Below are 105340 nucleotides of genomic sequence, written 5' to 3'. Positions count from 1 at the left end.
CACAGCAAGACGGAGGTTCTTAGGGATGTGTCTGGGACCAGAGATATTGGCTAGTGTCATTCACTTGCAAGTAGCTGGGAGCAGCTTACATGCCAGAGGCTGTCTGTGAACAGCCCAGGCTTGGGGGTTCTCACAGCAGAGCAGGGTAAGGCTGGCGCCCAGAGTCGGGGATTGGAGTGGCCTAGCAGATCACAGGTCCGAATAACACGAGAGGGGAACATCACAGTGGTGCAGCGAATAGGGTGTATGTACAGCTTGTTACTCCAAGTGAAGTTCACACTTTAAGCACTGATATTTGTGATTTTAAGTGAGTCTTAGGTGCAGTGGCTAAGAACAGTCAGGAGGAGGTCACAGTTTTGTTATTTTCTGTTTGTTTATTTCAGGTGAGGGAAATAAGCACAAGAAAGCAGAAAAATGACAACCAGTGAGGCAGCTGCAAAACTAGAGCTGGCCAGACTGGAAGCGGAAGGAAGGCAGAGAGTTTCAAATGTGGCAGGGAACTGAGGCGCAAAGAAGCAGTTACGGCTAGGGAAATTATGGAGGCAGAGGCAGCCAGAGAGGAGGCTGCACGTGGAAGGGCTATGGAAGAAAGAGAGAGAGAGCGAAAACCCCAACTGGACCTGCTAGAGAAGCAGAACCAGAACCCCCAACCCCAACGACTCCTATCACTCCAAAAATCCACAAATGGGAACACTTATGTCTTGCATACAGTGAAGAGGATGATGTTGCTGAATATCTGACTACCTTTGAAAGGCTGTGTGTAATACATGAAATCCCTGATAAGAGCGTTCCTACCTGATTGCCAAATTAACTGGTAAAGCTCGAAATGTATACAATGGAATGCCTATTGAAGATGCTTTAGACTATTGTAAATTTAAAGATACTGTGTTGCAAAGTTTTCAGATTATCCCCAAAACATATAGAGTTAAATTTAGGAATCTTAAGAGAGATATTGTTATGAGTAATGGGGAATATGTAAACAAAATGAAAGATTTGTTGAGAAAATGGGTGAAGGATAAAGAGGTGGCAAGTTTTGAAGGAATGCTTGATCTTGTTGTTCAAAAGCATTTCTTAAGCATATGTAAGGCCAGGGGTGAAAGTAACTTACAGGACTTATCGGTACTGCCGGAGTCCTCAGGGGGCGTGGCCTCATCCAGAAGAGACGTGGCCTCTCAAGATTTAAAGGCCCTGGGGCACCATGGGCCTTTAAATCAACCATTGGCTCCCTGCTGAAGAGGTGGCTGGGAGCCCCCCGGGCTCAGGGGCAAATTAAAGGGTCCGGGGCTCTGGCCGCCGGGGGGAACCCCAAGCTTTGCAGGGCTGGGGCAGGGGATTTAAAGGGCCCCAGAGCTCCTGCCACTGAGGGGGAGCCCCGAGTCCTTTAAATCATGGCCCCAGCCCGACCACCAGAGCTGTGGCTGGGATTCAAAGGGGTCTGGGCTGCCCGCAGCCTTGGAGAGCTCTGAGCCCTTTAAATCTCAGCCATGGTCGGGATTCAAAGGACTCTGGGCTGCCCGCAGCCCCAGGAGCTTTGAGCCACTTTAAATCCTGGCCCCAGCCTGGCTGCCAGAGCCGCAGCCGGGATTCAAAAGGGTCTGGGCTGCCCGCAGCACGGGGAGCTCTGAGTCCTTTAAATCCCAGCCCAGCCGGCTCCGGCCAGAATTCAAAGGAGTCTGGGCTGCCTGCAGCGGTTGGGGAGCTCTGAGCCCTTTAAATCTCAGCCGCGGCCGGGATTTAAAAGGCTCTGGGCTGCCCACAGCCACGGGGAGTTCTGAGCCCTTTAAATCCCAGCCCCAGCCCGGCTGCTGGAGACCGCGGCCGGAATTCAAAGGAGTCTGGGCTGCCGCAGCCGTGGGAAGCTCTGAGCCCTTTCAATCCCACATGGAAGCCGATATGGTCCAGCAACGGCATGTGGCTTTTCCCAGGATACCGGACCGGACCGAACCGGCTTACTTTCACCTCTGGTAAGGCTGATGTAAAGCTGTGTCTATGGGACAAAGATGTAAAGACTATGGATGAGATGGCTTTTTTTAGCTGATGTCTTCAAACAGATCCAGCATCTGTTGAGGGCAGGCCACAGAAAGTGAGGTTTAAAACTGGTGGGAAAGAAGGATCCCATTTTGGCCCCAGGAAGAAAGAAGGGAGTTGGAGCCTAAACATCTCTTACCCCAAAACATTCCTCTACCCCTCATCCCAAATCTCCTGTAAAAGCAGAAGAGCCCAAAAGGTATCAGTGTAATTCCACCAATCACCCGAGGAGTAAATGCCCTGTGCTAGGAGGAAGCAGGCAAATAATAGCTCATGTTAGTTCTGCTGTCCTCAACACAGAAGTCCCCCAAGCAATTGAAACCTATCATATTGGTTCTGTGAGGTTAGCCTTTGCAGAACCAGATGTGAAGCATGTTAAGGCTGTCCAGATTGATGGCTGGGAATACTTGGGGCAGAGGGATACAGGGGCACAGATTTCTCTGGTTAAACAGAGTGTGGTTCTAAAGGCCAGTATGTTGCCTGGCCAAATGGCAGAGATTGTGGGGGTGGGCAAAAGCAGATTCCTCATACCACTAACTAAAATCCATGTGGTTTGGGAAGGGTTGGAAAGTGTTTTGACTGGGGGGGGGGGTAATGGAACACCTCCTGTTCAACCTGCTTCTTGGTAATAATTTTTTCTGTGTAGCTCAGGTTAAAGTATTTGCCTGCAGCAGGAGGGAGTTTTATGCTGGGACCCCTGAGGGAAGGAGTAAGCTCTCAGGAACTGCTGAGAGAATGGGAGATAGTCTCCTTGATTCTTCTGCAGCAGGGAGAAACCACAGGCTTCCAGGTGGTTGAGACTAACTCCTGTGCTGCAGCTGGAGGCATCACCGCATCAGGAAGGGATGGGGGAGTAAAGCCTGCCAGGGAAAGAACTGTCCAGGTTGTTAACTGCCAGCAGGTTGCAACTGAACCAGAGACAAACTCAACTCTAGGGAGCAGGGAGAAATGTGTCCCAGAGGAGAGCCTAGAGAAGGGGCAGGGGATCTCAGAAACCACTGAGGTGTGTGAGGATTCCTGTGACTCTGACACAGGGAACCCGGGTGCTTTCAAGTATGAGAGGGGCTGAGACTAGCTCCTTTCCAGCAGAAGGCAACATGCCCTCAGGCGCAGGGGCAGGAGAGGTGTTGTCAGGGATTAAGGAAACTGTCCCAGTTGTTAGCTGACAGAGTTCTGCAGATGAACAAAAGACAGAACCCTTTCTAGGAGGCACAGAGAAATGTGTCTTAGGAGAGGGTTCAGAGGAGGAAACAGGGGAAGGAATAGTGGGGGTACAGGAATGTCTCCTCACTAGTTGCTTGGGCAGGATGCCCAGTATACTAGGAGAGTGGCTGGGTCAGCATCTGTGCACTCAGGCACTCAGCCTGTGACCCAGGTTTGAGAAGGAACTGTGTAACCGACCTCCTAGAGGGGAGCAGTCACACAGCTGACTTCACAGGAACAGAGAAAGGGGGTGGGCAGAGGCTGTCCCAATTTTTCAAGATGCTATTTCTGATAAGTTTTTTGGAAAGTAATTATGTCTCTTTTAAATCAAGATGCAGCTCCAATGCCTGTGATAACAGAGGAGTTGGGACCAGAAAATTGCCAGGTGGTAGTTTGCCAGAATACAAATAACCCAACTGACAGAGAAGGGGGCGTTTTCCCCCAGGCTGGTGAGACACAGAGAACACTTATGGGAAAGCTTCTGGGCAGGGCCGGCTTTAGGCCGATTCGCCCGATTCCCAGGAATAGCAGCCAGAGCCCCGCCACACCCATGCATTCCCCAGGGCTCCCGCAGCTATTTAAAAGGTCCAGGGCGGGGTAGAAGCTGAGGAGCCCTGGGCCCTTTAAATAGCCCCCAAAGCCCTGGGATAGCAGGGAGCTTGGGGGCTATTTAAAGGGCTGGGGCTCCAGCTGCCTCTGCTGCTCCCCCTGCCTGCAGCCAGCTCTGCACCCTGTGCCCACAGCCAGTCCCTGTCAAACCCCCTGCCATGTCTCTAGTCAACCCCTGCCACATACCCGTGTGGCCCTGTCCAAAGCCCGCCAGCCCCACACACACTGCTGCCCGCACCAGCCCTGCACACCCTGCCCTGTCTCCAGCCAACCCCTGCTGCACCCCTGTGCCTGAAGCCAGCCAGTCTCACACTCCTCTGTCTCCAGCCCTGCCAACCCCTGCTGCATCCCCCTGCGGCCCTGCCTGAAGCCAGCCCGCCCCACACACCCCTATCTCCAACCAGCCCCGCACCCCTTGCCCTGCCTGCAGCCAGACCCTACCTCCAGTCAGCCCCTGCCCTGCCTCCAGCCAGCCCCATGTCCACTTGTGCCCTGCAGTTCCCAGGGCAGTAACCCTGCACACCTGCCTCATTGAGGGGGACAGGGAGCAGCTGGGACCCACACCTGTGAAACAGCAGTCATTAATAACCAATCAACAGCATATATGATGCAATGTATATAATATATAATTTTATTATTTATATAGTTATGGAAAGTAATAACACATGAAAGAAATGAAAGGCTTTTTTTCCACTTTTTTTTTTAAGTCATTCCTGGCCAGGGCCCCGCCAAAAATGTTTGAATTGGGCCCCGCACTTCCTAAAGCCGGCCCTGCTGCTGGGAAAAGGTGAATCTGATCAAAGGGGAAAACACACCTAGCCCAGAGAGCACAGATCACAGCTCTTGTAAATGAACATCTGAGACACACATTTGGTATTAATGTTAAGTTTGGGGATAAAAATTTTGTTACTGATGTTAAACCTTATGGTAATGCTAGTTCTCAGTTAATACCTGTAAAGAGGTTTAACGTTTATCACAGCAGGGAAACCATACAAAACCTGGTTTGCTGTGTGTGAATGGGAAACCGAGGCACGCTGCCTTATGGCCTTAATGGCTGGATGCCAAAAGAACTATAACACAACTGCCTTCAAGCTAGTCAGTGACTAACCCTCTTGTAGTAAACTAAGAGGGGAGGTGTGACACTCTGTACCTTGGGGGAACACCCAACACCCTCATGTTCATTCTTGTAAAATGATTGTGTGGTATACAATGCAAAGCTTCTTGCCGGGTGTCTTCGGAAGGCTCATGATATACTGAGCATTGTTGTTATAGTGATGTTATATGTTATAATTTCATGTATATAGTTATGAGGCTGAAAATGCATCCTCATGGCTTAAAGCAAGTCCAGACAAAAACTCTTCAAGAGCAGAGAGGCAGTTCCTCAAGGCAGGTATGGGACAAACTCAGCCCAGCCTCACAGGAACAAAAGACGCTGGCCTAGGCAGCAACAAAAGAATCTGTTAGACTCTTGAGGGAGTCACCCCCCATCCATTGGTCAGATTGGAACTGCAATGAGGTAGTGCTCACCTGACTCTGAAGCGGGGGGACAAAGCCAAGAGGGAAGAAAGGACATGATAAAAGGGACAAGGGAGAGACATTTGCCATACACTCTCTCTCTCTCTTCCACCTACATCTACAGACACCACCACCATGCGACTGAAGCGCTGATCAAAGAGGAGAGCCTGACTGAAGAGCAGGCGCCTGTGGTGAGAAGCATCGAAGTTTTTAAGAACAGTGAAAGTGTTAAGAGCAGTTTGGAATGTGTTTTGCTTTTATTTCATTTGGCCAAATCTGACTTGTTCTGCTTTGACTTATAATCACTTAGAATCTATCTTTATAGTTAATAAATGTTTGTTTATTCTACCTGAAGCAGTGTGTTTGGTTTGAAGTGTATCAAAGCCTGGTAGAACAAGCCTGGTATGTTTCAATTTCTCTGTTAAATTGACAAACTCATATAAGCTTGCAGCGTCCAGCAGGCATAACTGGACACAGCAAGGAGGAGCAGCAAAGAGGAGCGATAGTTCAGTGGTTTGAGCATTAGCCTGCTAAACCCAGGGTTGTGAGTTCAATCCTTGAGGGGGCTATTTAGGGATCGGGGGCAAAAAAAAAACCCACCACACAGCAACTAATAGGGACAGTACTTAGTCCTGCTAGTCAAGGCAAGGGACTCAACTTAATGGCCTTTCAAGGTCCCTTCCATTTCTATGAGATAGGTATATCTCCATATATTATTATTTTTTATATTGTAAGACAGAGGTTCCTAGAGTTGTGTCTGGGGCCAAAGATATTGGCTAGTGTCATTTGCTTGCAAGTAGCTGGGAGCAGTTTACATGCCAGAGGCTGTGCGTGAACAGCCCAAGCATGGGGGTTCTCACAGCAGAGCAGGGTAAGGCTGGCTCCCAGAGCCAAGGATTGGAGAGGTCTAGCAGATCACCGGTCTGGATAATACCAGAGGGGAATGTCACAGAGTCAGTCTCTCTCTTTCTCTCTCCCTCTACCCTTTATTCTTAAATATTGGTTGGGAATATTTTTTTTCTGGGACATCCACATCTCTTTGGAGTTTCTTTCCCTGTGGAATCACATTTAAAAACTGATGTTAAATACAGCCCTTTTTTGGCGTGCTTAAAGCTAAGTTGGTGAGATGATTGCCTGGCTCCCATGGTGCTTGGGTAGTGCTAATAACCCAAAGAGCAGGTTTCACTTTTTGCAAAGAGTAAATTAATTCTCTTTTCAGTATTTTCCAGGCACCAAGATTAAAGATAAAGGGCTTAGTTCTTAGTTACTCCATCCCTAAGCCTGGGGCTGTGTAACAGAGCAGGCTCCACTGTCATAGAATCACAGAAGATTAGGGTTGGAAGATACCTCAGGAGGTCATCTAATCCAAGACCCTGCTCAGAGCTGGACTAAAAACAACTAAATCATCCCAGCTAGGGCTTTGTCAAGCCTGACCTTAAAAACCTCTAAGGAAGGAGATTCCACCACCTCCGTAGGTAACCCATTCCAGTGCTTCACCGCCCTCCTAGTGAAATAGTGTTTCCTAATATCCAACCTAGACCTCCCCCACTGCAACTTGAGAACATTGCTCCTTTTTCTGTAATCTGCCACCACTGAGAACAGCCTAGCTCCATCCTCTTTGGAATCCCCTTTCAGGTAGTTGAGAGCTGCTGTGAAAAGAGTCCAGGAGAGCTGGCTGTATTTTAAAGAATCCTTATTGACGTTGCAGGAAAAAGCCATCCCAATGTGTAGGAAGAATAGTAAATATGGCAGGCGACCAGCTTGGCTTAACAGTGAAATCCTTGCTGATCTTAAATGCAAAAAAGAAGCTTACAAGAAGTGGAAGATTGGACAAATGGGAGGAGTATAAAAATATTGCTCAGGCATGCAGGAGAGAAATCAGGAAGGCCAAATCACACTTGGAGTTGCAGCTAGCAAGAGAGGTTAAGAGTAACAGGAAGGGTTTCTTCAGGTATGTTAGCAACAAGAAGAAAGTCAAGGGAAGTGTGGGCCCCTTACTGAATGAGGGAGGCAATCTAGTGACAGAGGATATGGAAAAAGCTAATGTACTCAATGATTTTTTTGCCTCTGTCTTCACAAACAAGGTCGGCTCCCAGACTGCTGCACTGGGCAGCACAGTATGGGGAGAAGGTGACCAGCCTTCTGTGGAGAAAGAAGTGGTTCGGGACTATTTAGAAAAACTGGACGAGCACAAGTCCATGGGGCCGGATGCGCTGCATCCAAGGGTGCTAAAGGAGTTGGCGGATGTGATTGCAGAGACATTGGCCATTATTTTTGAAAACTCATGGCAAACGGGGGAGGTCCCTGATGACTGGAAAAAGGCTACTGTAGTGTCCATCTTTAAAAAAGGAAAGGAGGAGGATCTGGGGAACTACAGGCCAGTCAGCCTCATCTCAGTCCCTGGAAAAATCAAGGAATCAATTCTGAAGCACTTAGAGGAGAGAAAAGTGATCAGGAACAGTCAGCATGGATTCACCAAGGGCAACTCATGCCTGACTAACCTTATTGCCTTCTATGAGGAGATAACTGGGTCTGCGGATGAGGGGAAAGCAGTGGATGTGTTATTCCTTAACTTTAGCAAAGTTTTTGATACGGTCTCCCACAGTATTCTTGCCAGCAAGTTAAAGAAGTATGGGCTGGATGAATGGACTATAAGGTGGATAGAAAGCTGGATAGATCGTTAGGCTCAACGGGTAGTGATCAACAGTTCCATGTCTAGTTGGCAGCCGGTTTCAAGCGGAGTGCCCCAAGGGTCGGTCCTGGGGCCGGTTTTGTTCAATATCTTCATTAATCTGGAGGACGGTGTGGACTGCACTCTCAGCAAGTTTGCAGATGACACTAAACTGGGAGGAGTGGTAGATACGCTGGAGGGAAGGGATAGGATACAGAGGGACCTAGACAAATTAGAGGACTGGGCCAAAAGAAACCTGATGAGGTTCAACACGGAGAAATGCAGAGTCCTGCAGTTAGGATGGAAGAATCCCATTCACTGTCACAAACTAGGGACCGAATGGCTAGGAAGCAGTTCTGCAGAAAAGGACCTAGAGGTTACAGTGGACGAGAAGCTGGATATGAGTCAACAATGTGCCCTTGTTGCCAAGAAGGCTAATGGCATTTTGGGCTGTATAAGTAAGGGCATTACCAGCAGATCGAGGGATGTGATCATTCCCCTCTATTCGACACTGATGAGGCCTCATCTGGAGTACTGTGTCCAGTTTTGGGCCCCACACTACAAGAAGGATGTGGAAAAATTGGAAAAAGTCCAGCGGAGGGCAAGAAAAATGATTAGGGGGCTGGAGCACATGACTTCTCAGGAGAGGCTGAGGGAACTGGGATTGTTTAGTCTGCAGAAGAAAAGAATGAGAGGGGATTTGATAACTGCTTTCAACTACCTGATAGGGGGTTCCAAAGAGGATGGATTTAGACTGTTCTCAGTGGTAGCAGATGACAAAACAAGGAGTAATGGTCTCAAGTTGCAGTGGGGGAGGTTTAGGTTGGATATTATGAAAAACTTTTTCACTAGGAGGGTGGTGAAGCGCTGGAATGGGTTACCTAGGGAGGTGGTGGAATCTCTTTCCTTAGAGGTCAGGCTTGACAAAGCCCTGGTTGGGATGTTTAGTTGGGAATTGGTCCTGCTTTGAGCAGGGGGTTGGACTAGATGACTTCCTGAGGTCCCTTCCAACCCTGATATTCTATGATTCTATGAAATCCCCCTCATTCTTCTCTTCTGCAGACTAAACAAGCCCAGTTCCCTCAGCGTCTCCTTGTAAGTCATGTGCCCCAGCCCCCTGATCATTTTCATTGCCCTCTGCTGGACTCTCTTTGACTTGTCCACATCCTTTCTGTAGTGGGGGGACCAAAACTGGATGCAATACTCCAGATGAGGTGTCACCAGTGTCGAATAGAGGGGAATAATCACTTCCCTCAATCTGCTGGCAGTGCTCCTACTAATAAAGCCCAATATGCTGTTAGCCTTCTTGGCAACAAGGGCGCATTGCTGACTCATATCCAGCTTCTCATCTGCTGTAATCCCTAGGTCCTTTTCTGCAGAACTGCTGCTTAGCCAGTCGGTCCCCAGCCTGTAGCGGTGCATGGGATTCTTCCGTCTTAAGTGCAGGATTCTGCACTTGCCTTTGTTAAACCTCATCAGATTATTTTTGGCCAATCCTCCAATTTGTCTAGGTCACTCTGGACTCTATCCCTACCCTCCAGCATATTTACCTCTCCCCCCATCTTAGTGTCATCCGCGAACTTGCTGAGGGTGCAATTCATCCCATTATCCAGATCATTAATAAAGATGTTGAACAAAACCGGCCCCAGGACTGATCCTTGGGGCACTCCACTTGATACCAGCTATCAACTAGACATCAAGCTGTTGATCACTACCTGTTGAGCCTGACAATCTAGCCAGCTTTCTATCCACCTTATAGTCCATTGAGCCAATCAATACTTTTTTAACTTGCTGGCAAGAATACTGTGGGAGACAGTATCAAAAGCTTTGCTAAAGTCAAGCTATATCACGACCATCCCTTTCCCCACATCCACAGAGCCAGTTATCTCATCATAGAAGGCAATCAGGTTGGTTAGGCATGACTTGCCCTTGGTGAATTCTTGTTGACTGTTCCTGATCACCTTCATCTCCTCCAAGTGCTTCAAAATGGTTTCCTTGAGGACCTGCTTCATGATTTTTCCAGGGACCGAAGTGAGGCTGACCGGTCTGTAGTTCTCCAGGTTCTCCTTCTTCCCTTTTTTTAAAGATGGGCACTATATTTGCCTTTTTCCAATTGTCTGAGACCTCCCCCGATCACCACGAGTTTTCAAAGATAGTGCCCAATGGCTCTGCTATCACATCAGCCAATTCCCTCAGCACCCTCGGATGCATTAGATCTGGATCTATGGACTTGTGCATGTCCAGCTTTTCTAAATAATCTTTAACCTGTTCTTTCACCACTGAAGGCTGCTCACCTCCTACCCATACTGTGTTGCCCAGGACAGCTGTGTGGGAGCTGAAGTTGTCTGTGAAGACTGAGGCAAAAAAAACGTTGAATATTTCAGATTTTTCCATATCATCTGTCACTAGGGTTGCTTCTCCATTCATTAAGGGTCCCACATTTTCCTGACCTTTTTCTCATTGCTAACATACCTGTAGACACCCTTCTTGCTACCCTTCACATCCCTTGCTAGATGCAACTCCAGTTGTGTTTTGGCCTTCCTGATTATACCCATGCATGCTCGAGCAATATTTCTATACTCCTCCCTAGACATCTGACCAAGTTTCCACTTCTTGTAAGCTTTCTTTTTGTGTTTAATCTTCGGTGAGCTTTCTCTGTTAAGCAGGGGTGAAAGTAGAAATAGGGACTTAGCAGTACGGAGCTGGGTTGGGGCAGGGCCTTGGGCAGAAAGGGCAGGGATGGAAGGGGTCAGAGCCAGCCTCGGCCCGCCCTGTACCGGTAAGTGTCTCCCCCCACCCCTGCTGGGGTAGCAGCGGCAGCCGGGGGCTCCGGCATCAGTTTAAAGGGCCCAGGGTTTGGCCGTTGCTACCACCCCAGCCCTTTAAACCACTGCTGAAGCCCCCGGCTGCTGCTACTATCCCAGAGCCCCACTGCTGGAGCCATTTAAAGGGCCGGAGCCGTAGAGGCAGTGGGAGCCCTGGGCCCTTTAAATAGCCCCCGGAGCCCCACTGCTACTCCAGGGCTCGGGGGGCTATTTAAAGGGCCCAGGACTCCCCTGCTTCTATCGCCCCAACCCTTTAAATAGCTCCTGGAGCCCTGGGGTAGCAGCTGTGGGACTCCAGCAGCTATTTAAAAAGCCCAGGGCAGTAGAAGCAACGGGAGCCCCAACCCTTTAAATACCCCCTGGAGTCCCGCTGCCGCTACCCCAGGGCTCCAGCAGCGGGGCTCTGACGGCAATTTAAAGGGCCTTGGGATCCAGCTGCTGCTGGGAGCCCCAGGCCCTTTAAATTGCCGCCTGGGGAAGCCGGGCAGCCCCGTTTCACCGTACCAGCTCTTGCCAGTATGCCGAACCAGGGCGTACTGGCTTACTTTCACCTCTGCTGTTAAGCCAGGCTGATCGCCTGCCATATTTGTTATTCTTTCTGCACATTGGGATGGTTTGTTCCTGCGCCCTCAATAAGGCTTCTTTAAAATACAGCCAGCTCTCCTGGAGTCCTTTCCCCCTCTTATTAGCCTCCCAGAGGATCCCACCTTTCAGTTCCCTAAGGTAGCTAAAGTTTGCTTTTCTGAAGTCCAGGGAAGGTATTTTGCTACCCTACTCTCCTTTCTTCCTTTTTGTGAGGATCCTGAACTCAGCCACCTCATGGTCCCTATCCTGCCATCCCATACTGTTACCAGATTTGTCTGTTATGCTGGGATATGCTCATTTATTAGGGTTACTCTTCTGGCGGGGGGAGGGGTGGTTCTGTAATTCTATCAATGTACTGCTTGTGTCACTTATGTTCTCATATGGAGCTCTATTTCTCCCATCTGCAAGTTCCCGCCCAACGGAGCTATCCTGTAGGACCTAGGTTCCCCAGGGCTGGGTTCTTCGAGCCCCAGAATCAGATGAACACATACATTAACAAAGGGCATCTGAGAGGACAGGGTTAATCAACACTCACAAGCTGACCCCTTATATGTCCCTGGACTCAGTAGATTGGGTAGAGCAGCATTTTCAAGCTGTCATCCTCAGAGGCCCTCGGATACCTCACCTCCAAGCTGTCACCCTCATATGCCATGGGCACCGCACTGGAATAGAGTAAACCTGAGCAGGCTGGGTTGAGCAGCACTTTCAATCTTCCACCCTTATATGTCCCAGGTTCAGCACGTCCCTATCCCCACTTTCACGTTACAATTGTTCTGGTAGTAACCCACGTGATGAGCGAACCCCACAGGATTTTTGGTACGAGGAGCGTTGCTGCAGACCGAATGGGGAAGCCAAAAAACCGCCCATGACGGGGGGGGGGAGGGAGGGGGGAGAGAGAGAGAGAGAGAGAAGCAACCAGCTTAACTGTGAAATTATTTATTGCCAGGTAATAACCATACAAAGGGAGGCAAACAAACAAAACAGTGATAATATTAAATCTAACAAATTTGATTATAAAAGTCAGGTTTAGAAAACTATAACTTATCACACAAATCAGGGTCAAAAGGCTATAGCTAGAGAGAGAAAGAGAGCGCGCGCTGGGTTCTCGCCGCTCTGTGAAACTTGAATCAATTGGGGGTCCCAGGTGGGGGTGGTAGCTGAGGTGGTAACTGGAGACAGGCAGAAACCACAGCACGATCAGTCAGGAGACGATGAAGTCCCAGTGGAACTGATGCAGATTTTGGATTCAGGCATCAGAGCACTTACTTGAGCGTGGGTAGAGGTTTTTGTAGGAAAAGAACAATGGTTTAAGGGAGAACACTAGATTTGTTTATGAATAAACTGATGGCTTAAGGGAGTATACCAAAGGTGTTTTGTTCAGGCTAGACAATAGGAGCTGATCATTCCTGGCTTTGGATGGTGTTCCTTGGTGGGAGCTCACAATGCAATTAGGCAGCTTCACTATTTTGGATACCAATTTTCATGGTATAATTCCCCACTTTGAACCTTAGCGTCCAAAAGATGGGGTACCAGCATGAATTCCTCTAAGCTCAATTACCAGCTTAGTACCCGTAGCGCTGCCACCAACCAGGTATTCCAGTGCCTGGTACACTCTGGTGCCCCCAAAACCTTGCCCAGGGACCCCCAAGACCCAGACCCTCTGGATCTTAACACAAGGAAAGTAAACCCTTTCCCCCACCGTTGCCTCTCCCAGACTTCCCCTCCCTGGGTTACCCTGGAAGATCACTGTGTGATTCAAACTCCTTGAATCACAAAACAGAGAGGACAATTCACCTTCCTCCCTTCTTCTCTTTCCCCCTCCCAGATTCTTCCTGAGAGAAAGTAATCCTGGCACAGAGAGAAATCAGCCTCTCTCTCCCTCTTCCCTCCTTTCTCCCCACCATTCCCTGGTGAATCCAGACCCAGTCCCCTGGGGTCTCACCAGAATAAAAAAAGAATTAGGTTTTAAACAAGAAAAGCTTTTAATTAAAGAAAGAAAAAAAACAGTAAAAATTATCTTTGTAAATTTTTAAAAAATGGAATAGGTACAGTGTCTTTCAGCTATAGACACTGGGAATACTCTCCCAGCCTAAGTATACAAATACAAATTAAAATCTTTTCAGCAAAATACCAATTTGAACTCCTTCCAGCCAAATACACATTTGAACTTCTTCCAACCGAATACACATTTGCAAATAAAGAAAACAACCATAAGCCTAACTCGCTTTATCTACCTAGTACTCACTAGTCTGAACTTATAAGAGCCTGTATTGGAGAGAAACCTGGTTGCACATCTGATCCCTCTGAGCCCCCAGAGTGAACAACCACCAAAACTAACAGCACAGCACAAAAACTTCCCTCCCTCAAGATTTGTAAGTATCCTGTCCTCTGATTGGTCCTCTGGTCAGGTGACAGCCAGGCTTACTGAACTTGTTAACCCTTTACAGTCAAAGAGATATAAAGTACTTCTGTGCTATTAACTTTTCTTATCTGTTTATGACACCGATAAAGGATTTATTACTAGAATTGATCTGATAACTACTGAGCTGGGTGCGTGCAGGCATGGGTTTATTAACATCTAGAGCAGAGATTCCCCATCATGCAGTGCTTTCCTGCCTTTCTGGTCCCAGAGTTCCATGCGGTTCTTGCCTTGGAATCTCTGTTCTCCATTCTGTATGCTAATAGGGATGCCTCCCTGTCCCATCTCCGATGCAAATGAGGCTAATGGAGTTTCCTTAATTCTGTCACCCTTGTCCCAGGGGTTTAGGTGTGTCTCTCCCTGCCTTTTCATTGCTTTTTGTAAGTCTTTCTTCTGATCGGCTTTGGTTCAAGCAGAGGCTGGGGATGGAAGGTCTTTCGTGAGTCAGACAGGCTGGGTTCTGCGCCCTGGTTCCCCAAGAACACAGAGCTAATAGGTAACAACAAAGTCTTGAATTCCTCATTTGGTAACACCTTTATGTGACATATTAATATTATCACCACCATCACAGTTCCATCCAGCCTTTCTATTTGCAACACTCTTCAGTCATCAGCCCTTTCTCCAAGGAACAGGAGAGCTGTCATTCTCCTGCGATGCCTTCTCCCTCTAGATTTGCTTCCTGTGCTTTTTTAACTACCACTCCCAGCAGATAGGACAATTAGCTCCTTAGAGCCCCCAATCCACAGGCTGGTCAGGTAATTAAGTAGTCCACTCCGCAATCAAGTTTTCTTTGGGGTGGGGGAACTAACCAGAGCTTAAGTGACCAGAGTGCTGGGACAATTGTTGTCTCTCAGCACTCTGTCACAAGCAGAGATGGGAGAAGCAAATGGGGAGAGCAAAGCTATTTTTGTACTTACTGTATTGTGAGGCTAAGCAGGCTTCTTCCTGGGCCCTGGTGTAAATTAGAGTAGCCTCAGGGGTTTAAAGATTATTATTTTGTATTGCAATAGCACATAGGAGCCTCAATCATGGGGCAGGACCTAGTGTGCTAGGTGCTGTACAAACACAGAACAAAAGGATAGTTCCTGCCCGCAAAAAGCTTATGATTTAAGTGTATGATGGGAGAAATCAGGTTGATACAATGAAACAGGCCAGAAGAGCGTAATCTTACATTTTATGGGACAAGTCCCGCTTAATAGTGCCATTATAAAATAAAGCAAAGCACCACGCCATCTTTTCTCCCCAGAATGCATGTCCCATCTTGTTTCTACTGCACAAAACACTTCTGTTTGTTAGAAAGTATTTTGTCTTTCTTTGTTCTCCACCTATGTCATCCTGGTATCTGCCTGATTAATTCAGAAATGCCACAGATTTGAGAAAAAAAACTAGAAAGGAAAAATACTCTGACCCAATTACTGCAGTGATTCAGAAGAAAGCACAGAAAAAGGACATGGCAAATTTTAGGGAGTTTTAGTAAAAGATAACACTTGATTAAGTGGCTCATTCAGGGTTCAAGCCAATACTCAAAGAAGTCAGGGAGAGTCCTATTGACTTCAATGGGTATTGAAGAAGGTCCTGAGGTTAGAACACTGGGCCAGATTCTCAGCTGGTGTCAATCAGCATAGCTCCATTGAAAACACCGAAGCACCTGAAGATTTGGCTTGTTGTGTGAAACCTCCTGTGAGCTGGCAGGGAAGATCCCAGTCTGGGGCTCCTATAGAAGGCTTTATCAATGATAAGTGGGTGTTAGCCAGAATGGTCTGATCTGGGGATCTTTCATGTGGCAGGGGGGAGGAAACCAATATCTAGCAGAGAATGTATTTTTGACTTGATTAGGGTGATCTTTATAGAACACTTATGAACTAATGGCATCTTCATCATTATAGTCTTACCATTTCATTGTGGTCCCCCATCAATATGAGGCATCCATCTGTTGTGTCTTGGATTACACTAAAATCATAAGCTCTTTGGGGCAGGACCTTCTGTTGTTCTGTATTTGTACAGCTCCTAGCGTCATGGTGCCCTGGTTCGTGACAGTCTCCTGCTAGGCACTACAGTGATAGTTAACAATACTTTCCAGTGGGAAAGGCTCTCCCAGCAAATTTTCTCATGGTATGGTCATGTATCTCAGCTGAAAGAGAACAGGCTCTCTCTCCCTGAAATCATCTGGGTTCACTTCCTTTACAATGTAGCACCCAAATGGATTTACTTTTCACTCACTGTCTTGCCAAAGGGAGAGAGGAAAAAAACAAGAGACAAAACGTTATTATTAATTTCCAAAATTGAAAACAACTTCTTGGTTAACATCACAAGGGAGAATTCCTTTGTATTGATTCTCTGCTCTTTAACTAGTGAGCATCCATTTGCAAAATCTCATTTCTTTCTTTATTGCTCAGCTCAGAATTAGTCAACAGGATCCAAAAGTGATTCCTTTAAGGTAGGTAGTAAGGGTTAGCGCCTCAGATAGTGTAAATTGGCATATGTCCATTCAAGCCAATGAAGCAATGCTGGCATACACCAAGCTGAAGATCTGACCCTCTGTGTGATAAAAATTAACTGCATGAATAAAATCCCCCTTTGGACAAGCCTGGGGAGGGGTGGGGGCTGACAAGATCCTTAGTTACACTGTTGGAAGGTACCTGGGTTGAAATGAAGCACGAGGTAGAGACCAGAGCACAAAGGAATAAAGGAAAATGAGTCAGCGCAAACCTTTGAAGCTTTGCTATTACAATGCACTCCTTGTATAGGAATCACATCCGTCCTGCATGATTTGATTCTTATAAGCAGAGTATTTTAGGTGTAGGAATGATTTTGTCCCAGTGGTTTCAGTCACTATATGTAGTTGATTCTTATATCAGTGATTCTTATAAACGAAGTGCACTATTACAGTAGTACAATAGCTTGCATCCAGTTTCAGAGCCCCATTGTGCTAGGCACTGTTCATAATTAAAGACAGGCCCTGACTCAAATTGTTCACAGTCTACACAGGCAGAAGGTGGTAGAAAGGAAACTTTCGCCCTGTTTTACAAACGGGGAAGTGAGGTACAGGGAGAGAAGCAGTGACTAGGCTAAAGAAAGTCTGTGGTAGAGTGAGGAATTGAACTCCCATTTGCTGAGGTGCAAATTATGTCTTGGCCACAAGGCCATCCCTCCTCTCTTCGATGGGCCTGTGTGCCTTGGATTGAATCCACACAAGCAGTAGGGTTGCCAACTTTCTAATTGCACAAAACAACACCACTGCCCTGCCCCCTCCCCACCCAAACTCACTCCATCCCCCTCCCTCCATTGCTCACTCTCCCCACCCTCACTCACTTTCACCAGGCTGGGGCGGGGGGTTGGGGTATGTGAAGGGGTGAAGACTCCAGCTGGGGGTGCAGGCTCTGGGGTGGGGACAGAAATGAGGGGCTTAGGGTGTCGGAGGGGCTCTGGGCTGGGGGCAGATGGTTGGGGTGTGAGAAGCGGGGGCTCTGGCTGGAGGTGAGGGCTCTGGGGTGGGGCCAGGGATGAGCAGTTTGGGGTGCAGGAGGGGCTCAGGGCTGGAGCAGGCAGTTGGAGTGCGGGTTCTGGGAGGGAGTTTAGGTGGCCAAGGGGGTTTGGAGTGTGGGCTCTGGCCGGGTGGTGCTTACCTCAGGTCTCTTCCAGAAGAACCGGCATGTCTGGATCATAGGCGGAAGGGTTAGGGGGCTCGGCGCAGCTCCCACAGCTCCCATTGGCCAAAAAGAGCTGCGGAGCTGGCGCTTGGGGTGGGGGCAGTGCACGGAGCCTCCCTGGCCCCTGCGCCTAGGAATCAGACATGCTGACCACTTCTGGGAGCCATGCAGAGCCAGGTAGGGAACCTGCCTCAGCCCTAGGCCCCCGCTGTACTGTTGACCCGACTTTTAGTGGCCCGGTCAGCAGTGCTGATTGGAGCTGCCAGGATGCCCGGCAACCCTAACAAGCAACAGAGTTGGCCAAAGGCAACCAAAGTCTCCAGCGCATCTTCCACAGGAAAATGAGAACTCCCCCACCTAGAAGCCCTGCTTCCACTGAGAATTAGGTTGCCCCTGCTGCAATGACTAGTGGGAGATGCTCCAGTCAAGAAGAGGTGCGCAAAAGTAACTGATGATCCCGCATATTCTGGTTTGGACTCATACCTGCCAGGCCACAGCCCCATGTGCAGTAGGTCACTTGCTCTCTAGTTCTCACTGTTCCAAAAGGGCAGCCCTGAGTCACTTACACAGAAGAGATTAGACGTGGTTCACTTTTTTCTGAATAATGTTTACCCTGCAAACCCTCTGTGTAACTGAGAACACACTCTGCAGGGAAACAAGCAGGGCTTTCTCTGCATACGTGGGTACTGGGGTCTGTGGCTAGGGTTAATGTTGCCCTCTTTGACATTGCTGCATGTGACTGTGCTCAGTGAGTGCCACTGACTCAGACAAAGCTTCCAGAACATTGCACTGGGAGCACTGGCATCTCGTTAAAGGCACAGTTTCATTGGGCAGCTTTTCAATATTGTCCTTAAATGTGTTTAATTAAGAGGGCAAAAATCAGGTGAGGGGGATGGAACCTCTGGCCAGTTCATTCCCCCTTTGAGATCACCAAGGGACATTGCTGGTGAGCTGGTCGCTGAACACAGCAAGCTGAGCCTGAAAGTGGCTTGGGGGTGGGAAGAAAAGACGGGAACCTCCCTCCCCCCAGACCAAATGGATGTTCTGGGTCCAGGAGACTCCAGACCCACCGGAAACCTTTCTGTTCACTTGGAATACTGAGCAATCCCATTGCTGCACGACCGCTCAGTGTCAATCACCCTCAGAAATTAGTGCTGATGAGCACGTGTGCACTATCTGGACACAGATTTCAACCACTCCAAACATTGAGACTGAAGCGGGGCATAGTTCAGACCCAGCTTATAGTGAGACTTAACTGATTGGTGCCCAGATCCAAAGGCCTCTGGATGCCCTACGAGAAGAGGACTAAACCAGTGAATTGCAGAAGTGGGCAAGGCACCTCGACTTAGTGCAAGGGCAAAGAGTATGACAAGAAAGGGCGTAAAGGAACTAGCTCTGCAAGATTCGGTATTTGAACCCTGATTTATATGGAAGTGGAGGAAGGTGAGGGAGCAGGGGATCTATTCCTGTTCAGACAGCAGAGTTCCTCCACTGTCTTATACTTCCCAGTGAGGCTTGCTTTAAGTGGCTGTAAGTTGCTAGAACTTCCCAGCTCATATAAAATTTGCCAGTCGGGTTGCAAATTCAGGGCTAAATCCCTGGTCTCCTTACTCCCATGAGGAGTCCCATTGATTCTACCCTGTCCTGCTACTCAGCTTGGTGCAGGGGCAGAGGTTCAGCTCCAGCGCAAGCCAGCACAGCTGAATGACTCTGGTCTAATTAGCCTCCCATACTAGCCTTTTTTCTGTTACTTGCCTGCCCAACATCTAGCACAACAGAGCTGTGGTCCTTGGTTGGGCTCCCCAGGAAGTACTGATATACACATAATGGATCTTGGCTAGAGTTGTGCAAAACTACCAACTTTGCCCAGCTTTAAGGGAATCCATATTTCCCTTGGTGAGGCACCTTCTGTCCAAGGATCTCCAAATGTTTTACAAGCATAGCATCTAAGGATTAAGATCACCTCTGTGTTACAGTTGGGGAAACGGAGGCACAGAGATATTACGTGACTTGACAAAGGCCAGCAACTGAGTCAGTGGAGAAGACAGGAACAGCACACTGTTCTCCCAACTCCACGGTTTCTCCCTTAGCCACAAGATGACCCCTTCATCTTCAGCCTTTAGTTGCTATTATTGTTGTTGTTTTATTTATTTGTGCAGAAGGGCCCCAATCAGAGATCAGGAGTGGAGCTGGGAAAAGTTTTGCAGATTGCATTTTTTGGCAAATTAACTACTAGTTACAGGGTGAGTGCAACTATTCATAAATCCAAGTCAAATTCAGCCAAGCATTTCAGCTGAGGGGAAAAAAAGAAAAAAAAATCAAAACCTTTTGTTTAGACATTGTCAAAATGATCTGTTTTGACTGTTTGTTACAAAATGATCACCTGTTTTGAAATTTTGCTGGATTTATTTAAGAAGAACAGACAAATAAACTAACTTAAATGAAAAAAGGAGCAAAATATTTTGGGTCAAACAATTTTTTTTTAAATTGTGGTCGAGAAAAAACGAAAAAAATTCATGTTGAGTTGACACAAAACAAATATTTTTCCAGATTTTTCCATTTGATTCTATTTCTGGCTCATCCAGTATCACCCAGCAGACCAGTGGCAAAGTCACGGTCTTGCTCTGTGCCTCAGTTTCCCCATATGTGAAATGGGAATAATGATTCTGCCCTCCTGTGTAAAGTGCTGAGAGATCTATGAATGAAAAGTGCCAGACAGCTAGGTCTTATTCTTAGTTGCTAAAAATGCTTTACAAGAGCTATAACACAGACAACCCTTGCTCTGGAGAATATACAGCCTCACTAAGACACAAGCAGAGTTGACAGGATGTGTGGAGATGCCCACTAAATGCTTTTGCCCTAGTCAGATGTTTGCTGCAAAACATGTTTTTTAAGAAAACAAATCCCTGGGATGCAAGGCGAAAAGCTACTGAAGCTTTTACTTGAACTTAAGGAATTGATAGTTTTTAATTTCGCTGCTTTGAGCTATGAGGAGAGTGTTTTCCACCCAGGTTGTGAGCTAGCTGCTGTGTCAGCCATCCCCTTAGATAATTAAAAGGAAGGAGTGGGCAGTCCCCCAGAGGGCTGGGTTTTTTCACTTGTTAAGGGGAGAGTCCCTAGAACATTTTGCATCCCTAGCAGGATAGTATCATCATTTGGAAGGTTTTCCCCTAAAGTGGCCAGACTCAATGTACTAGCAATGAGAGGGAGTTATGCTGGGAAGAGAAGGGGTCTCCCCAACCCCTGGAGATGCCTTGGGTGGTTTCTTCACTCCCACAGTGTTACCAGTGATGCGAAACCACAGAGGGTCAGAGCAGCTGGGGGTAAATTGACATTGCTGCACTGACTACAGTTGGGGCTCTGCCGAGTCGCTTAAGCTGAAGATCTGGCCCAGGGCACGTCAGGATGGGAGCACACAAGGAAGAGGGAAGGGAGCAAAATGACATCAAACTGCTCCATATTGCAGAGGATGGGATAGCTGAATGGGGGAAATGGTAAAGCAAGATTGAGCCCTACTCAACAGTTCCAAAGGCAGCTCAGACCTGAGCAACAATCACAGCAGCATATGGAGTCTGAAATCCTGGCTTGATGCCAGCTTTGCTGTTTAATCACTTCCCCGCTCTGTGCCTTGGTTTCCCCAGCTATTAAAGGGGGATAATGCTGCTCTGCCTCTCTGAGGGGCTGCAAGGCTGGATGCATTCCTGTTCCTAGAGCCCAAGAGGTGAATTCTCAGGTCTGGTCAGCAGAGACGGATTAAGGTTTCCTCAGGCCCTGAGCCAGAATAAGTGAAGGGTCCCTCCCCACCCCTTCCACCTGCAGCCCTGCCCCTTCTGCCTGCAGCCCCACCAATGGCCCCATCCCTTTCTGCCCCTTCTCCGGGTGGCCCCTGTTCCATCTAGTGTCCTCCCCCACTGCAGCGCCCCAATCTCTTTTGCTCCTTTCTGCCTCCCTCGCCCTGCACGGTCCCAAGACCAGAGAAGCTCTGTCCCTGTGCCATGGCCCCGGGGCTGCAGTGTGGAGTGAGAGCTCTTCCAGTCCCAGGGCTGCAGCAGTGGTCCAGGTGCTGGGGCTTCCCCCCACCCCACCCCCTGCGCTTCTGTGGGGGACCAGGGAGGGGACTCTGGGGCTTCTTCCTCCCCACCTGCTCGACACTTCTGCTGGAGAGTGGGGACAGGCGTGGGGGCTTCCCCTGCCAGGGATGGGGTTGAGGGCCATTGAGGGGAGCTTCTCCCATCCCATGGTTTCTGACAGGGAGTGGGGCTGGGATGCAGGGGATTCCCCTGCCCCACTCATCTGGCAGCCACGGCTCCGCACTTCTGCTGCCTGGTGGTAGATGTTTTTCCGGGGCTCCCCAGTTGGCTGGGGCCCCTAGGCACAGGCCCCGTCAGTCCAGTGGCTAATCCACCACTGCTGGTCAGATACTCACGTTCATTTCCTCCTTCCCCTCTCTCCCTAAATTTCTCTCTTCCTTTCCATCTTTCAGTTTTTTTATTCCCTGTATTTCACTTTTAGAATGTGCATCTGTGCCAAGGAGATTCGAAGGGTGACATGAAGGGGAACAGAAAACAGAAAGAAAGAGGAAGAAAATATTTTCCATTGGGGGAAAAGGGCGGGTTCTTGGTGTCTGGTGGGGAGACAGGGGCTGGGCTGGATTCCTGTTCCCTCCATTTTGGGTGACCAGACAGCAAATGTGAAAAATTGGGACGGGGTGGGGGCTAATAGGAGCCTATATAAGAAGAAGACCCCAAAATTGGGACTATCCCTATAAAATCAGGACATCTGGTCACCCTACCTCCACTCAAGGAGCTGGGGCTCAGTGCTCTGAGTGCCACCATAGGGCTCAGCTTCTGGCAGGAGCTCCATACAGTGACTTCTGTTGGCTCAGTACCCACGAGCAGGACCTTGACGAATAAATGTGTGTGACTGGGTATAATACCCACACCTACCATGGACCGTGGGATAAATGCTCTCTCTGGCTCCCAGGGCCAGCCAAGCTGTGATTGACACAGGACCTGAGGAACAAAGGCATCTCTCAGGGCTTCTATAATTTATCCTGGGGTGGTAAGTGAGCCCTGTGCGCCTCAATTTTATTGTCAGGACATGGAGCGTGTAAGCGTGAGCCAGTGAACCACACAACTAGGCTCCAACCCAGAAACAGCCCTCCTGCACTCCTGTCATGGAGGACAAGCTCAGTGGCCCTCAGAGGAACAGCACACAGGGGCAACTCCAGGCCCCAGCACTCCAAGTGCGGGACCAGCGGACCCTCCACAGGAAAGCCACCGAAGGCGGCCTGCCTGCCATGCTTGGGGCAGCAAAATGCCTAGAGCTGCCCCTGACAGCACAGGAAAGCTCAGCCTCCGCCCCTACACACTGCTCGTCAGAGATTCCCAGCCTGGCTTCTGTGTGTTGCCTTGGTCAGAACTGAGCCTGTAGTACTGGTGATCATTAGTGGACAATGCAATGTCTTTCTATGAGGGAGAAGAAAGCAGAGATCTGTCCTGATTAAAGCTCTTCATGTTGTGCCTTGGTGAACACAAATTCCCCCTGTGGCAGGCTAGCCCTGTGTGGGGCACCCTCCAGTGTCAGGCTGCAGCACAACAGATGGGCCTGCCTTAGTTTCCCCTTTCTTCCACCCACAAATGGACCATATCTCTCAGTGTCTGACACAAAGCCTGCCTCCAGCCTTAATTTATTCAACTACACCCAGAGCAGTGATTCCCGAAAACCCTTGTAGTAAAACCATCCTCCAATTCCCATTGTAAACATAACAAGATACAACAGGTTTTTCCGTTCCCCTCTCCAGGGAGATCACCTGACGTCACCTGCCTAAGAGTCAATATGAGCATTGTGTTCCCAGGTCCTTTTGCTCCTCATGCAGGGCCCCACTCTCAAGGCTTCCCTGCCTGAGGGACGAATCTGACAACTCCTGTATTACACAGGCCCCAAGTCAGATCCCCTGCAAGAGGGCTCCCCACAGCATTCCCCTCCCAACACTTCCTTGCCTGTGTGTCCTACCCCAGCTCAGGGATCCACCCTTCAGCAGCCATCCTTCTTGCTTCCAGACTCAGTTTCCCTTGATCAAGAAGGATCTTCCCCTTTTCTTGTAGGCCGCTCATCAGCTCCCCCAGCTGTGGCCTGTTCTCACCAATACTCCCATTCCAGCTCTTGTGGGAACTCAGCTCTCTCTATTGGGCCTCCTACTGCTCTCTCCCAAGCAACTGCTGCCAGCTCCTCCTTGCTACATCCTGTCTCTGAGTCTCAGACACCTCCTACTTCTGGGTCCTTTCAGGCTCTGACTCATCCCAGCCATAGGTACTGGAACTAGGGGTGCGGAGGGTGCTACAGCACCTCATGGCTTGAAGTGGTTTCCATTATGTACAGGGTTTACAGTTTGGTTCAATTGTCACACAAATGCTTCTCAGCACCCCCACTATCAAAAATGTTCCAGCACCCATTTTGGTTCAATGGTTCTCAGCACTCCCACTATCAAAATAATTCCAGAACCCATGACCCTGGCTCCTTCCCTCTAGGGCCCAGGTGGCCTCTCTTAAGTCTAATTGGGGTTCAGCTGAGCAGGCAAGGTGCACTGTCCTCTTCCCCGCAGCTCCCCCACTCCCTTAGGTGCCTCAAGGAACAGCCAAGCAGCTGTTCACCTTGAAGGTGCATTACTTCAGAGAAGAGACTTCTTGGGAATGATTCATGGGGCATTTCCCGCATCACCTCATTTGCATAGCAGAGGACAAAACAAGGCCTGCCTCACTCCTCATCTTCCTGCCTTTTTATTATTTGTTTACAGAGAGAAAAAAATCAATTAACTCAGCATTGGGCAGGGGAGAGAATTTTCTGGTCATCAAAAACAACGAAGAAAAATGTAAACTTAAAAATAGAGAAAGATTTGCATAAAACATTTTGGTGAATCATTTTTGAGCTGCTTTCCTAGACTCAGAGAGAGGGACGTTGTTTGCTTTTGCTATGCAGAAGGTCACTATGCATTGTGGTATGGGGTGTTTCCAATTCTTTTCCATTCTGTTGCCCCATTTGGGCCCAGCCAGGTGGGTGTATTCATAGTGGATTCCCCGTCTGGGGTGATTTTAAAGAAAGTGTGTGGTGGAATGGAAGTATTTAAAGAGGGACATACATGTAACCCTTCTGCCCCTCTGAGTTGGCAGCAACAAGGGCCGGGTTCAGTATCCAGGGGTTCCGTTTCAGTAACACAATGCATAACTGGCTCGAGCCCCCACCCAGTGACCTGGGACACTCACATACCACACCCCCCTGGGTGCCTCTAGGAGGCAATACTTCCCCTCTCGCAAGCACGGAGTCTGAGTGTAGCAAAATCTTTTTAATAAAGGAAGGAATCAATGCGGCATCCCATTGGAGAAACACCACAAACAGGGTTATAACACAAACCATAAACAAAAACCCACCTCCAAGTATGTTTGGCAATGTCCTTTTTCCCCTTAGGGTTTTAAGTCCAATCACCCCAAAGTCCAACAACCCAAAAGTCTCTGGTCAATGCCACCCCAGAGTTCGAGAGTTTATTTGTAGAGGTCCCTTCCCCCAGCCTGGGTAGAAAGGGGCACCTTACTTGGTCCGGGGCCAACTGCCCTGCCTCTCCATGGGTTCTGCTTCCGCCTGCTCCACAAACTGCTCCACTTTACCAGCTGCTCCACTCTGCTCCTCCAGCCGTCCTCACAAACTGCTCTGCTCCATGAGCTGCTCCGCTCCATGAGCTGCTCCAGTTCTCCCTCCAAACTGCTCAGCTCCGCTCACTCTGTGGGCCGCTCCACCTGTCCCACAGCTACTCTGCTCTGCCAGTCACTCCGCTCCACCAGCTGTCCCGTGATCCGCTCCAGCCATCCCCACAAACTGCTCCACTCCAGCAGCTGCTCTGTTCCACAGTATAGCTTCAGGATCCCCTACACAGTACTCAGTGCTCTCAGCTTAGTAATTTCAGCTCTTTAGTGATCTCAGCTCTTAGTAGGGGAGCCCCAGTGCCAGTGCACCATCAGCCCAAAGTGAGTTCAGCTCAGTCACCTGTATAAAGATTCTTAAGGGAATAAAAAAATCAACTCTGACATTCCACAGTGGAGAGAGGAGGGGGTGGAACTGATGCTTCTTGCTCCATAAGGAGACTGCACCACCAGACACAAACACCCATCCCTAGCCTCTCTCAATTAACTGGGTTTTGGAACCCATGTCCCTTGCCTAGCAAGTACCACCCAACTGAGGTTGAGTCATTTCTGTCACAAAGCAGTCCCACAGCTCGGCAGCCTGGGATGGGGTAGGCGTGCCTATGCAAATATACTCTCTGAAATTCTTTCCACCAGATGTCAGGGTAGAGCTCATCCTGACTCTGCTTACATCCTGTAGGCGTGCCTATGCAAATACACTCTCTGAAATTCTTTCCACCAGATGTCAGGGTAGAGCTCATCCTGACTCTGCTTACATCCACATAGGAGACATTTGTGGATCATTTTTTGGTCCTCTGAAACACCCAGAAAAGGGATTTCCCTTGAGCCTCTAACTGGGGTAGATGTGGTATGAGACTAATCCACATGATTTTTGCGCATGTTGGTACATAGGATAGTCCATAGCAGTTCAGACCATGTAGACCATCATCCAACCTTGATAATGCTCCAGAGGAAAGTGGAAAATAAATCCAGAGTGTAGTTACTCAATAGTTCAGTCTTATTCCATGGACAGAAATGTCCTTTATGCTGATTAGCTGATGCCCAGAAACATGCCTTCTATTAGTATGTATAACCCTCTGTGTAAGGCCTGGGCCTGCTCCCACAAAAAGCAAACTCCTGTTGTCTTCAGGACTGGGATCACTATTATCAGGCATGAACGATGCACATTGTACTGGGAAGTGATTTTTACTCAGGATATTGCCAGACAAAGTCGACACCCTGATCTTGGCACGTGCACACAGGCACATACACACTTTGGCTTCAGGAGGTATCAAGGTTAAACTTCTAGTTGGCATTGGATCAAACTGGTGTGGGATCTCTGAGAATCCAACAAACTTCAGTCATCAGAAGTCACAGATGGTCTTAGATTTTAGCTACCTCAATGTTCAGCCCACTCCTTTATGCATTGGTAGCAGCTGTCACCATGAACAAAGGATTTCCCCCATAAGAGTGGGGTTGATCTCCACGGCCCATTCATTGTTTTGCTTCCCTTCTGGAATAGCAGGTATTGGAAAGAAAGACCGGTAGCTCTTGTATATAAGCCACTGAAAAGCCATCTGATAGCAATGACTAGTCTGGGGGTATTTGGATCTGGAGCTTTGCTTTGGGTCCATCTTTAGTATGGTTACACTGTACGATGTCAACATGTGAGGCTATGTTGATCACTAGAGCGACACAGCCCTGCCTATCTGCAATAAGCCATATGTATCTATACCATGAAGAGCAGCAGAAAGCTGGCTAGATTGTTGGGCTCACCAGGTAGTGATCAAGGGCTCAATGTCTAGTTGGCAGCTGGAATGAAGTGGAGTGCCCTGGGGTTGGTCCTGGGGCTGGTTATGTTCAACATCTTTATTAATGATCTGGATGATGGGATGAATTGCACGCTCAGCAACTTCGCGGATGACACTAAGCTAGGGGGAGAGGTAGATACAATGGAGGGTAGGGATAGGTTCCAGAGTGACCTAGACAAATTGGAGGATTGGGCCAAAAGAAGTCTCATGAAGTTCAACAAGGACAAGTGCAGAGTCCTGCACTTAGGAAGGAAGAATCCCATGCACCGCTACAGGTGGGGGCCGACTGGCTAAGCAGCAGTTCTGCAGAAAAGGACCTGGGGATGACAGTGGACAAGAAGCTGGATATGAGTCAGCAGTGTTCCCTCTTTGCCAAGAAGGCTAATGGCATTGTCATAAACAGATAGCTAAGGGCTAATGTCTCTTTCACCTATAAAAGGGTTAACAAACAGTGACCTGAAACACCTGACCAGAGGACCAATCAGGACCAATCAGGAGACAAAATACTTTCAAAACTGGGTGGAGGGAAGTTTGGGTGTGAGTTCTTTGTTCTTCTCTCGAGGGTCTGAGAGAGACCAGACATTACTATAGGCTCTCTAAGTTTCTTTTCATAGAGTAAGTAAAACAGGCGGTTTAGGCTTTTTAATTGTTTTAACTCTATTTGCAATTGTGGATCTAGCTGGTTAACTTTTATATGTGTAGTTGCTGGGAATATTTTAATTTGTATTGGTACTGGTGAGAAAGTCTCTTTCTGGTGTCTGTAAGCTATAAGACCCTGTAATATTTACATCTTAAAGTTACAGAGATAATTCTTTACTTTTTCCTTTCTTTTATTAAAAGATTTCTTTTTAGAGAACCTGATTGATTGGGTTTCTCTGTTTCCCTTGTTTTATCCCAGGGGATTGGGATAACTCACCAGGATGGGTGGGGGAGATAGGGAGTGATAAAATCTCTCTCTGTTTTCCTTGAATCTGTTTGCCTCTTTGTGGAAGGGAAGGGAGACACTTCTCTGTATGGTGATTTAAGAGGTTAGATCAGTATCTCAGGATAGCCCAGGGAGGGAGATTCTGGGAGGGGGAGAGGTGGGGGAATGGTTTATTTCTCCTTGTTTTAAGAACCCAAGGGATCTGGGTTCTTGGGGTCCCCAGGGAAGGTTGGGGATGTCAGAGTGCCCCAAAACACTATATTTTTGGGTGGTGGCAGCCTATCAGATCTAAGCTGGTAATTAAGCTTAGGGAAATTCATGCTAATATCTCATTCCTGGACTCTCAGGTTCAGATTTGAGAAAGATTGCTAGGACAGACATATTGGGCTGTATTAGTAGGAGCACTGCCAGCAAATCGAGGGAAGTGATTATTCCCCTCTGTTCAACACTGGTGAGGCCACACCTGGAGTATTGCATCCAGTTTTGGTCCCTCCACTACAGAAGGGTTGTGGACAAATTGGAGAGAATCCAGCGGAGGGCAATGAAAATGATCAGGGGGCTGGGGCACATGACTTATGAGGAGAGGCTGAGGGAACTGGACTTGTTTAGTCTGCAGAAGAGAAGAGTGAGGGAGGATTTGATAGCAGCCTTCAACTACCTTAAGGTGGGTTCCAAAGAGGATGGAGATAGGCTGTTCTCAGTGGTGGCAGATGACAGAAAAAGGAGCAATGGTCTCAAGTTGCAGTGGGGGAGGTCTAGGTTGGATATTAGGAAACACTGTTTCACTAGGAGGGTGGTGAAGCACTGGAATGGGTTACCTAGGGAGGTGGTGGAATCTCCATCCTTAGAGGTTTTTAAGGTACAGCTTGACAAAACCTTGGCTGGGATGATTTAGTTGGTGTTGGTCCTGCTTTGAGCAGGGGATTGGACTAGATGACCTCCTGAGGTCTCTTCCAACCTTAATATTCTATGATTCTATGATGTTGGGAATACACTGTCCCCTGAATCTGCATTTCCTGAACTTTTAGAGGCTGCAGAACCAGCACTTGGCTTTGAATCCAAATTTCCTTCTTGGCCCCTGAATCTATAACAGGCTGGACCAAAACAGTTTTCATATCTAGATGGAATCATAATTTTGCAGCTCAGGCCAGTCTCAGCATCCCGGCTGCATATGGCTGCTCTGAGAGAATAAAGTATCTTGCTCTCCATGGACTGTGGGAGTAGGCAGAGACCACACCTAAATTCCCCTGGCCATCAACCCCTCCCTTCCACAACTCGCTCTGAGATTTTGACTCAGTGTGTAGGGATATTAAAGAAGATTGATATTAGACATGGTTTATATGAAAAAAAATTTATTGTTAGAAATGATTTATTGTTAATTGATACTTTATAACTAAAGGTTTATATTAGAAATAAATGTGATTCCTGAGATTTAACCTCTAACCTGCAAGCCACCAGCTGTGTCTGTGTGAAGCCTGCTCAAAGAAATACTTTGTATAAAACTTGTTAAACGTTAATTGACTCTGTGACACTTTGTAGTCACTACTTTACTTTGTAATGGCCGCTGTAAGCTGTTAATTGGTTAATTGACTCAGCATGCCGCCGGTCAATTGACTCTGTGCCTCAGGCAAAACTGTGTAATTACTACTTTGTAATCACAGTGGTAAGCCAAAACAGTAGCTGTTATAGTACATAGATAGAGACCTCCACCCTCTGTAAATTTTCATCTCACTTTATTTTTGAATAATAAAAGACAGGGAGTCTCACATAAATTGGTAACACCCCAAAAGGTAAAGAGACGGTGAAATAGATGGGATTAAGATAGAGAATGTATGTGAATGAGTGCCTAGTTTAAATAATAAATGAATGGTTAGGGAGTTACCAGCCTGAATAATTCAGCGTCGGCTGAAGAAGGTGTCAAGTGGGATCAACCAGATGACCCCCAGAGGGCAAACTGGAATCCACCCCACCACCTCAAAGGAAGGAAAAACAAACATCTGACAACATGGAGCCAGCCACCTGCTGATTGATTTAACAACAGCAGAATGAAGCAACTCTCATGGACTGACACAGGGATAAATTCCTATAAAACTGGACTCTGAAGAATAAGTCTTTGAATCTCTGGTTCTGCTACCACCCTCCAGGAGCATCAGGTGCACACCTCACCTGGACTCGGCTCCACTCTTGTGTACAGGATACCTGGCCAGTATTCTGTCACAAGCAACGTTTAGGCTGGTAACTATAACATTTATACAGAACTTGTATGAATGATTGTGCGAATGAGTGTATATATATATATATGTATATAAGACATAAGTAGTAATAGAAGTAAGTAGTAATAGGAATAAGTAGCCAAACAACGTTGTTTACTGTTATCTTTTGTTTTATTATGGTATTTAGAATAAATGTGACAAATGTCTTGTCCCCTTTAATAAGATCCTGCTGATTTTTATTGGTCTAATATAATTGGTATAACAAGTGGAAGCCTCAAAATACAAATAAACACCCTGAACCTGGAGTGCTGCAGACCAGGAAAAGTTAAAGCTTTGCTTGGCCTTCCTTTTCCCTTTGTTTTTTCCGCTCATCCTGTTGCTAATACCCAGAAGAGTGATCCCATTGCTTACGCATGTTCCCCTCTGCACTGCATCGGTCACAATGACTCCCTCTCCTGATGTCCTCGGAAAACTTTCCAGAGGTTTGACTGAGCCTGTGGGTGCCGGCTTCCCCTCATTTTTTCCCGTGGTTTAAAGATGCTGGATGGAAGATAAATCTTTTTCTTGTCAGAAATTTCTTTTTTTAATCAGAAACTCTTCTGCCTCCCCAGCATGAGGGGCACTATGCCGGGAGGAGTCCTGTGCTGCTTTCTGCTGGGTTGTCTCTTTCAGGAGAGCTTTGGAATCACCAGAAGATACTACATTGGTGCCGTGGAGACAGACTGGGACTATGTGCACAGCAGCCTGCTCTCTGTGCTGCAGGCACCAGCTGGGTAAGGCTATTTGTACTGTAAATATTCTGACTGTGATGTGATGTCCACAGGCAGCTCTCATCTTGGCTTTGAGGAAGATGGCACCCAGCATCACGGTAGTGATGGTGCCCTCAAGGGAAATAAGGCAACTATAAAATATGTGTGTAAATGCAGCTGTATGTACATGAGTGTGTGTGCATCTGTTTGTGGGGGTATATCTGTTTGAATGTGCATGAGTGCATCTATGGTTTAATCTGAGTGTGTGCATGTGTGTGAGGGCAGTTTTCTGTGTGCATATCATATTGTGTGTGTGTGTGTGTATACATGCAGACACACATCATCTGATTCTCCCAATGTCTTGCACATTACGTTTTCACTGGTGTCTATGAAAAGCGGATGTAGAATGCGCCCAGCAGTGCATGTGACTCAATAATTTTGATTTACTAGAATCCTCACACCTGCTTTGCATTCCATTTGCACAGGTGTAAATCACTGCACATGGTTCACGGCTGGGAGAATCAGGCCCACAAACTCACTCTCATGCACACTCAGACATACACATACATTCATCCAGGCACAGTGTAATTAGACACATGGATTAATTCTGTATTTGCTCATGTAGCTGGCGAGAACAGCTTTGATGATGGAGTTTTAGCTTGCGGTCATGTAGGGTAATTATTATTAACTATTACTTGTCCTATGCATTTTTCCATCCCAAATCTAGTTCATTTATTTGTGACTGAGACCTTGTATGATAAGAATTGCTTCTCCGGCTGGTACCAACTGAGTATCCCCTTCCCTCACCCTGCTATCTAAGTAGAGTTCTGATTTGCTTTTTGATGAGTTAATAGCTGTGGACTGTGCTTTCCCCATCCCACAGGATATAAATAATATTGTAGTGACACTTTTAGTTAAGGTTGGCCATCACTTCCCCTTAGAACTGTTCTCAGTTGCTTATAATTTTGTCAGACTGTAACTACTTTTAGTTAAGGTTGGCCATCACTTCCCCTCAGAACTGTTCTCAGTTGCTTATAATTTTGTCAGACTGTAACTGTCTGGGCTGAAATTTTCCATGCTCGGTGTCTGCCTCAAGTGGAATATTTTTAAACATTTCAGCAGACGTGGTTTGGCCATTTCCAAGAATAAGATTAGGGGGAAATATGTTGTTTTGCCCATGTGAATGAATTGATTGTAAGAATTTTTTTGAGAAGTTCTACCACCTGGACACTTTGGAGCAGGGACAGGAAATTTGACAGGGGAGTTGTCCTGAACTCAGAGATGTGCCGTTTGCTTTTCCTGGCAAAATCTGTCCAAATTTGGCCAAGTCTGAGTCTTTGAAAAATTGCAGTTTTCACATGTTCTGTAGAGATTTGTTAGACTTTGACAGCTAAATTCTCCAAAGATGCCATGAGCAGATGCACCATCCCCCTCGGAGCTACTGAGCATGCTCCACCCAGGGGCTTCAGGACTCTCTCTGCAATTGCTATGCCAGGCTGCCCTGGCACCAGGCACCACAGCTGTGAGCAGGGAGGCTGTGCCTCCTGTGCGCTCAGTGTTCCCCCTGGAGGTGACCAGGTAGCATGGAGGAGGGAGTGGCCTGAATGCACAGCACTGAGGAACCGGGGTGGAGAATGGGGGAACACAGGAAGTGGGGATTACAGGAGCCAGAAAGTGGGGAGAAGTAGTGGGAGACAGAAACAGGGGAGGGTAGGGAATGGCAGTAGGGGAGGGGGATTGCATAGGAGCAAAGGGAGGGGTGGTGGCTGGGGTGTATGAGAGGAAGGAAGATAGGAGCATACGGGGGTGTGGAGGATAGGAGGCAGAAGAGTCTCCCATCACTAGAGCACACTCCCTCCAGAACCTGGAATTGAACCCAGGAGACCTGAATCTCTCCAGTCTTCCGCTGTCAGCAGATGTCTGTAAAACCCACTGGCAGAGTGTGTCTCATCCCCCTCTGATGCCTGGTCCACGTACTCAGCCTGCTATTACTGTCAGTTACTCTACTAGCTCAAGTAGCAGAGGTCTGTGCCAAGGAGCTAAAGGTCTGAACACTGCAGCTGACCCAAGCTGGGGGTCAATAGGCTTTCAAGCTGTTTGCACAGTTTCTTTCTCCTTTTTAGTTCTTTTTCTTGCCTATTGTAATCCGTAATTCAGCCCCTTTGTGCCTGATACCTCTTTGATTACATGATCACACAATATTTTTTCCAGGGACTCCTGTCTCATTCAGTGCACAGGATGGACCAGCTCTGAGGATGACTCAGGGTTGTGTAGAGAAGAAGGCTGTAGGACCTCTGCTTCATTTGTTGCAGAAATTGGAAGGTTTGTGATGAATAAGGCAGAACATTACAGGAAGAGAAAGGAAAGTCTCATGGTGAAAGCAATTGAATGCTGCCCTGGAGAACTGGATTCTACCCCTACCTCTGCCATCAAATTCCTATGTGATGCTGGGCGAGTCACTTAACCCAAATTTTTCACAAGTGGTCACTAATTGTGTGTTCCTCATTTTCTGGATGCCTAACTTGAGACCCTGGGGTCTGATTTGCAGAAGTACTGAGTACTCACAGCAGCAACTGAGGTCACTGAGAGCTGTGCTTTGAACACATAAAGTGCTATAAAAATGCTAAGTACTCAGAAAAATCAGGGTGTGGGTGTCTCAAGTTAGAGACTCAAAATTAGTGGACATTTTTGACAATATTGGCCTTAATTTCTCTGCATCTCAGCTCCCCTTCTGTAGAATGGGGATGATACCACCAAATCTCACAGAGGTTTTGGGAAGATAAATTCATTAATGTTTTTGGAACAGTTTGATACTCTGGTGAGACCACCTTGGAAACTCCCAGGAGGAAATTGATAATAAGGCCTGGGGCCATACACTAAATGAGGAGAATAAAAAGAAATATTGAATTCACTGAATGAGGCATAGGCGCTGTGAAAATGGGACATGATTATGAACTTAGATTGTATGGTGGTGCAAGAGAGGCAAATTAAGGTTGCACAAGTCTGGCCTTTCCTCACTTTTGGGGGCTTGATGTTGCAACGTAATGGTCTTTCAGCATAGTTTGTTGGATGTAATATATATTGATTTCAGAGCAGCCAGGCCACATTGCTGGGATTTTAAATCTAAGGGACAGATTCTGTTCTCAGTTAAATCCAGAATAACACCACAGACTTCCATTGTATTCCTCTGGGTTTTTGCTGGAGCAAGAGAACAGTTTATGGTCTTCTAACTCTTATCACGTTTATTCAGTGATACTCCAATGATGATATGGGAATTCATTCCCTACATTACAAGGGGAAAGCCATCCTGTCTGCCATAGTGACTGCAAAATCAAGGAAGGTTTTTGGAATCACTACATATTTGGAAAAGAGGATTCAGCCTCCTGAAATGTTTTATAGCTCCCCTTCCTCCCTTCTCTATGCTCCCACTGTCTCAACTTGAATGTCACTTGCGAATGTTTTCTATCCTCTAACCATAGCCTGTTCCTTCTCCCTCTATAGCATCTGCACTCCTTTTCCAGCCTGTCCAAAAAAACACTGCTAAAATCATCTTCCCCTCTGATTGCTCCACCATGACCCACCCTGCTTTCATGCCCCCTTGGTTCCCTGGCTCTTGGAAGTGATGGAGCAAAATAGTGCGGCTCAGAATATGGGTGGTGTTAGAAGTGAGTCAAATAAGCCTGATAGAAGCAAAAGTGCCATGTGTGCATAGGCGCTTGATTAGTCCTAGATGTGGGTATCATATGATTTGCCTCTGTCCTCATGGGGCACAGACATTTTATAAGGTTATCCAGGCAAATGGCAGAGGCCCTTCTAGGAATGACATCACAGCTTATCATAAAATCATAGAACTGGAAGGGACCTTGAGAGGTCATCTAGTCCAGTCCCCTGCACTCAAGGCAGAACTAATCCCTGTCCATCCCTGACAAGTGTTTGTCCAACCTGCTCTTAAAAATCCCCAGTGATGGAGATTCCACAACCTCCCTAGGCAATTTATTCCAGTGCTTAACCACCCTGACAGTTAGGAAGTTTTTCCTAATGTCCAACCCAAACCGCCCTAAACCTAAACCGCTGCAATTTAAGCCCATTGCTTCTTGTCCTATCCTCAGAGGTTAAGAAGAACAAATTTTCTCCCTCCTCCTTGAACAACCTTTTATGTACTTGAAAACTGTTATCTCATCCCCTCTCAATCTTCTCTTCTCCAGACTAAACCCAATGTTTTCAATCTTCCTTCATAGGTCATGTTTTCTAGACCTTTACTCATTTTTTTTTTGTTTTTCTCTGGACTTTCACTAATTTGTCCACATCTTTCCTGAAATGTGGTACCCAGAACTGGACACAATACTCCAGTTGAGGCCTAATCAGCGTGGAGTAGCACTGAAGAATTACTTCTCATGTCTTGCTTACAATACTGCTAATACCTCCCAAAATGATGTTTGCTTTTTTTGCAACAGCATTACTCTGTTGACTCATATTTATCTTGTATGATCCACTATGACCTCCAGATCCCTTTCTGCAGTACTCCTTCCTAGGCAGTCATTTCCCATTTTGTATGTGTGCTACTGAGTGTTCCTTCCTAAGTGGAGCACTTTGCATTTGTCCTTATTAAATTTCATCCTATTTACTTCAGACCATTTTCCAGTTTGTCCAGATCATTTTGAATTTTAATCTTATCCTCAAAAGCACTTGCAACCCCTCCCAGTTTGGTATCCTCCACAAACTTTATAGGTGTACTCTCTATGCCATTATCTAAATGATTGATGAAGATATTGAACAGAACCAGTCCCAGAACCAGTCCCTGCAGGACCCCACTCGTTATGCCCTTCCAGCAGGAATGTGAACCACTGATAACTACTCTCTGGGAATGGTTTTCCATCCAGTTATGCACCCACCTTATAGTAGCTCCATCTAGATTGTATTTCCCTAGTTCTTTTATGCTTCTGAGAGTGCTGATTGGCAACCGATGAAGTTACCCCTTCTGGAGGTAGGATGACTGGAAGTGTTCACCAATTACACTGGTGGCTTCCATGGCCCATTTGGAGGTTTGAGTGGGTGCCTGAAGATGTCTATGCTCTGTTTTCTCCTGCCTACGTGTCTGAAGGACTTTGATGGCTGAAACAGCTAAGATACACTAGCCTGTTGCTATCTAAACTAACTTCATCTAATGGAGACACTCAGAACTTCTTATCTGTTACTTTTCCCCCTTGTTTCTAATTCCTTCCCTGCATTCCAAGAGACTAAGCGCTTGTCTACATCACAAAGTTGCAGCGCTGGTGAGGGGGTTACAGCGCTGCAACTTAGGAGGTGTACACATCTGCAGGGCATCACCAGCGCTGCAACTCCCTGTTTGCAGTGCTGGCCGTACTCCCGTTTTGTCTCGGGTGTAGAGGATCCAGCGCTGGTGATCCAGCGCTGGTAATCAAATGTAGACACTTACCAGCACTTTTCTTCACCTCCGTGGAATAAGCAGGTATCCCAGCATACCTGAGGAAGCCTCTCTGGTAATCAAGCAGGTCTCCTTCCCCGGTTTGCTCTCGCGTTCCCCGAACCTCCGTGCAAGCAGGTCTCCTTCCCTGCGGTTTGCAGGGGGGTTCGGGGAACGAGAGAGCAAACCGCGGCGAAGCTGGTCTCCTTCCCCGGTTTGGTCTCACGTTCCCCGAACCCCTGTGCAAGCAGGTCTCCTTCCCTGCGGTTTGCTCTTGCGTTCCCCGAACCCCTGTGCAAGCAGGTCTCCTTCCCTGCGGTTTGCTCTCGCGTTCCCCGAACCCCTGTGCAAGCAGGTCTCCTTCCCTGCGGTTTGCAGGGGGGTTCGGGGAACGCGAGAGCAAACCGCGGCGAAGCTGGTCTCCTTCCCCGGTTTGCTCTCGCGTTCCCCGAACCCCCCTTGAAGCCGCCCAACAGCCCTGCAGTATGGCCACATCTAACACCACTTGCAGCGCTGGTTGCTGTAAGTGTGGCCACTCTGCAGCGCTGGCCCTATACAGCTGTACTAATACAGCTGTAACAACCAGCGCTGCAAAATTGTAGATGTAGACATACCCTAAATCTATTTAGTGACTCCTGATGGGTGACAGGCATCCCCTTTCCTGGGGGTGAATGGAGTGTGGAACAGGGTCTCTGTGTATCCTATCAAAGCCTTGAGAATCTCTTCTCAGCCTCAAGCCTTTTGGCAAAGGAGGACTGGATGGTAATTTAGGTCTTTAGCATGACAACAGTACTATTGAGTGTCTGGGAAGTGGGCAGGCAAAAGCCCGCCCACTGCTAAAGGATCCCCCCCAGCCTAAGGGGAGGATCCACAGGACCACAGAACCCCACTGATTACAGGGGACAACTAATAAAAGAATAGGGACAGGAGTGCGGTCAAAGGGTCATAAGAAGGGAACCTGACGGGGACACCGAGCAGACAGCCCCAGACAGTGCCCACTGCTCCTCGAAGGCGTCAAGGGAGCCAGTGGACGCCGCCCAAAGGAACTCCGCCCGGATACGTGAACGGACCAAGGATTGGAAACAAGCCCCACAGTCACCGGAGTGTTTACCTTGGCTGCCTCAGAGTTCTGAAGAAATTAACAGATAAGGAAACCTAACAATGCTGATGAAATGTTCCAGGCGCTATCTGCCTTCACTTAGTCTGCTCTTAGGGTAAGAATTCCACTGTGATCTGATCTGATAAGAAGTCCTGCCAAAAATGCTTGGACATCCAAACTCTGATCCAGACTCTCCTTTAAATTTCTGGATTCTGCCCTGTTAATGATGATTGCAGGGAATGCAAAAGGAGCATTCGTGCAGCAGCAACATCACCGTGCATAGTTGACTCCCGTTGGGCACATTATTTAAGGACCAGAATCTATGCTAGTTTCCTGCTGGTGCCATTCCTTTGGCCTAGTGGAGTGGCTGCTGTCTTACAATAGTATACATGAGATCAGAATCAGGCCCTACAGCTCTGAATGCTTTTTCAATTGCCACCAAAACCAGATTTTCCTGGCATAAAGATTCAAACTGTCTGACTCATTTCAGTGGAATGACCAAAGCCTTTCATCTTTGGAGTGCCAGCTCAAATCTGGGACACATCACCCAGTGAATTCAAAATGGTACAATCTAATGACAGTACTGTGGCTAATGTGAAATGAGTTTGGTGATCTCAATTGCTAGTGGACAAGGAGCAACAGAAATCACAGCTATAGCTGGAACTAAGTGGCCAGCTCAGTAAAGAGGCCATTGACTGAATAAACCGTGGAGACTAAATTCATCTAATTTTCTCCAATCCATCCAGACCAGGTTACAGGCATATTGGCTGGGTGGCATGGAGATGCTTGCACTGCTGCTATCTTGTTCTGTGCATTCAGGGGACAGTCACTCATCAGTAGAGCTTGGGGAAATCTTTCAGACATATAGTTCCTTGAATGTGTCTATAACCCCGTCCCTTCCCAGTTTTCTGTGTCACTCAATCCTCTTCCATTTCCTCTTTAGGAAAAATTAAGCCAGTTAATGTTATTATAAATGAAAGATTAGCCATAAAGGGAAAGAAATCTCTTCCATTTCTTCAAGGGGAAAAATAGCAACCGGTTTGTGTTCCAAAGAAAACATGCTGCAACAATCAGTGGGAGCGTTCTTTACTGGAAATGGTCTGTGGACTGAGACTGATAAGGCAGCCTCTACAGTCCCTGGAGAAATTCAAATCTTTGTTATCCTGAGAAACTTACTGGATTTCTTCTGGATAATGAGTTTGTTAAGCAGCTTTAAAAAAAATCAATCGTAGGTCTAGGTGGTGCAGTCAGTGTGCTAAATCATTAAAGCTGCCTTCCATCTCACAATGAGATAGCACCTGACTGCTAAGTGACCAGGGTGCAAATCCTAGTTAGGGTATAAATTAAATGAATTGCAGGCCCTCACTCTAATCTCTAAGCAGAATTCAAAAATCTATCCTGGTCTCCCTGCCAGAGAGGATGAGAGCTAGAATACTGTACTGCCAAGGCATTGGACACAGGGCAGGGCTATCTAGGGTGCCAAACACTGTATATGCAGGTCAGAAACGACGTGCATAATTAACAGACTTCAGTATCTGAATACTCAGCATCTAACCTCCCTCTCCTGAACAAGATCATTGGGAAGCTCACCAAAGCTCACCGTCCCATGAGAAGGTCTGACACTTTGCAACCAGTAGAGGGCAGACAACCACAAACATATGTTTTGGCAAAGTTCACCGTGTGGAACCAGCAATGAAACATTCTGTGCCTGACAGTCCCTGATTGCAAATCAACTTGTTCCTGTGCATATACTGGCCCCATTAGGCTGCAGCTCCATGGCTTAGCAAGTGGGGATTGCAAGGGCTGCATTATAACTAGGCTTGGAAGAAGTTGATCTTTCTACAAATAATTTCTACAAATAATATTAATGTTTATTTTTATGCATTTTTTCTATGTTTATCTATTTAAATGTTCACAGGAAATTATGAGGTGAGGGTCTGGTAATAATTATTTAATGATGGTAGATGTTGAGAATAAAAAATGTTAAAGCTCTATAAATGTTAGAACACAAAATTGTCAACATCACATGTCAAATATACAAAGTCAATATCCTTAAATGAAACTCTAATAAGTTCTCAAGCAGAATTTTTCTTACTGTGATTATCTGTACATTTTGATTATTATCAATGGAAATATTTTGGCATCGGTTTGTGTGAGTACGTTGAAATTGACATTTACTGACATTTACTGACATTTACCAATAAAAATCTAATCCTTCCAACCTTAATTATAACCCAGTGGTAAATTCCCAGTCAAACTCAGGGCCCCATTGTGCAAGGCACTGTACAAACGTAGGAAGACAAGGACTGTGTCCCCACAACTCTATAGTCTAATGCATGAAGGAAATCTATAATTTTAATCCATGTGAGTCATTGTGAGGTTCTTTCTCTTTGGATGAAGAGGGTCCTTATGAAAAGCATTCCACAGCTGAGCAGGCACAGTATGAGCTCTACTTTTCTTTAAAGCATGAGAGACTGGCTCCTACAGAAAGAAGTGTGCGAGATTAGATGGGCTAGGTGCTCTGAGCTGTTACAGTATATCTGATGTGCCTGCAGTTGAAAAGAGGTAAGCATAAAAGTTTGAGGAAATCTGGCAACCATGGGCCCTTGTATTATGCCGGATAAAGGATCACATAGAGTTTGTTTCTTAGCAAGCTTTTACCACCTCAGATAGATAGATTCACATGTTCACAATCAACTGATCAATCATAATCATCAGCGGATCTGTCAGCATGTGTGTATTGTATGAAGTGGTAAGAAGTCTCATTATGATGCATCTTAATCCAGAATGACTAATCATGTTATTACAGATAACTTAGTAATAAAATTTTAAAAACTCATGCAGTGGGTATTAGGAAATGTACAGGGTGTATTAGGGCAGGTATTGACTAGAACTGACACAAGGGTGTGACATTTGGGTGACCAGGGAGGAAAGGGGCATTTGTAAACACCTTATAGATGGATCTGTACAACCAGTGCTAATTTTTTCCTTCTTGAATGCAGAGCTTCAGAGGTCCAAAGCCACAAGTCACCTATGTCTGGCATTTTCACTCGGTACAAGAAGGCGGTGTTTGTGGAATATACTGATTCCTCGTTCACGCAAACTAAGCCCAAACCAGCCTGGATGGGTAAAGAGAATGATTGTTATCTATAGGCTAATGATTTATAGCTTTATATACATCTAATGGTCTTTATTTATATTAGATAGTATGGTGAGGAGAATGGTACAGGAACCTAGACAGATATAGTTTTAACTGGGGATATATTATATCATATACTACAATGATGAAGATAGATAGATTACCTTTTATCCCAAAGAATCCCAAAGCCCCTTACAAATTATACATAGTGATCACTTCATCCACCATCAAAATGCAGCCATCTATTGCAAAATATAGTAATGACTTGTAATGCACTGCAGCATTAGTTTTGCGACATACCAGCAAGTTAGGCATGATAAGGCAATGGGAAAGAAATTACCCAGGGAACCAAGCTACCCTCTGAACAACACGAACCTGGTACAAAAAGGAGATGCAGTATTTTCTCAACTCAATTTTCCTTGGTCCAAGTCAATATTTCCACTTTTTTCCCCCTGCATAGTAACATTTCTGAGCTTCTACAACTTTCAGTTGCTTAAAAAGAAACAATTCTTTTAAATTTTAAGATGTTTATTTCTTAGTGAAAAAATAAATTTCTTCCTCTGCAACTGATATGGTTTTTGCTCATCCTTAGCATGATGGACAAGCTTGGCAAGAAATCTATTCACATGCCATGTCTCGCTGGGTGCAGTGTTACTGTAACTGTGTTGGGTCACCCAGCTTATCTTCCTCATATCTTTCTGGAGTCTTTTGGGGTCTTTTTTGACACAATATAGGTTGAAGTCAGTGACATGTAGCCTCTAAGGTTATTAAAAGTGCTCAATAATTTGAAGCCTCTTCAAGCACATTGCTAAATTATATTCCCTTTACAGCTGTGCTGATATTGCTGTTATTTTAGAGCGTGTTTTTTTTCTTTAAGGAAAACCGCACAATGTTTATTTTCAGATAATATTTTTCTAGCTCCAGAGGACAAGTGGGATTTTGTTTCCTTTGTACTTGGGGGTCATTATCCAGGGTTAAAATCTTCAAAAAGCTCCAGTCCCATTTTCAGAACTGAGTTAAGCACTTAGGAGTCTAAGGGTCTGTGCACACTGCAATCAGAGGTGCTACTGCAGCTCAGGTAGGCATAGTCAAACTAGATTTGGTCTAGCTAGCTCAAACACCAATAGCAGTGACACCACAGCTGTGTGGCTATAAAAGCCATCGTGCAGCTCTGGATATGTATCAGGCAACTAGTCGGTACTGCTGCAACATCACTGCTGTTGGCAGCCAAGCTGGCTAGATTACAACTAGCTTGGATATGTCTACACATGCTGAATCACACATCCAATTGCAGTGGAGACAGACCCTAAGTCTGATTGAAAGTCTATGGGACTTAGGCTCCTAAGCCGGGTGCTTTTGAAAATTTTACCCTGCATCTGAGCTTTATATACTTTTTAAGAGCACAACCCCTTCAGTACCCTCTCAGAGCCACAAGGATCACCCTCAATTTGCTTTTTATTTCTTCAGTCTCCATAAACACCTCAGGATGCTGTGACACATGCTCTGGCTCTGAAAGGCTGCACATGGCTTCCTGCCAGTGTCCTCCCCCTCACATGGCCTTAGTAACTAGGGAAGATTTATACCACATCATCCTAATTGACCCCTGCCTGTTGGGACAGTTTGGCCTGGGACCTGCAGAGTAACTCACATTCTGCTCATGACATGTTCACTCATAGACTAATGAGACTGGTTTTGCTTCAACAGCACGTTATGCCGCTGTAGTAGCATCATAGAGTCCAAGGCCAGAAGGGACCACCAGATCATCTAGTCTGAGCTCCTGCATAGCACAGGCCACCATTCCACCCAGCACCGACACACTACACAGAATGTCCATCTGGACACTGTACAGAACTGGAGGCTGCAGGAGGGGGGTTCTCTCTCTGCTCCCCAGGGTATCCTGTTCAATTCTGCCTGAAGAGCTCCGATGACTCCATGATGCCTCCATGATAAGGTTATGATGAGTCACCTGTGATAGTAGGGACTGGACTTGATGATTCAAGCGGTCTCTTCTCCAGTTCTATGTTCCTAGACCTCCCAGTGTGACGTCCCCCACCCCCATACCTCTGGCTATTTCTCCAATTATCAAGCACCACACACTCCTCGGCCTCTATTGTCCCTCTCCAGGATATGATCTACACCCCTTGTGTCTCTGTTTTTAGCTCAGCGGGTTGTATGTACAGCAGTTGCCCTTCAGTGTTCTTGCTCTTTCAGGTCTCCTGGGCCCCACCATCCGAGCTGAAGTCTATGACACGGTGGTTGTTACCTTTAAGAATCTGGCTTCCCGCCCTTTCAGCCTCCATGCTGTGGGTGTGACATACTGGAAAGCATCAGAGGGTAAGTGTGCCCTCTTATCTCTGGCTCTGCTAAAGCTCACACAGTGCTTGTTTGCGGAAGGGCAGAGATATGGGAGCAGGGAGCTGAAGAATATCGTGCTGCATTCAGAGCTAAATGGAAAAGCAAACTTTTTGCCCCCGTTTTCCCATCATAAATCTCATTCTCATGGATGCATTAAAAACAGACAACAGCCAAACTCCACCTTGCCACCCAGCGAGATTCCTGGTGGCAGGGAAGAGGGCAAGAGAGAGAGCATTGTCATATTTTTAACTCCTGGTGGGTGTTCAGAGACCACTAATTAGGGCCATAGGCAGGTGGGTTGGATAGATAGATGGATAGGTGATTGAATGGTTAAGGGAAATTATTACAGGATTTCTAGTGCACCAGTTTGAAATCAGCAAAAGTCAAACAGAAACTGTCCATCCAGTAACAAGCTGGTTTAAACTAAACAAGTATTCAGTAATGAACTAACCCATTACTTGGCTATTTAACATTGATCTTCTGCAACAGGAGTACTTGTGGCACCTTAAAGATTGAGGCCATGGCTACACTGGCGCTTTACAGCGCTGCAACTTTCGCGCTCAGGGGTCTGAAAAAAACACCCCCCTGAGAGCTGCAAGATACAGCGCTGTAAAGCCTCAGTGTAAACAGTGCTGCAGCGCTGGGAGCACGGCTCCCAGCGCTGCAAGCTACACCCGTAGAGGATGTGGAGTACGTGCAGCGCTGGGAGAGCTCTCTCCAAGCGGTGGCGCTGCGACCACACTCGAAACTTCAAAGCGCTGCCGTGCAAGTGTAGCCATACCCTAACAAATTTATTTGAGCATAAGCTTTCATGGGCTATAGCCCACTTCATCAGATGCATAGAATGGAACATATAGTGAGGAGATATATATACATACAGAGAACATGAAAAGGTGGGAGTTGCCCAACCAACTCTAAGTGGCTAATTAATTAAGACAAACTGTTGTCAGCAAAAAAACTTTTGTAGCGATAATCAAGATAGCCCATTTAAGACAGTTTGACAAGAAGCTGTGAGGATACTTAACATGGGGAAACAGATTCAATGTGTGTAATGGCTCAGCCATTCCCAGTCTCCAGCCCATCATCAAAGATCTACAACCTATCCTGAAAGATGATCCCTCACTCTCATAGATCTTGGGAGACGGACCTGTCCTCGCTTACAGACAGCCCCCCAACCTGAAGCAAATACTCACTAGCAACCACATACCGCAGAACAAAAACACGAACCCAGGAACCTTGCAACAAAGCCCGATGCCAACTCTGTCCACATATCTATTCAAGTGACACCATCATAGGACCTAATCGCATCAGCCATGCCATCAGGGGCTCATTCACCTGCACATCTACCAATGTGATATATGCCATCATGTGCCAGCAATGCCCCTCTCCCATGTACATTGGCCAAATCGGAAAGTCTCTATGCAAAAGAATAAATGGACACAAATCTGACATCAGGAATCATAACATTCAAAAACCAGTAGGAGAACACTTCAACCTGTCTGGCCATTCAGTAACATTTAAAGGTGGCTGGCAATTTTGTAACAGAAAAGCTTCAGAAACAGACTCCAGGGAGAAACTACTGAACTTGAATTGATATGCAAACTAAATACAATCAACTTAGGCTTAAATAGAGAATGAGATGAGGTAGGGGCTGCCCAGACTGTTTTTAAAAATGATGATAATAAAACAAAGGGCAGTCGTGTGATGACAGGTCATTGGTGCAGTGGATATGGGGTCAGCAGTGACAAATGGGCTACTCTTTGTGCTTTAGGGGCAGGGTATAAGGATGAGACCAGCCAGGCTGAGAAAGAAGATGATGAGGTGGATCCTGGTAACACCCACACGTATGTCTGGGAAATACTAGAAGACCAAGGACCAACAGAGTTTGACTCGTCATGTTTGACCTCATCCTACTTCTCTTACACTGACAGTGTGAAAGACATCAACTCTGGCTTAATCGGAGCCTTGCTTGTCTGCAGGCCAGGTGAGGAGCATGGGGAATTGGAAAAGTCAGTGGGTCGTTTAATCCAATCAACTGTTTAGTATTTGGTCTTGACTGAAAAGAAATCTGGAATCTTCCTTAAACTGAGTATGAAGCAAAGGCAGGACCCCTGGGAGGAACAGAATCTGTTGTGGACTGACAGATTTTCTGGTTGATACGTTTTCCAAAGGGTGCCTTCATCCATTCCCAGTCCAGAAAATTAACACCCTTTCGAGTGCCATGCTGGAAATAACTTGGTCGTCTGTTTCCCTCAAAGAATTTCTAGTATTTCCCAGAGATTCCAAAGCAGTTAATGAGGCAATTCAGAGTGTGAATGTTTGTCCACCTTTTTAAATGCTTTCACCTATGCCATGATTATTCAGGTGCTTTTTCACGCAGATAAGTTGATTTTGTAAGACCAAATACAGATGAGGCCATGCCAGCATGGATTTATAGATCACACACAGATGATGCAGGATGTGTAGTACCAAGCCAAATTTAGGATACTCTTGTCTATTCTATGCACGATCCTTTTGCCAGAATGGCGATTGACTAAAACTTGGTTCCCAATATACCTGAAGTGCATAGGAGCAAAAAGTGATTTCAACATAGCACAGACCTAGATAAGACGGGCTATTTCAGGTGATTAAATAAAATCCTGTATGGCACAAGAGAGAGTCAGGACAGGACATATTGAACTCTTCCTTCAGTACCTAGTCCAGGGAGCCTTTGTGGCAGCCTTTGCTTTCCCCCTAGCAGCCTTTCTCCTTAGGATCACCAGGCCACAGCATGGGCTCTTCAGGTAAGGGGACTTCCTTATCACTCCATGCACTGGACAAAGACCATGAGCAGTGGCAGGCAAGAATTGGGCTCCCTCCTGAGTACCCCTCCCAGATCAGCAATGACAGCATAAACCCACGCAAGCGCCAGCAATAACTTTGTTACCTCCAAGAGGCTGAACAAAAGATCTCCAGGAGAAGACTGAGATACAACACTGCCATTGCTGTTTCTTTAACAGTGGCATCACCTCTCTCTCTACTCTTGCTCGTAGGAGCCCTGACCAAAGACGGAACCCAGAGCACGTTGCAAGAATTCGTGCTGCTCTTCTCCGTGATTGATGAAGGTAAGTACATGATATGAGGGTGGCCAGATCCTGTATCCTGGCTTTAGGGTAGTCAGATTCTGCTGGTTGGGAGAGTTTGTGCCACATCTGGAATATTACAAACAAAGCCAGCCGAACGCACCTTAGAGTAGCTGGAGTTCACTGTCTGGGTGTTTCTTTCTTTGATGTATTTATTTGCTTTTAGGCTGGCAGAAGGTGCTGGAAGGGTGGCCCTGGAGAACAAAGTCTCTGTTTTTGATTGGCTGCAGAGCTGCCTCCTGAGCTGACTCTGAACACAGTTGGTGTGTTGACACTGCAGTCAGAGGTGTAACCAGAACTACCTTTGATCTAATAAGCAATGAATCCACAGCAGCGCAGGCTTGCTGGTCAAGCACATACCCAGGGTCCTTAGTGAGGTTGGACAGCCCAAGCTGCTACCCTGGCAGTTGTGGATTCACTGCTATCATTACCTGAGCTAGCTAGACCAAAGCTAGCGTGGGTCTGTATCCCTATGCTATAGTCCCACCTCTGACTGTAGTCTAGATTCCCCACTCTGCCAGCCAGAGGAGTGAGACACCAGGACTGGGATTTGAAATCTGGTCTCCTGCATCAGCTCTGGAAGATAATCTCCAACTGGCCACGAGGTTCAACGTATGGGCCACTGGTTTTATTCTCAGAGGCAGGACCCTCGTGCTCTAACTCACTTGATGATGTCCAGGTGCAAAGAATTTTTGCCGGCCCTTGACATTCCCCTAGCATATGGAAAAAACAGCCTTCAGACTACAGGGTAGTCAAACCCATAGAGGAAATCTAGTTTGTGATGAGAATAACTAGTGCTGAGCAACCTCAACTCCTATTGACTTCAGTGGGAATAGAGAGTACTCGACACTTTGCAAAGGGAACTGAGCACCTCTCAGGATCAGCCCCTTACTAACACAGATACCCCCGCCTCTCTCTCTCTGTCTCTCTCTCTATCCCAATACACCCCCTCTATCTATCTATCTATCTATCTAATGCCATACATCCTTGTGATAAATGAAGGCGGGGTAGCTCTTTTGTGGACCCAGTTAAATATAAAATCCCTCTCAGTAGCTGTTCTCTACTTGCTTTACCTGTAAAGGATTAAAAGTCACACTGCAATGCATAAGTAAAAGGAAGTGAGTGGGGACCTGGCCAAAAAGGCCAAAGGGAAGGCTACAACTTTTAAAAATTGAAACAAGACTCTCCTTTTGTCTGTCTGTTGTTATTCTTGGGGAGAAGCAGACAGGGAGCAACGATGCTGTAAGAAGCTTTGGGCCAGGTGTGAAAAATCATGAGTATCATACCTAGACACTACTCATCTAAAACCCCAGATATGTAAGTAGATTAGGAAATGTCTAGAAAGACGCAATTAGGTTTATCCCTTTTATTTTTTATGGCTTGTGGATTCCTCTGTGCTAACCCCAGGTGCTTTTGTTTTGCTTGTAACCTTTAAGCTGGACCTCAAGGGAGCTATTTTTAATGCTTAATTCTTGTATTTGCTCGTTTTAAATCTAGCAGTAGCCTGAGTTTTCAGATGTATTTTCTTTCTTTCTTTTTTAATAAAATATACGTTTTTTAAGAACAGGTTTGGAGTTCTGGGTCTTAAGAGGTTTTTGCATGGTTTTTTTTATTAGCTGGTGGCAACAACTGATTTTCTTTGTATTTCTTTCTCAGCTCTTCCCCAAAGGAGGGTGTGAAAGAGCTTAAGGGTACCCCACAGGAAGGAATTCGCAAGTGCGCCTTCCTGGGTTCTCAGAGAAATTTTGCACTTGGGTGGTTTACCAATCCAAGGTCAGAAAAAAAGCTGTAAACTTGTGAGTTTAATACCAGCCTGGAGTGGCCAGTATTAATTTTAGAGTCCTTGTGGGCCCCCACCTTCTGCACTCGAAGTGCCAGAGCGGGGAATCAGCCTTGACAATTCTATCTATCGCCACAGATCCCTCCCTGCCATACACTGCCTCTATGTAATCTAACTAGCTAGCTATCTCAGGGAACTGGAATGCACACATCATCACAATATCCCAAGTGCTAAGGACCTGACCAGGGCCAGCTTTAGGTCTATTCCACCGAATCAGGCCCGGCGCATAAGAGGGCCCCACGCACAGTGAGAATCCCTTCCCTAGCTAGAGGCTCCTTTTTAATTTTTACTCACCCGGCAGCCCTCCGGGTCTTCGGCAGCACTTCGACAGTGGAGTACTTGGCTCGCTCCGGGTCTTCGGTGGCACTTCGGTGGCGGGTCCTTCAGTGCGGCCGAAGACCTGGAGTAAGTGAAGGACCTGCTGCCAAAGACTCGGAGCACCGCTCAGTGAGTACAAGCCCTACGTGTTATTTTTTTGTTGTTTTGTTTTTTTAAAGTCATCTCTGCCGGGGCCCCGTCGAAACTGTTTGAATTGGGCCCCGCACTTCCTAAAGCCGGCCCTGGCTCTGACCCAGCAAAGTACATGGATACATGCTTAACTTTAACTTGTCCCGCTGACCGAACATGCTGCAAGTTATGCATGTCCTTGAGTTGCTTTGCTGCATCGAGGCCTCGCTGATTAGCATCCAGAACAACAGTGCATAGGTGCTGTGCTGCACTTACTCCAAATATACCGAAGGCAGAGCTCTGAAGGAGCCCTGTCCTTCACAGAAACATGCTGGGCCCAGGACATCCACCCAAACAGGATAAATCAATCAGAATAAAAAAAAAATGTTTGACCAGCAGCCTGATTGTGGCCTGGAAAGGCCTGGCAGCATGGCCTGGAACCCCCAGTTCAGGAGAATGAACGGTCAGGGGACTGAGTCCCAGCATGAGGGGCTTTCACCCAAGAGCGCACTGCTGCCCACTCCAGGATTGCAAGGCTCCAGACGCTAAAGCCTCAGCAGATCACACACTATGAATTGCATTTGGCTAAACACTCTCCCAGCTGAACTTCTTTGTTTCTCTCTCCAGGGAAGAGCTGGTACCCAGAGCCCAACCACACAGGAACTCCTCGGCCCTTGGCTCAGCTGCACGCTATCAACGGCTATATCAATGGCTCTCTGCCCGGTACTGGAGGCTGAGGAGTGGGGGAAGGGAAAGGTGGATGAGGGAGAAGGGGGGGTCTAGGAGTAGTGCAGGAGGGAGGGCTTGGCTACACTCGAAACTTCAAAGCGCTGCCGCGGGAGCGCTTTGAAGTGTGAGTATGGTCGCAGCGCCAGCGCTGGGAGAGAGCTCTCCAAGCGCTGCATGAACTCCACCTTCTCATGGGGATTAGCTTGCAGAACTGGTAGCTGTGCTCTCAGCGCTGTGGCACTGTTTACACTGGCACTTTACAGAGCTGTATCTTGCAGCGCTCAGGGGTGTGTTTTTTTCACACCCCTTAACAAGAAAGTTTCAGTGCTGTAAAACGCCAGTGTAGCCAAGGCCGGAGATTGCTTACAGTGGCACAACAGGGTTATAGGGACACCTGAAGAGAACTGGAAGCCAAGAAAAAATTCCTGAGATTGAGATCTGCTAGGCTCTGGATTAGCCTCCCTAGGGATCCCTTTCTCTCACCTTTGTCTGTCTTGTTTATTTAGCATGGAGCTCTCCAGAGCAGGGACTGTCTCCTACTAGATATGTGCACAGAGTGTAGCACACTGGGCCCTGTTTTTAGCCTTTCCATACCATACTAATGAATGGGTGGCAGGCTCAGCACTGGGGATCACTAACACTAGAGTAGAGGGACCATTGAGGAAATATAGCTGGGGACAATCCAGCAAGGGACCAGGGCTGGAGTAGACAGCACATCTGGATTCCATCTTGAAGGGCCCTGTCACACTCCCATGATAGTCAGCGGCAAAGTGCCCAAGTGTCTTTACCGATGCAGAGTCAAGAATAGTACCCCAAAAGTCTCCCCAAGGAAAAAGCAGGGGGAGAAGTGAAGAGGAACAGCAAGTGTTTCCAGATGGAGAGCCTTTTCCATCCCTAATTCCTATGGGCCAGAACTTGAAGTCCCTAATCTGGGCCTGACCCCATCTCCCATTAAAGTCAATGGCAAAACTCCCATTCACTTCAGGATCAGTCCCTCTTTTTTTGCTCAGTCCTTACTCCCCTGGCCCAGATGCTGAGAGGTGCTGAGCATCTGCAGTCCCCAACAGAAGTCAGAGATCCTGGCATGACAGGTTCCCAGAGCTTAGCACCTGTCAGAGTTTGGCCCATTGGTGTCTCTGGGTGGATTGGAGGCTATAGCTGTGTGATTCTATGAGCTGTTCTCTCATTGGTGCATTTCCCCTCCCTTCCTGGCAGATCTCCAGTTGTGCCAGAAAAGACCAGTCCATTGGCATGTCATTGGGCTGGGTACTGCCCCGGAAGTACACTCTATTTTCTTTGAGGGCCACACATTCTTGGTGAGGAGCCACCGGCACGCAACCTTAGAAATCTCACCAGCCACCTTCCTCACGGCTCAGACCATGCCCACCACCAGCGGCAGGTTCCTAATGTTTTGTCAGATCCCAGCCCACCAGCAAGGTAATATCTACCAGCCATCAGGCTCAGAGGGGTCAGGAGAGAGAGGATGGGCTGGAATCAGAGACGTGTGAGGTGACACGACTCACAGCTCCCTCATGCTCAGTTAGACTTGCCTAGACCTAGTCACATCCCTTCTATTGATCTGCAAGGGGGTCTAAGCTTGGTGTAATTGGCACACTGAGGAGCTGAAAGCAGGAGTGGGGCTATTTAACTTACGCCTTTTCATAGGCACCAACTCCATGGTTGCTCTGGGGCTGGAGCACCGATTGAAAAAAAAAGGTGCTCAGCACCCAGCGGCAGCTCCACCGATCAGCTCCTCTCCCTCCCCTGACCCAGCGCTTCCTGCCCACTGAGGATCAGCTGTTCAGCGGCATGCAGGAGGCACTGGGGGGGAGGAGAATGAGCAGGGGCAGGAAGAGGTGGGGCGGAACAGAGTGGAAAGAGGCGGGGTGGGAGTGGGGCTTGGGGGAAGAGGTGGAGGTGGGGCTGGGCCTGGAGTGGAGCAGGAGCAGTGTTGAGCACCCCCTGGGAACTCAGGAAGTCGGCACCTCTGCACCTTCTTATCCCTGCCTCCTGCTTTCTTGCTACTGTCCTCTCTTCCAGCCATTAAACTTGTGATATTTGCCATCTTGGACTCCTTTAGGCCTGGGGGAAACTCAAAACTTCTGCTGTTGGTTACAAATTGATGAGTGGATGTGTGAGTCAGGAAATAAGCACATCTTAGGAAGTCTAACAGGCTGTAAATTTAAGCAGTCTCCTCTCCCTTACACTGGATAAATCAGGAGTAAGTCCATGAATGCCAGTGGTATTATACCAGTATAGTACAAGTGTAAGAGGAGGGAGAATTACTGAGCCTACTTGGAATTATTTAGCATCATCTCTGAATTTGGTCTAGAATCTTTCCCAGATTTGTTTTTTCCTGTTATTTCAAGAAGCAAAAAGAACAACACAAATTTCTCCAGAAGGCTGCAGCAATTAATTGGAAGCTAACCCAGGACTCAATGTAGAGTTTGTGTTATAGAGCTCCTTAAACGATCATTGGTATAATTAATTCTGTCTTTGCAGAGGTAATGGCTCCCATTTGGCTGCACTGGAGTCTGTTGTCTGTACATTTGTCTTAAGTCATCTATGTCTACATACATATAAATCCCTGCCCTCATCTACTAACCTAATTCCTCTCCTAATCACTCTCCTCATCTGTCTCTCCACCTCAACCTACTTACCAAGACAGATACAATATGGCTAGATAGCTGTATGTCTATCTGAGGCAGAGGCAGATAAACTGGGGATACTAGTGAAACAACATCCAGAGCTGTGAATGAGACAGACAGACATTGATCTTTCTGCCTGGCCCATTTGAATTCAGCTGGCATGGAAGCATACATCAGTGTGAAAGTCTGCCTGGAAGAGCCCAAGAAGAAGATGAGGTTGGCCACAGATGCACCGTATGAAGACTATTATGATGACAGCTATGATCTGGACAACACTGTGATTATGTTTGATGAGAGTGACTCTCCCCCCTCGATTGGCGCACGTGCTTTCGCCAAGCAGGCTCCTATGACCTGGACTCATTACATTGCAGCTGAGGAGGTGGATTGGGACTATGCCCCAATAACGCCCACTTATCTTGACAGGTGAGAGCATGTTAGCATGGCCAGGGAATGGGGTGAGTACAGGCTTGGCCAGCTGTTCCATTTCCCCCCTCTGAGTTTTCTTTCTTTTCCTCAAATCACCATGAAGCCTCAACAAGACCCTTTCCATTAGCAGCTTACTTCTTCCTCATTACATTGAGGAGTTAGGCTCAGGACAAGAAGAGAGTGGGCTAAGTTCTTCTCTCAGGTATACCTGCACAACCTCAGCGGAGTGAGAGCTGAGTTTGGCACTTATATTTAAGCCATGTTACTTGCTGCTGGCAAATGGTAGGCTGAGCCATATAAGCCACCAAAGCCATAACGTAGTTTACTTTCTGCCCATGGAACCTGATCTAAAGGGAACCACTGTCATTAGGAATCCTATCTGAGGGTGTATTAGACTAGACAATACCATCAGCGTGGCAAAAAAGACTACCCCAGAATAAAGGCTGGGTGAGCAATCTGATATAGCCCGAGGCAGCGCACGCAGTACCGGAGCATGAGGCTCTGTTTGGCCCCTTGCCAGAGGCTGGAAAGGTTGTGGAAATAACAGTCAGCTCCTGGGAGAAAGGGAATTGTTTGATTTACTGTGCCAGTAGCCACTAACTTTCCACAAGCCATTTACCAATAGCACAGGTAGAGTTCTGGAGGGAATGGTGTGGTACTAGTCCTCTGAACAGAGGGTTCTGTAGTTGGTGCTGAAATACCCAGCCCATCTTGCCCTCTTAACCTGTGAGGGTGCCATGGTGGGCCACTTTTTCCTGTGCTACCGCTCTGCTGGTTTCAATGGAGATACACCAGGCATCCCTTTGGACCTATATTATTGCAGCTGAGAGATTTGATTGTATTGTCCTGAGAGGATGGATCTACCAGATACAAGACAAGATTAGCCCCTAATGATGCTCCACTTCCTTCTGGGTAGCAGTAATCTGAGAATTCTATCATAGCAGTGTCTTACTCAGCACTGCCTGGTAGTGACAGTTGTCACCAGTTCTCTCACTCTCTCCTCTCACGCAGGCTTGCTTGGGTATTAAGCAGGCTCACAGGGTTCTGCTTTCCCATGGAGAGTCTCAGCCCAGCCCACAAAGGACAAGTATCAACCTCTGAAAACTCACTATCCCAGTTAGCACTGACTGGGCCTCTTGTTTGCAGGGAAGCCGAGGACTGAATGCGCTAATAGAGGGGGTCCTTCCAGATAAGGGTAGTAAGAGGAGTTTACTTGGCCATGTCATTTCGGCACCTCTGGCAGTGACCCTAGCACATGCGGGCAAGTGCCAGGCTCTGCTCTGCTCTGCTACAGCAACCAGTTGCTGCCAGGACAGGACACCGATAATTAATCTCTTGTTGTTAAATTGTGTAGTCAATAGTGTGACCACACTTGGTTCTGTTATGAAATAGACTCAGGAGCCCGGTAACCAATATCAGCCAGGTTTATTGCTAAAAGCCAATACCGGAAAAATGGTTCAATACAATACCAACTTCTGGGATGCCGTATTGTTGTTAAATTCACCTTACATAGAAGGTATGCTCCCAGAGCTACACATTTCAGCTGGTAGTATTTATAGGATGATTTTAGAGGTTACAAACCCCTTCACACTTCACTAAAACCCAAACATCAATTTGTCCCCATTCCCCATTTTTCTGTATCTTCTTTGCTAGCACTTCAGATACTTATCCGAGAAAGTATCTATACCAGGGAAGAACATTAATGGATTTTGCCTTTGACAAGTTTCCTGTTTTCTAACTCCAAAGCTGACTTCAGCTTTGCAGACTGTTATGGGATACTTCTCATAAGTGAACAGGATTATAGAAAGACATAGGCCAATTTAGGCCATATAGCTGCTAGAAATATAAATACACAATATAATGTTATATTGATATTGTGTGCTTAATGCATATTAATACATGTGGTGTGAATAAAGCATATTGATAATGTGATATATATATCACATATATATGTATTAATTAGTCCAATGTATATTGGTCAACAGTGTCCTACAACTGCATTTGGTGTAGGCTTCCTCTCTAATAGAAGTGATAGCCAGCATTTGAATCCAATCTTAGGGTTATGGAAAAGTTGTATTTTGTTGCCTTGTTTTTCAGGGCAGGGACTTCCTTTTCATTCTGTTTCTGTACAGTGCCTAGCACAATGTGGCTCTGATCACACTGGGGCCTGTGCACACTACCACGATAACAAATGTATTATTATACAATTATTATTAATAATAATGATGCTGATAATAGTAAAAAAAACCAGCTCCTGTGCCCTCCCCCTGGGCTCACTCATTTCTCCTTCTCCTCTCTCCCCTATAGAAGTTACACAAGTCAGTTTCTGGAAGCTGGTCCTCAGCGAATTGGTTCAAAGTATAAGAAGGTGATGTTTGTGGAATATGAGGATGGGACCTTTAAGAAGCGCAAGGTATCAGATCAACGTGACACAGGAATTCTGGGACCTGTCCTTAAAGGAGAAGTTGGGGACCAATTTTTGGTAAGAGAAAGAGAGAGATGGCTTTCTGGGAAAGGTAAACTCTGAAGATTCATTACTGTTCTTCTTCCTGGTCCCCTATTCATGCCTATGGTCTAACACAAATTCTTTACTGAGTCCCTTGTAGTAGCTAGTGTCCACCAGAAAGGAGGACCTTCTTTCAGTTGCTATTGAAATCTAGAGGTAAAAGCCTCATTGACTTCAGTGGAAATTCACATGGGATGGATTTGGCCCAACGCTCTTGACTTGCCTTTAATGCAATCAGCTGTGCTTAATAATCATACTAACCCATACATGGTACGTGCCTTCCAACACATTCTTCTGAGACAGATCTGTCCACTTCCTTCCTTGAGTCTTCTCCAACTATGTGTGGCTTGCATGGGTAATTTAGGATGTACAGTACCTGGGGGAGGCTGCTTTATACACACAGCCTATCTCACTGTACTCTTTAATTAACTGGCTGCTTGACTTGTATATCATTAACAAGAGGCAGAGTGGGCTTCTGGTGAGAACAGGTTATGATTCAGCAGATTCTAGTTCTAGTCTGTTTGATTTGTTGTGTAGCTGACAGCAAGGAACTGAGACCAAAGACTTCAAACTGGAGTGGCACGTATCTCCGTATTTATTTGATTGGGCAGGTGTTCAGAAACGCCACACACCCACGATTGCATTTGAGGCAGATGAGAGCACAGCACCTTTGTGAATCAGGCCACTTACTCAAGCCTCTTATGGATTCAGTGTCCAATTATGGGTACCCATGTTTTAAAAAATCAGTCTCAGCCACTGTGGGCCTCACTTTTCCCATCTGTAAAATGGGTCTAAATAATATTTCCCTACCCTCTAATAATTCTGCCATTTCCATGCTCTTCCATGGACTGACTGAAACTGGGACCTCAAAGAAAGTCAGGGTCATAGAGTTCAAGACCAGAGGAAAGCCACTGGATCATCTAGTCTGACCTTCAGCCATCAAAGGCCACCAGCACCCCCACACTAAACCCAACAACTGAAATGAGACCAAAGTATCACAGCCCACAGGGGACTAGACTGTTATGTGCCACAGACAGAGAACAGAAGGGACTGAGGTGCACCAGTGCCCGAGGCCCCCTGCAGTAGCAAGGCAAAGTGTGCCAAAGACCAATCCAGACAACATGGAGGCACTGCTGAAGATGAATGACCATAAGGAAAGTTTTGAAGACACAGGGCTATTGAGGGCTAAGTGTTATTGTTGTTTGTTGTTATTTCAGATTGTGTTCAAGAATCTAGCAAGTCGGCCTTACAACATCTACCCTCATGGGCTCACCAGCATAAGTTCCTATCACCCAGTGAAGTCTTCTGAAGGTGAGATTGGCTGAGGAAGGAAGGTCACTGGAATTTAGAAGAGCTGCTGGCAAAGATCACATACCTCAGAACAGGAGAGTCTGGTGAAGCCCGCAGTAAATGGGCTGTTTTAACTATTCAAAGTACTTGGGTACTGATGTTCCCTGAGACTGTATTAACTCTTGAGAAGAGACCCCTCTGTGCTGTAGAACCTTCTCTTTAAGGGAGGTTTTGGGGACAGGGGCTGACAGGAGAGGTCCTGTTGATCAGGGAACTGAGGGTCAACCACAGGGTCCAGGAGGCAGTGTGGAGGCCTCTCTCATGCAGATAGCTCTGGCCTCTCTAGGGCCCCCAAGATCTGAAAAGATCTGCATGTTCTGGAGTCCAGATCTCCTGCTACTTCCACTGAGAGGCCAATCCCACCCCACAACAGCAGAATTCAAAGGAGGCTGTACAAAGGGACCCTCTTGCGGTTTCCTTGCCCCTGCAGAGGTTCTGCAATGAGGGTCACTCTATGGTCACATGTTCCCTCTTGATGCTTTCAGAGAACAGGAACCGATCCCTCTGCTGCTCTTCATCAGTAATGGAGGAATCACCAAGCCTCAGACATTCTTGTTTTTACACAGGATTCTTTAGCATATCAGATCATCCAAGTCAGTATCCTCCTCTGGCTGTGGCCAGCAATGCTTTGTAGGAAGGAAATACTCACTGCCATAATGCACCTTCCAGTGAGCGATGCTGTACACGTGCACTGGGAAAATTCCTTCCTATCCCATGCACAGTGATTAGCATATGTCTTGTATATTTCACTTTCTCCTCATTCCCTAGGCATTTCACACTGACCGGCCCTTCCAAAAACCTTCCTGGAACCACACAGCTATAAGATGGGTTTTAAATGGTAGCTTAAAGCAAAGTCAACTAAATAAACTTTCGTGGTTCTAAAAGTGTTTTGAATGATCAATTGGCATTTATGACAAAATTCCTTAACATAAAACACTGCTTTATTAGCAGTGGTGTAGTATGGTATTGACATGGCTGTCAGCTGCAGTGTTTTGAGCCATTGCTGTAGGCTAATGCCATATTTTTAATATAAAAATCGATATCTAGTTCTTTTCAGCAGTAGATCTCAGAGCATTTCAGTTTTTAATATACTTAGCCTCACATAGCTGTGTGAGGCAGGGCCCTGCTATTATCCCCATTGTACTCATGGGAAACTGAGGCACTGAGCAACTTGCCCCAGGTCACACAGGAAATCTGTGGCAAAATTGAACCCAGGTCTCCCAAGCCCTTGGCTAGTGCCCTAGCTGCTGGACCACCTGATTTGAGACAATGATAAGCACTAATCCTCCTCCTGCCATTTTACTTAATACAACCACCCAGTTATGCCGCCTTCCCAGTGACCAGTACCAAAATCAACAGGACTGCTTCGCAGTCAGGTGCTGCTCAGTGGACTGGAATCTTACCTCATTTATACCAGTGTAAATCAGGAGTATTTGCATGGAAGTCAGCAGAGTAACACTGGTGTAAAACTAGTGTGAGGGTGGCAGAATTGGGCCCTATGTGGCATTAGTGAAATGCTCCCTGGGCAGGAATCCTCCATTCTGATGCTGCCAGGGTGGGTGAGCTGGGCACATAAGCACTCCCCTGCTCTGCTTTAGTTTGAGGTTTCCCTCTGGTTCAACTTCTCCTCCTGGTAGTGCTTCTTGTTTTCCTGTGTGCAGTTGCTAGGTTACCATCTAGCCTTCCAACCACTGCTGGGCTGCCACCTGATGGAATTCTTTGGGAGACATTGTTACTTAGGAACCATCCTGATTCCTGGGTGGGCATCATGCAGCTTCTGTCTCCCTCCTCTTTCTTAAGGATTAAAACTATCTAGGACAACAATCACAGTGCATGAACAAGCTCCTCTGCTGCTGCTTCTAGCTGGCATGGGAACCTCCAAGAAAAGGAGAGGAAACAGTGGTTTCAGATTTCATAAAACTAGCTCAGATTTGCAACCCCCCCCTTTTTTTGCCCTGCTATGATTTAATTTAAGATAGTGCTTTCCTCCAGGACAGCTAGGTTCTGTTCCCAGCTCAGCCACTGACTCACTGCATGACTGTGGGCAAGTCACGTCCATGCTTGTGACTCCATTTCCCCAGCTATAAATTTGGGCAGAACACTCATCCATCCTTGTGGGATCTCTGCCTATTGATTATTGTACCATAATTTAAGGGTGATTAATTAAATCCAAGTTTTTCTAGCAACTTGGGCTTGGCATTAGGGTAGGATGAGCCCCCTTCAGAAGCATATCGGGCATAAGCAATTGCCCTGAGCAGGTATCATCACTGTATTTATTTGATGTTAGTGTTTCCTGTCTTCTAACCAACCTTCTTTTCTCACAGCTATTCTGTATTTGTCTGTCATTCTGCCCTTCTCTGCATCACTCTTCACCCTATCTATTCCCTTGCCATTTCACCTATAATCCTCACTCAGCATGACACAACCCAGATAAATTTGAATTCAGATCAGACTCAGCCCATGATATTCATAAGTGGTTTCAAAATTAAGGTACAAACCTTCCCTTCCATCCCTGTCTCTGTTTGGCTCAGGCAAGTACTAGCACCTCAGGAGAAGTCTTCAAACCTTCCCTCCATACTGTACAGGCCTCTTGGGTTTGCAAATGTGGTCCTGATTCAGGAAAGAACCTAAGCGTGTGCTGAACTTTAAGCACCTGTTTAAGGCCCAGTGCCCTTCCTGCAGAGGAATGCTTTGTTGGCTCATGTCCTTAAGCTGGAAATGTTGTGGGATCAGGCTTTCTCATGAGATTTCAGGAGCTCTGACTGAGCCAGCAGTCCCCACAAAAGAAGCCTCAATCCTGGAATCTAAGCACTGTTGTTTCTGGACCTAGATGCTTGTTCTGGACCTTCTGCTGCTTCTCAGGATGCTTGTATGATCTTGATTCCTACTTGTCCCATTCAATCTCCTCCTTCCTCCAGCCCATTTTATAAGTAGGATTACCTCCTCCATCGAATGCCCAAGCCTAATAAATTGCTCTTGGGGGTTGTCTGTTACCAGATAAAGATGTGAAGGGTATACCTATTGAGCCTGGCCAGTCATTCAAGTACAGCTGGAAAGTGACGACTGAGGATGGACCAGCTGGCTCAGATCCTCGCTGCCTGACCCATTTCTACTACAGCTCCATCAACCCAGTCCGAGACACGGCCTCGGGGCTAATTGGCCCCCTCTTGATCTGCTCTAAAGAATCGATGGATCAGAGAGGGAATCAGGTGAGCTCTTCCCTTTCAGAGTAACCGCCTGCCATGGTGGAGATGGAGGTGTGGCCAAAGTGTGCTGGAGTCCCGTTCCTTTCCTGGTGGAGCTGCAGGACAAAGCCATTGTGGTGCGACATAGTGACACTGCACCGCAGCTTCCCAACATTTGAATTTTCCCGTTGTGATAATGCATCATTGCTTGCTAATTTTTCATCCTTAGGGACAGATCCCAAAGCCCTTACATAGGCAGATCTCTCATTGGCTCATAAGGGAGGTTTGCTTGGCTAAAGGGCTGCAGAATTTAGTCTTTACTTTCCATCACACCAATATTAATCAGAACTGACAAAACCTGTGTCTGTTCCCTTGATTTCAGTGCAGACATATGGTTACCTGCTCTGGACAGCTAGTTCTGCTGTCAAGTGCTTGGTCATATATCCATATGATGGGTAATTTACATTACTAAGGGATGCCTTTATATTTGAGATCAAAGCTGATGTTACAGAAACACAGCAGCTCGGTTATAGGAAATAATTCATATTGTAACTCACACCTATGCTCTCCTGCCACTGAAGGATCTCAGTGATTCTGGAATAATAATAATACCTAGCTCTTTTCATCCATAGATCTCAAAGCACTTTACAAAGGAGTCAGGATCATTATCTCCATTGCACAGATGAGGAAACTGAGGGGAAGTGACTTTCCCAAGGTCACCCAACAGGCTAGTGGTAGAGCTGGGAATAGAACCCAGATCTCCTAAATTGCAGTCTAGTACTCTATTCACTAGACTGCACTGCCTGATAGGAAACAGCCTCATAAGTGCACAGGTCACTAACATATCCATGGCACCAGGTGCATAGTAGTGTAGCAGCAACATTAAGAGCAAGGGAGTGTGTCATAAGGCATGGCCACCCCATAGCACTCCTTTTTGCCCAAGCATGGCACTGCCAGCATTCCCTACCTCAGTTTCCTTCCCTGAGGTGGATCACCTCAGCTCTCCAACACAGGTCAATGCTGGAGATGTGGCTTGGCCCTCCAGCCATGTCACAATGAACATGACCCCTTCCGTGGTAACAACAATCCAGCTAAAAGCCCCAACAAACAAAAAGGTTCTTCTGCCCTCAATGGGTGTCTTTTTAGCCCACCATTTGTATTCTGGTCCCAGCCCCTTTCTGGGTTACCTTGGTGTCTTCTCTGCTCCAACACAAGGCACTCAGCCCCAGGCTGGTGCCCCTGGAGAACCTGGCTTTCTGCAAACCCTGGCTCATGGCTGCACATCCCAGACTACGCTCTTTCAGCCCTTTGATGAGGCCCACTGTCACCTGCTCCCCTTAGTCCTGCCCCTTCAGGAGGGGAAGCAGCACATCCCTTATCGCACAGGTGGGGCTGGTCCTGTCTCCCCAGAGTATCACACAATCTGTTCATGAGACAGACTATTTGTTTTTGTTCTAGTCCTGTCTCTGTGGCCCTGAGCAAGGGCCCAATCCTACAGAGTGCTGACCCCTTCAATGTCCTCTTAAGACACTGGGAGTTAAAATTAATGAGCTCTGACAACAAAATCTATTTATGTTTTCATAACTCCCCAATATATATAGTCAGTGACTGGGCTTTTGGCTACTGCCAGGGTTGTGTTGGTGTCAAGCGAAGGTAGAATTTGGCCCCAAAGCTTTGGACATTTGCTTTGGATGAGCATCTAACACATGTCTGCTCCTCCAGAGCGCACTCCTAGGCAAGGAGATTTGCAAGAACAAGCTTTCATGGCACATTTCCAGTGCTTCTCTTTGGGTTGAGGCATGAGTTGTGCTTTCTGCAAAGAGCTTCTCCCAACCCTGGTTGTAATATGAACACAGAACAGCTTCGTGCTCAGCCTGGCTGCTGCAGCTCACTCTGGAATCTACCATCTCCAGAGGTGAAAGTAAGCCAGTACACCCCAGTATGGCGTACCGGCAAGAGTCTGTGCACTGTGTGGGGGCGGATTGGCTTCCCCTGGCAGCAATTTAAGAGGCGTGGGACTCCCAGCAGCAGCTGGAGCCTTGGGCCCTTTAAATTGCTGCCAGAGCCCTTCTGCCGGAGCCCTGGGGAAGCGGCGGGGCTCAGGTGCAATATAAAGGGCCCGGGGCGCCTGCCACAGCTACTGCCCCGGGCCCTTTAAATCGTCCCCGGAGCCCTGGGGTAGCGGTGGTGGGGCTGCGGCAGCTGCTACAACCCCAGCCCTTAAAATAGCCACCAGAGAGCTGCCGCCGCCTCCCCAGGGCTCCAGCAGCAGGGCTTCGGGGACGATTTAAAGGGTCCAGGGCTCCAGTAGCTGCTACCACCCCAGGCCCTTTAAATCATCCCTATAGCCTACTGGAGCCCTGGGGTAGCTGTGGTGGGGCTCTGGCGGCTATTTAAAGGATCCGAGGCTGCGGCAACTGCTACTACCTCAGCCCTTAAAATAGGCACCGGAGCCTCGCCACCGCTGGGGCCCTGGGGTAGTGGCAGCGGGGCTCTGGTGGCAATTTAAAGGGCCAAGGGCTCGGCCACAGCTACAGCCCCAGGCCCTTTAACTTGCTGCCAGAGCACCGTTGTTGCTACCCCAGGGCTCTGGGGATGATTTAAAGGGCTCGGGGTGGTAGCGATGGCCGAGCCCATGGCCCTTTAAATTGCTACCAGAGCCCCGCTGCCACTACCCCAGGGCCCCAGTGGCAGCGGGACTCCAGTGCCTATTTTAAGGGCTGAGGTAGTAGCAGTTGCCACAGCCTCGGATCCTTTAAATAGCCGCCAGAGCCCCACCGCAGCTACCCCAGGGCTCCAGCAGGCTACTGGGACAATTTAAAGGGCCCGGGTTGGTAGTGGCTACTGGAGCCCCAGGCCCTTTAAATCACCACCTGAGCCCCCGGCTGCCGCTGCTACTCCCGGGCTCCGGCAGCGCGGCTTGGATGGCCATTTAAAGGGCTCAGGGTCCTACTGCTCCTACCCTCTGGGGCCCTTTAAATCACCACCCGAGCTCTGCTGCTGGAGCCCTGGGGTAGCACCAGTGGGGCTCTGGCGGTGATTTAAAGGGCCAGGGTCTCCCAGCTGCTGCTACAGCAGCAGAGCCCCAGGTCCTTTAAAGCTCCGCCAGAGGCTAGGGGCCCCTCTGATGGTGATTTAAAGTGCCCGGGATTCCACTGTGGTAGTAGCAGCTGGAGCCCCGGGCCATTTAAATCACCCCTCAGGCTCCTAGCCGCCTCTGCAGCTGGTAGCCCTGGGGGCAATTTAAAGGGCCATGGGCTCCCAGCTGCTGCTACCACAGCCCCAGCCCTGGGCCCTTTAAATTCTGATTTAAAGCACCTGGGTATTTAAAGGCCCTGCCTCTTCTGGTAGATGCCCTGCCCCCTCCTAAGGACTCCGGAGTACCCGTTAAGTTCTTTAAGTTACCTTCACCCCTGACCATCTCTGAACTCACCTAATATAGTTGCTACCTACATACTGTGAGGCTCTAGGTTGGAGTTTAGCAGCAGCCATATGCCGGATACATGCACACAAAGGACGTGCAGCCACAGGACTCCACTAGCTGGCTGAGAGCACTGTCATGCCCCCTGGCTGAAGCGGCAGGGTGGGAGCAGGCCAGAGCAGGAGTCAAATGTGTGCATGGTGATGGGGTAGCAGCTGGTCAGTCTGCATCAGAGGCAGCCAGGACAACGGTCAGAGCTCTCTGGGGGTCAGTAGGCAAAAGATCCAAGCCCAGGGGCTGGGTCAGTGGGTTGGGGAGGCGAGGTCAGGCGAGGCAGCGAGACAGGGTTGGGAGAGGCAGCAACCAGCAGACAATGGTCTATTGCTCAGACAGCTTCCTCTTCCTGTTGGGGCCTTTCTATAGTCCAGGTACCCAGGGAGAGTGCTCCTGTCCATCCAGTCAGGGGCCCATAGGCCTTTAGCAATCAGGCTGTTGGTCAGGCAGGGATTAAATGCATTGCTGGGCACAGCAGCTAAGGCTGCCACCTGGTGGGCCTGGCTGCAGTACCAACGTCCTGCCCAGTCTTGGGTGATCCGTTGGCAGGTACACTGTAACCTCTGAGTGTCAGTTTACCTCCAGGCCAGAGCCATACCAGATTATGAATAACCCCCTTCCTCTGTGATTCCCAGATGATGTCGGATGAAACGAGGTTTGTGCTGTTTTCGGTCTTTGATGAAAACCACAGCTGGTACCTGGCAGAAAATATACAGAGATTCTGCACAGATGCAGCTACTGTGAACCCCCAGGATCCTGATTTCTATGCCTCAAATGTTATCCACAGTGAGTATCCCAGGGTGGGAGCTGTAAGTGGAGGACTGAAGGAAAAACCAGGATTATCTATACATAAAGACCTATCTTACTTATTGGCTCAGCACAGTTCTGGTAGATCATTGTTAGCTGATATTAGCTAGCAATGAATGACCTGATCTTTCTTGATTGTAAACTGGCAGGAGTTGTAGACCAAGCTGGATGAGCAAGCATCTCAGAGAGGTGATTAAGAAAAAGCAGAAAGCCTACAAGGAGTGGAAGAAGGGTGGGATTAGCAAGGAAAGCTACCTTAGTGAGGTCAGAACATGTAGAGATAAAGTGAGAAAGGCTAAAAGCCAAGTAGAGTTGAACCTTGCAAAGGGAATTAAAACCAATAGTAAAAAGTTCTATAGCCATATAAATAAGAAGAAAACAAAGAAAGAAGAAGTGGGACCGCTACACACTGAGGATGGAAAGGAGGTTAAGGATAACCTAGGCATGGCCCAATATCTAAATAAGTACTTTGCCTCAGTCTTTAATAAGGCTAATGGGGAGCTTAGGGGTAATGGAAGGATGACAAACGGGAATGAGGATATGGAGGTGGATATTACCACATCTGAGGTAGAAGCCATACTTGAACAGCTTAATGGGACAAAATCGGAGGGCCTAGACAATCTTCATCAGAGAATATTAAAGGAACTGGCGCATGAAATTGCAAGCCCGTTAGCAAGAATTTTTAATGAATCGGTAAACTCAGGAGTTGTACTGTACGACTGGAGAATTGCTAACGTAGTTCCTATCTTTAAGAAAGGGAGAAAGAGTGATCCTAGTAACTATAGGCCTGTTAGTTTGACATCTGTAGTATGTAAGGTCTTGGAAAAAATTTTGAAGGAGAAAGTAGTTAAGGACATTGAGGTCAATGGTAATTGGGACAAAGTACAACATGGTTTTACTAAAGGTAGATCGTGCCAAACCAACCTGCTCTCCTTCTTTGAGACAAAGAAAGATTTAGACAAAGAAAATGCGGTAGACCTAATTTACCTCGATTTCAATAAGGCATTTGACACGGTTCCACATGCGGAATTATTAGTCAAATTGGAAAAGATGGGGATCAATATGAGAACTGAAAGGTGGATAAGGAACTAGTTAAAGGGGAGACTACAACGGGTCGTAATGAAGGGTGAACTGTTAGGCTGGAAGGAGGTTACTAGTGGAGTTCCTCAAGGATCGGTTCTGGGACCAATCTTATTTAACCTTTTTATTACTGACCTTGGCACAAAAAGCGGGAATGTGCTAATAAAGTTCGCGGATGACACAAAGCTAGGGGGTATTGCTAACACGGAGAAGGACCGAGGTATCATACAGGAAGATCTGGATGACCTTGTAAACTGGAGTAATAGTAATAGGATAAAATTTAATAGTGAAAAGTGCAAGGTCATGCACTTAGGGATTAATAATAAGAACTTTAGATATAGATTGGGGATGCATCAGTTGGAAGCAACAGAGGAGGAGAAGGACCTTGGGGTATTGGTAGATCACAGGATGACTATGAGCCGCCAATGTGATATGGCCATTAAAAAAGCTAATGCGGTTTTAGGATGCATTAGGCGAGGTATTTCCAGCAAAGATAAGGAGGTGTTAGTACCGTTATATAAGGCGCTGGTGAGACCCCACCTGGAATACTGTGTGCAGTTCTGGTCTCCCATGTTTAAGAAGGATGAATTCAAACTGGAACAGGTTCAGAGACGGGCTACTAAGATGATCCGAGGAATGGAAAACCTGTCATATGAAAGGAGACTCAAAGAGCTTGGCTTGTTTAGTCTAGCCAAAAGAAGGCTGAGGGGGTATATGCTTGCTCTTTATAAATATATCAGAGGGATTAATATTAGGGAGGGAGAGGAATTATTTAAGCTTAGTACCAATATAGACACAAGAACAAATGGGTATAAACTGGACACTAGGAAGTTTAGACTTGAAATTAGACGAAGGTTTCTAACCATTAAAGGAGTGAAGTTCTGGAACAGCCTTCCAAGCGGAGTAGTGGGGGCAAAAGACATATCTGGCTTTAAGATTAAGCTTGATAAGTTTATGGAAGGGATGGTATGATGAGAGAGCCTAATTTTGGCAATTTATCTTTGATTATCACCAGATAAGTATGCCCAGTGGTTGGTGATGGGATGTTGGATGGGATGGGATCTGAGTTACTGCAGAGAATTCTTTTCTGAGTGCTGGCTGGTGAGTCTTGCCCACATGTTCAGGGTTTAGCTGATCGCCATATTTGGGGTTGGGAAGGAATTTTCCTCCAGGGCAGATTGGCAGAGGCCCTGGAGGTTTTTCGCATTCCCCTGCAGCGTGGGGCATGGGTCACTTGCTGATGGATTCTCTGCAGCTTGAGGTCTTCAAACCACAATTTGAAGACTTCAATAACTCAGGCATAGGTTAGGGGTTTGTTATAGAAGTGGATGGGTAGGGTTCTGTGGCCTGCTTTGTGTAGGGGGTCGGACTAGATGATCACATTGGTCCCTTCTGACCCTAGAATCTATGAATCTATGGTCATGGCTATCCTGATCTGGGCTCCTTCTGGAGGGGGAATGTGATCAACACCTGCTTGTTGTCAGGGAATGAACTGAAGTCTTAACTGTATTGTCACACCTAGCTAAAATATAAAAGGTTAACTGCCATGTGAGACCAAAACACTGATAAAACTTCTCACACCCCTTGCCTCTTCCAGGTATTAATGGCTACGTCTTTGACAACCTGCACCTGAAACTTTGCCTGCATCAAGTGGTGTACTGGTATGTCTTAAGTGTCGGTGCCCAGACAGACTTCCTGTCTGTTTTCTTCTCTGGAAACACCTTCAAACACAACATGGTCTTTAAGGACACGCTCACCCTCTTTCCACTTTCTGGAGAAACCGTCTTCATGAGCATGGAAAAGCCAGGTTAATAATTTTAGTTGTTTTATAAATTACTATGCCCAGCTGCTGTGCAGTATATGTTAACAGAGACAGGTCAGCATGTTCCATCAGGAGCATTTTACGTGCATGAACTATAGGGATCAGCTAGAAAAATAACCAGTTTATTAAGCGAAAGAGAGAAATTAATCAGGACTCAACTGAAACTGCATGAGCAAGTAAATTCCAGGTGCATCTGGTTCTGCCCTTCTCCCTCCCCTCCCCTCCCCTCCCCTCCCCAGCTAGCTATGAAGTTACATCATCAGAACAGGTTTCAGAGTAGCAGCCGTGTTAGTCCGTATCCGCAAAAAGAACAGGAGTGCTTGTGGCACCTTCAAGACTAACAAATTTATTTGAGCATAAGCTTTCTTGGGCTACAGCCCACTTCATTGGATGCATAGAATAGAACATATATTAAGAAGATATACATACAGAGAACACGAAAAGGTGGAAGTTGCCATACCAACTCTAAGAGGTTAATTAATTAAGATGAGCTATTATCAGCAGGAGAAAAAAACCTCTTCTTACTATATGTTCCATTCTATGCATCCAATGAAGTGGGCTGTAGACCATGGAAGCTTATACTCAAATAACTTTGTTAGTCTTGAATGTGCCACAAGTACTCCTATCATCAGAACAAACTCTTACGGTGTGGCTATCTTACAGAAGTTTAACATGTTTGAACACAGTTGTGAAGAATCAGCCTTGCTGGCATGATGCTGACCATGACCTGGTGCCCAGTGTATAGATGAAGAAAAATCATATTTGGTATTGTGTGTACTAACCACAGTCAAACCCTGCAGATTATAGCTTCAGAGAAGGACTTCATTTCCAGTCTCTGAAATCTTTTTTGAGTTCCAGAGAAACAACAGAGCAGAGTTGAGAAATACAATAGACACAGTTACATTTTGTGCCTGTTTTGGCCACTAACGAATGATGTGAAGAATGCTGAGAGATGTAATGTTATTGTGACGTTACCCCTATAAAAACTCTAAATTTAAAAAATAGTTAAACTTCTAAACCTTTTTTTTTTTTTTGGGCAAGGAACTTTGAGAGTAATTTCCAGAGTACTTTATTCAGGTGCTAAGGGCAGAAGCTGATTGGTCATTCCCAAAAGACTTTAGAAAAGCCACAACCACAGTTTTGGCCACTCAGATTCCCCCCTTATGGAATGCAACAAGCACCTTTAACTTGACATCGCTACTCCTTGAGTTGCAAAACTAGACTGTTCCACTCCTACAGAATCCCATGTGGGATGGGTGATGGGACGCAAAGCCTTCTGCCTCAAGGGGACTGGTTTGACAAAGTAAATGCTGTTACCATCTAATGGTGATCTAATGTCTTATGTGAAGTGCCCAGATGGCTCAAGTCCCATTGCTAGTGGTAAGAAAAAGCTACCATCAGCACTGGCCTCCTTGGTGGCCATCTGAACACAGAGGCAAATGACTCAGGCCTTGATCCACGAGGGAGGAGCTCTGTCTGTGCACATCCTGATTGACTTCCCTGGGACTATGCAAGGGTGTAAGAATCTGCCCGCCTGGATCTGGCAAGATCAGGGCCTAAATGAGCCGGAAAGAATGAACACACCTTTCTCTTCTAGGAGTGCCTCTCTGGGATACATTGACAAGGACAGTGTGGAAGAAGCATATGCTGTCTCTGCATATGCTGTATCTTCTCTATAATAAATACAGGCTTTCAATCCCCAGGGCTGTCAATCTGGCACCTTTCACCCCCATCAAATGTACTTAAAACGGTATTAAAAATAGTTTTAAAAATACATCTGGACTGAGACATAGTAAACAAGGTTCCACCACCTGGGAGTGCTGTTTCTATTCAGTAATTTGTTATTTGTTTCTTGTCAAAGTAATCTGCAAATTATTCTTTTTAAAATTAGGCTTGTGCCTTTTTTTTTGTTTTGTTTCTTTTAATTTATAGAGAAGGCCTTGAATTGTTTTAAGTCAGCTGTGGTTTCTGCTTGGTTTTGCAAGGCCTGCATCATTAACTGTTTCACTGCTGATAGTTTTAGCAGAATTTCAGCTTTTCTGTAGTTGTGGGCAGAGCCTGGGTAGATTAGCTCCACATTTTGACCAGTACGAGTTATGCCATTACATGACACTGCAGTGAGATCAGCCTAGCACAGCATATGTACGCCGATTTAAATTTTAAATAGCACCCAACATTCTTGCAGCCTTTTAAAAACTCAGAACAAATCTTACTGACAATGTGTATGGCTGGAGAACAGACTATATTTTAGTGCCTAGTTAAGATTATTTTAAGTGTTTTTGTTCTGTTATAATGCATGCAGATTCTTCCATATATGCTCTGTCAAGTTTATTCCAGCCTCCCATCCCAGTTCCCAAATGATAGGGAATCCCAAAGTGCTGGGCTTTCTGCTGGTGTCAGGAAAATCACTCTAAGTGAGGGATGGAAACGCTGCTGGGGACAGTTCTGTGGAATGAGCCTAATTCCATCTGGCACCCCTTAGCATCTGGTGCATCTCAGCGCTGCAGTCCAGTTTCTTCCATGTACCTTTCATCTGTCGGTGTGTCTGCTGAGCCCTTAAAACAAGTCACTGAACAGCTTGAATGTAGTAATTATAATTCCCATCATAGATCATGGCTGAGATTGCCAAAGCCACACCAAGGTGTGTGTGCCCAGGCTCCATTGGAATGAATGACAACCCAGTGTCCACATCCTTTAGGCAATTAGCCCGATCTCAACCCACATATTTAATTCAGTCATTTAATCTCAGAGTTTACCTGCTGGCCTTTCTTCTTCCTCATCCCTAACCTGCCTGTCCCACTCACTGGATCAGACACTCCCTGCGGCACAGGCAGTCTACTCACCGACTTTTATGGGAGTTGGGTCAGGCCTGTTATGATGCCAGTGTGCTGTGCAATCAATGCCAGCTTCCCTCGAGCCTTTTCCTGTTTCTGATTTGAAACAGCCACGTGGGCACTGGTCACTCAGAGTTGTGCTTGTGGCTTTAACCCTTGGCCCTTCGCCCACCCTGGGGAGAATAAGGAAGTGGCATAATTGTATTTATGTAAGTGAATTTAGAACGGATGAATGGCACCAGCCTATTTGGTGACCAGAACCAGCACAGGCCCCCAAAGCAAGAGAAGGCCCTGTCCTCTCTAGTGAAGGAGGGAGGAGGGAACCCAGAAATCAACAGTTCATGGGGAGAATTATCTAAATCTCTATTAGAATAATCTAAATCTAGATGATTGTTATTATATCCAGTCTTGGCTGTTCAGAGTTGACCAGGCAGGAATGAGCTGGTCAGAGTAGGGGGGTGGGAAGAGAGGCTTTGTGATAAAGGGGATCTGATTTCTTTTAACTTGAGCAGGAGAGAAATGAGACTGGGACTCAGGAGATCAGCATGTGCAGAAGACATTCTGCACCATAGGTTCACAGATTCAAAGGGCTTCCTGCAGAACATAGGCCAGAGAACTGCCCCATAATACTCCTGTTTGAAATAGAGCAGATCTTTTAGAAAAACTGCTGATCTAGATTTAAAAATTGCCAGTGATGGAGAATCCACTGCCACCCTTGCACAACCAACCAAGTATTGGCTCTTCTGAGATTTGTGAACTCAGAAGACTGGATTCAAAGTCCAGAATGCTGACCATTATACCATAGAACCAGTACAGTGTATCTGACAGCACCAACCAAATCTTTGATGGGTTGATTCTGGAATCCCACTGGCACCTACATGTAAAGTTGCAGCCATTGTATTAACCACTTCATAGCTACTCTCCACCGAAGCCATTGTGGGGACATACCAGGTAAAGGTTATGGTACCAGGGATGCATTCAATTCATTAGGTTTGTTAGGGAGCATTAAAGCAATTAAAAATCCTTGCCAGGGTTAATTCTAAACACTGCCAGAAATGTTGCAGCACATGGAGACATGCATGACAGGTGAACCCAGTGTGTGATAGATTTCAGTGGGAGTGGAAACAAGAATGTCATTGGCTTATGCCATAAGCATTCTTAAAATACAGAGCTTGCTAATGAGGGAGCACCAGCTGGGTGATAACTCTTGAGATTTCCTGGTATGTTGGACTAATGCTGTTCTTTTGTCCTTTCCTGGGATAGGCGTATGGATGCTGGCATGCCTGAATCCTGACTTCAGAGACAGAGGAATGTGGGCAAAGTTCACAGTCTCCAAGTGCAACACTGATCCAGAACTGTATTCCTATGTGGAAGATTATGAGATGATACCAGATTACTTGACAAATGAAGGCAATGGCCTTCAACCTAGGGGCTTCCCCAAGAATAAAAGATGGCACAGGCTGTGTCTGAGAAAGCATCGTAATGTCACTTCTTCCGAAAAGGAAACAGAGACGCTCAACCCCCAGCTAATACCCTGCTTGAGAAAACCCAGCCAGCCCCTCAAATTCAATAACAGATTTCAAAACAGCAGGAAGAATTCCATGGACCCCTCTTCCAACAGCAAATCAGTGCTGTCCGATCTACATGGCCTTTCCCTATCTTCTCAAACAGAGACTAGCTTTGAGCCAGTATCTTATGATTCCTTCTCAGAAGAGGCAGGATTGTCAGAAATGATCAGCCCTGACCAAGGATTTGGACACCCTTCTCCTGAAGGAAACTCAACAAGCTTAAGTGAAGTGGTCCATCATAACACAAGTTCAGCAAGAGCTGCAGCAGCTGGCTCATATCTCTTCTTTGGAAAGCATAGACCAATTCAAGCTGTAGAGATGGCTAAAGAGAATTTAGAGCTGCACAAGTCAGTAGACAATGTGATGTTCCAACTAACTGCTCCATTAACCAACTTAGAAAAAATTCTTAAAGGGAATGTTACTTTGGCACAATTAAAAGAATCAGCATATGTGATGGGCCATCAGGAACCTTCTTTTAATGCTGAAGAAACTGGTCTTCAAGAGAATGATAGTTCACTGCAACTGAATGTCTCAAAACATGATTCTAGGTTTCAAGAAAGGATTCCATTACATGATGAAATGCCTCTAGAATTCAAGATTACATCTTTAAAAACACACATACCATTGAATGATACAAGAGCTACAGAAATGACTTCATCAAGTAATGATAACACTTTCCTTAAAGGGAATAGTACTTCAGCATCATTAGACAAGTCCGCAGATAACACAAGTATACATGTCATCACCTATGTGAACAGTGGGAAAGCATTTATTAAAAGCAATGGTGCACCGATACAACTGGACACTAGGTTAGAAAATGACACCAGGCTTCAAGAAGAGGCTTCACTGGGTCCTTATGAAACTTCTCAAGAAGGAAAGTTAAATAGCCCAGCACATGGTACCATGCTTCAGGAGAACACACCAGCTACAAATGGAGAAGTATTCTTTGAAAAGACTGTAGAGACGTATTCAAATGATACAGGAATTCAAAGGACCCCTGCACCACATCAGAAAGATCTTCTCCTTGGTAAGACTAACATTGTGCTGTTAGATACCTATGATACAGCAGATCTGAGCCTTGCAGAAAAACGTCTATTGGACCATGAATCAGGACAGGATAAATCTCGTGATGGTCTGGGTCTTTCAAATGTAGAACACTCCTTGTCTGCAGAAAGTAGCATCAGGCTAGCCCCAGATAAACTTACCAACAGTACAAGCCTTCTAAAAAAACCATTTCTGGGCCGCAGTGACATTTTTGCCACCAGTTATGTTACTACACAAGAAAGCAATGAATTAATACTGGGGACAAAGTTTCAAGAAGCTACAGAAAGTAAGGGAATGTCTGAAATGGAGAACGTTGACGTACTCAAATTAAATGTTATGGCCAATGAGAGGAAGCTTGAAAAGGGCCCTTTACAAAGCAGCAAGGACACATTTCTTAAACACAAGGTTACTGCACTAAGTTTAGATGAGCCAACAAATGAAGACAACAGCTTATTAGATAATGAGGACGTTTATCTCAACAGGAAAGTGCCTCCAGCAGAGCTAATGGACTTGATAAATGATACAGATCTCCTGGAGGCCAGTTCATCAGACAAAGAAGGAACACTCCATAAAGGTAAGAGAATGGAGCTGGACTCGGACAGCCAGACCCCTGGAAAGCTAGTGCAAAGGACAGCTGACAAGCCCTGTGATCAAAACTCTCAGGGATGCAGCGTTCATGTAAAAAAGAGGTCCCTGGAATCACATAGAACTTTACTGGAAGAAACAGAGGTGCAGCAAGGACTGGAGGATAAAGCCAGAGCATTGAAGGGAAGGCATAACTCTGGCAAACGTACAGGAGGAATCGGAGCTAGGCTCAGAGGCACTATCAAGATAAGTAACAACGACAGAGCAAACCCACTTGCTGCTAGGCCACTCTTGGTAGCCACAACAGCAAGAGATCATGGAGCAACTGGCACTGATAACCCCACAGGATATATCAGGGATGTGTCAGCTTCTCTTCAACATCATGCCAGCAGTCATGAGCCACCAGCAGTAGAGGGACACTATGACAACCAAGGTGAAAGTGATGCAACTCAGAGAGGAGGTAACTCCTTTCTGAAGGTGGAAGAGTCAGAGGAGGAGAAAACTAGTGCTACCTCTGCCTATTCCTATGAGAAAACTACCAAAGAGGAACAGGAGGTAGGAGCTGAGGCAGACACAAAGCCCACTGCATCTGCAGGAGAGCACACAACGAGTATGGTCCCCATCTCAACACAGGTTGTGGGGCAAGTGAGTGGAATTGAGACACCTGCAGTAATTGCAATGCAGCATAAAAGAGGTGTTGACTGGGAGGCACGTTTGAGCTTGCAGCCCAAGGGAAATGTGACAGATGGGGAAGTGAGCACTTTGGACCAGCAGGAGCTGAAGAAAACGTGGATCTTCGGTAAGCTGCAGCGGGAGCTCGAATCTAGTGCTGTTAAGGACCAAGTATTAGGAACTGAATCTAAGGATTTTCCAGCAAGCAAAGAGGCCTCAGAGATCCTGACAAAACAGGCCTCCAAAGGAAACTATCCATTTCCCCAAGATGGCGTGGCTCTCAACCTGACCCTTAAAGGGGACCAATGGAAGCTGAAGCACAGCCATCAAGAAAATCAAGTGTTTAAAAAGGAAGATGCCATTCCCCTCTCAGATAGTAAAATACAGACACCAGAATGGAAGAAGGAGGCACAGGAGGTAGATGGGACACAGAGCAGCAGGGAAAGCATCGGCAAAGCAAAGAACAGGAGTTCCACTCCTGGATCCAAGGAATATTTTGACACCCCTAGAGAACCCAGTGCCCTAAACAACACGGTCAAGTCCAACATCTCAATGCCCCAGAAGGAAAAATCAGACTATGATGACTACAGCAAACCTGAGAGAGACACTGACGAGTTTGACATCTATGGGGATGAGGAGGACCAAGATCTGCGCACCTTCACTGGGAGGGTCCAGCAGTATTTCATTGCAGCTGTCGAAGTGCTGTGGGAATATGAGAGCCAGAAACCCCAACACTTTCTAAAAGTTAAGTAAGTTTTACCAGACACATCCTTCCCCTTGCATGAGGCATCTTTCCCACCCTATTGATTGCTTTCCCTTTTACAGCACAGCATGGATGAACAAAGCCAGACAAGGCTTAGAGATCCATCCAGGGCACGTTAGATGGGGTGGGATCTGAATTACTACAGAGAATTCTTTCCTGGGTGCTGGCTGGTGAGTCTTGCCCACATGCTCAGGGTTTAGCTGATCGCCATATTTGGGGTCGGGAAGGAATTTTCCTGCAGGGCAGATTGGCAGAGGCCCTGGAGGTTTTTTGCCTTCCTCTGCAGCGTGGGGTGCGGGTCACTTGCTGGAGGATTTTCTGCACTTTGAGGTCTTTAAACCACGATTTGAGGACTTCAGTAACTCAGACATAGGTTAGGGGTTTGTTACAGGAGTGGGTGGGTGAAATTCTGTGGCCTGCATTGTGCAGGAGGTCAGACTAGATGATCATAGTGGTCCCATCTGACCTTAAAGTCTATGAGTCTATGAGGGTACAGGCCCCACCATGAGACAGACACTGAGTTCCAGCCCAGGCTGTCCTATTCATGATGCTCCACCCCAATAGAGTCTTGTCTTCCTCTTGAGTGCTTGATCTTCCTTCCAAGTGTAGCAGCCCAACTGGCAGCAGTCAACTGAACTCTGCCCTGCTACCTGCTGCTCCACTTCGTTGAGGAGTTCACATCCTCCCTAGCCTGAGCCCAAAGATTCTGGCTGTAATGTGTCCTCCCAGTGGTCTGCAGTATCAGTTTGCCTTACCAGGTGAGGGGCAGGAGTTGGAGCTGCAGACTTAGTCATTGGCTTCCTATAGACCTGGCAATGCTAAGGAGATGTAGTTGAAGAATGAGCATCACATTGGTCTGTGATTAGTCCCCTACTTGACAGTTTGTCCATACTGCTGGGGGACGCCAAAGGGAGCATCCTCCATGGAGCACTGTGTGCTGTGTGGCTGCTGAGCTGGCCACAGCCATGTCCAAAACAATTGACTCAGAGGAGGGGCCAGCGAAACACCTGCAAGATGAAGATGGGGGTACTCTTAGCTACCTCCTCTGCTCTCAGTCTGAATGCTACCCCACTTGGATTGCTCTCCAGCATGGCTATGAGCACTAAACACTCAGAACCTAGAGAGGGTCCAAGACAGCAAAGGCTGGAGCTTCTGTAAGTACCTGACTGTACCTCAGCCCCTGGGCTTCTGAATAGATTCCAGTCAAAGAAAAGCTGCACCACAGAGAAAATGCCGACATGTAGAGCCCCGTGCTGATACAATTTGTATCTGCAAAACAGTTCGTGGATATAAAGCAGATAGCCACAGATTTGCAGGACTCTACCGACATGTCTTGACAGCTACATAGATCACTGTCACAGTCAGTTCATGCTTTGCCTCTTGAAGGACAGTCGGAGCCCTGTGGCTCCTGGCTTGGCTCTACATTCAGACCCTCTGCCTGAGCAGGTATATAGCGAGATCACAATGCCAACAGAGGTGCTTGTTTGGGGAGTTAGCCGAGGGACTAAAGCTGTGATGGGAGTCAGAGTGGAGAGAGGCATTAGAGCCCAGATTCCAATGTCCATGCCTCAAGCCTTCCACTCATCAAGCCTGGCTGGTGCCTTCCCACAGGGTGTGTCCTTTCTTGTTCTTGCAGCGGCCCAAGTAGGGGCTGGAGGAAGCCCTTCCAGCGGTACAAGAAAGTGGTTTTCCGAGGGTACCTGGACAACTCTTTCACCCAGCCGCTGGCACGTGGGGAGCTGGACGAGCACTTGGGAATCCTGGGGCCATACATCAGGGCAGAAGTTGATGATGTCATAATGGTGAGTGAGACTGAAAAGGAAAATCCCCATTTCCTTAAAAGGCGTTAGGACGTTCCCAGTGCAAAGCTGCCTCTCTTTAGTTCTAGGTGGGTCTTCCTGCTACCTCTTGTGCCAGGACCTGTTAGCACCAAAGGGCTGTCTTGCACCATAGGCTGGAGTTAGAAAACTGCCCGTCAAGGGCCATGGCTGAGTTCTGTCACATTCACTTTACTCCGCTGCAGTTCCTTGGGTGTGTTGGCTCTCATTGTGCTGACAATGCAAGGGTATTCTGTGGGGCTAACACAGTCCCAGCTCCTCTAAGGTGTTCAGGCACCTAACTCCCATTGATCAGCACTTAGATATCTGTGAGGAGCTGGGCTGTGGTACCTAGAGGCTCCCGCTGAGATCAGGGCCCCCTTGTGATGCTCAGATTGATAGTGAGAAATGGTCCCTGCCCCAAAGAGCTCACGATGCACATAGACAAAGGCTGGGAGGGGAAACCGAAGCACAGAGCAGTGAAGTGGCTCAGCCAAAGTCATTTAGCAGGTCCAGGTCACAGATGAGGGTCTCCTGATCACAAGAGCAGTCTCTGTAGAAATACCACATGGCACTTCAGAGAAAGAGTCTCTGAAAAGGCAGAAGGAACAGGGAAGAGAAGAAAGCTAACTGGGATTCACAATGGCTCCCATGGGAGACACCCAAGTCTCCAAGTGCAATCAGGCTCTGATTCATCCTCCCTAAAGAGCAGAGGACCAAACTGAGGAATCGTGTATAAACTCAGGCCTTGCCTACATGAGCAAGTTGCATCAGTTTAATCGATTGCTAGACCTATCTATTTAGTGCAGACTCCTGTGTGGACACTCTTATTTTGGTTTAAGAGGGGCCTATTTCAGTTTAGCATCAACTTGTCCCAACTGGACTCAAGCTAAACCCAAATAACAGCATCCACAAAAGAGTTTGAAACTGGATCAACTTCAGTTCACACCTTTGGCTAAACTGGTGTAATTTGCTCATGCAGACAAGGCCTCTTTTCCCACACAGCTCCGGCTGAGCTGAGTGATAGTGCGAGTTTGGCTGGGCAGTGTAAAGCTGGGACCCAGGCTGGGGTCCTTTCTTGCTGACTGGCTGAAACTGAGTCCAAAGACACCCCACCAGTCCAGTGTGGATGAGACCTGTACTCATCATATGTACCAAGGAAGAGGGAAATTCTTAGCATACATAACCCCTCTGCCAGGTGAAGCCAGCAGCAGCAAGGGCCAGATTCAGTATCTAGGGGTTCCTTTTCACCAATACAACACAAAATCATCTCGAGCTCCCACCCAGTGACCTGGGACAATTACACAACACCCCCTGGGCACTTCTAAGAGGAAATACTTCCTCTCTCGCAAGCACAGAGTCTGAATGTAGCAAAAACTTTTAATAAAAGGAGGGAAGTAACTCCACCTTAATTTGGGAAAATCCCACAACTAGGGTTCATAAACATAAACCATGAGCAAAAGACCCACCCCGAAGTAAGTTGGGCAGTGTCCTTTTCCCCTCAGGTTCTTAAGTCCAGCAACCAAAAAGTCCCTTTAACGTGCCCGTCCCTTCTCTGCACCCCACTCACAGTTGCTGTCTTTTGGCCAGTGCAGCCCCAGAGTTCAGAGGTTCATCCACAGAGTTCACCTCCCACCCTGGGTGGAAGAGGGTATAAGGAGACACCTTACACGCTCTACTGCTCAGGCACTTGCTCATCACCACACCAGCCAATTGCCACACCTCTCTAAGGGGCTCTGCTCTGGTCCTCTCCACCAGCCACCCAGCTACCCACTCACCAAGGTGTCTTCAGGGCCCACCACTTAACACAGCTCTCAGTGATTTCAGCTGTTAGTGCAGGAGTTTCACAGTTGGTGCACACTAGGCAGTCTCTTGTAATAGAGATATTGTCCCAAAGTAGGTCTAATACTTAGACCTAGGTATTAGTGATTTCAGCTCTGTAGCTCATAAGACACTCAATTGAGTCTAAATTAGTTCTTTTATTATACCAGAGAGAGAGCATCAAATAGTGCTTAGGACCCTTAAACAAGACCCACACCACCAAATACAAGTACTTATCCCCAGCCTTTCTCAACTCATTGGGCTTTGGAACCCATGTCCCCTGCCTAGCGAGTGCCGTTCAGTTGAGGGTGAGTCCTTTCATCGGGGTATGCCAGGTACAGTTCTCCAGCCCTCGGTTCACACAACAAGGATAACAACCCTTTATTACTCCTGTCCCAATAACAAGGAGACCGGGGAGCCAACACCAACCACAAGCGATCATTTGGACAAGCAATCATAGAAGATTAGGGTTGGAAGAGACCTCAGGAGGTCATCTAGTCCGTAATCACGTCATGCTGAGCACCTAGACAGGGTGGATGTGTCCACGCAAACAAGATCAGCTCCTGAAGTCCTTTTCCACAGCTCACCACTAGATGTCAGGGGAGAGCTCATGCAGACTCCACTTACACATACAATAGGGGGTGGCACAACCCTGAACTGGGGAAGAAGAAAAGACCAGGTAGTATGGAGCCAGAGGCTGGAGCTTGGTGAAAAAGCAGTGGCAAGGACTGGCCTGTGTTTGACTGACACTGGGGAGAAAACACAAATCCTGCCCATAAAAACACATGTACCTTTCCCAGAGCCAGTAAGAGATGCACAAGCAGAATTGAGGCTAGGATCTGTCTCACTGGGCTTCGCTAAAGAACAACAGCAGGAAGGGTATGGGGCATAGCCAGTGCCCTACCCAGAGAAGGAGTGTAGGCAGTGCCCTGGCTCCAAGATTCCTCCCACAAGGAATGTAACCCTTTTCTTTGCTTCTTTCCCCCACGGTGCAGGTTAGTTTCAAGAACCTAGCTTCCCGGCCTTACTCCTTCCATTCCAACCTCTTGCCCTACCAAGGAGGCCTGGGGGAAAACAACACACCTAGCCAGGAAGCGGTGCAGCCCGGCGAACTCCGCGAGTACTCCTGGAAGGTGCTGCCCCAGATGGCACCCACTGACAATGAGTTTGACTGCAAGGCTTGGGCTTACTTCTCCAGCGTTAACCTGGTAGGTGGGAACCATGTATGAGAAACCTGTTGGTCTCTCTGCTAGCCATCTCTGCCCTCAGCTGCCTCTCAGCCAGAATCCCAGCTCCCCTGTTCCATGCAGACCCAAGGGGGTTGGTGCCTGGGACACTACTGCATAGGATATTTCTGTGACACATTGATGGGGGCTTTTATTGGACCATTTGTGAATGGGTCTGAGAGTGTGTAGAAATAGAAACGTAGGGCTGGAAGGGACCTCGATAGGTCATCAAGTCCAGGCCCCTGCAGAACCAAGGAACTCTAGACCAGGTGTTTGTCCAACCTGGTCTTAAAAACCTTCTGTGATGGAGATCCCACAACTTCCCATGGGGGCCTATCCCAGAGCTTAATCACCCTGAGAGTTAGAAAGCTTTTCCTTCCACCTGGTCACATTTCACAGGCCAGATCCTCAGCCCCTCTCTGGCTGCTTGTGTGACCCAGAGGTACAAAACTTCCCCTGCCTTGGTGAGTCCTTAGGCAGTGCAGAGCCATGCAGGGGGCATGTCTGGGGCATCCTTATGACTGGCCCCGTGCAGGCTATGGATAGAGCAGCCGTCAGACTTAAAAATCTAGTCCTTCTCAGCCACAGCCTAATGCTCACAACATCCTGTACCATTGTCCAAAGAGTTTCAGGTGGGGCAACTGAGGCACAGCAGGACTAAGCGACTTGCACAAGGTCAGGCACTGCATCAGCAGCGGAGCTGGGAAGGGAACCCAGCAAGTCAGAACTATAAATCAAATCAGAGCAATTCTAAGTGTGATTCCTCCCCTATGTCAGATTGGGATCAGAGAGGGAGGGGGCTTCTCCCCCTGCTGAAACCCAGCATACCTCTCCCAGTCCCAGCACCAGGCTCTGCACATGCCTTGCTCCTCTCCATTTCTTGGCTTTTCAGCTGTGAGTTGGGAGCATTCATAGCCAAGGTCTCTTCACCTGTCTGTCTAGTCTGAGGCTGCACATGCTGCTGGAGTTTGGTTGGCACTCACAGGGCGCTGTTGGAATCTGACAGGCACAGAGAGAGCCATCCTGGGATGAAGCACACGCTTCCAGAGTCCTGCCTGACAGTGGTTAATGTTGTTCTGAGTAGCCACATTGTGGATGGGGTGGAAGTTAGGAGTGGACTCTACATTCCCATTACTCTCTGGTTATTTTCCCCTCTTAGGAGAAGGATCTGCACTCTGGCCTGGTTGGGCCGCTGCTTATCTGCCGCCCTGGCATCTTGAGCCGTGCCTTCAGGAGGCAGCTGGAGGTGCAGGAGTTCTCTCTGCTCTTCACTATCTTCGATGAGACCAAAAGCTGGTATCTCGCCGAGAACATGGAGAGGAACTGCCCACCCTTCTGCCAGATCCAGCCAGACGATCCTAATTTTAGAAGGAGCAGCTACTTCCATGGTAAGAGCTCCGGCTTCTCTCCCCTCCCTACCCAGACAGCCCACGTAGGAGGGAAACTCTGCAGGGGCTGCTGTTACAGCAGCAGTCTAACTACCAGAGCTCCAGAATCCCCTTCCTTGCCCATCCCCTGGATAACAGCAAGAGGGACCTCAGCCTACTCCAGCGTGGCTGCTGCTGTCTGCAGACTTTGATCCACTCCCCTGCCACAGCACGTCCCAAGTGTGCTCTTCTCCTCCAGCTATCAATGGTTACGTGATGGACGCACTGCCTGGGCTGGTGATGGCTCAGCACCAAAGGGTGCGATGGTATCTGCTGAATGTGGGCGGCACTGAGGACATCCACTCGGTCTATTTTCACGGGCAACAGTTTGCCATCAGGACGAACCACGAGTATCGAATGGGAGTCTACAACCTCTATCCTGGTAAGAGCTGACCCAGGTGCTGGGAGCTAACCTGTCTCCTGGAAAGGACTGACGTGGGAGAAGCAGGCATGCCAGCAGCCTAGCTCCAAAGAGTGCCCATCTAGCTTAGTGCAACTGATGCACTATGATTAGGGTGGACATGGCACCATCCTCACATCAAGGGCTACCTAAATAGATGAGTTCCTCTCAGCCTGAAAAACAGGCCCTGGAACCAACCCTGCCTTGAAGAAGTGGATTCAAATGGCCATTTGCTCATGCAACCTTACTGGCTTTGAAGAGTCTTGTTCTGTTTGTCCTTGTCCATGACTAGGGCTCCTAGGAATGAGTGGTGGAAGCACCCTAAAAGTGGGCGGGGGGGGGCCACAGGTGCCCAAACCATGGCCCCATCCCAGTGCTGTACTACCCCCAGGCCCAGCCCCCGCACTGGCCGTTCCCCCCTGAAGCTCCACCCTCATATCATCAATTCTCCGTGAGCCCCTGCCCTCACACTGTCCTTGCCCCGCCCTGCCTCTTCCCCCAAGATCCCACCCCCTGCTCACTCCTCTCCACCCAGTAACCCCCGTTGCTCAGCTTTATGGCTGGTAAAAAGTGATGAGGCCGTGGCCTCCTGGCTCTCCCGTTCCGGTGCCCCTACTCCTAAGTGCAATGTAATACAAACAATTCATATTTTTGTTAATTATTATTAAGTATCAAATTCAAGTGCATTTATTGGGCCAAACTCATTCCTGTCTATCTGCACTGGCTCTGATGAAGTTACACCAGGGAACAATTTGACCCAGTCAATGTTCTGTTAAGGCTCAGGAAGTAGCCTGGCACCCATACCACCCTTGGGCAGTACTTTACTCTGTGAGTAGTCCAGTGCAACTGGCATCATGGCAGCACAATCTGCCGACTGCCTGCTCTTATCCGCTAGAAAGAAATAATCCTTTGTTTTGCTGTCCCTCCTCTTCTCCTCACCCAGGTGTCTTTGGGACGGTGGAAATGCGCCCCTCCCACCCAGGAATCTGGCGGGTGGAGTGTGAGGTTGGAGAGCACCGGCAGGCTGGAATGAGCGCCCTGTTCCTTGTGTATGACCCGAGTAAGTGACTCTTCTTGTTCTACAGTCCCCTTCAAGGCAGCCCGGGGGAGGCAAGTGGGGCAATTTGCCCCAGGCCCTGCAGGGGCCCCCACGAGAATATAATATTCTACAGTATTTTTTTGGAAGGGGCACCCAAAATTGCTTTGCCCCAGGCCCCCTGAATTCTCTGGGTGGCCCTGGTCACCTTCGCTGACTCTTCATTCACCTCCTGAGAATTTCATGTTAGACAGCAGGGGGGAGCATTTTCACAGGTGCAGAAGTAGCTGCCTAAGGCACTCTAGAGAACAGGGCTCCGGTCACTTAGGTGCTTTTGAATATTTTACCCTCGTAGCCCTCAAATTTGGACACACCGGTTTTCACCCTCAGTCAGCTGTGGGCGAATGAGAGTTACAGGATTGAACAATCTAACCACCTGACCAAGCCTACAGATGAGACAGCAGGATAGCTACCTGCTGTCATTCACATCTGCAGTGAATTACACCCCCATCCAATAGGGGGCATGTGACTATGGGTGCAAAACTGGAGGCCAGCTTGAACCACCTTTAAAAATTTGCCGCCAGCAGCCTGATTTTTCAAACCCTAAGAAGCTATGGACCACATACAAAAATGTGTGTGCACTTATCACCACCACTGCATGCGCCATCCAGCTGGCTAACTGCAGGGCCGCCCGGGGGGGGGGGCAAGAGGGGCAATTTGCCCCGGGCTCCGCAGGGGCCCCCACGAGAGTTTTTTTTCGGGGCCCCTGGAGCGGGGTCCTTCACTTGCTCCAGGGGGCCTGGAAAACTCTTGCAGGGCCGGGCCCCAGAGTTTCTTCTGCTCCCGGTCTTTGCCGGCGAGGGGGTCCTTCTACTCTGGGGGGAAGGAGCCCCCACCAGCGAATTACCGCCGAAGCAGGACCTGCCGCTGAAGTGCAACCCGGTCTTCGGCGGTAATTCAGCGGTGGGGGGCCCTTCCATTCCGGGACCCGCCGCTGAAGTGCCCCGAAGACCCACGGCAGGGGTCCCCTGCCACCGAATTACTGCCGAAGAGCAGGCTGCTCTTCGGCGGTAATTCGCCAGCTGAGGGCCCCCGCCACGGGTCTTCGGAGCACTTCGGCGGAGGGTCCCAGAACGGAAGGGCCCCCCGCCACCGAACAGGGCCAGCTCTAGAATTTCGCCGCACGGGGGGCGCCCTGCCGCTTGCCAGTCCTACGGCTCCGGTAGACCTCCTGCAGGCATGTCTGCGGATACTCCACCGGAGCCGCGGGACCAGCGGACTCTCTGCAGGCACGCCTGCGGGAGGTCCACCGGAGCCGCCTGCTTACGATGGCCCCAGGCCCCCGGAATCCTCTGGGCGGCCCTGGCTAACTGAATAGAGAAATACCCATTTGTAGATAGGTAAATGGAGGAACAAAGAGGCAACAACTCACCGAGTCACAGAGGCTGGCCACAGGTTGTCATGTTCAGCAATACTCTATCATGTAAAGTGGTGCAAAATCTGTTGGGAATTGCAGTGAAGTCTTTGCCAGCTCAAGAGTGTAAATCAGTTTCCACCTCATTTTAAATACTAGTTTCACAACAGAAGGAAAGGATTGATTTGTTATACTTAAGAGAATCATAGAATCATAGGCTTAGAAGGGACCACAAGAGTCATCTAGTCTAACCCTCTGCCAAGATGTAGGATAGTTGGCTTTACATACTAAAGGTCTCTTTCCTCTTCTTAAGGGAGCATTAAATGTAAGCCAGAAAAAGCTTTGTTTAAAGATAAATTTAAAAGCCACTTAAGATTCAAAATCCACTTTTTACTAGAAAGGGCTTGACATGAAAAGACAGTGTCAAGTACTATGATTTTTTAAGGGTCTAAGTTATAATGGAAATAAACAATTCAGTGCTCCGCAGCGCAGCAAAGGGACTTTAAAAGATTGGAGGTGTCAGCCAAGATGTTCTTAGAAACTTGTGTTTAAAAGAAACTGCCTATCAACAACAGGTTCCCGCGACTCCAGCTGTGGCTGTGCCGCGCGGGCTCCACATGGGTGGGGGGCCCGGCACGGGGTCCCGGGGGAGCCATGGCGAGGGCCCGCCCCAGAAGCACTTCTACCGGCAGCGGGCTCACTCCAACCCCCTGGCGGACCACACATTGCGCTATCCCACAAAACCTGAGGAAATGAACTGGGCTGAGCACTACCCTGAGTTCTTCACCCCATTGACCAGAGATGACTGTCACGATGACCCAAAGGACTCCGAGAGCGAAGCCTGTGGCACAAGTCGAATTCGCTGATATTGGCTGCGGTTATGGGGGCTTGTTGGTCGAGTTGTCACCCCTCTTCCCCAACACCTTAATGCTGGGCTTGGAGATCCGAGTGAAGGTCTCGGATTACATCCGCGACCGGATCCAGTCTCTGAGAGCATCCCATCCCGGGCAGTACCAGAACATCGCCTGTATCCGCAGCAATGCCATGAAGCACCTGCCCAACTTCTTTCAAAAGGGGCAGCTGGCCAAGATGTTCTTCCTTTTCCCGGACTCGCACTTCAAGAAGACCAAGCACAAGTGGCAGATCATCAGCTCTACGCTGCTGGCTGAATACGCCTATGTCCTGCGCATTGGGGGCCTGGTGTATACCATCACCGACGTGGAAGAGGTGCATGAGTGGATGGTCGGGCACTTCAGAGGGCACCCGCTCTTCGTCCAGGTGCCCTTGGAGGACTTGGGCAGCGACCCTATTGTGAGGCGCCTGGGGACCTCCACCAAGGAGGGAAAGAAAGTCCAACGGAACAGCGGCAAGACCTCCCTGCTGTCTTCCAGCACATCGAAGCCGAAGCCCTGCAGGGGGCACTGGGCACAGAGCCGTGCCAGGGGGCTCCGGACAGATGACTGTGGACCCGAGAGACGGATAGTCACGGACCACATCCTGCAGCTGTGCAGCGTTCTGGGGAGGCCTGTGTCCCTCGCCTGGTACTGCCGGGGCAGATGGGCTGGTGGCCTGGCCTGGATCACAATGCCAGAGGCAGCCCTCGATGCCGTGAATACAGGGAGACTGGTGCCTCTCCTAACGAGAAACGCATAAGGAGTGTCCCAAGCATCCCCTTAGCCCTGCCTGCTGCTGCCCATGAACTCCTGGAGCCGTTGCTTTTACTTCTGAGACTGTGCCAGGCAGGGGCCGGCTGCAGCTTCACTCACGTTCGATTTCTGAATAAAGCGTGAACTCCCTCCTCCACAAAAAAACAGGCTTGGGAGCCAGACATCAGTACATGGAAGAGACATTTGTCAACACAGCTGTCACACCAGTGACCCAACGAGAGGAGAGTGTATCAGAGGGCTCTCTGAGATCCCATCCCGGATTGGCTTATAAACCAATAATAAAAGTTGATATCACCCGCAAGGGTCAAAATCAGAAAAGAATTTTTTAAAATGCTAGAAAATCAATTCCTACCTTATTTACATGCCAGGACCTGAGTTCAGGCTTTTGGGTTCCCCTGTGATAGCTGTAGCAGTTAGGGTTACTAACACCTAAGGCTGGGTGGAAGTTTTCTCTCTGATCTTGCTGTATTTAGTATTGTCACTATGGTGCTGGCAAAAATCAAGGGTTCGTGCTTCTATCTCCCCTTTAAAGCGAGTTTAAGGTCTGACACTATGTTTAAATTCAGACCCCATCAAAACTTCCAGGAGACTTGTCATGTCACTGCACTGTGATGCCTCTTGATATCTGCACTGCACAGTGACTGTTAGCACTTTTGATCTGCAGCATCGCACCATCACATGGCGATGTTGTAGCACAATGAAGTGGCATTGGCTCGAGTATTGCCATCCTGGAATGCTTTCAGTACCCTAGTTGTGCAGGGTGGTGGGTCACAGATAGCAGGACACGGTCAGCAGGGGCGGCTCCAGGCCCCAGCACGCCAAGTGCGTGCTTGAGGTGGCATGCCATCGGGGGTGCTCTGCCGGTCACCAGGAGGGCGGCAGGCAGGGTGCCTTTGGCGGCATGCCTGCGGAGGATCTGCTGGTCCCACAGCTCCGGTGGACCTCCTGCAGGCGTGCCTGCAGAGGGTCCACCGGTCCTGCGGCTCCACCAAAGCCGTGGGACCAGCGGACCCTCCGCAGGCAGGCCTGGGGGAGGTCCACCGGAGCTGCAGGACCGGTGAGCAGCAGAGTGCCCCCTGTGGCATGACGCCATGCTTGGGGCGGCGAAATGTCCTTGGCACAAGCTGTTATCTGTCTTGGTTCATGTGGGTCCCCACCTCCTGAGTTTCAATTTGGAATCCAGGTTCCAGTGAATCAAGAATTTCAATGATGCTTAACTGAATCTGCCAAGCTGGCCTGGTTCTTAGTTGAAACTACTGGATATCATGTGATTTACTCTCCAAATCTTGAAGGGCCCACCCCCCGAAGCCCAGCTGTGGCTGGAAACTTGGCCCAGGTTCACACGAAGCCCCACAGAATTTGGTGCACCTTTCAGCAAGCTTTGCCTGACCTCTAGGTTTGTAACAAGCCCCTTCTTGTCTTGGGTTGTGGGTTTGTTCTGAAAGGCTGGCCCAGCACTAACTGAGCGCCCTTATGTCAGGTGATGTCACTTGAGTACAATGGCCACTAGCCCCAGGGGAGGCTCCAAGATGTGAATCTAGCAAAATACATGGTTTGAAATACACACCATGGTGCTAAGCAAGCAGTGCTGTATGGGCTCCTTGGCTGCTGTGCTGAGCCAGACTTGGGAACCTAACTCAGTGTCCAAGACTGAAGGCTCACCTAGACCTTAGCTTCTAGCCCATCAATTTTCTTTCTTCTCTCTTCCCCTTTGTTGCAGAGTGCCAGAACCCCCTTGGCCTGGCTTCCGGGAACATTGCAGATGCTCAGATCACAGCATCGGGGCAGTACGGTGAGTGCTGGACTTTCTGGCCTTGTGACCAGGAAGAAGATCAAGTTTTTCATCAGGCTTAGCCAACACATGCTAGCAAGGCCTGACCTACTCAATCAACTTTCCTAGTCGAGACAAAGCCTTTTTTATGGAGTGGTTCCTGCCTCCTGCTGGATACCATCCCGGCATTGAAGGAGTTGTGGTGGGAGCAGATGAGGGCTGGCAGTGGCCATACCATTGGCTCTGAGGACCCAGCTCTAGAATGCCTTCTTCCCTGGTCCCTTTCAACTGGGTTTCAAACCCTTTCGTGCTTCCTAGAGGCCTCAACATGCTGCATTGCTTTCCCTTGGTGATTTTATCCCTTACCTTCTATGCTTGGGATGATTCCACTGCAACCACAGTTAGATGAGGCATCTGCAATAGACAGGTTCCTTAAAACATCCTTACTGTTTAGTTCACTACTTCATCTCAAGGTTAGCTTTCCCTGCCTGCAGTGGTCAGCAAACACCTCTTCTGTCAGCTGAGAGCACCCTCCTCCAGCCCCCAGAGGAGTCCAGTGTGAATCCATTAGCTATTGTTATAGCAGAAGTGTGGCCAAGATGCTTGTTTCTCTACACAAGAAGATCATAGAATATCAGGGTTAGAAGGGACCTCAGGAGGTCATCTAGTCCAACCCCCTGCTCAAAGCAGGGCCAATCCCCAGACAGATTTTTGCCCCAGATCCCTAAGTGGCCCCCTCAAGGATTGAGCTCACAACCCTGGGTTCAGCAGGCCAATGCTCAAACCACTGAATTATCCCTTTCTCCTACAGCCCTTTACAGTCCAGACAGCATGTGATGCATGGGGAGACCCAGTCCCTTGGCAGGATGGTGGCCACTGTTAAAGAGAGGGTAAATGGGGGAAGCAGGGCTCTGTTGCACAAAGATGCCTGAGTGGGGGTTACCCAGACTCCGTGTTGCTCTGTCTTTTTAATCTAAGCCCAGACTTCCCATCTGACATTGAACCAGGTCTGAATAGTGAGGGGCAGGCAGACAGTCCCACTGAGTGAGGTGCTCTGACTTTGCCACTGGTGCTGTAGTCACCACACCTGTCTTTCCATGGCAGTGTGTGAACTCACCCAATGGCTTCCCCATCTCTCTTGTGTTCTTCTTTCACAGGTCAATGGGCGCCTAGGCTGGCCCGGTTAGATTATTCAGGATCTGTCAATGCTTGGAGCACTGACAGTGGCAATTCCTGGATTCAGGTAGGTTTCACTTATGGAGGAAGGAGGCATTGTTAAGTGAAATGAATAATAGCCTCTGATGCCTGCAGGCACCAGCCATTTGCACTGTGGATGGGCTACAGAAAGAGGCAGTGAGCAATTCAGCCCCAGTTTCTCCACTACTACACCTACAGTGCCCTCAAGCTATTCAGGCCATTGCCAGACTGCGATGTTTCACACACACCCACTCCAAACTCCCTACACACACACATACGCACACATGCACACACCCCTTCAAACCCCCTACACACACACACGCGCCCCTCCAAGCCCCCTCCACACATACACATGCACGCACCCCTCCAAATCTCCTACACACACAAACACACACACACACGCCCCTCCAAGCCTCCTCCATGCATACACACACATGCACACACCCCTCCAAACCGCCTACACACACAGAGATATGCCCATCCCTCCAAAGTCTCTACGCACACACACACGCCCCTCCGAGCCCCCTACACACACACACACACCCCTCCGAGCCCCCTACACACACACACACACACACACCTCCGAGCCCCCTACACACACACACCCCTCTGAGCCCCCTACACACACACACACACCTCCAAACCCCCTACACACACATACACACTTCTTCCTGCAGGTTTAAGTTACCCTTTCCCTCACTTGTCCCCTCCTGCCAGACTCTGCACTCCCATCCTGACCTCAGTCTGGCGCCGCATGCTCTGCATCAGGGGTGAAAGTAACTTAAAGGATTTACTGGTATGCTGGAGTCCTGAGCAGGGAGCGTGACCTCAACCAGAAGAGGTGGGGCCTTTAAATACCTGGGCCCTTTAAATCAGCCCCGGAGCTACCAGCTGCAGAGGCGGCTGGGAACCCCAGGACCCAGGGGTGATTTAAAGGGCCCGGGGCTCCAGCTGCCGCTACTGCATTGGAGCCCTGAGCCCTTTAAATCACCGCCAGAGCCCTGCCACCGCTACCCCGGGGTTCCAGCAGCCGGGTTCGGGTGGCAATTTAAAGGGCCCGGGGCTCTGGCTGCTGCAGAGAGCCCTGGGCTCTTTAAATCGCCAGCCTTGGGAAACCGGTCTGGTCCGGCCTGGCGTACTGGCTCTTGCCGGTATGCCGTACCAAACCGTACTGGCTTACTTTCACCTCTGCTCTGCATCCTCTGGAGCTTAACCTGAGTGTCCCCAGATGGATGTGCTGCTGGAGTTAGAAATAGCACGTGACTCCCAGTGCCTCAGAAAGGGTCCCCTCCACCTGCCTATCCTCTCCCTGCACCTTGTGCCTAGCATCTCACCTGCAGGCTGGTGAAGTCACTAGTATCTGCCTCCCTCTGATGGAGAAAACAAGAATATTTCATGTTACACAGAGAGAGAAAAATACCAGATTCCCTTTTGGTGAAAGGTTTCCTATTAGTGACTAGAACAGATGTGCTGCCCTCCGTGTTTATTTTTAAAGTGGATTTTCCTGCATTGATGTAACACCAATAACAGTAGTTAAGTGATGTACTGTAACTCTGCAGTCCTCAAAGTGGATTCTCAGCTCAGACTGCTGTGTGTGAGGACACCAGCCCTAAGAATGGGAGCAATCCTCCAGCTTTAATAGTTAGAATCTTGACAGCTATCATAGCCAGCCTCACTTTAGTCAACATTAATCATCCCCGATTCACATAAACACCAGATCAGCCCACGCTTGTAAACAGGAGCATAGGAACTACCAGGCCAGATGTGGCCTACGGTTCATCTGGACCAGTATCCTGTCTCCAACAGTGACCAGTACCAGCTGCTTCAGAGGAAGGTGCAAAATCCCCTACCGGACAGCTGTGGAATAACCGAGCCATAAGGGAAGAATCTTCCTGACCCTTATCAGTTAGGGATTGACCTGTGCCCTGAAGTCTGAAAGTTGATATTTCTTATATTCTTTTATCTCATCTAATATAAATTTGGGTATTCTTATTATTCATATAAATGTCAAATCCTTTTATCAATCCTGCTACACACTTGGACTCCATCATATCTTGTGGCAATGTGTTCCAAAGGATAATGATCTACTGTTTTTTTAAAAACAGCCTTTCCTTTACCAGTGTTAAATTCATCCCTTTTCAGTTGTATTGAATGCCCAGAACTATGCTGTGAAAATGTGGAGGGGAAGTTAAACTCACAAAAGTCACCGTCATGTTAAGATAATTATAACAAAGCAGATAAAACTGTAATGTGCCAGCACAGTGTCTGTGATAATTTCCTAACAATACACACACAATAATAATACTCTTATAGCATGCTCCGTCCAAGGATCTCAGAATGCTTCACAAATGGTCATTCAACCTTTTAGCAATCCTGTATATTATCCCTATTGTATGGATGGGGAAACCGAGGGTTGAAGTGACTTGCCTATGGTTACTCGCAGGTTTGCTAGAGCATGCGTCCTGAGTCACTGTCCAGGTTTTTTAAACCGAAGACCATGTCCCCTGCCCTCGAGGCTCCTCTTTCCCCAAAGGGGGTAGTAATCTTTGGTCCATTCAACCCTTCATACTTGTGGGTGTGATTTTCCTAATGCTGGTTAATATCTGTTCTGGCTGTGAGAGACTGGGGCCACTGGGGCTGCAAAGTGAGTGGAGAGAGGTAGATTGGCACATTTCTTAGGGTTTATCAGTGCCATTGCAGAAGGTTGGTTGGGTTTGACTAGCCGAGGGGAAGATGATGAGAGGGTGGACTGAGGTCTCCCAGTGGTTTCTGCAGTCACTGATTGTGTGGGATACCCCAGCCTGGTCCTGACAGATTATCCTTGCTCAATGAGCCAGGGTTCTGCAACACCCTCCCCAAATATATCAGGGAGGGAAGCTCCAAAACTGGGAGGACTCAAACCCCATGTGCAAGTCACACTGTGGTTGGCGGCGGATACCAAAGGGCAATCACCCTACAGGAAATGAATCTCTATATTCCCTCGGTAGGTGGATCTGCTGCGTCCCATGATCCTTCATGGCATAAAGACCCAAGGGGCCCGGCAAAAGCTCTCCAGCCTCTACATCTCCCAGTTCGTCATCTTCTATAGCCTTGATGGGGAGAGGTGGAAGAGATACAAGGGGAACGCCACCAGCTCCCAGATGGTAAGTAAAGGAGAGAGAGTAGGATCTGAAAAGAATGCTGCATCTTTCTAGAACTGACTGATAGACCAGGATGTGATGAAGGCAGACATCCTGTCTTCTACAGCAGCCTGAACCCCCTTCAATTCATATAATTATACAATGCTATCTCAGGGGGTAAATATCTTCCTAATCCCAGCAGGTGATAAGTTTATACTTTGAAACATGAGGATTCATTGCTCCAGTAATTGAATCCTACTTCATGTTATGGCATGTGTTTGTGTCCATATAAGTGTCTGACCATTTGTAAATCTACTCTTCAGTGACATCATGTGGCAGTGAGTTCCAGAGGTTAATTTTGAGTTGTGCATAATAGTATTTCTTTGTATCCATTTGAATGATGTTTCATATTTATTTCACTGAGCCCTTATCCTTGTGTTATGAAGCTGGTAAGGTTAATAAGTACCAGACTGGAGTAACCATCTCCTTACCACGCATTATTTTGTAGACCTCTATCCTCTTCCTTCTGCATGCGCTGGAGTAACAGGGCCCCATCTCTTCCCTTCCTGCAGGTGTTCTTTGGGAATGTGGATGCAACGGCAGTGAAAGATAATCGTTTCAACCCCCCAATCATAGCCCGGTATATCCGCCTCCACCCCACATACTACAGCATTCGGACCACTCTGCGCATGGAACTCATTGGCTGTGATCTGAACAGTAAGTCCCACCATGAGGCCCTCTTTTCCTGGCTCCTCCTCATGCTCTCTAAAATCTAACACTGGAGCAGAGGGGGGCAAGGGCCTGCAGGGGTTAAACTATCAACTCCCGCTGATTTCAGTGAGAGACAAAGGTGCTCAGGGCCTGGCAGGGTTAGATCACGTTGGTGGTGGGGCTGGTACCAGACCCACCAAGATTAGCTATGGGGGACACGAAGAGGGAGTGACATCTGGTAGGTAACTGATGCTTGAAAATCTCCTTATTGGCTGATGGCTATGACTATCCTGGGAAGAGCACAGAGCTAGCCCTCGGTGCTGATGCTGCGGCAGTGGGTGGTTATGTTAGCCATGCTGAGAACGCCCTCCTGGAAAGAGTTTCTGATCCTCACCTGTTTTAAGGCTGTACTTGGAACCCTGTTTGCTTTTGGTTTTTAGTTAGCTGCCATTTCAGTCTAGGGGAGTGATGGGGAGCAGATGAGCGGATGGAGTCCCCGCTCCCACACACAATGGGACTGGATGTGAGGCACGTTGGGGAGTGACAGACATTTCCTTCTGAGTGACTCAAGGAGAACAGCTCCCCCCTACCCCTGGCAAGAGCAGGCTGGAGGGAGCAGGAGCTGCTTTGGGTGTTGGGGTGTGTGTCCTATGTACAGGTCTGTTCTGGAGACGTGGGAGCTGGGCTGGCAGGGGATGGCAGAAGATGAGATATAGCCAGGTAAGGTACGTGCACACCAGGTCTGTGACTGCTGGTCTTGCTGTAATAACAGATGCTGCCTCCTATATGTTGGCTAGTAGGCCACCAAATGTGAGTAATGGGCAACCAGAAAGCATCTTGATTTCTATTGCTTCAATTATCTTCCAGGCTGCTCCATGCCCTTAGGAATGGAGAACAAAAGTATCTCCAACCAGCAGATCTCCGCCTCCTCCTACAGCGAGAACATGTTCTCTAGCTGGGCTCCCTCCCAAGCCCGACTTAACCTGCAGGAGAGGACTAATGCCTGGAAGCCAAAGGTAACCAAGGGGCATTAAATGGGGGTTTCCCAGCCCACAGGAGCACTGAGCTAGTGGCAGAGCACTGGCTCGCCACAGTCTCCGCCTCTCCCGACAGGAGTCCCTGTGGAGAATGATAGAGGAGCAGTAGTTGTGGGTCAATCATAGCTGCTTCAGTCTGAGCAGGATGCAATGTATGGCAGGGTGCAGGAGGTCTGGCTATGGGACGGATCATAACTACTCCAGTTTTGGCCTCTCCCAGCAGGAGGCACTACAGAGATGAGAGTAGGAACAGTGAGTGCACTTAGCCTGATCTGTGATCCCTGGCCTGATGTTCAGAAATGTTGAGCACTCACCATTCACGCCCACTGACATTAGTGGGGGGCTCAGCCTCTCTGAGTGAGGCCAGTTGAGTTCAAAGTCTCTTTGGATCCAGCAGCTCCATGTACAACATTCAGACCTCATCCACAATACAAGTAAACTGTGACTGCGACACTCTCATCTGCCATGCTTACAACGCACCATGCTGAGTTGTGTCCACACAGCAGCCTTTTTCACAACACACATGTATCTCCAATGGGTTTGTGCATCTGCATCGATCATGCTCCCTGCCGTGTTTGTATCATGGCACTGTGGGAAAATCAGGGTAGCTATCCCACTATGCCTCAGCAGAGCACATGAAGCAATGCATTTTGGGATGTCCTACTGCAAAGAGACTAGGAAGGAGGGTTGGCCAACCAGGTGACTCAGATGCTATCAGGAGATCCTACCCACACAAGGAAATAAGTGTCCTCACTTGGTTCCAGGAGCATGCCATGTGCCAGTCTAGCAGGGCAACACCTGGTTAGCTGAGATTGTTCTGAAGTTTTACGACTAACCATGTCCAGAGATGATTACCAACTTGGTTCAAGGTTACAGCATAGAAAAGGCTTTGGCCTGTTTGCTCCCTGGAGCTGAGGACATTCTTAGAGCAGTGGGAGAGATTGGACATGCCTAAGTAAAAGTTCTGACATGTTGAGAGCTGAGAGGACCGTTTGCACCGTGTCTGGTGGGTATTTCCAAAGAGGACATGAAGGCTGGTGTGTCATTCCCCAGGTGAACAGCCCCAATGAGTGGCTGCAGGTGGACTTTGAGAAGATCATGAGGGTCACTGGAATTGTAACCCAGGGCGCCAAAGCCATCTTCAGTAACATGTTCGTGAAGCAGTTTGCTGTCTCTAGCAGCCAGGACGGCTCGCGCTGGACTCCAGTTCTCCAGGATGGTGAGGAGAAGGTAAACAGAGCCAGGCTGGTGCATGGGGGACCAGAGAAAGCCCAAGAGATCACAGACACTGGTACTCAGGGCCGTCCTTAGGCATATGCAGCTATGCTGCCTAGGTGACCCGAACCTATGGGGCACTCCTGGGTCTTAGTGTCTACCCTTCCACCTCTTCCTATCCCTGTTTGGACCCTTCCTGCAGGCTCCCACCACAGCTGGCTGCTGCAGCCCGGTGAGTCTTCCTGTGGAGGGGATCTAGTACTTAAAAATGAAAAAGCCTTCCAGCCTGCCAGACCTATTAGCACAACACTGAAATTGTTAAAGAGCCAGTCAAGTGGTAATGAAGTCATTTAACAGGCATTTGCCAATCCCCAGGTATATACCCTGTCAGTTTCTGGATTTAGTGACAAAAACAGTTGTGCATGACTGTAATATTTACTCAGAACATGTCAGTCTACAGGACCTTAGTTTAAAATTTGCTTTAAAAATATTTCATTAGTGTGTTGCTGAAGATTATAAAATCACATCTCTAAAAGATCCTTGCATAGATTTTTAGATGCACAATCCAAGTATTCATCTTTAGCCTTAAATGCTTGGCTCTTCAGGCATATAGTTTTTTAAATAAATCCTTCAAGACTCCCCCTTATCTAAAATACACATGTGAGCCCAGACTGCCATCGGGCATAGGGGCACCAGTTTAATAATACTGCATAGGGCCTCATAAATCCTAAGGATGGCCCTGCTGGTACTCCTGGGCTCACACTTGGAGAGGGGCTGGCAACCTCTCTGTACCTTTATTTAACCAACAGCAACTCTTGGGGCTTTTGTCATGGGCAACTCAAGGGCCACTTGGCAGCAGTGTGCTGCCAGGGTTGTGATGTTGTCTCTTTGGATGGAGCAATTAGAGGGTTTTTTCTGCTAGGATGAGAAATCAGTGCTAGGAGTCAGGAGAAGTCGTTGCTAGGAGTCAGGAGAAGTAGGTGCTAGGAGTCAGGTCTGTTCTTGGTGCAATTCTGTTTATGTACCAAGAACACACAGAAAGTCCTGGTTCTCTGAAAAGGTAGAAAGAAACAACAGTAGGCAGTTTCTTGGCTGTAAAATGCCCACCTCTGCCCCTCCAGTAGGGGACCACTCACTCATTCCTGAATACCGGACATTCCAGTACTTCTGGGAATGGCATGACCCCACCCCTGCCTGTGTGACCCCCCACTGGCGGGACCTTGGATGCACAGTGCACACAAAGTCATGCTGCATGAGGCAGCGGGGGACATGCCATTGTTAAGAGCACACTGCTCTTCAGATGGGTGTCCCCCATCTGAACAAAACCACATCCATTTTTTTCTGTGCAGAAGTGGGACATACCCTAGAAAAGCAGGACTATCTGGTTTTATACTGGACAATTGGGTTCTTACCCTCAGGTGAGCTCAGCTTCCTCTCAGGATCACATTCACAGCTTCTCCAGTCATCCTGCTGGCTTTCTGTCGCTAACACACACAGGCTTCCAAACCACTTTCCTAGCCCCTGAGTTTGTACTCAGTCCACTGAACTGCCAAGTACTTTGGGCAGGCCCTCCATTGTCTCTCCTACATAAAGGGATTTATTTGCTCCTTCCACTGAGCCTGAAAAAAAGCACTTGGCACAGCCATTGGATCAGACTCATTAGTCAGAGCCATTAGTAGCTTTCAGCATAACAATGACAGGCTCCTCCCAAAACAGCCTCCTCAGCCAGCTGTAAACCCCTATTCGATGAGAGCTGGTCTACACTAGAAAATTAGTCAAACGTTGCTCAGGGGTGTGAAAAATCCTTGAGTAACCAGTTAAGCCAACCTAAAAATCCCTCTGTAGACAACACTAATGGTTGGTCCACACTACGGGGGGAAATCGACCTTAGATACGCAACTTCAGCTACGTGAATAACGTAGCTGAAGTAGAATATCTAAGATCGGATTACTCACCCGTCCTCACCGCGCGGGATCGATGTTCGCGGCTCTCCCTGTCGATTCCGCAACTCCGTTGGGGTTGATGGAGTTCCGGAATCGATATAAGCGCGCTCGGGGATCGATATATCGCGTCTAGATGAGACGCGATATATCGATCCCCGAGCAATCGATTTTAACCCGCCGATAAGGCAGGTAGTCTGGACGTAGCCTAAGGCATGTCTACACTACAAAATTATGTCAACCTAAGAGCAGGTCTACATTACAAATTTACATTGGTGCAGCTGCAGCACGTGTGGCAAAGATGCTCTAAGCTGATGGGAGAGAGCTCTTCTGTCAGCTTAATAACTCCACCTCCATGAAAGGCGGTCACTGTGTCTGCAGGAGAAGCTCTCCCCTTGACATAGTGCTGTCTATACAGGTTGGCAGAACTAAAGTGCTCAGGAGGGTGTATTTTTCACCTAGTTATACAAAAGTAAGTATGTAGAGTAGACCAAGCCTTAGTTACGTTGGCATGGCACAGTAATTAAATTGCTTTTGCTCCTTGTGTTGGCAGTACACATCCACCCCACGAGCGCTCGTACCAATTGTACTGTCAGTGTGAGGTATTGTGGGATGGCTTCTGAAAGCCAATAACAGTCAATGTAAGCTCCACACTCACCTGCGTCAACCTAACTATATCAACATTGACTGTACACTTCTCGTGGAGTCAGCATAATGGAGCACTTACATCAATGGGAGTAAAATTTTAGTGTAAACACTTTAGGTCAAGCTGCCTTGTGTGTGTCGACGGATGAATTCTAAGACAACCTAGCTACAGCCTCTCGGGGAGGTGGATTTACTACAGTGATTGGAGAACCCCTCCCGTCAGTGAAGGTGCTGTCCACACTGAAGCACTACGGTGCTTTAAAGGGCAGACATAGTCTGAATGTGCTACAGGGTACTATGGGACGCAGGTAATTCATCTGCTCTTCCATTGAAACAAAACTGTCTTTTCAAGGCACTAGCCAAGGAGAGATGCAGTAGCACCACTTGGCAAACAAACATCTCCTGAGTTGCACTCGCTAGGAGTGCCTGGGTTGGTTGCTGCATGTGGATAGCATAGCACAGTGCTGCTGGAGGCGGGCGTGGGGGGAGGGTAACCTTGTTACAGGGCTGGGCATATTCTTCCTCATTTGAAAATGCCTCACACAAACCAAAACTTTTCCTTTTGTTCCAAAGATTTTCTAATCCTTTAAAAATAAAATTGAAGCAAAATTTGAAACAAAAAGTCATTTTGAATTGAAATATCTGTTTTTTTGCATTTTTTCTTAACCAAAACAATGCAGAGTATTTGACACAAATGCATGAAATATTTCTGTCGACCCAAATATCCAGTTTTAGGTGAGAAAGAGTTTTTTGTCCAAAAAAATTCGCCCAGCTCTAAGGTTTGGTTTCCATTGGTGCTTGCTCCAGTGTGAAGCCTTGTGGTGGTGCAGAATTCCGCCAGCCCTGCTTGTAAATACACTTGTGCCACCTGGCCCGTCAGAAAGCAAAGTACAGGGACTTGTTGAAAACATGCATCACCCCCATATTAGAAACCTGCAGGCCAGAATAAGGGGCTTGGTAAAATCCTGACTGTGCAATGGCCCAGGGGGATGGGGATAATGGAGAACTGGTTACAGTGTGTTCTGCAGCAGCTGGGAGATGGCACAAACTCGTGACACAGCAACATGGATGATTCAGTTGGGAATTGGTCCTGCTTTGAGCAGGGTGTTGAACTAGATGACCTCCTGAGGTCCAGTCCAACCCTGAAATCTATGATTCTGCGAACAGTCTATTAGTATGTGTATTCCCTCTGTGTATAAGAATCATAGAATCATAGACCCAGAGAGTTAGAAGGGACCGCAGGGGCTATTTGGTCTAACCCCCTGTCGAGATGCAGGATTTGTTGTGTCTAAACTATCCAGGACAGATGGCTTTCCAGCCTCCTTTTGAAAACCTCCAGTGAAGGAGCTTACACAACCTCCTGAGGCGTCTGTTCCATTGTCCTACTGTTCATACAACTAGGAAGTTTCTCCTGAGATTTAATCTAAATCTGCTCTGCTGTAGTTTGAACCCATTGCCTCTTGTCCTGCCCTCTGTGGCAAGAGAGAACAAATTTTCTCCATCTTTTTAATGGCAGCTTTCAAATATTTGAAGACTGCTCTCACATGCCCCTCCCCCCCGAAATCTCCTCTCTTCCAAACTAAACATATGCCATTCCTGCAGCCATTGCTCATACAGCTTACATTCCATCCCTTTGATTATCTTTCTTGCTCACCTCTGGATCCCTTCCAGTTTCACTATATCCTTTCAATACATTGGTGACCAAAACTGGACAGTAGAGTGGTACTGTCACCTCCTGTGATTTGCATGCTATGCCTCTGTTAATGCAACCTAAAATTGCATTTGGTTTTGGGGTTTTTTTTTGCAACAGCATGGCATTGCTGACTTATGTTGAGGTTGTGATCCACCACAGCTCCCAGATCCTTCTCAGCAGTGCTGCTGCCAAGCCAGTTATGCACCATTCTGTATCTGTGCATTTGGCTTTTCTTTCCTAAGTGCAGCACTTTCCATTTGTCTTTATGTTGAATTTCATTTTGTTTTCTATAGCCCAGTTCTCCAATTTAACAAGTTCCCTCTGAATTTTAGCTTCATCCTCCAAAGTGTTGCTCCCCCACCCCCCAGCTTTGTGTCATCTGCACATTTGATCAGTATGCTTTCTATACCTACATCCAGGTCATTAATAAAGATTTCAAACACCACCCCATACACTGCCTCCCCACATATTAGACCTGGACTGTAACAGAGTGATAGAGAAAGCCTATTAAAGCAATTAGCTGTCTGCACCCAATGCAGTGCAGAACTGATTCTTCTAGTTTATTCTCCAGATCTTTGTCATGTTTATTTTTAAAATTTCCCAAATGATGAAACTCCTACCGCTTTCCTTGGGAATCTCTGCTGCAATCTGACAGACCCTGCTGTTTATAACCCTCCTCCTCTGCTGTTATCTTCCTTTGGTTCCTTTCTTCCCAGATATGTCCTCTGCTTGCACCACCTGAAATAATTCACCTCCTTCAGATACAGGGATCACGTTCCTTAGTATTGTCCTACCCAAGGCCAGCGAAGGAAGCAGGTGCTTGGGGAGACACAGCTGGGTCTTTGGCGGGAATTCATAGAATATCAGGGTTGGAAGGGACCTCAGGAGGTCATCTAATCCAACCCCATGCTCAAAGCAGGACCAATCCCCAGACAGATTTTTGCCCCAGATCCCTAAATGGCCCCCTCAAGGATTGAACTCACAACGCTGGATTTAGCAGGCCAGTGCTCAAACCACTGAGCTATTTCTCCCCCCAGTGAATCCCTCAGTAAAGAGGGAGTGAAGGACCCATCACCGAATTGCCACTGAAGAATGAAGTGGCACAACTGAGTTGCCGCCGAAGGGCCACCGATTGCCCCACTTTGCTGCTTGGGGCAGCAAATAAGCTGGAGCTGGCCCTGGTCCTACCCACAGCTGAGTGAGATTCCCTGCTAGAGTAACTCTACTGACATGCAGGGGCAAGTTCCTGGGATGAATCTCTGAATCTTTCCCCACTGGGGGAGTGAACAGCCCTGACACGGCAGAGCAGAGAAAGTGCCAATGATTTCTTCCTCCTTTCAGATCTTCCAGGGCAACCAAAATCACTTCAGCACCGTGGTGAATTCCCTGGATCCTCCGCTCTTTGCCCGGTATCTAAGGATACACCCCCGCAAGTGGCAAAACCACATTGCCTTGAGGACGGAGTTCTTAGGCTGTGACACCCAGCAAACACACTGATGTGCTGACAGCTTTGTATTAGAGGACCTAGCTTTGGCTGGACACTGAACCATCACCAAGCCTGGAGCGACCCAAAGAGGAAGATCTTCAAAGCCCATATGAAGGGCCACATTCACTGCAAGTCTAAGCAGAAGCAGCACCATTCACTTCAATGGCGTTTCATGCATTTACACTAGCTGGGTCGGGAATGTGGCACAGAGCACTCCAAGTGGTTGGAAGAAAGGATCCTGCAAAGGTTTATGGGTTGCCTGCCCTTCCCCGTCTTTCTCATCTACTGTGTGCCATATAGTCGGAACATAGCACTAAATAATTAAACAGTAATTTTCCAGCAAACATCTGCCGTCACTCCCCACCTCTCTTCCCCAGGCTCAGCCAGCCTTGAAACCCCCATGGGGCTTTGCGTCAGCATTCACAGCAGCTAATAATTAATTAACCACTGAGATCTGCTTCATTATTTTCCATAAACTGTCAGTGACCTGGCTCTGGCCCCATCATGAGCGATTGAGGGCGTGGTCTGGAGGGAGAGATAAGAACGTCGCCCAAGGACCACATTTTGCAATCAGCTGGGGTTCAGTGCACCCAGCGGCCCCTGCCAGAGTCCAGGCAGGGGCTGTGCTAGCTAGGCAGAATGCCTGAAGCCAGGGGCCATGCAGCCTGACTCAGGGCTGTGGGATTTGCCTCACATGCCCTTTTGTTTCCCTTCCTTTGCTGAGTCAATAGTGCTCCTGTCATGGCCTAGTGCCACCATTCTGTCTTCCGCAAGTTGCTCTCTTGTTGGCAGTCATCTCCTGGAGCAAACCCTCCTCCGCCTGGGGCTTTTCTCCCTTTCTGTGCTCACGGTAGCTTGCTGTGGGACTTTGGCCCCTCATGCGCTGATACCACGAAGAATGCAGCCCAGGCAGGCTCTCAGATTGTCACAAACAAGGATACTTCCTGTCGTACACACGTACCCTCCTCCGCCCGATGCACTGTCAGGCCAGAGGCCATTGGAGGTTTCCATTCAGTTGGGGACATTTTACAGTAAGGCCATCTAGCCCACATTGCTTCTTCACACTGACCACCAAACGTTAGGGGAATCTGGAGCGGGAGCTGGATTTGGCTGTTATGCTCCTTCTCTGCTTTGGCTGAACCCAGTGGCTGCTTTCCCATTAACTTTAGTTAGACTGGGCCTGGATCCAAACTGCGTGACTTGGGCCCATCTTGGCTTATGCTAGTGTCTGCTGCCAGCATATTAGAAACAACAGTGCTTGGAGCTCTATGATTAGACTAGATTGCCAGGCTGTGATCCAGTCCCTTTCCCAGCCTGCACTATACACACTGGCCACACACTGTGTAGAATCCAAATTTGCCGCTTCCTGAGGGTTGGTTTTATTAACAAGGCCACAATAAGATAACGTTCATCTCAGACCGTCTCCCCTGGCTTGGCTGCTCCTAAGGCTCCTCCCTCTTGACTGCTCAGCCTACACCCCAGATCCTCAATCCCCAGAGGGCCCCTCCTACCTCCCTTATATGCAAGTGGGATAATGAGTTGCCTGACTTGAAGACTCAGCAGAACACAATTAACCCTTTTCCAGCAGGGTCACCAGGGTGGAGTCTTTCAGTCAAACACTGCTAGCCTGTGACAGGCACAGAGACAGACTGACCCCCACCTCTGGAACACAGCCAAGAAAAGAGCAGGCATGGACCCCTCAGTATTATGGTCCTGGTGTGGTTATAGTTAGGTTCCAGTGTTTTCAGATGGGTGCCCACTTACTGTGACCTTTTCACTTCTTCCCTCCCAGCACATTTTTCCTGGATGTTATACAACTACCAAATCCCCCAACTGTGCAGACATTGTTTAAACAGAACCGAACAAAAATAAAAATGATCTTACTGAGGTAATCCTAATAAAGGCCAGACTGAGCCAGATGGCACTGTGCTTGCTTTCAGGGCTTGTGACCAATCCAAGCACTCGCTACTGGAAGCCAGTGCCAGCAATGCAGACCACATAAAAGCTCTCACCTCTAGGTAAAATTTAGCAGCAAAATATTTTTAGTCACCAATCTACTTGGAGTGGAAATATTGAAGCAGAGGGATCCTCTGATGAGGATGCTGACGCTGAATTTGCTTCATGGGACCTTCATTGACTGATCCCAGACGACCCCATTTCGTCTCATACCAGGGTTGATTCAGGGGTTAGACAGTGCACATTTCTGCTCAGCTCCAGTGGGCAATCAGAGCGCTCTACACTAGAACTAGTCAGAAAATCATTTTTTCCCCACTCCGAAAAATGTCAACAAATGTGGGTTTTTGTTTGAAAATTTTCTTTGCAGTTTTTTAGATTTTTGTTGAAAAACTAAAAACTGGAGGGGTGGGAGCAGAAGAGAAATCACAAAAATGGAAACAAGATCCTTTACGCCAACAAAAGCACAATCATTTTTTACAAAAGTGAACTTTTGTTTTTGGTGAAAATATCTGTTTCACCGAGAAGCCTAAAAAGACTTCCCTCCTCTTTAAAATATCATCCAGCTGTGAGGCCTTGGGTTTGTCGCATTCCGGCAGGTCAGAGCGTGAAACATTTAGAGAGTCTGGCAGAGGATAGAGGCTGCAGCAATAGGAACATGGGGAACATATCAGTCAGTGAGATTAGATGAGCTAATGTTGAGGCATTGGGGAAGGAAGTGGGTCCCTCTCTCGAAAAATGATCCACCGGATTGAAAAGCTGGAGAGCACCTGGCCTCCCTTAACTAAACCTAGTGATTCAGGGGAGACAGGTGATGGTTCACCAGCTAAGCTTCCATAGTCAGCCTGCTCTTTGGGGATCACTGCCAACTCTGTCCAGTTGCCAAGGATTGGAAGGTGGTGCAGGGGTGAGAGTACAGGGCAGCGAAATGGAGGGGGAGCTCCCTCCCCTCTCCCTGGCTTGGTAAAGCACACAACTCCCCTGCTGTCTCCCTCCTCTCTCTGGCTTGGAGCTCCCTGTTGCATTAGGTCTCAGGCTGACCCTTTGGGTGAGAGTGGGCGCCTGGCTCACCTCTTACATAGTTTTCTGGTGCGGTTCTGAGGTGCTCCCTTCCATTGGTGCCGTGTAAGCAGGCCTGTCCCCAGCCAGGGGATGGCAGGCAGGCCAAACAAAAGAAAACTAGTTCCACAGCCCTTGCCTCATGCACAGGAGAGGGGAGCAGGCTTTCAGTGCTGCAGGTTGTTGCGGCTTCCACTCTTCTGAGTGGCTAAATAGGGTCTTAACAGCAATAACAGCCCAGAGGGCTGAGGAGAGTGGTGCACACTATGCTCCAGCTACTACCAACACAGTGCCCTGTCTGGTTTGGGTGGCACCCAGTTCCCTGCGTTCCTCTCTTTTATAGAACCCTTGGCAGGGTCTGATAAGCCTGGGTAGGGGCTGGTCCTTAACCCCCTCTTGACTGGTGTGTGTGGAGGGTCAACTCAACTCCCTACCCCCACAGCTGGATAGTGATGTGAGAGCTCCCCGTTTTGTTTCAATCTACTTTAACCAAGGCAGGTGTTGGGAAGGGAAGGGAGGGGGTGATGTCATAAAAGCAGCAGGGTTCCACATGACAGCTTTAGAACCCAGAATGGGAGACTCCAAGATCAGATGTGATCAGGGGTGTGTGTGTCTGTGTGTGTGCGCGTGTGCATGAGCACATGCACATGTCCTCTGGGGCTGTCACTCTGCAGTTTGGCCATCATCTGGAACCAGAAGCCTGATTTGTTCCCCAAGGGCTTGGCCTCACTGCCCTAGGGCTGCCTCTGACAGTGAGTACCTGGTAATTTGCTCTGTACAAAAATCTTTTTACGGACCCGATGGCCTGACAGTAAGAGGGTCTCAGACATTGCTCTGTAATGTATTGTACTGCCCTTGTATTGCCCTGGTAAAAGATGAGAAATACAGCTTTGACATTCTGGAGTTCATTGGTATCTCTCTGTGTGCGTGAATATGCGTGTGTGTGAATATGCGTGTGCAGGTACAGATGTGTGTGCATGCGTATGTGTGGAACAATGATTTTCCTGGGGACTGTAATAACAGGTCTTTGCATGGGTGGCATAGCGAGATTCTGAGATGTTGCTGGCTGGTCAGGACAGTTACTCCCTTGGAGAAAAGCAACACAAAGTTTGAAGCAGGTTGGTCTCAATGGAGGAATGTCTTTCCCTGCCACTGGGTGACTTGTGGGCTGTGAGCTGGGCTGTAATAGACAGTGGTAAATGTTCCCTACAGCAGAGCAAGCTCAATGGCACAAGGCAGCAGGACAGACAAAGAGTATCTTCAGTGGATCCTAGAGATCCTAACAAGGATGGCAGCCTGAAGACTAGGCCTGCCAGCTGGCGGAGACACATGGGACATCCATCCTCTGTGCCCTAACACTCCACTCTTTTGAGTAGTCAGCTGGGAATCGAAACACACACGCATCCTACTCTTACAGTGCTGCACAGGGCAGGATTCCTGTGTATTTCAATAGGCATGAAGGATGTGCCATCACACAGGCCATCAGTGCATCCCTCTGGTATCCCACATTCAGCAGCAGCAGCCAATATCTGACACCTCAGCTGACGGGAGGATTCAAACATAATGCCCCCAGGTGGTGCTACATTGCTTTATGTGAGCAGCCAGAGGATCCCTTCCTCACTGGCCCCTGCAGTGACTATTGCCCAGAACAGGAGATCCAATTACTCTTCAGCCCAACTGCAACATCACTATAATAACCTGCTCATGGGAACAGAGTGACCAGCCTGAAGGACGACTCCTCATGCTCATCAGAGCAAGGAACTCCTGCCTGTGGCTAAGAAGGACATCGAACAGTCCATCTCTCAGTGGCTTGCAAGCTGATCTTATCTTTTATTTTAGGAACAGGAGACCAAACAATGCCCCTTTCCAAGGTGATCTTTCCAGAACGCAGAGCAGCTGCAGGATATACACTGAATCCAGGCATTCCAACTCGCTCAGTGTCAGAACACTGCTGGCTAGGGCTACTGCACTGCTCAGTGATTTGCTTCATGATACCCTTCCATGATGGACCACCCTCATATGAACCGGCAGCTCAGAAGCTAGTGCCAAAGAAACCCAGGGTGCCATCTGATATGCCCTGCAGGGATCCATCCTGCACTGGCAGAGGCATGGACCAGATGGCTAGGCAGCTCTGAAGTTCCTGTCATTGTACTAAGCAACCCTGGGGGGAAGTGGGGTTGGGTCCCCTAGGAAGTGTGGCCTACTTTAGAGTGACAGGTACCTCGTCCAGTGATAGGCCTGCCCTTACCAGCTGTGTTCTGAAACTATTAGACTAGAGCCTGGTCTCCCGGTTCCATTTAGTCACTGCAGCTTCTTTGGCATTGGTAAAATCAGCTGGAAAGGGGCCAGGAGGCCAAAATGGTTGGTCTTGGCTTGAAAGGGGGCAGTGGCCAGAATCAAGGTGTGAGAGGGTATAATCAGGGGCACCAGTGGAGAATGGCTGCAGGGCTAGTGAGACACACTGAAAGGATGTCAAGTATCAGAGGGGTAGCCGTGTTAGTCTGGGTCTGTAAAAAGTAACAAAGAGTCCTAACTCAGTCTATAAGGTGCCACGGGACCCTTTGTTGATTGAACGGATGGTGGTGCTCTCTTGCCAGCTTCATCCTGCTCAAAGCAAGAGTCACAACTCACTGCCCTCATCCCAGATGCTGAGTTTTTTAAATATAGTGATAAAGAGATCTAAAAGAATCAATCAATTGGACAGAAAGTCAACCCAGGAAGTGTCCAATCTGGAGTGTTCTCAAAGTATGAAGCCAGCCTTGAAATTCCAGGCAGCAGGGTATCAACAGGGAAACTGCACTAAACCTGCAGTCCATGGGAAAAGTCACAAGTCTCCTGCAGCGACTCTAGCTGCCCAGAAGTCACTTGACTCAGTAATGGCTGTGGAGTGCTGGATTGTGGGTAGTGGA

At 47.9% G+C, this 105340-nt stretch overlaps 1 protein-coding gene and 1 pseudogene across 2 annotated transcripts; both read left to right on the top strand.

Moving 5' to 3' along the window:
• Window positions 1–30569: 30569 nt before the first annotated feature.
• Window positions 30570–103327, top strand: F8 (coagulation factor VIII). 2 transcript variants are annotated; one of them, XM_030575761.1, is made up of 26 exons: window positions 30570–30900; window positions 40403–40527; window positions 42751–42873; window positions 44666–44878; window positions 45927–45998; window positions 48931–49026; window positions 50248–50469; window positions 51836–52103; window positions 54414–54588; window positions 55830–55923; window positions 58960–59171; window positions 63258–63408; window positions 66107–66316; window positions 70429–73783; window positions 75434–75599; window positions 78431–78643; window positions 79821–80049; window positions 80288–80470; window positions 81432–81548; window positions 86326–86397; window positions 87534–87619; window positions 90561–90716; window positions 91265–91409; window positions 92271–92419; window positions 93494–93670; window positions 99275–103327. In XM_030575761.1, exons 1-26 carry the CDS (start codon window positions 30740–30742, stop codon window positions 99428–99430), a joined length of 7326 nt encoding a protein of 2441 aa, XP_030431621.1. In that variant the 5' UTR covers window positions 30570–30739; the 3' UTR covers window positions 99431–103327. The 2 variants fall into 2 exon arrangements, with proteins under 2 accessions (XP_030431621.1, XP_030431622.1); XM_030575762.1 differs by lacking the exon at window positions 93494–93670.
• On the top strand, window positions 83556–84405 carry LOC115657574 (annotated as a pseudogene).
• Window positions 103328–105340: the final 2013 nt, after the last annotated feature.

The sequence above is a fragment of the Gopherus evgoodei genome, chromosome 9, assembly GCF_007399415.2.
Source record: "Gopherus evgoodei ecotype Sinaloan lineage chromosome 9, rGopEvg1_v1.p, whole genome shotgun sequence".
Lineage (NCBI taxonomy): Eukaryota > Metazoa > Chordata > Testudines > Testudinidae > Gopherus > Gopherus evgoodei.
Note: the sequence above shows the minus strand (reverse complement) of the source record. Positions and strands in the feature narration are given on the sequence as shown.

What these genes read in the sequence shown, in the direction of transcription:
- F8 (XM_030575761.1), top strand. Translation starts at nt 30,740, where the DNA reads ATGAGGGGCACTATGCCGGGAGGAGTCCTGTGCTGCTTTCTGCTGGGT. An exon ending in GCCCAAACCAGCCTGGATGG is followed by an intron (nt 40,528 to 42,750) that starts GTAAAGAGAATG and finishes TTGCTCTTTCAG; the next exon opens with GTCTCCTGGGCCCCACCATC. An exon ending in CACAGCATCGGGGCAGTACG is followed by an intron (nt 86,398 to 87,533) that starts GTGAGTGCTGGA and finishes CTTCTTTCACAG; the next exon opens with GTCAATGGGCGCCTAGGCTG.